The sequence below is a fragment of the Grampus griseus genome (assembly GCF_964374135.1).
Source record: "Grampus griseus genome assembly, chromosome: 1".
Taxonomy (NCBI): domain Eukaryota; kingdom Metazoa; phylum Chordata; class Mammalia; order Artiodactyla; family Delphinidae; genus Grampus; species Grampus griseus.
The window spans coordinates 31,338,715-31,448,175 of record NC_139017.1 but is presented as its reverse complement, the minus strand read 5'-3'; the positions used below and the strand labels follow the sequence as shown (position 1 = coordinate 31,448,175).

Here is a 109,461-nt window from a genome sequence, read left to right as displayed (position 1 = left end):
GGTACAGGAGGTAAAGAATGCTAGGAAGTATATTTAGGGAGATTGAAGCCTTCTCCTAAAATCTTACATTACTTAGCAGAAGCCACTTCTCCCAGGCTAGTATATTGTTTCCAAATGGATCAGGATTGGCTTTCTGCTTGTTGGTGCCTATCTTGTAAACCATAGGCATAGGAGTCTCTTTGGTAATTCTTTTCTCCCCCTTGCTGGGCAGGCTGTCTTCCTTTATTCCTGGCAGCATTCAGGGCATTAACCAACACTGAACATTATTGAAAACAATGGTCATGTACAGGTCTCACAGGGGAATCCTTTTCTGTTACAGTGCCCCTGCATACTGACATACCGGCAAAGGACTTGAGCAGCTATATGTTTCTTTATCAACTAAAATGCCAGGGAAAGGGTGTCTTCTTGAAATCCAGTGGTCAGCCTAGAGGTCTGTGACTGAGTGGAGAAGCTGGCTTGGTCCTAATGGCTGTTTCCCCTCCCTCCCTTATCACCTTAGACCCAATCTAGGTGGAGAATAGGGAGAAGCATTCTCTCACTCTACAGTTTCAAATGAATCACCCTAAATTATTCTCACATGCTTTTCTCCTCTCACATACTCCCCCTGCCAATTGTTGTGCTTGTTTGTAAAGATCATATTGGGAATATTCTTTGATATTTATTTTATCATTTCACCTCTATTTTAAGAATGCATAGTTGAAGGAGCAAGTTATTTTCGGGGGACACCAATTAGATCCCAGAAACCTAATGATTCCTTTTCCTTCCCTATTCAGTTGTTGTTATGGAAGTTAATTAGGATCACTTCTTAATTTAGAACCAAGTCTAATTGGTTAGATATTATTAATACTTTCGACATCAGGTCTAATTCCAGTGACCACTTCATTCTCTTCTTAAAACTTTATGCCCTCTCCATTCCTGCCTCCAAGGAGAACGCAATATAAAAAAAATACATTTTTTCCTCCCAAAGGAATATTAACTTAGGAAGATAGGAATTCAACATGGATGAACAGTGAGTTTTCTTCCTGGCTCTGTCATCGATCCACTGTCAGGCCATAGCCCCATCTCTTAATCTATTAAATGGAGGTAATGATACATGTTATCAAGGGTGTTTTGCAAATAAGTGTATAGTTATCCCTTTGAGAGTCTCTCTGGAAAGCTCTTCAGTGCAGTATTGTTATATATGAATACAAGTTTTTCATTCTCTTCTTTGCTCAGCAACAGATAATGAAATTTAAAACTGCTGAGATTATACTAATTGGGCTAGAATACTAAGGGGGGAAAAGCGTTTTGGATAGAGTTTGGCATCTTTGACCAAGGAGGAAATTTAGTTTTCATTAGAAAGAAAGGAACTGATTCTTACTGTGGGTGTTCCAGAGGAGTCCCAGGCCAAGAGAAGGATAAGAAGGGAGGAGACAATACCGGGCATTCCTTTCAGGGGTTGGGTGATCCCTGTCTGTCTGTTACCTACTGGTGGAGCACAGGCAACTAGTGATCTGGCTAATCTCCTTATAATGGTTGGAAGAGTTCCCTTTAACTTGGATTTAAAAACCAACAGTCCTCCTACCTTCTTCTTCGCCACTCTCCTTCATCATATATTTCCATAAACTTGAAATCGTTTTAGCAATTAGCCTTTTAAGGGTGGGGCAGGGAAAGCTAAAACTTTGGAATATTGTTATGCTGCTTTTTAAGTTTATCCCTGTCATTGTGGATGCAACTTGAGGGATTCTAATTGTTTTTCAGGGGATTTTTTTTTTTTTTTTTTTAAAGCAAGGGATCTTTCCTTGAGTGCTCTGAAAATAAGCCTTGGAGGAACACTACTGAGTGTATTTAAGCTCCCTGGTTTTCTCATCGAATAACAGTCTTTGAGGGTGGGGGCTGGGTCTTTCTCAGGTGCCGCACCTGGCTCTGCCTCGTCCGCAGTAGGTGCTCAGTAAGTTCATGAACAGAATGGATTTTTTTCTCATCACCGTCAAGAGTAGCATTGACTGTTGTAGCACACCCAGCCACGTGATGCTTTAACTGTGTAACTTCAGGAGTTGAGGGCTCAGGGTTCAGGTTAAAGAGGCACTGTCAACTTACTATAAAAGTGTAACTTAGGTTTTTTCCATTATCTACTTGAAAAGGACCAGATTTTTTAAATAACCATAGGTAAATTTAAAAGTTTGAATTCAAAGCAGAGAAAACTGCTTTTAGAAACTGAAAATGTAGTTTAATTCTTATCTAGTTTGAAAACAAAGCAGATAGCAAAAGCCCTTCTACAAGGTGTTGAAAACTTTCTAAAGTGGTTATACGTATTGTATACCTTTGGGGTTACCACACCTTCAGTCTTTTCATGCACAGATAATATGATTTCAGTTTAGATTTACTACCTTAAAATGCAGTGTTTAGAATACATCTTGATTGTGCTTTATGTGAAGTATTTTCTTAAAAGGCTTTGTGTAAAAATGTGTATATTTTCCTACAGATCTCCATCATGATTTTCAGAGATATAGCCTTAAAAAAAAATTGGCCCTGAGAAATTTATTCAGTGTTTCTCCAGATGACATTGAGGTTCTTATAGTGGAGACCCTTTCTCAGCTGAATTATGGGGTTTAAGTTAGAATTTTCTTACAATTCAGTTGCAAGTTAGCTAGTAAAATAGTGCCCAGTTAATAAAATGCTGACTTTCCTAAGGCACCACCCATATTTATTTAACAAAATCATGGAGATTTTGAGCTTCAAGGATACAGTTTAGATAGTGGTTAAGAGTTTAGACTCTAAAGCCAGTCTAGAAGGCAAGTCACTTAACCTTCCTGGGCCTTAGTTTCCTCATTGGAAAACAGGGATAATAATAGTAACTACCTCAGGGTTGTTGTAAGGATTAAATGAGATAATGTGTGTAGAATAGTTAGCTTGAGTGCCTGGCATGTAATGAGTACTCCATAAATGTTAACTACTACTACTATTATTATTAACGCTTATTCCAGTGAGTCTTAGCCAAGGATGTGCAACAAAATTTCCTGGGGTTTAAAAAAAGAAAAACAACAAAAAACCTGATGCGTCGGCCTCACCCCAGATCAAGAATTCCCCGTGGGGTTGGGTCTCAGCCAGTGTGTTTTCCAAGAATCTCTCCAGGTGTTTCAGACACCCAGCACTGTGTGAACACTAGCAATACCCCAACTCTTTTTTTTTTTTTTTTTACAGCTTAAGAAATTGGAAGAGAGGATGGTTAAGTTACTTGCCCATATTCTCAGAGCAGTTAATTAGTGGCAGAGCCAAGGCTAGAGTTGGGTCTTATTCACTTTCTCATTGTGGGGTCTTTCCACCATTCCTGTTGCCTTGTGAGACACTGCAAAAAAAAAAAAAAAAAAAAAAAAAGGCTCAGACAATCAGTCTGCACAGTGCTGCACACTTTCTAAAGCACACCTTCCTGGCATTCCCTGACCTTAAGGGACTTGAATGTTGAGTAATGGCAACACTAGCAAAGCAGGCATTCAGTAGAACTCAGTAATTTAAAAAATTATATGGGGTCATTCTTTTGGACAGACCTCAGCGACACAGCAATCTGCACTTTGTAATAAAGAAATAACAACTTAAGTTTTAAAAAACCTAGTCCTACATTCCTTTTTCTTAAAAAAAAAGCAAACTTTATTGTTCCATATCATTTTGATAGCTATGAGGTAATGTATATGAAAGCACTTTGAGAAAAGTATCAAGTGTAATATAACTATAAAGTTGTATTATTAATGTCTATTGAGAAGTTAAAACAGTTAATTAGATGTTGATTGACTTACAAGCTTTTGCCTGTGGGGGACCTGAAAATGCAGATATATGAACAATCAGCTCTGTAATTTATCACATTTTTAAATATGAAACTGCTAAATGAATATGTGCAGGTATAGTAAGTGTTTTGCTAAAATTGTAGCTCAGTGCTGAATAACTTCAGAAAACTAGGGACCAACTTTCTGGTTTAATCTTTAAAAAATAGTAACATGTACTCACTCCAGAACAAAGAAGCTCTTCTAGGGACCTTGATTCAAGAAGAGTGTGGCCCTCTCATCCTTGAACGTTTGTCCAGCACATGCTCAGCCATTTAGTACCCTAAATGTGGGAGCAGACTCGTTACCTGTTCATGTTGACAGTGTCTTTTTTAACCTATGTCCTGCATAGTTTTGTTGGGTTTTTTGGGGGTGGGGTGGGGTGGGGGCAGAGATGGGATGGCTGTAGAACCAGTGCACTTTGGGAATTACTTTTCTGGGATTTCCTACCAGATGTAGATGAGCTTGATATTCATCATCCCTGTTTAGTTTTTTTTTTTTCCCCCTAAGAGGAGTAGCTGAACATAGCTCACCTATTAAATTATTTAGAAAAAGAGTAAATTGCTTTGGTGGCCACATCTGAGTTTGTAGCTCTACTGCATTCTGACCTCTCCCACTCCCTTCCATTTTTGCTACCGATGTCATCGTTACTATCAGGCTGTGCTCCCACAGGAGTCCATGTTGAGCTGACAGGGTTGTCTACATTTTTATTCTTGATGATTTTGGGGTTTCATCATCTTGCTTACATTAACTTGTTCTACCTGGATTTGGGGGCCATCTCTGTGCTCCAAGCATCTGTTATGACCAGTCATCTTTAGGTAAGTTTCTCTGGATATAAGTTTCTTCGTATGTATTGATGGACTTCAGCTATCTATATCTCTGTCTTAGCTTCTGTCAAGCCAGTAGCTCAGTTCTTTTGTAAATTCCTGCTTCAGTCTGGGATATGTGGGAGCAGGGGAGAAATAGGGAAAGGCAGCCCTAAGGTTGCCTGTACCTTCCACGTGACAACACAGGGAAATTGCTGTAGGCCTCACTGGTCAGAGAGGAGAGGCCTTGGGCTGGTTCTGAAACTTGTCCCACTCTTAACAGTCAGGATAGAGTTCCAGTTTTCCAGCTATCAGACTTTTAAAAATATAATACAAGGCTAGCTTTTTTTGGCAAGCTAACAGTGCCTGGAGTAACAATTACTGTTACCTGCTTTGTTGCAGCTCTGTTACAGCCAGAACTTCACTGCCATTCTCTGCCCTCCTGTATTACTTGGCGGGGGCGGGGGGTAGATTTCAGGGCTGCGGAATGAGCTGCACCCTGCTCCAGAGCATCTACCCAAGTGACTTGTCTTAGCTCCAGCCTGTCTTTTGTGAAGTTTACTGCAATGTCCCAAAAGATGAGTTTCTGCTCTGGGGCTGCTGGTTTTCATGCCACCCACCTGAGGTGTATATGTTCTATTGTATCTTGAGATAACAAGTGTGCAAGATGATATTTCCTTCACTTCTGACTCAATATCCTAGATCCAAAGGACAGGAAATTAGGGAAGATTCCACCCTGTGATAATCAGGGTAAGAAGATCCAATGTTTCTCTCCAGGTGAGAAGGCCTGGGCAGGTCATCTTGATTCTGGGCTGACTTGGAGTGGTAGAGATCATTCCTAGAGGATTGTGCCTTCAAGGATGGGTTTCATGTGTTTTGCAGAAGAAAAGATTGTCAGCTAGGTTGATGTTGCACAAATATCAGACTAAAACTGGTGGAAATGAACTTTTTGGTAGCAGTGGCTCAAAGCCCCCGTCAGTGAGATGTTCTCTCCACATGGGGTGCTGATTTGGTAAATTGCTGCACTTTTCTCCATCCCCTTGGTGAGCTGGGGGGAGGACGCTCTAACTGGACCCTTCCCACCCTCCAAGTGCACTATGTACAATTATGAGTTTGAAATTGTTTACCTCTCCTAGAAAAATTATATCCTTTACCCTCTCCATTGCTCTGTGACCTGAACACAGTAGCAAGGCCCTGTTACCTCAGCCTGAGGTCACAGATGGCGTGTGAGCAGATCTTCAAACCTGCAGACCATCTAAGGGAAGGGACATCTCCTTGTAAGTTGAAAGGCCAGGCCCCACACACGTGCACACCGACTATGTCCGTTCTTTGAGATTCTTTGTTCATCATTGTACTCGAAGCAGCAAGTTTCCGGATCCTGCATGTCATTCCAAGCTGCTGAGCTATGCGCACAGGGCTTGAGGTCTTGGATCATTCTACTTAACTCTAAAACACGGTGGAGGTGGACTGTCAAATGCCAGCAGGCTTTAAGAAAGGAGATACCAAGGGTGTGTATGGTTGGAGCTCGCTTAGATTTGCTTCTGAGCCTCAGGAGCTTTAAATCATGTCATAAACTTTAGTTACAGAATGGGACTTTTGGTTAGTAAAATTTTCACATATAAAGGTAATTAGTCTTCAGCAGTTCTAACAACAATAACACAGATATGCCACATAAATTTATTCTTGATTCGGAAGGTACTGCAGGATCCTGCAGTGCTTTAGGGTCATTGGTGGAGAATCCAAATTCTGTACAATTCTGAAGTACCGTACCGTGTGTTGTAAGTGGCAAGAATGCCAAGAGGCAGATGCTTCCGGTAGATGAGGGCCAGATAACCAGCCTTCCTCCATTTTGACAAACCAGTTTTCACTGTGACCACTCTTCTTGGGACTTCATCATGAGGGAAATTTGCTGAGGTCTTGAGAAATCACCCTGATTAGGCTGATTGTCCTTCAGAGAAATGAGTATTCAGCAGCTAGAAGGAACAATGAGGTACTCATCTTAACAGTTCTCTAGGGCATATGTTTGAAAACCCTCATATCTCAGATCTGTGTAGAGGGTACATGCGATTGAGTCCACATTACGTACATACACTGTTGTTGTGCTAAGAAAGGAGGGGAGTGAGAGAGGAGTTAATCAGATCTTTCCCTGTGGTGAATGGAAGCTGTGCCCTGGTTAGTGTGTTTGCCATGAACAGGCCGACTGAGCTGTTAATGCATGCTCAGAACCCCGTCTCCTGGGTAGACCCCATGCTTTTCCTTCTTTGCAGTCTGATTCTGTCATGACTATCAGTGGAGAAACCCCGGTTTTGTGCTTGCTTGGCAAAAATAAGTTTGAACATTTCAAGGTGGTTGATGGAAGTTTGTCCTTAAAACGTATGATTCAGATTCTTTAAAACTTGTTTAATATTTATACCAAAGGTCACGCTCTGCAGGTGTATGTGTGGTGGGTGCACAGAGGGGGAAGTCTGGAGGGCCTACCCCTGTGTGAATTGCTAAGGGGACACAGTGAGACAATATGGGATTTAATTGAAAACACATCAATCATGGGTCACACTACCAGTGTTGTCAGGTATTTGTTCTTAATTGTTATTGTAATATATTTTCAGGTGTTTTGTTTTTCTAATTTAATACTTTCACCCTGTTGTCTGACTGTGAACTGCTAACAGTGTTAAACTTGATGTAAATAATGAGGCCCTTGAAAGGGGAATGCTGTCTGCCTGTTGTCTCACAAGGCTTGCCAACTTGTGTTTTATTTTAAATAAAGGTTGCAATATTTTATTGGCAATGTGGGCTTGTGATCGGAGTGTTTCTCCTATAATTTTAACTGATGGGTAATCTAAGCATAATTTCTCTCTCTCTCTACATAAAATAGATATCTGTAAGGTAAAGAAGCTGATTTTAGCAAGCATCCCTCTGGCATATTCTTTAGAATGGTCCTCTATGGGGGTGGCTACTCACCCTTTGATGGATTACAGTTTTGGAAATGGCCAAAGGCATCATCTGGACCCCAGCTGATACATAAGGTGGGTGATGTGTGTGTGGGTCTGTCCATCCATCCAACATGAGGTGACTGTAAAATGAGGCTTAATTCTCTCAAAGTTCATTCTGAGGACAGTTTCAAATAAGTTGTAAAAATGTTTTGAGCCAAAGCAGCATTAATGGAGTAAGTGTAGAACCTCACAGGGAACGTTCTAGTCTTGTTTGACTTGGTCTTCAATTTAAAAAAAAATGAATGACTCATTGCTTTTAGAAGTAACATTTTAATTCAGGATGAGTAGGATATACTCAAGCGATGCACACATACAGTCCAATCAGAATGGCTGTTGTAGGGGAGCAGAATTTGCCACCCCAAAATATGCCTCTTTGGCATAAGGGTTATTTTAAGCTGGTTATCTTTAAGAAACTGCAGACACAGGCGAAACCTGAGTAACTAAGTTACCTTTTTGTAAGAGATTTACAGTTGTGAGGGAAATCTCCATTTGTAAGGGTGTCTCCCTTGCTCTACCAAGAAGAGGAGGATGAAACTCTAGAAACTTATCAGTGGAGGAGGTGAGGACGTAAATTTGCATAACAACCTCACAATTGTTTACTGTGCTTTTCCTGGTAACCGTCCATAACTGACCTACCAGCCCCAATATCTGCTTTTGTCTTTAGCTGAAAATAGTAGTTAAGGTGATAGTTTCTGCCATTTTGGAGTTAGTTTTCCTGGGTCTCTCTCATGTGTACATTTTACTAAACTTTTGTTTTTCTCCTGTTAATCTTATGTCAATTTAATTATTAGGCCAGCCAAAGATGCTAGAAGGGGAAAAGGAAAAACTGTTCTCCCTGACCCTGTAAGCATCAGTTTATACACCTCCTTAACATGCCACTTTCGGTCCTTTTCTCCCATGCATTTCTGGTTTAGTTTAGGAAGGCTTGTTTCAGAGTCATTCAAGGAAAACCTCCCATTGTTTCCACCCACTTTCCAACCTCCCATTGTTCCACACACTTTCCACACCCGAGGCTATGGCATTTGCCAAGAAAATCATTTTAGAAACATTGTCATTAATGCATAGGAATTGGAGTTGGACTGCCAGGGTTGAATCCCACTCCTTCATTGACTAGCTCTGTGACTTAACCCAAGTTATTTAACCTCTCAGAGCCCCAATTTTCTCAGTCATTAAATGGTGATTAAATTGGTCCCTAAGTGTTAAGTATTACATGAGGTATCGACTAGGCTATAGAGCGCTTAGCACGTAGTATGACACATGGTATGTTTGCAAATGTTAGTTACCTAAAACAAAACTTGCAGGGTTCCAAGAATTAGAATGGAGGGAAAGGCCCAGCCTGGGCTTTGAGTATGGTGCCAAAACTGACAGCAGTTTTACTAGGTTTTATTATTCTTAAAACACCTAAAGTTCTGTGTGCTGAGTACTTGATAAATATTAATTCATTTAATTCTCACAGCCCTGTGAGGTGGGTACAGTTATGCTCATTTTTACAGAAGTGGAAACCAAAGTTAAACTGAAGCCAGTAGCTTTCCCCGTGGTCTCAACAGCAAGCAGCAAGTGGCGGAGCCGCTGAGCAGAGGAGTCTGGCTCCAGAGGAGTATTCAGAACCACTGCAGCCTGCTGCTTGTTTTGGTTCCCGAGGTATGAGATTCAGACCCAATGTTTATGACATCAAACATGGCTGGCCAGTGCTAAAAGCATGTCAGCTGCTCTGTGGCTCTGAGACCTAAGCTATAGAACATACCTTTTAAAGTGTGTATTTACAGAGTTTAGATCTGAGTATGTTACAGGATTGGGTGGCTGCATGCTGTTCCTGAAATGCTCTGGAGTGAGACAAGGAGCCAGCACCTAAAACCGGCCCCCATTTTATTGTGCAGTTAGGCCAGGTTTACGTCTGTCCCGTGGGTGGTGTAAAACTAAGTTCCTTTAATTCATGTGAGTATTGATTGGGTATCTAATGTTGCTCAGGCTAGGTACTGCCTAACCTAGAGGTAAATGAATTCAAGTAAATGAATGTAATAAAGTGTTAAACAGGAGAGAAGCAGAAGTGTTCCATTTTACCAGGGCTAAAGGTGAGAGGGTTGGGAGGACTGTAAATAAGAGGGCCACGTGAGGTGATGACACATATAAAAGAGCCGTGTGTAATTCCGTAAGTGTGGTAGAAGGGAAGAATCAAGGGAAGGGGAAAAACACATAATGAGCACCTCCTGTGTATAGAGGCACAATGTACACATTTACACATGGCCATTCAATCCTCAACGATGACTGTTTTTCTTTTTAAAGCTGGGAGCACAGGAGTGCTGTTTTCATATATATAAGGGCAGTATGCTGTGGATGCCTCTTCAGTAAGAGGTTGAGATAGCCTGGCTCAGCTGATGTGGTTCCAAAGCAAACTGAAGTAAACTGGCAGACGAGGCAGTCACCCTGTCAGCTCTGTGAGTGCCAGTATATGTCCCCCGTCTCCACCAGTCCCCATCAGTGTTACCTGGCATGTGGAATTTTGCTGAGTGAGCACGATTACTAGGGCTCAGTAAGAAGGTAAGTAAGTAAGCCGAGGGTTTTAGAAAAATACAAAATTTTAATCTTTACATATGATAAAATCATGTCAAGGTCCCTAACTTAAAAAAAAATAATTTTAATTGATTTAACTCTGCAGAGCAGAACAAGGCTTAGCCTACACTGACCTGATTTAAAAAAAAAAAAAATCTTCCTCTGTGCACTTTTTCCTTCAGCCTGAGGCTCTTTCCTGATCTCACAAATAGAAGCTGATCAGCTTCCCTCTGGGAATAACAACTTGAAAGCTAACCCACCCAGTTCCTGCCACTGGTAAGCAGAAGTTAATTTTTCCCTTCTCTGTCACTGAGGATACTGCAGCCTCAGGCCCAACCCCCAAGTCCAGGCATCTGCAGGCAGGAGCTGATATGCTAATAAATCCTTGGGATTTATCTCCTACATGACTTTCTCCAACCAGCTGGCCCACATTTTGGAATGTGGCTCTGTAAGGCACCAAGTGATTTTAAGAATTGGCTCTGTCTCTGATTTAAGGCCTCCCTTTTACATACCACTTGTGCTTGTGGCTGCTGGATGCTAGCCTGCCCCTCCAACCCGTTACGTCCTGGACAGTGTGCTGACAGGCCCCAGGATCCTATTAGTGGAAGGAAGGCAGCTTTGGGAAGTTGTCATCTAGCTCTCAAGGCATGAAATAGTTAATTCTCTGGGAAACAGATTTGCATCCCTGAGAAGAGAAGAGTTGTTCCTCCTTGGGGACGTACACCATCATCTTGGCGATTTCATCTAGTGCCTCTTCCGTGTACAGGAGCTCCTGGCTCAGGAAAGCATCACGTGCACACAGCCTCACGTGACGGTACTCCAGTGGCAGGAAGGGGATGAAGAAGTCAATCAGGTTTTCCTTCACAAGACAGCTGTGTCCAAAGCCACTGTCTAAAATCAAGAGCAAAGTTACATGGAGTCTGACCTGGGGCTGAACCCAACTGGAATTATGAGGTGTCCCCCACCCTTAGGCCTGGGCAAGGTTTGTTCTTATATGCCAACTCCAGGAGGGCTGTCTGAACTTTATGTCAAGAACTATGCAACTGTGTCTTCCTTTAGGGAAACAGGGCCATGATTAACTGGATGTGTGAGAGGGGGAGAGGGGCTATGCCTGCCAGGTTATGGTTTCATTGGATGGCAGAAAGCAGAAGGTGGAGTGACCCTACCTATCCAACTGGAGGCTGAGCCACTGAGGCTCTCACAGTGAGACTTTCTTCCTCAGGGTCTGCATACTCCATAGACCACTGCCTGTATGGCCACGGCCAACTACTCCCTTACAAAGGACTTTCAGAAAAGGACTTCAGCTTTCTTGGCACTTTTCTAGTGCCTATCTGAAGTTGACAACGAGATGATTATATGACGCATCCTCTGTGATCCTGAATGCCCTATCTCATGAGTACACCTTCTAGTACATACGCATCACCCTCCTCCTCCCCTCTCAACAGAGGCTGGGAGTCACTTACCTGTGGCTTCCACAATCCCAGCCTGGAGTTGGGGCTCCAAGTGCTCCATCCCAATTTCTTCCCGGGACCACCCAGCCTTAAGCAGGTTCAGGACTACCTCATTGATGATATTGCCCGCAAGGTTACTGAAAGAGACAAGCCCGGTTAACAGATTCTGTTGTTGATTTTTTTAAATTGAAGTAGAGTTGATTTACAATATTGGGTTAGTTTCAGATGAACAACAAAGTGATTTAGTTTTATATATATTTTTTCAGATTATTTTCCATTATAGGTGATTACAATATTGTTGGGAAAATTTTCCATTATAGGTGATTATAATATTGTTGTTGGGAATATCATTCCCTCTGTTATACAGTAACTCCTTGTTGCTTATCTATTTTATATAGTATCTGTAAATCCCGTACCCCTAATTTATCACCCCCCCATTCCCCTTTGGTAACCAGAACTTTGTTTTCTACGTTTGTGGATCTATTTATGTTTTGTATATAGATTCATTTGTATTATTTTTTAGGTTCCATATATAAGTGATATCACATAATATTTATCTTTTTCTGACTTACTTCACTTAGTATGATATTCTCTAGGTCCATCCAGCAAAGGCAGTATTTCTTTATTATGGCAGGTTAACATTCCATATTGTGTGTGTGTGTGTGTGTGTGTATACCACATCTTCTTAAACAAATCGTCTGTTGATTGATAGGCATTTGGGTTGTTTCCATGTCTTGGCTATTGTAGAGTGCTGCTATGAAAACTGGGATGTTAAAGAACAGCACACTAGTGCTGCTAAAGAACACTGCATGTATCTTTTCAAATTAGAATTTTTATCATTTCTGGATATATGCTTAGGAGTGGGATTGCTGGATCACATGGTAGCTCTATTTTTAGTTTTCTGAGGAACCTCCAGTTTTCCATAGTGGCTGCACCAATTTACATTCCCACCAACAGTGCAGGAAGGTTCCCTTTTCTCTACACCCTCTCCAGCATTTATTATTTGTAGACTTTTAGATGATAGCCATTCTGACCAGTGTGAGGTGATACCTCATTGTGGTTTTTTTTTTTTTTAATTTATTTTTGGCTGCGTTGGGTCTTCGTTGCTGCATGCGGGCTTTCTCTAGTTGCGGCGAGCAGGGGCTACTCTTCATTGTGGTGCACGGGCTTCTCATTGCAGTGGCTTCTCTTGTTGTGGAGCATGGGCTCTAGGCCTGTGGGCTGATCAGTAGTTGTGGCGCACGGGCTTAGTCACTCTGCGGCATGTGGGATCTTCCCGGACCAGGGATCGAACCCGTGTCCCCTGCATTGGCAGGTGGGTTCTTAACCACTGAGCCACCTCATTGCTTGGAATTGTGAGGGGACAAGGGAAGTCCCCTCATTGTGGTTCTGATTTACATTTCTCTAATAATTAGCAGTGTTGAGCATCTTTGGATGTGCCTGTTGGCCATCTGTATGTCTTTGGAGAAATGTCTATTTAGGTCTTCTGACCATTTTTTGATTTTTTTTTTTTGATATTGAGTTGTATGAGCTGTCTGTATCTTCCGGAAATTAAGCCCTTGTTGGTTGCATTACAAATATATTCTCCCATTCCGTAGCAGGTTGTCTTTTCGTTTTGTTGATGGGTTCCTTTGCTGTGCAAAAGCTTTTAAGTTTGATTAGGTCCTATTTGTTTATTTTTGCTTTTATTTCTTTTGCCTTGGGAGACTGATCCAAGAAAATATTGCCACAACTTATGTCAGAAAATGTTTTGCCTATGTTCTCTTCAAGGAGTTTTATGGTGTCATGTCTTAGATTTCATTATTTTTTATTTGGCTTCCAAATGGATAAGCTGACCACTGAGCTAGATTTTACCTGAGGCCATGAGCCCCCAGCTAGAGAGGCTGGGGGGTTCCCTGCTCAAGTTCAGCTGCTCAGCCAGACTTCCCCTGGCATCTATAGCTGGGGAAGCTGCTTATGACGACACTCTTCTACTTCCTGAAGCTGTGGCCCGACTCCTCCTCCTGCAGGAAGGCCTGCCAGGCAGGTCATCTGTGTACACGCAAGACCACAGTTGCATCAGCTGAGGCAAGACCTGCCCACTGCCAAGGGATTGCCCAATCCTGCATTCCTCACAGGAGGCAAAGGTGGGTTTACCTTTCCATGGGCTGCAGGACAGGCATCCAGGGTGAAAGGGAGAGGAAGAGGATTCACTTGCTCAGCCCCAGGGGCACAGACTCCAGTGCCTTCCCCATTTCTGCCCAGAAAGCCACCTGACACTAAGTTTCTTGAGAGCATAAGCTTAGCCTGTTTGTGGTAACCCAGTGCCTAGCACCTATCAGGCGCTCAATAGTTATTAAATGTTTACTGAATAAATGGACATCTCTGCATGTTTATCTACACTATCTCCACCTCCCTTCTGAATTTCTTCCTCCACGTTACAGGCTTTATCTCACCCACCAATACATAACCTGGGCCCCTTTTCTATTCCAACCCCACCCCTAGTCTTCAGCTCCTCAGGCACCAACAATTACACCTTTAAACAGATGTTGCCTTCCCGGAACACTTCAATTCCCTTGCACAGCCTCCCAGGTTGCCTGCTGACTGGGAGGTCTGAAGGGATCAAGGGACAGAAGGCACCTCTAGAAACTAACTCTCTCCCCTGGCTCTGGGACAGGACGACATGAAATCTCACCACAGAGGAAAGAGGCTCAAAGACCTCTCCAGAACTGTGATCACAAAACCCAGCCTTAACTGCTAAGTCTTCCCTGAAGAACAGATACAAACTTGACTCTCTCTGAACCTTAGTTTCCTAATTTGTAAGATGAGAGCCTTGAAGCAGACAATTTAAGAAGCCCTCCTTAGGTCACCTTGGATTCAGTGGTCAGTCAAAAAATAGACACTTCTGTGAGCACCTGCTGTGTGCTGGGGTACAAGGCCTTTGATTCCATGAGTAACTGACATTTGTATAGTTCTCTGCATTTTTCAAAGCCCTTTCTATCCATTCTTTTTCTGACAGCAGCCCAAAGAGAACAGGCATTAATTACCCTCTTCACTTTACAGCTTCAACGGCAGAGGCCAGTAGCTCTGATCCCCAGAGTTCCACTGTGCCTGTCCTGCCCCGTGACTCCATTCCCAGAGCCTTCTGTACTTGGTAGAAATGGGCAAAAGTAGTCAATGTTAGTAGTTAGTCAATGTTACTAACTACTAACCAAGTAGTTAGTTAGTACTTGGCCAGGGGCCCCAAATTCCTCAGGCCCAGATGAAGGACTGGCTGAGTGCTGGGGCAACTCTAGCCATAGCCCCACTACACCCCCTGCTTCAGCTGCCACCTCCTCCTTTCCGCCATCCGACACCACCACTTTGCAGGGGGGCCAGCAGAGCCGCTAGGACTTCACTTCAAATAGCAGGTTTAGGATTTTTTTCAGGATTAAACCACTGGATTTGTTTACACCATCAATTTCAATCAGCTGTGCTTTTCTTTTAAATATAAGAGTCCTCACCACACAGGTAAGGTTATTGTAGAAATCAAGTCCAGAGACACCATCTTCCCCCACCTATCACTAGACTAGCTGAAAACTTTGGGGTTTAGAGGTGCTGCTTTCTGGCTGCCCGAGGCAGGGGTGCAAGGTGCTGCACCGCACTGACAGCCTGGCTGGCCCACGGTCTCCAGACAGTCCACCCAGGCCTGTTGGGGACCACTGGCTCTCACAGGCCGGTCCCACACCGGGGCCACTGGAACTGGAAGCCATGTCCTTGCCTCTCAGTCACCAGTGTGCATCTTCCTCCCTAGGGGCTCAAAGGCTCCTTCAGGGCCAGTGCAGCCTCTGCATCCCCTGCCACAGTAGGCCCAAAGGGTAGCTTGTCCACAGTGGCTCTCTTCTTGGCCCTGCCTCCACTCTGCCAGTGTCTGCTCATCAGGACCCCGTGGCCTCAGACAGACAGACAGTGCACAGACGCCGGGTCACTAGGGGGAAAGGGCAGGTGGTGGGACAGGGGCACTGCCAGCAGGTCAATGACCAAAATACTACAAACGCAAATATTTGCCTAGAGATAGCAGGGTCACCTGGGTCGCATTAGGAAATCCTGGCAACAGCAAGGGTGAGGTTTTCCAAGCTGAGAACTGGTAGGGAAGTCAGTGCCCTGGCACCTCGAGCCAAGCTGGGGAAAGGTCGGCCACAGCCACAAGGCAGAAGCAGGCTTGGCCTGGTAGGAGGAAGGAGGGAGGAAGGAGCCAGGCAGTGGAGGGGGGAAGAAGCCACGCACGAAGTCAAAGGATCCCTGCAATAGAAAGGGCGTCCTGAGGTAGCTGGGCACTAGGCTTCCTTCTGTTCTGAGAAAAGGACTCTGCCTGCAGGAATGGTTCCAGGGGTCCCCTGCCCCCACCCCCTGCCAGGGCTTGGGTGGAGAAGCCTTGGTGAACCAAGGTGATTCCTTATTTTGCCTCCTCTGCATTTTGGAGCCCCTACCTAATTCACTGCAACAGGAAGAGATCTGCACTTCTGGGCTACCTCAGAAGGTGATAAGTAGTATCACAGAATTTACTGTCCTTGCCTCCTAATTCTGATCACTCAAGTCATATCAGAAAGTCCTTCTCTGCTTTTCTCTGAAAATCACCTTTGGGGGCTCCCAAAGGCCCTCCTTTGCAATACATTGTAGCGTCCCGTCAGCCTTATTTACAGACCAGGAAGGACTTGCCACTAACACACCAAAATCCCAACCCAGCAACAGTTTAAACTGGTTCCACCTTGTCTTGTGGGTCCACAGTGAACCAAGATCTGCCCTCCACAGCTCACTCCTTCACACATTCCAAGCCTGATGAAAAACCAGACTCCTTACTTCTCCTCACAGGGTGTACCCTAAAGCTGGGGGAAATCCCCTAGCAAGCATGTACTGGCCTGCGGGAGGCGGGTGACAGTGGGGAGGAGTGGTTTGGCTTCCACTGAGTGCAAGAAGCTGCTTGTGAAGCATTCAGGTTGGGCCAACAGGGACCCAAACTTGACTGCTAACAGACCTTAGGCAGGACTTTCTGTTGGAGCTGCCATAAAAAGATAGGATTGGACAGCTTGATTTCAAAATTAACTTTTTGCAAGCCATTTCTAGAGCCTGTGGCACACAGTAAGAGGGAACTCCTAGTGTGTACATTTCCAACTATATTACAAACTTTAGCAATCAAAGCAGTATGGTACTGGCATACAAACAGACACACAGATAAATGTAACAGAATAGACTCTGGAAATAAATCCATACATATATGGTTAATTAATTTACGACAGAGCTATAAGTATGCAATGGGGAAAGGACAGTCTCTTCAATAAATGGTACCGGGAAGCTACATGCAAAAGAATGAACTTAACCGCAAAAAATGCTGGAACTGACCAAACAAGATATCCTACAACCAAAGACAAAGAAGAAGCCACAATAAGACAGTAGGAGGGGCATAACTGTGATAAAATCAAATCCCATACCTGCTGGGTAGGCAACCCACAAACTAGAAAATAATTATATCACAGAAGTTCTCCCACAGGAGTGAAAGTTCTGAGCCTCACGTCAGGCTCCCCAACCTGGGGGTCTGGCAACAGGAGGAGGAGCCCCAAGAGAATCTGGCTTTGAAGGCCAGTGGGGTGTGAGCACAGGAATTTCACAGGACTAGGGGAAACAGAAACTCCACTCTTGGAGGGTGCACACAACGTCTCATGTGCATCAGGACCCAGGGAAAAAAGCAGTGACCTCCTAAGAGCCTAGACAAGACCTACTTGCTGGTATTGGAGGCTCTCCTGTGGAGGCAGGGGGCAGCTGTGGCTCATTGTGGAGACAAAGACAATGGTGGCAGTAGTTCTGGGGAGTGCTCATTGGCGTGAGCCCTGCTGGAGGCTGCTATTTTCTCACCAAGACCTGGTCCCACAACAGCCTTCAGGCTCCAGTGCTGGGACCTCAGGCCGAACAGGGCAGAAACACAGCCACACCCATCAACAGACAGGGTGCTTAAAGTCTTCCTGAGCATACAGCTACCTGCTAAACATACCCCTTGACATGGCCCTGCCCACCAGAGGGACAAGACCCAGCTCAACTGCAATCACAAAAAGTTAATACAAAATGAAAAGGCAGAGGAATGTGTCCCAGATGAAGAAACAAGATAAAACCCCAGAAGAACAACTGAATGAAGTGGATAGGCAATCTACCTGAAAAAGAATTCAGAGTAATGACAGTAAAGATGATCCAAGATCTCGGAAAAAGAATGGAAGCACAGATCTAGAAGATAACAAGAAATGTTTGTAACAAAGACCTAGAAGAACTAAAGAATAAGCAGACAGGGCTTCCCTGGTGGCGCAGTGGTTGAGAGTCTGCCTGCCAATGCAGGGGACACGGGTTCGAGCCCTGGTCTGGGAAGATCCCACATACCGCGGAGCAACTAGGCCCATGAGCCACAACTACTGAGCCTGCGCGTCTGGAGCCTGTGCTCCACAACGAGAGGCCGTGATAGTGAGAGGCCCACGCACCACAATGAAGAGTGGCCCCGCTTGCCGCAGCTAGAGAAAGCCCTCGCACAGAAACGACCCAACACAGCCAAAAATAAATAAATTAGTAAATTAAATAAAGAAAAAATCTGTTAAAAGGTGAGGAAGGCAATCCTCATAAAAGTAAAAAAAAAAAAAAGACATGAATACATAACAAATAAAAAATACACTACAAGGAATCAATAGCAGAATAACTAAGGCAGAAGAATGGATAAGTGAGCTGGAAGACAGAATGGTGGGAATCACTGCCATGGAACAGAATAAGGAAAAAAGAATGAAAAGAAAAGAGGACAGTCTAGGATACCTCTGGGACAACATTAAATGCAACAACATTCACGTTATAGGAGTCCCAGAAGGAGAGAGAGAGAGGACCTGAGAAAATATCTGAAGAGATAATAGCTGAAAAATTCCCTAACATGGGAAAGAAACAGTCACCCAAGTCCAGGAAGCACAGAGTCCCAGGCAGGATAAATACAAGGAGGAACATGCCAAGACACACAGTAATTAAACTGACAAAAATTAAAGACAAAGAAAAAATACTAAAAGCAACAAGAGAAAAACAACAAATGACACACGAGGGAATTCCCATAAGGTTATCAGCTGATTTCTCAGCAGAAACTCTGCAGGCCAGAAGGGAGTGGCATGATGTATTTAAAGTGAAGAAAGGGAAGAACCTACAACCAAGAATACTCTACCCAGCAAGGCTCTCATTCAGATTCAATAGAGAAATCAAAAGTTTTACAAACGAGCAAAAGCTAAGAGAATTCAGCACCACCAGACCAGCTTTGCAGCTTCTCTAGGCAGAAAAGAAAAGGCCACAACTAGAAACAAGAAAATTATGAATGGAAAAGCTGACTGGAAAAGGTGAACATACAGTAAAGGTAGGAAATCACCCACACACAAATATGGTATCGAAACCAGCAATCATGAGAAAAGGTGAGTACAAATGCAGGATATTGGAAATGCATTTGAAATTAAAAGACCAGCAACTTAAAACAATCTTGTTTATATATAGACTGTTATATCAAAACCTCATGGTAACCGCAAACTGAAAATCTACAATAGATACACAAAAGAAAAAGGAATCCAAAAACAACACTAATGTTAGTCATCAAATCACAAGAGAACAAGAGGAAAGGAAAGAAAAAAGACCTACAAAACGAATCCAGAACAATTAACAAAATGGCAATAAGAACATACATATCAATAATTACCATAGGACTTCCCTGGTGGCGAAGTGGTTAAGAATCCGCCTGCCAATGCAGGGGACACGAGTTCAAACCCTGGTCCAGGAAGATCCCACATGCCATGGAGCAGCTAAGCCTGTGTGCCACAACTACTGAGCCTGTGCTCTAGAGCCTGCGAGCCACAACTACAGAGTCTACGTGCTACAACTACTGAAGCCCGTGCGCCTAGAGCCTGTGCTCCACAAGAGAAGCCACCGCAATGAGAAGCCCGCGTACCGCGATGAAGAGTAGCCCCCACTCGCCACAGCTAGAGAAAGCCTGAGCACAGCAACAAAGACCCAACATAGCCAAAAATAAAAAATAAATAAATTTATTAAAAGGATTACCTTAAATGTAAATGGATTAAATGCTCCAACCGAAGTACACAGACTGGCTGAATGGATACAAAAACAAGACCTGTATATATGCTGTGTGTAAGAGACCCACTTCAGACCTAGAGACACATGCAGACTGAAAGTGAGGGGATGGAATAAGGTATTTCATGTAAATGTAAATCAAAAGAAAGCTGGAGGAGCAATACTCATATCAGACAAAATAGACTTTAAAATAAAGACTGTTATAAGAGACAAAGAAACTACATAATGATCAAGGGATCAATCCAAGAAGATAAAACAATTATAAATATATATGCAACTATATATTTGAGCACCTAGATACACAAAAGGAGCACCTCAATATATAAGGCAAATACTAAGAGCCATGAGAGGAGAAACTGACAGTAACACAGAAGAGTGGGGGACTTTAACACCCCATTTTCATCAATGGACAGATCATCCAGACAAAATCAATAAAGAAACATAGGCCTTAAATGATACATTAGACCAGGTGGACTTACTTGATATTTATAGAGCAATCCATCCAAAAACAGAAGAATACACATTTTTCTCAAGTGCACATGGAACATTCTCCAGGATTGATCACATGCTGGGCCACAAAGCAACCCTCGGTAAATTTAAGAAAACTGAAATAATATCAAGCATCTTTTCCAACCACAACACTGAGGTTAGAACTCTACAGGAAGAAAATGGTAAAAACACAAACACGTGGAGGCTAAACAGTATGCTATTAAACGACCAGTGGATCACTGAAGAAATCAAAGGGGAAATAAAAAAATACCTAGAGAAAAATGAAAATGAAAGCATGATGATCCAAAACCTAGGGGAGGCAGAAAAAGCAGTTCTAAGAGGGAAGTTTATAGCAGTACAATCTTACCTCAGGAAACAAGAAAAATCTCAAACAACCTAACTTTATACCTAAAGCACTAGAGAAAGAAGAACAAAACCCAAAGTTAGTGGAATGAAATAAATCATAAAGATCAGAGCGGAAGTAAATGAAAGACAAAGAAAACAATAGAAAAGATCAATGAAACTAAAAGCTGGTTCTTAGAAAAGATAAACAAAATTGATAAAACTTTAGCTAGACTCATCAAGAAAAAAAGGGAGAGGGCTCAAATCAATGAAATTAGAAATGAAAAAGAGAAGTTGCAACAGACAACAGAGAAATACAAAGGATCATAAGAGACTACTACGAATAACTATATGCCAATAAAATGGAAAACTTAGAAGAAATAGGCAAATTCTTAGAAAGGTACAATCTCCCAAGACTGACCCAGGAAGAAACAGAAAATATGAACACATCAATCACAAGTACTGAAATTGAAACTGTGATTAAAAAACTCCCAACAAGCAAAAGTCCAGAACCAGATGGCTTCACAGACGAATTCTATCAAACATTTAGAGAAGAGTTAACACCTATCTTTCTGAAACTATTCCAAAACAATTGCAGAGGAATGAACACTCCTAAATTCATTGTGAGGCCCCACCACTCTGATAGGAAAACCAGACAAAGATACCACAAAAAAAGAAAGTTACAGGCCAATATCACTGTTAAACATAGACACAAAAATCCTCAACAAAATACTAGCAAACCAAACCCAACAATACATTAAGAGGATCATATACCATGATCAAGTGGGATTTTACCCCAGGGATGCAAGGATTTTTCAACATCTGCAAATCAAAAAATTCTTCAACAAATTGAATTATAAAAACCATATGATCATCTTGAAGATGGCAGAGTAGGACGTGTGCTCACTCCCTCTTGGAAGAACACCAGAATCACAATTAAATGCTGAACAATCACTGACAGGAAGACACTGGAACTCACCAAAAAAGATATCCCATAAGCAAAGACAAAGGAGAAGCCACAATAAGAAGGTAGGAGGGGCGCAATCACGATAAAATCAACTCCCTTAACCGCTGGGTGGGTGACTCACAAATGGGAGATCAATTATACCACAGAAGTCCACCCACTGGAGTGAAGGTTCTGAGCCCCACGTCAACCTGGGGGTCCGGCAACAGGAGGAGGAATTCCCAGAGAATCAGACTTTCAAGACTAGCGAGGTTTGATTGCAGGACTTTGAAAGGACTGGGGGAAACAGAGACTCCATTCTTGGAGGGCACACACAAAGCAGTGTGCACATCAGGACCCAAGGGAAGGAGCAGTGACTCCATAGGAAACTGAACCAGACCTACCTGCATGTTGGAGGGTCTCCTGCAGAGGCAGGGGCCGGCTGTGGCTCACTGCAGGGACAAGGACACTGGCAGCAGAAGTTCTGGGAAGTACTCCTTGGAGTCCACCAAAGAGTCCACCATTAGCCCCACCAAAGAGGCCGTAGGCTCCAGTGCTGGGTTGCCTCGGCCCAAACAACCAACAGGGAGGGAACTCAGCCCCACCCATCAGCACACAAGCGGATTAAAATTTTACTGAGCTCTGCCCACCAGAGTAACATCCAGCTCTACCCATCACCAGTCCCTCCCATTAGGAAGCTTGTACAAGCCTCTTAGATAGCCTCATCTACCAGAGAGCTGACAGCAGAAGCAAGAAGAACTACAATCCTGCAGCCTGTAGAACGAAAACCACATTCACAGAAAGACAGACAAAATGAAAAGGCAGAGGACTATGTACCAGATGAAGGAACAAGATAAAACCCCAGAAAAACAACTAAACCAAGTGGACATAGGCAACCTTCCAGAAAAAGAATTCAGAATAATGATAGTGAAAATGATCCAGGATCTCGGAAAAAGAATGGAGACAAAGATCAAGAAGATGCAAGAAATGTTTAACAAAGACCTAGAAGAATTAAAGAACAAATAAACAGAGAAGAACAATACAATAACTGAAATGAAAAATACACTAGAAGGAATCAATAGCAGAATAGAAGAATGGATAAGGGACCTGGAAGACAGAATAGTGGAATTCACTGCTGTGGAACAGAATAAAGAAAAAGAATGAAAAGAAATGACAACCTAAGAGACCTCTGGGACAACATTAAATGCAACAACGTTCGCATTATAGGGGTCCCAGAGGAGAAAAAAGAAAGGACCGGAAAAAATATTTGAAGAGATTATAGTCGAAAACTTACCTAACATGGGAGAGGAAACAGTAAACCAAGTCCAGGAACACAGAGAGTCCCAGGCAGGATAAACCCAAGGAGAAACATGCTGAGACACATAGTAATCAAATTGACAAAAATTAAAGACAAAGAAAAATTATTAAAAGCAACAAGGGAAAAATGACAAATAATGTACAAAGGAACTCCCATAAGGTTAACAGCTGACTTCTTATCAGAAACTCAACAAGCCAGAAGGGAGTGGCATGATATATTTAAAGTGATGAAAGGGAAGAACCTACAACCAAGATTACTCTACCTGGCAAGGATCTCAATCAGGTTCGATGGAGAAATCAGAAGTTTTACAGACAAGCAAAAGCTAAGAGAATTCAGCACCTCCAAACCAGCTCTACAACAAATGCTAGAGGAACTTCTCAAAGTGGGAAACACAAGAGAAGAAAAAGACCTACAAAAACAAACCAGAGCAATTAAGAAAATGGTAAGAGGAACATACATATCGATAATTACCTTAAATGTGAATGGATTACATACTCCAACCAAAAGACACAGGCTTGCCAAATGGATACAAAAACAAGACCCATATATGCTGTCTACAAGAGACCCACTTCAGACCTCGGGACACATACAGACTGAAAGTGAGGGGATGGAAAAAGATATTCCATGCAAATGGAAATCAAAAGAAAGCTGGAGTAGCTATACTCATATCAGATAAAATGACTTTAAAATAAAGAATGTTACAAGCGACAAGGAAGGACACTACATAATGATCAAGGGATCAATCCAAGAAGATAGAACAATTATAAATATATATGAACCCAACAGAGGAGCACCTCAATAAATAAGGCAATGGCTAAGAACTATAACAGAGGAAATCGAGAGTAACACAATAATAATGGGGGACTTTATTGCCTCACACCAATGGACAGATCATCCAGACAGAAAATTAATAAGGAAACACAAGCTTTAAATGAGACAACAGACCAGATAGATTTAATTGATGTTTATAGGACATTCCATCAGAAAACAGCAGATTACACTTTCTTCTCAAGTGCACATGGAACATTCTCCAGGACAGATCACGTCTTGGGGCACAAATCAAGCCTCAGTAAATTTAAGAAAATTGAAATCATACCAAGTGTCTTTTCTGATCACAACGCTATGAGATTAGAAATAAATTACAGGGAAAAAAATGTAAAAAACAAACACATGGAGGCTAAACAATACATTACTAAATAACCAAGAGATCACTGAACAAATCAAAGAGGAAATCAAAAAATTCCTAGAGACAAATAACAATGAAAACACAATGATCCACAACCTATGGATGCAGCAAAAGCAGTTCTAAGAGGGAAGTTTATAGCAATACAAGCCTACCTCAAGAAACAAGAAAAATCTCAAACAATCTAACCTTACACCTAAAGGAACTAGATAAAGAAGAACAAACAAAACCCAAAGTCAGTAGAAGGAAAGAAATCATAAATATCAGAGCAGAAATAAATGAAATAGAAACAATAAATGAAATAGCAAAGATCAATAAAACTAAAAGCTGGTTCTTTGAGAAGATAAACAAAATTGATAAACCTTTAACCAGACTCCAAGAAAAACAGGGAGAGGACTCAAATCAATAAAATTAGAAATGAAAAAGGAGAAGTTACAACAGACACCGCAGAAATACAAAGCATCCTAAGAGACTACTACAAGCAACTCTATGCCAATAAAATAGATAACCTGGAAGAAATGGACAAATTCCTGAAAGGTATAACCTTCCAAGACTGAACCAGGAAGAAACAAAGTATGAACAGACCAATCACATGTAATGAAATTGAAACTGTGATTAAAAATCTTCCACCAGGGGCTTCCCTGGTGGTGCAGTGGTTGAGTATCTGCCTGCTAATGCAGGGGACACGGGTTCGAGCCCTGGTCTGGGAAGATCCCACATGCCGCGGAGCAACTAGGCCCGTGAGCCACAACTACTGAGCCTGCATGTCTGGAGCCTGTGCTCCGCAATAAGAGAGGCCGCGATAGTGAGAGGCCTGCGCACCGTGATGAAGAATGGCCCCCGCTTGCCACAACTAAAGAAAGCCCTCACACAGAAACGAAGACGCAACACAGCAAAAATAAATAAATTAATTAATAAACTCCTAAAAAAAAAAAATTTTCCAACAAACAAAAGTCCAGGACCAGATGGCTTCACAGGTGAATTCTATCAACCATTTAGAAAAGACCTAACAACCCATCCTTCTCAAACTCCTCCAAAAAATTGCAGAGGAAGGGACACTCCCAAACTCATTCTACGAGGCCACCATCATCCTGATACCAAAACCAGACAAAGATACTACAAAAAAGAAAATTACAGACCAATATCACTGATGAATATAGTTGCAAAAATCCTCAACAAAATACTAGCAAACAGAATCCAACAACACATTAAAAGGATCATACACCATGATAAGTGGGATTTATCCCAGGGATGCAAGGATTCTTCAATATACACAAATCAATCAATGTGATACACCATATTAACCAACTGAAGAATAAAAGCCATATGATCATCTCAATAGAGCAGAAAAAGCTTTTGACAAAATTCAACATCCATTTATGATAAAAACTCTCCAGAAAGGGGGCATAGAGGGAACCTACCTCAACATAATAAAGGCCATTTACAACAAACCCACGGCAAACATCATTCTTAGGTGAAAAACTGAAAGCATTTCCTCTAAGATCAGGAAGAAGACAAGGATGTCAACTCTTGCCACTATTATTCAACATAGTTTTGGAAGTCCTAGCTACAGCAATCAGAGAAGAAAAATAAAAGGAATCCAAATTGAAAAGAAGCAAAACTGTCACTGTTTGCAGATGACATGGTACTATACATAGAGAATCCTAAAGATGCCACCAGAAAACTACTGGAGCTAATCAATGAATTTGGTAAAGTTGCAGGATACAATATTAATGCACAGAAATAGCTTGCACACCTATACACTAACAACGAAAGATCAGAAAGAGAAATTAAGGAAACAATCCCATTCAACACTGCAACAAAAAGAATAAAATACCTAGGAATAAACCAACCTAGGGAGGTAAAAGACCTGTACTCAGAAAACTGTAAGACACTGATGAAAGAAATCAAAGATGACACAGATGGAAAAATATATCATGTTCTTGGATTGGAAGACTCAATATTGTGAAAATGACTATCCTACCCAAAACAATGTACAGATTCAGTGCAATCCCTATCAAATTACCAGTGGCATTTCTTACAGAACTAGAACAAAACGTCTTTAAATTTGCACGGAGACACAAAAGACCCCGAATAGCCAAAGCAATCTTGAGGGGAAAAAATGGAGCTGGAGGAATCAGACTTTGACTTCAGACTATACGACGAAGCTACAGTAATCAAGACAATATGGTATTGGCACAAAGACAGAAATACAGATCAGTGGAACAGGATAGAAAGCCCAGAGATAAACCCACACACTTATGGTCAACTAATCTATGACAAAGGAGGCAAGGATATACAATGGAGAAAACACAGTCTCTTCAACAAATGGTGATGGGAAAACTGGACAGCTATATGTAAAAGAATGAAATTAGAACACTCCCTAACACCATACACAAAAATAAACTCAAAATGGATTAAAGACCTAAATGTAAGATTGGACTCCATAAAACTCTCAGAGGAAAACATAGGAATAACACTCTTTGACGTAACTCACAGCAAGATCTTTTTTGACCCATCTCCTAGAGTAATGGAAATAAGAACAAAAATAAACAAATGGGACCTAATGAAACTTAAAAGCTTTTGCACAGCAAAGGAAACTATAAACAAGACGAAAAGGCAACCCTCAGAATGGGAGAAAATATTGCAAATGAAATCAATGGACAAATGATTCATCTCCAAAATATATGAACAGCTCATGCAGCTCAATATTAAAAAACCAAAAAATCCAAAAATGGGCAGAAGACCTAAACAGACATTTTTTCAAAGAAGACAGACAGATGGCCAAGAGGCACATGAAAAGCTGCTCAACAGCACTAATTATTAGAGAAATGCAAATCAAAACTACAATGAGGTATCACCTCACACCAGTTAGAATGGGCATCATCAGAAATCTACAAACAACAAATGCTGGAGAGGGTGTGGAGAAAAGGGAACCCTCTTGCACTGTTGGTGGGAATGTAAATTGATACAGCCACGGTGGAGAACAGTATGGAGGTTCCTTAAAAAACTAAAAATAGAATTACCATATGACCCAGCAATCCCACTACTGGGCATATACCCAGAGAAAACCATAATTCAAAAAGCCACATGCACCCCGATGTTCACTGCAGCACTATTTACAATAGCCAGGTCATGGAATCAAGCTAAATGCCCATGGGCAGATGAATGGATAAAGAAGATGTGGTACATATATACAATGGAATATTACTCAGCCATAAAAAGGAATGGAACTGGGTCATTTATAGAGATGTGGATGGACCTAGAGACTGTCACACAGAGTGAAGTAAGTCAGAAAGAGAAAAACAAATATTGTATATTAACGCATATATATGGAATCTAGAGAAATGGTACAGATGAACCTGTTTGCAAGGCAGAAACAGAGACATAGAAGTAGAGAACAAACGTACAGACACCAAGGGGGGAAAGCAGTGGCAGGGTGGGGTGGGGTGGTATGAATTGGGAGATTGAGATTGACATATATACACTAATATGTATAAAATAGATAACACGGGGTCTACTCTTCGTTGCAGTGTGCGGTCTTCTCATTGCAGTGGCTTGTCTTGTTGTGGAGCACGGGCTCTAGGTGCTTCAGTAGCTATGGCACATGGGCTCAGTCGTTGTGGCTCGCGGGCTCTAGAGCGCAGCCTCAGTAGTTGTGGCGCACGGGCTTAGTTGCTCCGTGGCATGTGGGATCTTCCCAGACCAGGGCTCGACCCCATGTCCCCTGCATTGTCAGGCGAATTCTTAACCACTGCACCACCAGGGAAGCCCCCTCATTTTTGCCACTTTTATTCAATATAGGTTTTGGAAGTTCTAACCATGGCAATCAGAGAAGAAAAAGATATAAAAAGAAAAGGAATTCAAATTGGAAAAGAAGTAAAACCATCACTGTTTGCAGATTACATGATACGATACACAGAAAATCCTAAAGATGCTACCAGAAAACTACTAGAGCTCATCTGAATTTGGTAAAGTGACAGGATACAAAATTAATACACAGAAGTCTGTTGCATTTCTATACACTAACAACAAAAGATCAGAAAGGGAAATTAAAGAAACAATCCCATTTACCACTGCATCAAAAAGAATAAAATACCTAGGAATAAACCTACTTAAGGAGCCAAAAGACCTGTACTCCAAAAACTGTAAGACACTGATAAAGAAATCAAAGATGACACAAACATATGTAAAGATATACCATGTTCTTATATTAGAAGGATCAATATTGTCAAAATGACTATACTACCCATGGCAATCTACAGATGCAATGCAACCCCTATTGCATTATTGTACCAATGGCATTTTTCCACAGAAATAGAACAAAAAATGTTATAATTTGTATGGAGACACAGAAGACCCCAAACAGCCAAAGCAATCTTAAGAAAGAATAACAGAACTGGAGGAATCAGGCTCCCTGCCTTCAGACTATACTACAAAGCTACAGTCATGAAAACAGTACGGTACTGGCACAAAAACAAATATAGATCAATGTAACAGGATAGAAAGCCCAGAGATAAACCCATGCACCTAAATGTCCATTAACAGAGGAATGGATAAAGAAGATGTGGTACATATATATAAAGAATGAAATATATATAAATAAAATATATATAAAGAATGAAATAATGGATGGACCTGGAGATTATCATACTAAGTGAAGACAGAGAAAGACAAATATCATATGATATCACTTATATGTGGAATCAAAAAAAATGATGCAAATGAACTTATTACAAAACAGAAACAGATTCATAGACTTAGAAAATAAACTTATGGTTACCAAAGGAGAAAGGTGGGGGGGGGAGGATAAACTGGGAGTTTGGGATTGATATATACACACTACTATATTTAAAATAGATAACCAACAAGGACCTATCGTATAGCACAAGGTACTATGCTCAATATTGTGTAATAACCTAAAGGGAAAAGAATTTGAAAAAGAACAGATACATATATATGTATAATGAATCACTTTGCTGTACACCTGAAACTAACACAAAATAATCAACTATACTCCAAGGAGCCTTAAAGCTCCTTCACTCTATCTACACTAAACACTACACAAGAAAAACTATGATTACTCTTCCCTTCATGACCACTAGCCATAATATGATTTATTTCCACCTTAGCAGAAACTAACCGAGCCCCTTTCGACCTTACAGAAGGAGAATCAGAACTCGTATCTGGCTTTAATGTAGAATATGCAGCAGGCCCTTTCGCCCTATTCTTCCTAGCAGAATATGCTAACATTATCATAATAAATATATTCACAACTATCTTATTTCTAGGAGCATTCCACGACCCCTACATACCAGAACTATGCACAACAAACCTAATCATCAAATCGCTACTATTAACAATATCCTTCCTATGAATCCGAGCATCCTACCCCCGATTCCGATATGACCAACTAATACACCTCCTCTGAAAAAATTTCCTCCCACTGACACTAGCTCTCTGCATATGACACATCTCACTGCCCATTATAACAGCAGGCATCCCACCCCAAACATAAAATAAGAAATATGTCTGACAAAAGAATTACTTTGATAGAGTAAATAATAGAGGTTTGAGTCCTCTTATTTCTAGAATAATAGGAATCGAACCTACCCTTAAGAATTCAAAATTCTCCGTGCTACCACACTACACCATAATCTATAGTAAGGTCAGCTAAATAAGCTACCGGGCCCATACCCCGGAAATGTTGGTTCATATCCTTCCCATACTAATTAACCCATTCGTCTCTATCACCCTACTAACAACCATCGTCCTAAGCACAACAATTGTAACCATTAGCTCCCATTGACTGTTCGCCTGAATTGGACTAGAAATAAATATGATAGCCATCATTCCTATCATAATAAAAAAACCTAATCCTCGAGCCACAGAAGCCTCAGCCAAATACTTTCTAACACAAGCCACAGCATCCTCATTACTTATACTAGCAATTATTATTAACCTAATACACTCCAGCCAATGAACCATCATAAAATTATTCGACCCAACAGCATCCATTCTAATAACAATAGCTTTAGCCATTAAACTAGGATTATCCCCTTTTCACTTTTGAGTACCAGAAGTTACACAAGGTGTTCCCCTAAGCACAGGACTAATCCTACTTACGTGACAAAAACTCGCACCCATCTCAATCCTTTATCAAATTTCACCATCAATCAATCTACACCTAATAATTACTATATCCTTCCTATCAATTCTAATCGGAGGCTGAGGTGGACTAAACCAAACACAACTCCGAAAAATCATAGCCTATTCATCAATTGCTCACATAGGATGAATAACCGCTATTTTATTATACAACCCAGCCCTCACCCTAATAAATCTATTAATTTACATTGTAATAACCTTCACCATATTTATGCTACTTATCCAAAACTCCACTACCACCACACTACTACTATCCCAAACATGAAATACAATACCTGTTATAACAACCTTTACTATGCTTACCCTACTCTCCATAGGAGGACTTCCTCCACTCACAGGCTTTATACCCAAATGAATGATTATTCAAGAACTAACAAAAAACGACACCCTCATCCTACCCACCCTCATAGCCATCACAGCTCTACTCAACCTATATTTCTATATACGCCTTACCTACTCCACAGCATTAACCCTGTTCCCCTCTACCAACAACATAAAAATAAAATGACAATTCCACTCCACAAAACAAATAACCCTTTTACCAACAGCAATCGTACTATCCACAATACTCCTACCTCTTACACCAGCACTCTTTATCCTACTATAGGGGTTTAGCTTAAATAAGACCAAGAGCCTTCAAAGCCCTAAGCAAGTATAATTTTACTTAACCCCTGCCCAATAAGGATTGCAAGACCATATCTCACATCAATTGAATGCAAATCAAACACTTTAATTAAGCTAAATCCTCACTAGATTGGGGGCATACATCTCCCACGAACTTTTAGTTAACAGCTAAATACCCTAATAAACTGGCTTCAATCTACTCCCGCCGCGAGAAAAAAAAGGCGGGAGAAGTCCCGGCAGGATTGAAGCTGCTTCTTTGAATTTGCAATTCAAAATGATTATTCACCACAGGACTTGGCAAAAAGAGGACTTTACCCCTGTCTTTAGATTTAGTAGTCTAATGCCTACTCGGCCATTAGATTTAGTAGTCTAATGCCTACTCGGCCATTTTACCTATGTTCATAAACCGATGACTATTCTCTACCAATCACAAAGACATTGGTACTCTGTATTTACTATTTGGCGCCTGGGCAGGAATGTGGGTACTGGTCTAAGCTTGTTGATTTGTGCTGAATTAGGTCAACCTGGCACACTTATCGGAGACGACCAACTTTATAATGTTCTAGTAACAGCTCACGCCTTCGTAATAATTTTCTTTATGGTTATACCTATCATAATTGGGGGATTTGGAAACTGACTAGTTCCCTTGATAATTGGAGCCCCTGACATAGCATTCCCTCGTCTAAACAACATAAGCTTCTGACTACTTCCCCCTTCCTTTCTACTACTGATAGCATCTTCAATAATTGAAGCCGGCGCAGGAACAGGCTGAACTGTATATCCTCCTCTAGCCGGAAATCTAGCACACGCAGGAGCCTCAGTAGACCTTACTATTTTCTCTCTACATTTAGCCGGTGTATCTTCAATCCTTGGGGCTATTAACTTCATTACAACTATTATTAATATAAAACCACCCGCTATAACCCAATACCAAACACCTCTCTTCGTCTGATCAGTCTTGGTCACAGCAGTCTTACTCTTACTATCACTACCCGTCTTAGCAGCCGGAATTACTATACTATTAACCAATCGAAACCTAAACACAACCTTTTTCGACCCAGCAGGAGGAGGGGACCCAATCCTGTATCAACACCTATTCTGATTTTTTGGCCATCCCGAAGTATATATTCTAATTCTGCCCGGCTTCGGAATAATTTCACATATCGTTACCTATTATTCGGGGAAAAAAGAACCTTTCGGGTATATGGGAATAGTATGAGCTATAGTTTCTATTGGTTTCCTGGGTTTTATTGTATGAGCTCATCATATATTTACAGTTGGAACAGACGTAGATACACGAGCATACTTTACATCAGCCACTATAATTATTGCAATTCCTACAGGAGTAAAAGTCTTCAGCTGACTGGCAACACTTCACGGAGGAAGTATTAAATGATCTCCCGCCCTAATATGAGCTTTAGGCTTTATTTTCTTATTCACAGTAGGAGGTTTAACCGGTATTATCCTGGCTAACTCATCCCTAGACATCATTCTCCACGACACCTATTATGTGGTTGCCCATTTTCACTACGTGCTTTCAATAGGAGCTGTCTTTGCCATTATAGGAGGTTTCGTCCACTGATTTCCACTATTTTCAGGCTATACACTTAACCCAACATGAACAAAAATCCAATTCATAATTATATTCGTAGGTGTAAATATGACATTCTTCCCACAACACCTCCTAGGCCTATCTGGAATACCTCGCCGATACTCCGACTATCCAGATGCCTACACAACATGAAATACCATCTCATCAATAGGCTCCTTTATCTCACTGACAGCAGTCATACTGATAATCTTCATTATCTGAGAAGCATTCGCATCTAAACGGGAAGTATTAGCAGTAGACCTCACCTCCACAAACCTTGAATGACTAAACGGATGTCCTCCACCATACCACACATTTGAGGAACCGGTATATGTCAACCTAAAATATTCAAGAAAGGAAGGAATCGAACCCCCTCTAATCGGTTTCAAGCCAACATCATAACCATTATGTCTTTCTTTATGAGTGAGATATTAGTAAAGTCTTACGTAACTTTGTCAAAGTTAAATCACAAGTGAAAATCCTGTATATCTCCATGGCATACCCCTTCCAACTAGGCTTACAAGACGCAGCATCACCTGTTATAGAAGAACTCCTACAGTTTCATGACCACGCATTAATGATTGTTTTCCTAATTAGCTCCCTAGTCCTCTATATTATTACACTGATACTTACAACCAAATTAACACACACTAGTACAATAGACGCTCAAGAAGTAGAAACTATTTGAACTGTCCTCCCAGCCGTTATCTTAATTATAATCGCCCTACCTTCTCTACGAATTCTCTACATAATAGACGAAATTAACAATCCCTCCCTTACCGTAAAAACAACAGGACATCAATGATATTGAAGCTATGAATATACCGACTATGAAGACCTAAATTTTGACTCATACATGATTCCAACCTCGGACCTAAAACCAGGAGAACTATGATTGCTAGAAGTAGATAATCGAATGGTCCTACCCATACAAATAATAATCCGAATACTAGTTTCCTCAGAAGATGTACTACACTCATGAGCTGTTCCTTCCCTAGGTCTAAAAACAGATGCAATTCCTGGACGCCTAAACCAAACAACCCTAATATCAACACGACCTGGCCTGTTCTATGGACAATGTTCAGAAATCTGTGGCTCAAATCACAGCTTTATGCCAATTGTTCTCGAATTAGTACCCTTAGAGAACTTTGAAAAATGATCTGCATCCATATTATAATTTCATTAAGAAGCTAAACTAGCGTTAACCTTTTAAGTTAAAGATTGAGAGTTATAAACTCCCCTTAATGACATGCCACAACTAGATACATCAACATGACTCCTTACCATTCTCTCTATGATCTTTACCCTCTTCACATTACTTCAACGAAAAATCTCAAAGCATTTTTATTCTTTTTCCCCCAAACCAATGTGCACTAAATTACAAAAACAACAAACCCCTTGAAATCACACATGAACGAAAATCTATTTGCCCCTTTCATAATCCCGATTATACTAGGTATTCCTATCACTAATTATTATATTTCCCACCATACTATTTCCAACACCAAATCGATTAATCAATAACCGTATAATCGCTATCCAACAATGACTAACCAAACTCACATCAAAGCAACTGATAGTTACACATAGCCTCAAAGGACAAACCTAATCTCTAATACTTATCTCACTTTTCCTATTCATCGCTTCCACAAACCTCCTTGGAATATTACCCCACTCATTTACACCTACTACTCAACTCTCTATATTAGGCATAGCTATTCCATTATGAGCTGGCACTGTCATTATCAGTTTCCGTAACAAGACAAAAATATCCCTAGCCCACCTTTTACCACTAGGCACACCCACCTTCCTAATCCCTATGTTAGTGATAATCGAAACTATTAGCCTATTTATTCAACCTTTAGCTCTAGCAGTACGGCTAACAGCTAACATTACAGCAGGTCACCTATTACTACACCTAATCGGAAGTGCAACTCTTGCATTAATAAATATTAGTCTATTCACAGCCCTCATCACATTTACCATCCTCACTCTATTAGTCATCCTCGAATTCGCCGTAGCCCTAATCCAAGCCTACGTATTCACCTTACTAGTGAGCCTATACTTGCAGGACAATACACAATGACCCACCAAACCCACTCATATCATATAGTAAACCCCAGTCCTTGACCACTTACAGGAGCTCTCTCAGCATTTCTTACAACATCAGGCCTAATCATATGATTCCACTTCAACTCAATAATCTTACTGACTTTAAGCTTTTTGACAAATACCCTAACAATATACCAATGATGACGAGATATTGTCCGAGAAAGCACCTTCCAAGGCCACCACACACCAACCGTTCAAAAGGAGCTTCGATATGGTATAATCTTATTTATCAGAAGTCCTATTCTTTACAGGCTTCTTCTGAGCCTTTTACCATTCAAGCCTCGCCCCTACTCCTGAATTAGGAGGCTCCTGACCACCAACGGGTATCCACCCTCTAAATCCACTAGAAGTCCCACTCCTCAATACCTCCGTACTATTAGCTTCCGGTGTATCTATCACTTGAGCCCATCATAGTCTCATAGAAGGCGACCGCAAACATATACTCCAAGCTCTTCTCATCACAATCATACTTGGCCTCTATTTCACCCTACTTCAAGCATCAGAATACTATGAAGCCCCATTTACAATCTCAGACGGAGTCTATAGCTCTACCTTCTTTGTAGCCACAGGCTTCCACGGACTACACGTCATCATCGGATCAACTTTCCTTATCGTCTGCTTTATATGCCAAATAATATTCCACTTTACATCAAATCACCACTTTGGCTTCGAAGCCGCTGCTTGATACTGACATTTCGTAGACGTTGTATGATTATTCCTCTATGTATCAATCTATTGATGAGGTTCATAGTCCTTTTAGTATTAACAAGTACAACTGACTTCCAATCAGTTAGTTTCGGTACACTCCGAAAAAGAACAATAAGCCTTTTATTAACGTTACTGACGAATACAACCCTAGCCTTACTACTCATACTTACTGCTTTTTGACTCCCCCAACTAAACGTCTATGCAGAAAAAACCAGCCCTTACGAATGTGGCTTTGACCCAATAGGATCTGCTCGTCTACCCTTTTCCATAAAATTTTTCCTAGTAGCAATTACTTTCCTCCTCTTTGACCTAGAAATTGCTCTCCTACTCCCTTTACCTTGAGCAATCCAAACAAATAACCTAACAACAATACTCCTCATGGCCCTATTCCTAATCTCCCTACTGGCAGCTAGCCTAGCCTATGAATGAACCCAAAAAGGCCTAGAATGAGATAAATATGATACTTAGTTTAAAATAAAACAAGTGGTTTCGACCCACTAGACTGTGATCTAAACTCACAAGTACCAAATGTCTCTAGTCCACATTAACATTTTAATTGCCTTTACAGTATCCCTCACAGGTTTATTAATATACCGATCCCACCTAATATCTGCATTACTATGCTTAGAAGGCATAGTACTATCATTATTCATTCTAGCAGCCCTTACAATCCTAAACACACACTTCACTCTGGCCAACATGATACCAATCATCCTCTTAGTATTTGCAGCCTGCGAAGCAGCTATTGGACTAGCCTTATTAGTCATAGTTTCCAACACGTATGGTACTGACTACGTACAAAACCTTAACCTCCTTCAATGCTAAAATTTATCGTTCCTACTATTATACCTTTAACTTGACTATCAAAAAGTAACTTTATCTGAATTAACACTACAACCCACAGTTTACTAATCAGCTTTACAAGCTTACTTCTACTTAACCAATTTAACGATAACAGCCTCAACTACTCTTTAACATTTTTCTCTGACTCCCTTTCCGCACCACTCTTAATATTAATATGACTTCTCCCCTTGATGTTAATAGCAAGCCAATCTCACCTCCTAAAAGAACCACTTGCCCGAAAAAAACTCTACATTACAATACTAATTATACTACAAATCCTCTTAATTATAACCTTTACTGCTATAGAACTAATTATGTTTTATATTACATTTGAAGCCACATTAATTCCTACTCTCATTATCATTACCCGTTGAGGCAACCAAACAGAACGACTTAACGCAGGGCTCTACTTCTTATTTTATACACTCATGGGATCTCTCCCGTTACTAGTAGCACTAACGTATCTACAAAATACAGTAGGCTCCCTAAATTTCCTATTATTACAATACTGAGCCCAACCATTATCAACTTCCTGATCTAACACTTTCATATGATTAGCTTGCATAATAGCCTTCCTAGTAAAAATACCCCTTTACGGACTACATCTTTGATTACCCAAAGCACATGTAGAAGCCCCCATTGCAGGCTCAATAGTCCTTGCAGCTGTACTACTAAAGCTCGGAGGCTATGGAATACTATGAATCACATCAATTCTTAATCCCCTAACAGAACACACAGCCTGCCCTTTCCTTGTACTATCCCTATGAGGAATAATCATAACCAGTTCTATCTGTTTACGCCAAACAGATCTAAAATCACTAATCGCATACTCCTCAGTCAGCCACATAGCACTCGTCATTGCAGCCATCCTTATCCAAACCCCTTGAAGTTACATAGGAGCTACCGCCTTAATAATTGCCCATGGCCTTACATCCTCCATATTATTCTGTTTAGCAAATTCAAACTACGAACGTATTCATAGCCGAACCATAATCCTAGCACGAGGCCTACAAATTTTTTTCCCCACTAATAGCTACCTGATGACTATTAGCATGCCTAACAAACCTCGCCCTACCCCCTACCATCAACCTGATCGGAGAACTGCTCGTAATTATATCAACTTTCTCGTGATCAAACCTCACTATCATCCTTATAGGAACAAATATTGTAATTACAGCCCTCTACTCCCTATACATACTAATCGTAACACAACGCAGCAAACACACACCATATTAACAACCTTACCCCTACTTCTACACGGGAACATACCTTAATAGCCCTACACATTATCCCCCTCCTACTCCTGTCACTAAACCCTAAAATCATTTTAGGGCCTCTCTATTGTAAGTGTAGTTTTAAAAAACCGTTAGTTTGTGAAACTAAAAACAGAAGACAAAAACTTCTTACTTAACCGAAAAAGTATTGCAAGAACTGCTAATTCATGCCCTCCACACTTAACAATGTGGCTTTTTCAAGCTTTTAAAGGATAGTAGTTATCCATTGGTCTTAGGAACCAAAAAATTGGTGCAACTCCAAATAAAAGTAATAAACTTATTTACTTCTTCCGCCCTACTCACACTACTCATACTGATCGCCCCTGTTATAGCATCTAGTACAAACCTCTACAAAAACAAGTACCAACATTATGTAAAAAATATAACCCTCTTTGCTTTCATCACCAGCCTGATCCCAATAATAATATTTATCCACACAAATCAAGAAATACTCATCTCAAACTGACACTGAATTACTATCCATACCCTTAAACTAACAGCTTTAAAATAGACTACTTTTCACTTATATTTATGCCCGTAGCACTATTCATTACATGGTCTATCATAGAATTTTCAATATGATACATGCACTCCGACCCTCACATCAACCAATTCTTCAAATATCTACTTATCTTCCTCATTACCATACTTATCCTCGTCACAGCTAACAACCTCTTCCAATTATTTATCGGATGAGAGGGAGTAGGAATTATATCTTTCCTATTAATTGGCTGATGATTCGGACGAACAGACGCTAATACAGCCGCTCTTCAAGCAATCCTATATAACCGTATCGGAGACATCGGATTCCTTCTATCCATAGCCTGATTCCTACATAATACAAACGCATGAGACTTACAACAAATCTTCACACTTAACCAAAATCCCCCAATCCTCCCTCTTATAGGACTCACATTAGCCGCAGCTGGAAAATCAGCCCAATTTGGTCTACACCCCTGACTACCCTCAGCAATAGAAGGTCCCACTCCAGTTTCAGCCCTACTCCATTCAAGCACAATAGTCGTAGCGGGAATTTTCCTACTTATCCACTTCTACCCTCTAACAGAAAATAACAAATTTATTCAAACAATAATACTTTCTCTAGGTGCCCTCCCCACCCTATTCACAGCTATCTGTGCCTTAACCCAAAATGATATCAAAAAAATCATTGCTTTTTCCACCTCCAGTCAACTTGGCCTAATAATAGTGACATTAGGCCTCAACCAACCACACCTAGCATTCCTGCACATTTGTACACATGCTTTCTTCAAAGCTATGTTATTCCTATGTTCCGGCTCCATCATTCACAATCTAAACAATGAACAGGACATTCAAAAGATAGGAGGACTATACAAAATCCTTCCCTTCACTACAACTGCCCTAATCATCGGCTGCTTCGCACTAACAGGAATACCATTTCTCACAGGATTCTACTCTAAAGACCTCATCATTGAAGCCGCCACTTCGTCTTATACCAACGCCTGAGCCCTACTACTAACACTAATCGCCACCTCCCTAACAGCTATGTACAGCACTCGCATTATTTTCTTTACTTTACTAGAACAACCTCGCTTCCCTCCTCTCTTAAACATTAATGAAACTAACCCCATACTAATTAACCCTATTAAACGCCTATTAATCGGAAGCATCTTTGCCGGATTTATTCTCTCCAACAGTATACCCCCAATAACTACCCCTCTAATAACTATACCTTTATACCTAAAACTAACAGCCCTTATAGTAACAACCCTAGGCTTTATTCTCGCATTCGAAATTAACACCTACTCAAAAAACCTAAAGTATCCCTATCCATCAGACTCTACTAAATTCTCTACCCTGCTAGGTTATTTCCCTACAATTATACATCGCTTACCCCCTCACCTAGTCCTAACAATAAGCCAGAAATTTGCAACCTCCTTGCTAGACCTAGCCTGAACAGAAACCATTCTACCAAAAACTATAGCTCTCATTCAACTAAAGGCCTCCACACTAACTTCAAACCAAAAAGGCCTTATCAAACTCTACTTCCTATCTTTCCTCATCACTATAACCCTTAGCATGCTACTATTTAATTACCCCGAGTAATCTCCATAATAACCACCACACCAATAAACAAAGACCATCCAGTGACAACAACCAAGTGCCGTAACTATACAATGCAGCAATCCCTATAGCTTCCTCACTAAAAAATCCAGAATCCCCTGTATCATAAATGACTCAATCCCCTAACCCATTAAACTCAAACACAACATTCACTTTTCCACCCTCTAAAACATACAACACCACTAAAAATTCTACCACCAAACCTAAAAGAAATCCCCCTAATACAACTTTATTAGAAACCCAAACCTCAGGATACTGCTCAGTAGCTATAGCCGTTGTATAACCAAACACAACTAACATTCTTCCCAAATAAATCAAAAATACTATTAGACCTAAAAACGAACCCCCAAAACTAAAAACAATTCCACATCCCATAGCACCACCCACAATCAACCCTAAAGCACCATAAACAGGTGAAGGCTTTGAAGAAACCCCCACAAGACTAATTACAAACATAGTGCTCATAATAAAAACAATATATATTGCCATTATTCTCACATGGACTCCAACCACGACCAATGACATGAAAAATCATCGTTGTAATTCAACTACAAGAACCTTAATGACCAACATCCGAAAAACACACCCACTAATAAAAATTCTCAATGACGCATTTATTGATCTTCCCACTCCATCTAACATCTCCTCATGATGAAACTTTGGCTCCCTACTAGGCCTCTGCCTAATCATACAAATCCTAACAGGTTTATTCCTAGCAATACACTACACGCCAGACACCTCAACTGCCTTTTCATCAGTCGCACACATCTGTCAAGATGTTAACTACGGTTGACTCATTCGATATTTACACGCAAATGGAGCCTCTATATTCTTCATCTGCCTTTACGCCCACATCGGACGCGGCCTATACTATGGCTCTCATATATTCCAAGAAACATGAAACATTGGCGTACTCCTACTATTAACAGTTATAGCTACTGCATTCGTAGGCTATGTCCTACCCTGAGGACAAATATCATTCTGAGGCGCAACCGTTATCACTAACCTCCTATCAGCAATCCCTTACATTGGCACTACCTTAGTAGAATGAATCTGAGGTGGATTTTCCGTAGATAAAGCAACACTAACACGTTTCTTCGCTTTCCACTTTATCCTCCCATTCATCATCACAGCCTTAGTAGCTGTTCACCTGCTATTCCTACACGAAACAGGATCCAATAACCCCACAGGAATCCCATCCAACATAGATATAATCCCATTCCACCCCTACTACACAATCAAAGACATCCTAGGCGCTTTACTATTAATCCTAACCCTGCTAGCACTAACTCTATTCACACCTGACCTATTAGGAGACCCCGATAACTATACCCCAGCAAATCCACTAAGCACCCCTGCACACATCAAACCAGAGTGATACTTCCTATTTGCATACGCAATCTTACGATCAATTCCCAATAAACTAGGAGGAGTACTAGCACTACTACTTTCCATCCTCATCCTAATCTTTATTCCAATACTTCAAACATCCAAACAACGAAATATAATATTCCGACCCTTTACCCAACTCTTATTTTGAACTCTAATCGCAGACCTCCTAACCTTAACATGAATCGGAGGCCAACCTGTAGAACACCCATACATCATCGTAGGCCAATTAGCATCTATCCTATACTTTCTCCTAATCTTAGTGCTAATACCAACAATCAGCCTTATTGAAAATAAACTCTTAAAATGAAGAGTCTTTGTAGTATAACAAAATACCCCGGTCTTGTAAACCGGAAAAGGAGAACCCCATTCCTCCCTAAGACTCAAGGAAGAGACATTAAACCTCACCACCAACACCCAAAGCTGGAATTCTACATAAACTATTCCTTGAAAAAGCTTATTGTAGAGTTACCATAACACTACAGTACAATGTCAGTATTAAAAGTAATCTGTTTCAAAAACATTTTATTGTACATATCACATACACATATACACATGCATATTAATATTTTAGTCTCTCCTTGTAAATATTCATATGTACATGCTATGTGTTATTGTGCATTCATTTATTTTCCATACGGTAAGTTAAAGCTCGTATTAAATTTCATTAATTTTACATATTACATAATATGCATACTCGTACATATTATATGTCCCCTAACAATTTTATTTCCATTATATCCTATGGCCGCTCCATTAGATCACGAGCTTAATCACCATGCCACGTGAAACCAGCAACCCGCTCGGCAGGGATCCCTCTTCTCGCACGGGGCCCATACTCCGTGGGGGTAGCTAACGGTGATCTTTATAAGACATCTGGTTCTTACTTCAGGACCATTTTAACTTAAAATCGCCCACTTGTTCCCCTTAAATAAGACATCTCGATGGGTTAATGACTAATCAGCCCATGCTCACACATAACTGAGATTTCATACATTTGGTATTTTTTATTTTTGGGGGGGGCCTTTAAAAACTTAAAAACGTTTTTAAAAATGGATTAAAGACTTGAACTTAAGACCTGAAACTATGAAATTCCTAGAGGAAAACATAGGTGGTAAGTTACTTCACATTGGTCTTAGCAAATATTTTTTGGATTTGACACCAAAAGCTAAGGCAACAAAATCAAAAATAAACAAGTGGGACTACATCAAACCAAAAAGCTCCTGCACAGCAAAGGAAACCATCAACAATACAAAAAGGCAGGGACTTCGCTGAGGTCCAGTGGTTAAGACTCTGCGTTCTCAATGTAGGGGGCCCAGGTTCGATCCCTGGTCAGGGAACTTGATCCCACATGCTGCAACTAATGGCCTGCATGCCACAACTAAAAGGGCCCGCATGCCACACCTAAAGATCCCGCACGCAGCAACAAAGATCCTGTGTGGCACAACTAAGACCCAGTGTGGCCAAATAAATAAATAAATAATAAAACAGCAACCTACTAAATGGGAGAAAATATTTGCAAATCATATATCTGATAACAGGTTAGTATCCAAAACATATAAAGAACTCATACAACTCAATAGCAAAAAAATAGTCCAATTAAAAAATGGGCAGATCTGAATTGACATTTTTCCAAAGAAGACATACAAGTAGCCAACAGGTAGACAAAAGGTGCTCAACATCACTAATCATGGGGGATATTATGGAAATCATAACAGGTATGAGATACCACCTCATACCTTTTAGAATGGCTATCATTAAATAGACAAGAAATAACCAGTGTTGGTAAGGCTGTGGAGAAAAGGGAACCCTTGTGTATTGTTGGTGGGAATATAAATTGGTGCAACCACTATGGAAAACAGTATGGAGGTTCCTCAAAAAATTAAAAATACAACTACCATATGATCCAGCAATCCCACTTCTGGGCATTTATCCAAAGATAATGAAAACACTAACTTGAAAAGATATCTGCACTCCTATGTTCACTGTAACATTATTCACAATAGCCAATATAAGAAATAACCTGTGTCCATCAACAGATGAATGGATATAGAAAAAAATGTGTGTGTGTGTGTATACATACATACATACACACACACACACATATATATAATGGAATATTATTCAGCCATAAAAAAGAAGGAAACCTTGCTATTTGCAACAACATGGATGGACCTTGAAGGCATTATGCTGAGTGAAATAGGTCAGACAGAGAAAGATGAATGAGACAAATACTGTACAAACTTCAAGTAATAAATAAGTCATGGGGATGTAATGTACAGCATGGTGGCTTTAGTAACTAATACTGTAGTGCATATTTGGAAGTTGTTAAGAGAGTACATATTAAAAGTTCTCATCACAAGAACAAAAACGTTTTGTAACTAGTATGGTGACAGGTGTTAACTGGACTTACTGTGATCACCTCACAATATAAACAAATAGCTAATCACGTTGTCCACCTGAAACTAATATGTCAATTATACCTCAATTAAAAAAGAACACTTAATGTCCTTCTAAGAGGGGACTCCCAGTGTCCCTCTCTCAGGAGGCTATGTACTAACTGGGGAGTCTGAGGGGAGCCTCCCCATCCTAAGAGAACCATGGAGGAGGTCAGATGAGGGACAGCTTGTCCTCCCCAGGCTGGTCCTGGGAGCTAGTTAGCTGGCCTGTGCTGGGGGAGGGGATGTCAGAGTCCTTCAGAAGTGCTTGGCAGAATCAAGGCAGGAGCAGGGAGACCTAAGGCTCTCCGCCCCTGCTGCCACCCAGTCAGCTGGGCTTCTGTTTTCTCTCCTGGAGTTTGTGTTGGTCTCCCTTGTGGAAAAGGGTGGGCGGCCTAGAAAAGCGTGGAAGCCCTCCACCGCCGGCTTACAGGCCAAGTAACAGCTCCCAGGCCTGGTACACACAGCGCCTGGACAGGGTTCTTCCTCCCCTCACCCAGTCCTCCTGACTGTCGTTCCCCAGACCTTACCTGAGAAAAAGAAAGATGGTTCTCGGGGACTTGGCCCTCGGGTTCTCGGGGGCCTGGCGTTCCAGGTGTGGCCTGAGGGCCTCTAGCAGTCCTGGGTGCAGCTTCTCAGCCTCATCTAAAATGAACAGGGTCTGGTGGCAGTGCTCCTGCGTCTTCCTGATCTGGCCTGCCAGCTGCTCCTGCACAGAATACAGGGAGCTGCTGAGGTGCAGTGAGAGGCACCTTCTACCCCCGCGGGCCCTGGTGAGGCACTGGTTTCCCCAGGGCGCCTGCAATGGATCACCTGGAGCTGGCTTCCACCGCAGAACCACCAATCCAAACCTCTGGGGGTGGAGCTAGGGCATCTGCCTCTAATGAGCTTCCCAGGTGATTCTCCTGAGCCCTGAGGTTTGAAAGCCAACTAGGTGGAGCCAGCCTGGGGAAAGGGAGAGGGCCTTTGGGAAGTGGCCCCAGCCATGCTCCCTCCCCTTCAGGATGAGGTTCCATCCCAGAACTAACCCTAACTCACCCTCCCCAGGGATAGGATTCAGGCTTTCACAGGGGGGTGACAGGCAGAGATAGGCTTGAATGCCCACAGGTGCCGTCTTGAACTCCCACAAGCAGAGCACCCGCTGGCACCAGGCTGGGCTCTCGGGGAAGAACCCAGGGGAGGACCTGTTTGGGACCCAGCCAACTCAAAACTGGGGTTCCCCACCCCAGGCAGGATTGTAAGCCCTCTAGTGAAAAGATGCTGCTCTACAGGGTTCAGGAGAACAGGGCCAGCTCCTGCCCCAGGGTGGGGTGTTTTAGCAGAGCCCACACTCACCATCCACCTCTAGCCTTCCTGGATTCTGACTTCAGCCCCATCTCCCCATAGTGTGTGTGAGAGGATGGGCAGGGATGAGAGTGATTTTCACAGCGAGGAAGCTGAGATTCACAGCTGTTTTACTGCAAAGCCAGCCAGTTCTTTCTGGGAAGGCCCGGCTGACCAGCTGCCTGCCCTTAGAACACATTAGCCTACCCCTGCCCTCCTGGGCTGCACTGAAAGATTGCCAGGCAATCTGTCCTCAAAGGCTTACATAATCTTCCCAGGTTAACACACTACAAATATTGGAACTAAAAGCCAAACGTAGACACAACCACCTCTGTCATGCTGCAGTGGGGTCTGGTCATCGTCTGGCTAACATGTCTGAATGAAACCCAAAATAGCAGAGCAGCAGAGACACTTTCTGCTCTCCACTTGTTGACATATAATGAGTAGTTTGGGGAAGACATGGAAAAATCACTTTCGATAAGCCTGTTTAAAAAAACAGTGGGATATGCAACTTTCTGTCCAATATAATTACAGTGACATAAAAGAGCACAGGGGAATGGCCTGAAGGAAGTACACCAAAATGCTAACTGTGGCGGTGTCTGTGTGGGGAGATCATGATAAAGTTTTTGCTTTCTCTGTTCCACACTTCCTGAGGCCTTTCCACTACTCCTGTGACAGAAAAATCAACACACGAAGTCTCTGGTTAAGCTCAGTGTCTGGCCTCTCCTGTATGGCTGGGAGGGCGACAGCTCGGGACGAATAGCGTTTGGGACATCACTCTTTCCTCCACATGTTCAGGGCCTCATCTGTGTGGAGTGGATGCCTCTGTGGGTTACAGGTTCCCTTGCAACTGCGCCCCCGTCCTCCAACCGCCACACCCAGGGCTGGCTTCAGCCCCCCTCCCAGCACGGGGGCCTGCGCCTCAGCTGCCGGAGCCTTAGCCGGGCTCGGCCCCACTAGCCCAGCTCCCCGGCACGGCCGGCCTCACCTGGTACAGGTCCACATACTTGTGGTGAGGAAAGTGCAACGTGGCGATGAACACCTTGACACAGTCGCTCCTCAGCCCGTCCCGGTACAGGTTCTCTGCCAGCATCCGTGCCACGAAGTTCTTGCCTGTGCCAGACCAGCCGTGGAATGACAGAGCTAGGGCCTTGTCTGGCTGGGGCAGCTCCAAGTAGCCCCTGGCTGCTGTCAGGACCAGCTCCCGGGCCAGGTGCTGGCCGTGCAGGCGCACGCGCAGATCCGCCTCTAGGCCTAGGGCCAGGAAAGAGCCATGCTGAGAGGTGCCCACAGGTGCATCCCCACCAGGCTCGGCGACAGCTGAGAGACTGAGCGTCTATGAGGTGGGAGCCATCCTGTTTGGTGGCCTCAGGACAAGAAGCCACTGGGCAGACCTTGCAGCGGAAGAGATTCAGGGCTATTTTCTGAAGAGTATGAGAAATCAATGTTGACTTCACCCTTTCTGAAGGTCCTGAAGACACCCCAGAAAGGTTGGCAGAATCCCATCCGGATGAGGAAGTTGCTCCCACCCAGAAGTTTCAGGACCCCCTAAATATTTTATGGAGACACCCTCATTTTATTCATTCTAATTCAATTCAGCAAACACCTAGTGGAGGCAGCTAGTGTGTGCAAAGCCCTCCTCCAAGGCTTTCCTTCCTCTCAGCCATGAGGTTGCAGGGTTTCGATCAGGAGCCGTGGTGGAGACAGGGAGGGTGTGCTGCCAGCTGTGGGCAGGCAGAGGTTGGGTCCCTTCATCCTAGCATTTTCCTGAATTACCTCCCCTCCCCACAGATTCCTGGGCCTGAGGGTCATGTAAGGTCCAACCTGTGAAGTTATTGATGATCCTGCAGTCCCCACTGTCACAACAGTCCCGGAAGCTGCAGTACCAGGTGGTCAGGATATCCAGGTACTGCTGGCCCAACAGGGGAAGGCTCCAGCCTGGAAAAGGAGGAGCTGTGAGACAGGGATGGAGCCCAGGGCCCGAGGAGAGCTGAGCACTGCCTCCCTTCTCCCGTCCTCTCTCCAGAGCCACTTCCTGCTGCTCTGCCCTGGGCCTTCCTTGTGCCGCACTAGGGAATGGGCACAAATGGGCACCTCCGGCTATGAGGAAGTAGATGGCCTTGCTATATATAGATGCAGCTCCGGCTGCAGCAAAAGCTCAGTTTACTCAACAAATAAGCCTTAAGCATTTGTGCCAGACGTGTAAGAAACCCAAGCCCTGCCTGCAAGGAGTTTGGAGCCTAGGAGGGAGACACATAGTAACTGGTGATTATCATTCTTCCTACTTGCTTTGGATTGCAGAATCATCTGATCACGGCCAACCCCAAGTGTCTCGATTCTTTTATCAAATGTCAATTTGAATATGCCCAGCATTAGCAAAAACGAAACAAAAACCATTCACTGGAATTTAGAACTCTCGATTTAAATGGAAGATGTTTCTAGCACCACTGCAGCATTACCGTTACAGTACTATTACAGGACCTAGAAGTAACGACATCGACTGCAAGGAGCTTCAGAGATCACTGGGTCCACGACCGTGACGTGACAACCCTGCCTCACAATTTGTCAGTGACAGAGAATAAATCAGAACTCAGGTCCGGTGGACTCACAGCCCAGCCTCCGCCGCCATAAGCAGCAAAGGGGAAGAAGGTACTTGGGGGTGTATCCAACCGCGGACTTTCCTTAAAGCCATCAAGAAGGTGGGCAAGGGCAGCTCCTTGGAATGATGTCAGGGCAGGTTCGGAGACAGCAAGGAAGTGTGATCCGTCTGGAGGAGTCAAGAACGGGTGACGTGGGGGAGCGCAGCCAAGTCCACTCGTAGGCACTAGGGCGCTGCGCCAGGGCTGGGAAGGAGGGCAGTGACGGGCCTTCCTGGTCCCGCAGAGGCTCCCTGCCCTCAGCCTGGCCCAAAGGCTGGGCGGAATAGCAAAGCCGGCGGCTAAGGCGCCCGCCTCGTGACCCCGGTCACAATGGCCCAGAGCAGGCGCGAGGCTCTGACCTCCGTGCCCAGATTCCATCGTGCCTCGCGCACCCAGTCCGCGCTCTCCCGCCCTCCTGAGCCGGCGGGTCTTACCCAGGGGCCGCGCCGGCTCCTCCTCATCCTGCCTGCATCCCTCGGGCCACACGCGGCAGCTGAAGAGAGACCAGTAGCGTCTGCAGAGGGCGCCGGCCGCCCTCAGCCGCTCCCGCAGGCCCTGGAAGGCCGGGCAGGACCCGGCCTCACCCGCCTCCTCGGCTCCCTCCCTCGGCCTCGCGCGGCCGCCGTCTCCCCACGTGCCCGGGGGCGGCAGCAGCAGCAGCAGGAGCAGGAGCCAGAGCGGACTCCGCGGGCCGCGAAGCATGGCCGGGTCGGCAGCCGGTCCCGCCGCCGCCCGTCCCGCCGCCGCCCGTCCTCCACGGCCCTTTCCAGCCCCGGGTGGGCGGGCGGCGCCGGCACTTCCGAGGCCCGGATTGGCCGGGGATTGGCGTTGCCACGGGAACCGCAGGCGGGCAGAGCTCGCCTCCCATGTGACCCAGGGCGAGCCAGACGCCGGCCGGGAACCGAAACCCGGATGGTGCCCCGGAGGGCATCCCGAGGCCGCTTGCAGGCGCCGCCCACCCACCGGGGACTCGCTGCCAGGCAGCAAGCAGTCTCTTCTGGGTGATTGTGGTTGCAAAGAAGTTGAAGTCAGGCCTTAAGATGGCCACTGTCAGTAATCACCCAGATACTTCCGGGCAGCTCTGGTGGCCCATCTGAGGCCTACTTAACACCGGCACCCACTTGTGCCCTGTCCCGTGTCTGCAGATCAACTTCTTGCCAACCTGTTAGACGAAGTCGGGCAACCATCTCACCCAGGAGTTTGAGTTGGCCAGGGCAGTCAGCCGGGGCCTGGCTCCTCTACAATGGGAAATGAAACAGAGTAGCAAATAATCAGCAGGTTTCCACAGCTGGAGTCCACCAAAAGCAAGAGGAAGCTGGTGGGCTCCAGTCTGGAGATATTGGGGCTTTGGAAGCTCCCAGAGCCATGGGAAAATCACGAGGTCTCATATCAATGTTATCGTAGCCCATTAAAAACAAGTTAGGCCGAGTACTGGGTGCACTTCCTTGGCTTTAAGTTTGCAACTTTCAAACGCTTGTGGCTGTGAGCAGCTTCTCAGACACCACTGGCAAAAGACCTTGGAGCCTCTTTCCTGGGACTCTGTTCTCATAACCTGAGCAGGTAACAAGGTCGCTACATTTTGGAAGAGCTTAATGCATTTTTCAAAATCACCTGAGTTACTGAAGTCACTGGCCTAAGAGCCGTCTTGTCCTAGAAAGAAACTGCTGTCTCGAAATCATGGGACTTGACTAATTTCATAGGCTCAGTGGCTTTGAGGCTGGCCTCTCCATACAATAAGGTGAATCCTAGCACCAGATCTGTCACAGCCAAACTGATTCATATGTTCATCCCAGTCTCTTAGATAACACTCAACGCCAGGTCTGTTCCTTCCTCAAGAGCTCACCAAATGTGCTCCTGCCTTTAATTCAAACAGCAATAGAGAAAGAAAAAGACTTACAAAAACAAATCCAAAACAATGAACAAAATGGCAATAAGAATATACATATTGATAATTTACAAAAAAGAAAAAAAAAGACAAGACAAACAGCTGCATATATCAGATAAGCACCTGTGTGAGGATACCAAGAAAGTGAAATTGAAAAGCTACATTATGTATGCATATTGTATGTTTTAGTCATTCAGAGGGACGTCAGAACTGAACTCAAACCTTCCACAGAGCAGTTGCTAGTACACCAGCGCTGAGTTGTCTGCAGTCAAGCTCGTGAAACCCTTGGAAGGACAGTTAACAAGGAACACACCATTATGCTTATTTGGAAATTGAAAACATTAACTCATTCAATAAATGTTGTTTGAGCATGAATGGCAATCTAGTATAGTGATTAACTGAATGGCCCCTTTTCTGATATGTCACTTTGGGTGTTACGTAACTGTGCTATGCCTCAGTTTCCCCACCTCTAAGAGGGGATAATAAAATGGTCACTTCATAGGCATGCTGTGAGGGCTAATGAGCTTATTCAGTTCTACATTAACCTTTATTATTGTAAATGCCCCCGCCTTGGAGGAGACTGGTCTACACAGGAGGCTTTGGAAGACTTTATTTACACTTGTGAGCTTCACAGGTGAATTTATGGTGATAAAATTACTAGTATTTACCCTGGCTTCTTTTTTAAAAAAACCCATGTTTTAAGACTATGGAAATAATTCTCTACTGGTAACTTTCATGTAGGTCTGATAATTTTTGAGATTGGATTTTTATTTGGATTTCACATTTCATGGTAAATAAAGCAGGTAGCTTGGAAGTTCTTGGACAATTTGATTTCAAGACATCTTTTTCCGGAAAGAGTAAACTTTTTTTTTTTTTACCAGATCAGTCCCACATAGAAACAATGAATCCAAACACCAGTTTTTAGCTAAGCCTCTATTTCAAGTAAATTGCTAATATTTCATTCTCAGTGCTTGGAAGCTACTGGTTGTAACTCTAGGAGCAAGATCTCATAGATGATGGGGACATCTAGAGGCTTTTGTGAAAACTACGGGTAGCTTTGATTCCTTAGTGCTACTCATGAATGGCCCAAGGACCAGTGGCACTGGCATTGCCCTGGAGCTTGTTAGAAATGCAAACTCAGGCCCCAAACCTACTCAATCAAAATATGCATTTTAGCACAGTCTTTCAAAGAGAAAATGGGCACACAGCACCTTTATTGAGGTCATCTGAATGGGACCTAGTTTTGCAATTAGACAACTTCCCTACCCCGCTGAAGGCCGTCAGAACACCATCCGCCTTGAAAACAACCTTTGGGTAAAAATCAAGTCTTGATCGCCAAATAAATTTGGCATGTAATAAGCAAACTCTGAAAAGATAAAATGAATGTTTCACAGCTAATCTATAAGCCAATGGCTCCTTTAACACCTATGAAGAGCAACTGAAGCATCACAGTGGACTGAGACTTCCTTTCAAGAGGCAGGGCACACCTGATGAAAACCAAAGGAAACCCCTGAAGGGTTATTTCTGGTGACCCACGTACTGAAAACAGAGTACAGGCCCAGGAAGCTCTGTGTCTTCCACACACACGGCTTTGCATTTCTGGAGTCGGGTTCTACACACACCACATGTCAAGCCTGGATTGATCTCCCCTTCTTCCCCAAGGTAGGTCTGCCTACCTCTCACTCTTAACCTCCTGTGATTCTTTCCTGCTCCTTATTTCCACTCTAATTCACACGATTCCTGAGGCATTTGGTACTTCACAAGTAGTCTCTTCTGCTAGGACTATGGGCTCCTTGAAGGAAGGGACAGTCATTATCATCTTGATGGCCTCCAGCACAAGGCCCAAGTGTCTACTGAAGACCAGTACTTTACACACTGTGACTTCATTCTCTAATTCCCTCGGATTTATAAAGTGGCTTATCTTACAGAATTCACCCATGCTAAACCAGTGGTTATGACCATTCTTGTCTATTTTACAAAATGAGGGCTGCTAAAAATCAGTTTTTATAGGCAAATACAGTGGGTAAAATGAGCCCATAATAGAACCTCTCCCTCCTTACTCCCAGCTGCCTTTTCAGGCTTTAATACTGGTCTTTCTGGTATGCTTGAGAAGAAAATGAAATCTCACCTGGAAAATGATCGTATGAGGTGAGTCAGCGAGGAACCTGTTAACTAGGCTTTAGCCTCCCTTTGGTATTCAAGTGCAAGTGACAAAAACTGGCACAAACAAAAATGCTACAAATCAAGTAAAAATCTTGAGAACTCTGCTCAGTTGTTTGGTTGAGGTTTATGATGCTGCATTTCCATTTCAAAATTTAAAAGTCTGGGTGTCCTAAGAATTATAATCAGGGCAGCTGGTCTCTTCTTCCAGGCCTCTATGATACTGTGCTGACAAGTTCTTTGGGATTCATAATTCTTTATCTCTAAAGAAGCTGAAAGAAAGAAGTTAACTATTAAATAAACAAAAAGCACCTAAGAATTATCCTACTGAAATTCTCGGTTCAGTCACAACCTGATATGGGCCTTCTGAAGACTAGTGAGAAGTGTAAAGGTCTCATCCGTAGATTCTGTGAAACAATCCCTGTGGAAGTTTATGTGGATGAAGAAGATGTAATCTTCTGTCCCCTAACAAAACAGGAAATCGCAATTGAAAACAATGGAAGTATCCTGAACCGGGGTGGGGAGGTGGGGAAAGAATGAGGAAAAGATGGTACATCAGTACTTATTAAAATCTTTATTCATTTTCTTTCTTTCAGAATTGAAACCCACAGAACACATTAGAAATTTAGGTGCATATCTGTCTTGTCTGGTATCTTACCAAGCACAACCTCTATTTGTGCAACAGCTCTGAGAGGAAATCCTTGGCAGATCAAAACAGAGGGTAGTGGTTCCTACACCTCTCTTTGAAGCAAATAAATTAACTTCCCAGTAAGTTATTCCCAGTTCCCCCACAGACATTTTGTATTTGTGAGTAACACCTTAGTTCCTTAAAACCCTGTGGCAGTAGAGTATCCAGCCCTCACCTTTTCAACCCAGACTTGAGGCGTCGAAGGGGGAAAGCTGGCCTTCCCCTGCACAACAGTCTCATGAGGCTGGTCTATGTGCCTCGGGCGTCGGCCCTGGCTAGCACAGGAGGTGTTTGCTGAACGGATATCTTTATGTCACTTAGATTCACTCTCAGAGACTAAGAGAACCTTTTCCTAGCTTCAGGTTCTTCAGCAACAGTGTTTCCCTGTGTCAAAATAAATACATTTTTTCTTGTTAGAATACATATATGACTATATATATACATATACCTTGACTCATGTTTCCTGAAGCCCAAGCTCACAAGACGACTCACATAAGACAGCTCACTGATAGATGCTGTTTACCATCATTTGAGGTGTGGTCAGGTAATGGTCAAACAAGAATACGGAAGCTGTGGAGAAGGGAGAGTGAAGGAACATGGTGGATGGGAGGGGAAGGCCAAAAGTCTTTTTTTTTTTTTTTTTTAAAGAAAGGAAAAGATGGATTTCTTTGGAAGAACTTGTTGCCTTCAGGTGACATGGAATTTCTGCCATGTATAGGATTCATCTTTCCCAAAATAATAGGATGTACCTGAATTCTCCCATTTCCTTATTAGATTTCATTTGACATATTAATCCTGAGTGCAAATAGGGAGAAATGCCTTATTAATAAATTATTGAGCAATACTGAGTAAATCAGATCCTATTAATGTTTTGCACAGAAAATTATTTACCCCCAAAACCCAAAATATAGCTTCATATTAAATGACAATTCTTGAATGAAACCTCTATACCCATATTCGCCCAAACTATGGAATAAATATATTGGGTTGGCCAAAAAGTTCATTCAGGTTTTTTGTAAGATGGTGTGGAAAACCAGAATGAACTTTTTGGGCAACCCAATATTTAAGAAGTGGAAGAAGGGGGGTAGGAAATGGTACTCAGTTCTGATTTTCTTAGTTTTATAATATTAAAATGTACCCACATCTACCTTTAGATGTTAGCTAGGCACGCCCAGGTTAGGACTGATCAAAAACCCTTCCAATGACCCCTGTTTGATTATAATAGTCCTCGATTCTAAAAGATAAACCATAAAGAGGACAGTGTTACAAAACTTAAAAAAAAAGATATCTACCTCTTTTTTGAAACAGAATTTAGTGTTTATGAATTTTAGGGCTATAAGCTTATGGTTGGTTTTTTCCAAGATTCTAAACGTACTTTTGCAGCTTAATCCGATCCTGACTTAGAAAATAAATTTATATTCTAAGCATCAGTTCACACCACTCTATTAGCATAATTCTAACTTTAACCACTATACATTTGAACACCTTTTAAGATCATGAATTTTAAAATAGGGAAAGAGAATGAGATTATACATTTTCTGCAATGTTTGGGAAAAAGAATGAGGCATTTTTCAAAGTAGCTTTTCCTCCTACTTTTTTCCTTAGCAGAATCTTCTGCCTTCAACATCATGAATAAAGTTCCCAGTTTGGGAACAGCTCTTATTCATTTCACTGGGGCATACTGAAGGTATCACATGTTTGCAAGAAATTTAGTTCAGCTAACATTTACCAAGGAGAGCAGCGTTGACTTCCTTCCCACTGTCCCTCCAGCTGGCTCCCTGATGCTCTGAGGTAAGCACCATCCAAGGTATTCTCAAGCTCAAATGTGAACTCCCCTGGATGCACATAGTAAATGAGTTTAAATTGGGATTAATGCTTCCTTTTGTTAACACTAGCTCAGTGTTTTGTGCTACTACCTGTCTTCTTAAATTCAATAGCTTTTTAAAAATAACTCAGCCCATTCTGTGTACATCGCCAAATGTACATACTAAGTACAAAAGCGTCCTAATTTCAGGTTACTTTAAGTGTTGTCTTTTTTTTTTTTTTTTGCGGTACGCAGGCCTCTCACTGTTGTGGCCTCTCCCGTTGCGGAGCACAGGCTCCGGACGCGCAGGCTCAGTGGCCATGGCTCATGGGCCCAGCCGCTCCACGGCATGTGGGATCTTCCCGGACCGGGGCACGAACCCGTATCCCCTGCATCGGCAGGCGGACTCTCAACCACTGCGCCACCAGGGAAGCCCGGTCATGTTACTTTAAATTAGTTTTGGGGTACTCAGTTATCTTTCAATTTGAGAAAATTGGGGCATAAATTCTAAACTATTTTTGAAAGGGTGGCTACCTAAAACTGGTCTCCAATAGCTGGCAGTAAATTTGTTTAACCACACTGTTTAAATATTAGTGTCTGCTTCACAGAAGTCAAAACTGCAACAGTCCCCAGACAAAATGCAGGAGAGAAGCACCCACCTCTGAGGGCACGTGAGTGGGCACACCAGGCCTAGTTTCCTCTGCCCTGTATTTTAATGCAAGTGCTTATATGTCAAATCGCTTTGGCAGAACACAGAACTAAGCCTGTTTTAGCAACTTGAAATTTGAATGTGCTAATAGGAGACGGAAGGACAATACTACATCGTGGGTTCAGAACTCCAAACAAGATTAAATGATGAAATCAGGGTTTGACATAAATCAAAATCTTAAGGCTCTTCCTGGTAACCACCTTAATTTTAAGGCTCAGAAGGCTTAAAATCTTTGTTTCCAGCCTTCCACATGGCCCAAATCACAAGATAGGTCCAGCCACCAGCAGGATCTAAACTATATTATCCGTAGGAGCGAGCTGGCTTTCCTCACAAGAAAGGCACAAGTAGGATCGCCAATCTCTTGGGAACAGCAGCTTTAATGACCAAATGCCTTGAAGACAGAAGTGGAAATTCATTTTAGAAATCAGGATGGCAGAGAAGACAGGCAACCTAACTCTTATTCAAGCTGTTATTTCAGTTTGCTTTGATAATTTGCAAAGGATTTGCCTGCTCTGGGCAAAAGGAAAAAAAAGTCTCCATAACAGAATTGTGCTTGGGTTGTAATGGTAGGTTCTCCAGGGACACTCTTTTGGATTAATTTGGACACAATTATGAGAATGCAAATCTTACTTAGGTACAAGTCATGCTTGCTTTTATATACGTTAAGAACTTAAATACAGGGGAACCTGTTTTTCACTAATTCAATCACCGCCTTGATTCTGGTTCCACCAAGTAGGTCTCTCTCTCTTCTTCCCTCCTTTAAGAATCATCAAAAGCACCACCTACTCAGTTAAAAGCCCAAACATCTTTCTTGCTTTTGTCTTTCCTCTAATTCTATCTTAAAAACATAGTCCCTCCAACAGAGCATGCTACTTTGGCTCAACAGAATGCTGGGTTACTTGCTGCCACTCCTTAGGAAGCAGTAAAATTTCCAATTTGACTAGTCCTGGTAAGAAAGGACTCAAGAGATTACAAAGTGTTTTCGGAAAATCCACAAGTGTGGAGAAAGGATTATAAGGATGGACTCAAAACACATACTCCAGAACCAACCCCAACATTAATCTATTCAAATATCACACCTCTAATTTGTCCTTTGGCATGAGAATTAATACTGACCAACCGTGACGCCCACTGCTAGAATGGGCATACGCCGAGGAAGTCAGAAGGTGGTTCAGCAGGTACAGCTCCGTGGTCTGAAACTTGTAGTCTTTGCTTCAACTTCTACTACAGCAAACACCAAGGCCACCCTGTCCCCTATCACCAGAATGTGCTGCTGGCCATTTCCAATCCACCTCATACCATTCGGAATTGATTGTGCTGTTTCTCTATCTTTGTAAAAAGAAGTTTCACTTATTTTGTGGACAATTACAAGTGGGAGAGAGGCATCCTGTCTTCCACCAGCACTGCGTCCATCCCAAACTGGTCAGTGCACTGCTTCACGGTGGCCAGGACACTCAGGAGCCGCTGGTCCACAGCGTCTAGGTGAGGATCAGAGAGCACTGGGGAGATGGGGTCATGGGCCATGGCAGATCTTAAGGCAGACTTCAGCACACCATTCTTCAGGGAGTTCAGTCTGTTCCAGGTAGAAACCCGAATGCTGGGAGAAAAAAAGTTTTAGGACAGGTTACATAAAACCTCTCACTATCAAATGGAGATTAAAGCCCGCATAGCAGACGAAAGTAAAGAAATAATTATGTAAAATATCTCAACTAGAAAAATAATTTCTGTTTTAGAAGTAGCTCTACATTATGAGTAAGTAACATTACCACATTTTGATATTTCTTTCTCAGTAATTAATGAGAAATATATACAATATTTACACATGTTCACTGCAGTGCTATTTGTAACAGGAAAAATGTGAAACAATCTGAATGTCCAACAACTGAGAAATAGTTAAATAAATTATGGCTTATCCATTCAAGGGAATACCATGCAGCCATTAAAAGCAGTTATGAAAATTCAGTGGCATGGGGAAATGCCCATGATATAATATTGAGTCAGGGAAAATAGTTGGAGGGAAAACACTCTTTTACTCCAAACCTGTGGGGAAAGAAAATGTGTGTATAAGCATACATACAAACATACACACACGATTACAATGAAATCACTAGAGTGTTAACAGGAGTTATCCTTACCTCTTAATAAGTAATTTAATTTCCTTCTTTTTATGTTTCTTAATTAAAAATTCTAGCAATATTATAAATAGAAAAAGTTTAAGGATACCTATTTTTCTCAATTATTTTACCAACTAAAGAGGATCTCTTGTTATCTTAGAAAAAAAGTATTTACCTCCCTGTGGGTAATGTGGGAATTACTAGGTATGCATTAAAGTCTGACTCTGCATGAGGCAGGCAACTTGTTCTGCAACCATTTAAAAAGTAAGAAAGCAAGGATCTTCAGATAAAGCATGGCAGGGATGGACAAGCACAGAGTCAGCGTGGTTTTACTCTTCTGAAAAATACTACAAGTGCCTAGAGCATTAGAGTTCCCCCTGTGTGACGAAGGTATCACTCGATTGCCTCTCAGCTCCAAGTTCACTCTTCATATATGCCCTGCTATAATGGACAGAGGTCCTTTAAGCATCTCTCCTCTTAGGCTTTCTCGGTAGAGGATACTGGAAGGAGACTGCAGAAGGAAGAGGTTCTCCAGACGCTTCTGGCTGCTGTACAGTGAGTGGGTCAGTAGTGTGCGGGGAAGGTCAGCAAATGAAACTCTGCCTTGGCCACATTTCCAGAACAGGTAGGCCCACCATGATGTTGCGGCCTTGGCCTGGCTTGGTGATAACTTTCCTAAGGCCCTCTCAACATGGAAACCACAGCCCCCAAAGCCACGCACCCATGCTGGTGCCCCAATTCCCTGTGCAGGCCCACAAATAAGCCTTGCCTGTAGCCTGGAGGGTTTCTACTGAGTCGTTGCTCTCTCGGTATGTCATGCTACCACCTGCTGATTGCCTGTACCCTGCCTGCATTCTGGAGGGCTGCTTCCTGCACTCCCAGCACCTGCAAACTAGCACAGTTCTCTGCTATTCAGTGGGCTGAACTATACCTTCTCCACTGAGGTCAAAACCCCAGGCTTGGGGAGGGGGATCCCCTTCCAAGTTTGTTCTTCCTTGGGTACTCTCCCTCAGCTCTAGTTTTCTTTTATAGTCACTCTTGTATGAAAGAGTTTAATAACTCTTATACTAAACTTTCCTGTTTAACCCACCATGTCTTTTCTATATCCTGACTGGACCAGACTGATAGCACTATTAAAACAAAAACATCTTCCTTCACAGATACAGGTTTTGATTGGATGTATCACTGCTTCCCAATATTAATGAAGATAATTAAGGGTTGCCTAGGTAAACACTTTCTGCAGAATATTGCTGTTATGAAAAAAAGAAAGAAAAGAAAAGTAAAACAGACCAGTCGCCAGAAGAGGCAGTCTCACATGATCAGTGTGTCTCTGGGAGCCGAGCAGTAGGAAGCGGCTCTCCTGGACCTGCACTTTTGTGTAGCCAAGCAAGGTGGGTCCCAGCTGATTCTTAGTGTTCATGCTTTTAAATCATACTGGCAACGAAGATCTGAAAAGGAGCTCCCGAGAGCCCAGTCTTTATCTCATTTTCTTGATTTACTTTTTAATTTCTTTGTTATCTAATACAGACTTTTAAAAAATCAATTACTAAATACCTACGGAGAAAGCTACTTTTGGTTTACACAATTTCAAACTGAGATAAGCAAACCACAGGTGGGTTGTGGTGTTGAGTGAGAGGACTTGAAACCACAAGGTAAACATAGTACAGCAACTAGGGGCATGGGTTGCACTAGGTTTTGGGTGGGGGGGAGTGAGGACTATATTCTGATATTAAAACAAACATGGATATACATTATCGGATAAACTGAAAATTTCTACTCATACAAAACTCAAAATGCATTCTGAGCTTTGGGCTACACTGCTGTGGAAACCTTTCCCTGATCCCCTACAGCTCAGGATCTCCAGGAGGTTCGGGGTTAGAAAAGCATGAAAAGTGCTGCTCAGGTATTAGGAAGTTTTAAAGCCAAGCAAACTGATGTACTGTTACCTGAGCCTGGAAAGGAAGGCAATGCAGGCAAATGTACTTGACTGCATAACTTACATGCAACACTGATAGAGAGGGGCAAGAATGCTTCTCTCATCCAGCGAGGGGTTCCCAAAGCTGAAAATTAAATGAAAAGTTAGTGAATTAGGTGGAAGCACCCGTCCCCTTCTTAGCATCAAAGCAAGAACAAATTCCATATGAAACGTGAATGTGATCCTGGATAATTTCATGCTCCCACAGCTCAAATCACTTAAATTAAAAATAAACAGGGCATGACCAATTAGACACAGGATTCCTAACAGCTTGTACTGCAGCATCAAACAACAAATATACTCCTTTACAAGGATCCTTTCTCCTGCCAGGATATTTCAAGGTGTTGAAGCATAACCCTCCTAACACGGTATGGAGTCCACAGACCAAGGGAGAACCTGAAGACCCCCAAACCCGAGAAGGTTTTAAGGGTATGTAGAGCAATAAAGGCTACTGATATTAGGTTCTCGCAAACAAGCAGAAGGTCATTACCTGTAAAAAGAAGTTATACTTGTTCTACTTTAATATTACCAATCAGAAAAAGACTTAGATTACTGTATTCCCTACAAGAAAGTATATGGTCAGATTCAAACTGTAAAAACTGCTCACAGAGGCTGGGAAAACAGTGATTCAAAGCAGATGTAAAAATGCTCTTAGTAATTCCGAGTTAGAAAAGGAGAACTGATTCTGGAAAAACTGTCAACCTTCCACTCTTTTCCTGGAAGCTCACCTTAATAGCTGGAGGGTCTGGTAGCCCTCAGCACAGGGCAGGCCCACAAATAATAAAAGGCAAAGGCAATTATTTCAATGTGTATTTCCACAGCACATGATCAGTTTTACAAGTAAGGATAAAGATATTCAGGAACTGAAAATATAGTATAAATGAAAATGAAATACATAGCACTGGTCACTACCTGCTTTGCTGGGAATGGGAGAGGCAATGTTTGCTGGCCTCTCACTCTCTGTAGCTGTCACCCCCTTTCATGGAGTATGAGGCACCTGGTGCTCAGTATGAGGTGGTGGCCTCCTTAGCAAATGCTGCCTAAGCATTCTTCGCTGAGTGTCCATGTCTCAGCTTATTCTCAGCAATCAACGTTAACAATAGTGACTCATCTTCTTTATCCATTCGAAAGAACATGTGGTACATATATATAATGGAATATTACTCAGCCATAAAAAGTAATGTGGATGGATCTAGAGACTGTCATACAGAGTGAAGTAAATCAGGAAGAAAAAAACAAATATCGTACATTAACGCATATGTGTGGAACCTAGAATAACGGTACAGATGAACAGGTGTGCAGGGCAGAAATAGAGACACAGATGTAGAGAACAAACATATGGACACCAAGTGGGGAAAGCGGTGGGGGGCGGTGGTGGTGGGATAAATTGGGAGATTGGGATTGACATATATACACCGATATGTATAAAATAGATAATTAGTAAGAACCTGCTGTATAAAAAAATAAATAAAATAAAAATCAAAAATACAAAAAAACAACCAAAAAAACCCCCCAAAAAACCCAGTAGTGACTCAGAGCCTGAACAATTCCAGCTCCAAGGAAGTATTCTATTTAGCAAACATTTATTATGTGTAACTAAAAGTGTGGCACTTAACTGGGTACCATGAAGAATGCAGAGTGCAAACTGAAAATACAATGTGCTCTTCAAATAGCTCAGGCCTAAATAAGGACATTCCATTTATTCAAAATTAATAAAATTGTTTTATTCAAGATAAAAGTAACTTGTCTTTATATACAAATACTAAGCAACTAACTGCTCTCCTACTCATAATAGAAAAAATCTGGGCCTAGACTGCCATAAAAATAGCAAAAACATCCTATCAAATAAACTAATTTTTTAAACTGTATGAATCTTTGGATAGAATAATTTAACAACAGCTACATTTCATGTTCCGTTAACGATGTATTTCTCAAGATTCTGAACAAGCTAGTCAAGAAAGAATGATGTAAGTAGCAATAAATAGAAGACCTTGGTTTCCAGTTGTCTGTGAAGAGAATCATACTCTTTGACTCTTTGGAAAAAGTGAGTTTTCCACTTTTTTAAAGTCCTCAGATCCCCGAAGGTGAAAGGAGTACAAACTCTGAACAAGCTGGAAGGATGGGTGCCAATGGCAAAGACTCCGAGTGGAAACAAGAAGGATGCCTTCTGTTGAGCCTGTTGTGGAGGTTTTCCAGGATACCCCAGAAAGCATTCTTCTTGTATACACAGGACCCCTAACTGACAAGGAGAGTCCTGCTGGTCCTACCTTTTGGCATTATCGAGAAGGATGAGCATACTAGCGCCTTCATCGTCTTGAAAACTCTCGTAGTGATGGCGGTCAGCATTGCCAATCAGGTAATCAAAGACAGCTGTATCAATGATGTCCAAGAGGCGAGGGCCAGAGTCATAAGGGGACGTTTTCTTCACAGCGTCACAGTAGCTCTCATCATACTCCCACCTGGAGGGAAGCAGCATCACCAGGGTTGTTCACTGAGTGCCAGCACCACACGTAACATTGTTTAAAACACAGAGAAGAGAGAGTCCCTGACTAGCAGGTTTTCCCCTGAACCCCCCATAGTCCTTTTTAGACTTGGACAGAACCCTGGCTCCTACACAGGGTTGGCACCTGTCCAGGCACAGGAGAGAATGAAGTAGTGGCTCAAAGGAGCATTTACCTGGCTAATTTGCCCTCTCGGTAAGTCCTGCCCCATGGGTGTCGGTGTTTCTGTAGAGGCCACACATCTGGAAGCCAAAGCGTGACAGACCCCTCCATCGTGTCTCCATCAGCACAGGCTGGCTCTGTTTCTCGGCAATAATAACACTTCCCATAGAAACAAGTATTATTTCCTAAAGGAGAGAATGGAACCATATACACTTACAGAAAAAGGATAACTCCAAATTCTCCCCAAACAATGAAGAGAGCAGCTCTATGTGAAAACAAAGATCCTGAGCTTATTTTTAAATCTTTATTTATTTTCTGTATAGGAAATAAAAGCACATGGTGTAAAAAAAATTCAAAAGGTACAAAAGGATATATACGAAAAAGTTAAGTCTCCCTTTCCCTCTCTGTCCCTTCTACCCAATCTCTCCCAGAAGTCAACTACTGTCACAAGTATCTTTCTGAACTCACTTTAAGTAATGTCCTCTTCTCCTTCAGCAGGACTGACATTTTGGCCAGAATGCCCAGGGGAGGGAGAGAGGGCATGTACGAGGCCAAGCCATGGACCAGGACTTTGGTTACATGCGGAGTGGGGAGTAGGGTCTAGAGCAAATGAGTAAACAGACTGAGGATAATGGGAACCAGGTTTCTCACAGATGGAGAAGGGAGTTTAACATATAAAAAGAGAGAAGGCCAGAGTAAATCCTGCAGTGTTGAATTAGAACTGGAGATATTGATTTGAATTGATGGTTTTAAAACACAGAGATATAAAAGAAAGTACAAATGTTTGTGTGTGTATATGTATGCATATATATACATACGCATGTATATATATATACATATTTTGCCCCTTTAGAAAACCTGGAAACAATAACACTCAGGTAGTAATGAACACACTCACATATCAGTTTCTAAATATCATTTTAATACTATATTAAAAGGAACCAGGGCTCCCTGGAGAAACAGATGACCCCTAGGGCAGGGGCAGGGAAAGTACAAGATGAGCCTGGGTCATACTGCTATGCCAGCTGTAAGGAGGCACTCAGAATGACGGGGACATTCCAAATAACACAAGAGACAGTTTGTAGGGGTTCCCACTGGCCAAATCTGGGATAGTTTGAGCATCAAAATAAATAATAATAGTAACAAATTGTAACTGAGTAAATTAAGAGTCTACGTGTTCATAGTGATATAAATAAGTAAACAAAAGTGGGGCAGGGCGACGGGAGCTCTACTCATCAAAAGAATGGCAACCAGTAAGTCTAGAAGAAATGACAGAATTAGCAAATCACCATTTGGCAACTATCACATTAGTAACTGATTCGGGTAAGAATTATCAATGAATTCTAAAACTGGTGGGCAAAAGTTTCATGAGGATAGAATATTTATATAGTTTTGAGTTTCTCCCTACAAAGTACTCAGTAATTATTTATTAGTAAGTATAAAATACTGGAGAAACCTTGCAGACACTCACCATCTTAATCATGCAACTGAATGCAATATCCTAGATTGAATCCTGGATGTACATAGGCCATTACATGGACAAGTGGCAAAATCTGAATAGGATCTATGAATTAGATAGCAATATTGGATCAATGTTCAACTCTTCATTTTGATGGTTGAATGTTGTTGTGTAGGAGAGTGTGCTGGTAGTTGGGATATACTCACTGAAGTCTTAAGGGAGCATATAATGCTGTAATGGATATTCATGTCTGCAACCTGTTCTCAAATGATTCAGAAGTATTAACAATTGAGGAATCTGGGGGAATCTGGATCATTTCTGCAACTTTTATGTAAATCTAAAATTATTTCAAAATAAAAAGTTAAGGAAAGTAATGCTTTCTTTGCTCTCTACCTCTACAAAATAATAGCCATCAAATGAGCTAATTCCCTACACCCAGAAAACCTCACATGCTCCTTTAATGATTGTTTATGTTCTCATGTATATGTGTCCTTGAAGAGACAAACAGCACTCAAACTTTTTAGTATTTCCAACCTCTGGCATAGTACACACTAAATAGAAACTAATCCACTATATACCCACCCACAAAGCTGATTCTGTCACTCTCCATTACTTTACAAACTTTTCTAGGTAAAGAAGATTTGAACACTAATTGAAAGATATACCACATTTATTTTTTAATTATAAAAATATAAACTTGTAAGTTTAACTTGATCCATCAGAAATACCAACGGATCTTTTAGAGGGTAACTAGGTATGACAATTTTAAAGATCATAAGAAAAAATAACTAGGAACTGCTAGAAAATTGTTAAAATAACTGCAAAGAGAAGGGACTAGACCTACCAGATATCAAAACATAGTATAATGCCTCCATAATTAAAACATTATAGGGGACTTCCCTGGTAGTCCAGTAGGTAAGACTCCACACTCCCAATGCAGGGGCCGCGGGTTCAATCCCTGGTCAGGGAAATAGATCCCACATGCATACTGCAGCTAAGAGTCCGCATGCCGCAACTGAGAGTCTGCATGCCGCCAGAAAGATCCCGAGTGCCGCAATGAAGACCCAGAGCAGCCAAAATAAATAAATAAAATAAATATTAAACAACAACAACAACATTATAGACCAGCTCATAAACAGATTTAATGTCCAATGGAGCAGAACAGAAAGTCCAGAAACTAAAGCTAAATAAAGAAACTAAATAAAGAAAATTTACTACAGGGAAAAACAAGAGACTCTTTAACAAATGCTATTGGGACAACTGATAGCCATCTGGGAAAAAAAAACAACAACAGTGGAGCCATACTTCATTACATATACCAGAAGAAATTCCAACAATATCAAAACCTTAAATGCAAAAAATAAAACTATAAAGGTACTAAAAGAAAAAAAAAAGCAGAATTCCTCCATAATGTTGGAGTGAGCAAGGCTAACTATGATTCAAAATCAGAAAATCTATCAGAAAAGATGGACTGATTACATTAAAAACAAAAAGCTTCTGTAAGGCAAACACCCCCCCAAAAAAATAACAAAACAAAAAACTATAAGCAAAGTCAAAAGAAATTAAAGAATTGGGGAAAATATTTATATCTCATATCACAAAGGGCTATTATCCTTCTTATGTATGAGCTCCTGTAAATTGATAGGACCAATGACAAAGCTAAAAATGAGCAAAGGGGACTACCTGGGTGGTGCAGTGGTTAAGAATCCACCTGCCAATGCAGGGGACACAGGTTCGAGCCCTGGTCCGGGAAGATCCCACATCCCGTGCAGCAACTAAGCCCATGCGCCACAACTACTGAGCCAGCGCTCTAGAGCCCATGCTCCATAACAAGAGAAGCCGCCGCAATGAGAAGCCTGCGCACCGCAACAAAGAGTGGTCCCCGCTCGCTGCAGCTAGAGAAAGCCCGCTTGCAGCAACAAAGACCCAACGCAGCCAAAAATAAATAAATAAATACATAAATGTATTTAAAAAAATGAGCAAAGGATATGCAAAGACAAAATACAACAAATAAACAAATAAAAAGATGCTACATGTGAAACAAACAAAACCCAAAGTTTGATAATACGTTGTTGTTGAGGCTAGCGGGGAAGAGGCATTCTCATACATCACTGTGGAGAATGTAAACTGATTAAACACCTATGTAAAAATGTATGTGCCCTTTGACCCAGCACTTGCACTTCTGGATATATTTGATCATGTATGAAATAAAATATGTACAGGGTAATTTTGGGCAACAGTGGTTGTAAAAACAAAATACTGGAACTTTTATGTCCAACAAGGGCCTGGTTAAATGAATTATGGTAGATCCATACAATGGAGCATGATGTCCTTTCGATATTTTTTAAAAATTGTGAGCTGTGGGAATGTATTACTGATTCAAAAAACAGAAAAACAAAACAAAACATTGCTTGGTGTAGGAAACCTGTTGCCTATGTGACAAAATCCAAACTTCTGAGTTTGGTAAATAAGACTCTTTATAACCGAATGGAGTCAGGTGTACTGGCTAAAAGTGCAATCTAAGGTCAGGTTTGTGGGATCAAAATATAAACTCTAAATAGTCATTAGACTGCAAGACATTGGGCATGTAATTTCACCTATCTAAGCTCCCTCTGTAAAACGGAGATAATGTAACAGTTCTTCCCTCCTTGGGTTGTGAAGAGTGAAAGAGACAATCCCCAGTAATGCTCAGCACAGTGCCTGACCCATTGTCAGAGACCAATCAATGCCAGCTATTTATTATGAATAATCTGGTTCCAATCTACCTTTCCAGACCTCAATATTCCGGTTTTATAGCCATGAACCTGAGGCTCCGAATCTTTCACTATTTCCTGAATGCGCCAAACTTTTAAAACTGGTTTTCTGATGACCTCGATCTCCATGCTCTCCTTGGATGAACTACCACCCATGATAATAAAATCTACAGCTCCAGCCCACACTTCTCGCCTAAGCTACAGATTTTAGCTCCTAAATAACTAGTCGACATTTACTCCTGGATGTTCCTGTCAAGGTGAGATTCTGCACCCAATTTCACTGTGTGTGGGTTTTCCCCCACCACCAAGCAATTCTTGGACACCAGCTAGGTGTCCTACAATTTAACTTAATTCTGACACTATCTACCCGGAGATAGCATCAGACTCCACAGGTTAAGGGCTCAGTCCCATAGGACTGCCCTCCACTTCAGATGGCAATTGCAAGTCCAGGTTGTCATCTGTGCTTCTGACCAGCTGGCTATAAATTAGAGGTCCCTATGAGCCCCTGTTTGGGTTCGATTAATTTGCTAGGGTAAAGAATATACAACAGGGAGAGGACAGTCTCTTCAATAAATGGTGTTGGGAAAACTGGGCAGTCACATGCAAAGGAACGAAACTGGACAACTATTTTATAACATATGCAAAAATTAACTCAAAATGGATTAAAGACTTGAACTTAAGACCTGACACCATAAAACTCCTAGAAAAAAACATATGCGGTGAGTTCCTCGACATTGGTCTTGGCAATTATATTTTGGATTTGACACCAAAAGCAAAGGCAACAAAAGCAAAAATAAACAAGTGGGACTATATCAAACCAAAAAGCTTCTGCAAAGCAAAGGAAACCATCAACAAAACAAGAAGACAACCTACTGAATGGGAGAAAATATTTGCAAATCATATATCTGATAAGTGGTTCATATCCAAAATACATAAAGAACTCATACAACTCAATAGCAAAAAAAAAATCCAATTAAAAAATAAGCAGAAGATCTGAATAGACATTTTTCCAAAGAAGACATACAAGTGGCCAACAGATACATGAAAAGGTGCTCAACATCACTAATCACAAGGGAAATGCAAATCAAACCACAATGAGACATCACCTCATACCTGTTAGAATGGCTATCATCAAAGAGACAAGAAATAACCAGTGTTGGTACGGCTGTGGAGAAAAGGGAACCCTTGTGCATCACTGGTGGGAACATAAATTGGTGCAGGCACTGTGGAAAACAGTATGGAGGTTCCTCAAAAAATTAAAAATAGAACTGCCATATGATCCAGCAATTTTACTTCTAGGTATCTAACTGAAGAGAGAACAAAAACACTAATTCAAAAAGATATCTGCACCCCCATATTCACTGCAGTACTATTTACAATATCCAAGGTATGGAAACAACCTAAGTACTCATCAACGTATGAATGAATAAAGAAAAAAAATGTGGTATAGATACAATGGAATATTACTCAGCCATAAAAAAGAATAAAACCTTGTCATTTGCAATAACACTGATGGCCCTTGAGGGCATTACACTAAGTGAAATAAGTCAGAGAAAGATAAATACTGTATGATCTCACTTACAGAATCTAAAACAAAATGAAACAAAACAAACCCAAGCTCACAGATACTGAGAACAGATGGGTGGTTGCCAGAGGCTGGGGGGTTGGGGGGTGGGAGACATGGGTGAAGGGAATCAAAAGGTACAGACATCCAGTTATAAAATAAGTCATCAGGATGGTGACTATGGTAAATAATACTGTACTGCATATTTGAAAGCTGCTAAGTGAACAGATCTCAAAAGTTCTCTTCACAAGAAAAAAAAAATTCTGTACCTGTATATGGTGATGTTTGTTAACTAGACTTATTGTGGTGATCATTTCACAATATGTACAAATACTGAATCATTATGCTGTACATCTGAAACTAACATAATGTTGTACAATTATACCTCAAAAAAAAAAATTTGCTAGGGCGGCTCACAGGTCTTAGGAAACCAGTTTACTCCCTAGATTACTGGTTTATTACAAAGGATATCAATCAAGAGCCAATGAAGAGATACATAGGTCGAGGTCCTGAACAAAGACGCTTCTGTCTTTGTGGAGTTTGGGGCCTGGCATGGTGGCACATGGAAACTTTTGGTTCACCAACCTGTAGAGTTCCCCGAACCCCGTACTGTTGGAATTTTTATAGAGGCTTCCTTACGTAGGCAAGATCAATTAGTAACTCCAGCCATGATCAGTTATTTCCAGCTCCTCTCCACTCTCTGGAGAAAGGGCAAGGGTGCGGTGCTGAAAATTCCAAGCTTCTAATTATGGCTTGGTCTTTCTGGTGAAGAGCCTCCATCCAGGAGGCATCCAGGAACCAACTCAGAATCACCTCAGTAGAATAAGATATGCTCCTAGTGTTCCTACCACTTAGGAATTTACAAGGGTTTTAGGAGCTGTGTGTCAGGAACTGGGGACAGAAACCAATGTATCTATTTCTTATTATTTTACACAAGGAAACAAAATATCCAAAATTAAATTCATTATCTTCCTCTGCTCCATCTCCCTAAGTCTGCTCCTTTCTATATATTCCTAAGATAGCTAACAGCTTCATTATACACTTAGTCATCCAATCCAGAAATTTAGGAGTCATTTTTAACTTCTTCCTCTCTCTCAATTGTCTCACTCAGCCCAAATGTTCACCAAATTCCTTCCATTCCAGTTCTGAGTATCCCCTAGATGTCCAGGTTTTAGTTTGGACTCACTGCAGGTGCATTTACTACAACAGCCCCCAAGGGCTCTCATCTCAGCTTGCCCTTCCCAATTCATCCTCCACAATGCTGCTACAATTAGTTTTCTAAAACTCAAATCTGATCTTTCCACATTCAAAGTCTTTTCCATGGCCTCCCAGTGCCTAAGGAGAAAATCTTTACTTCAGCTCAACTACACAGTCTCCTGAGCTTGCCATGCTCTTCTCTCATTTCTTGTCGCTGTTGTCTCTGCTCTGTCCTCCACCTAGAACAGGGTTAACTCAGGGAGCCTGTGAACTGGATGGAAACAAAATTACATTTTTATTTTCACTAACTTCTACCTGAAACTTAGCATTTCCTTCAGTTACGATGGTAGGCAGCAAACCATAGTATTAGCGCTACCTGTGACTTTCTCAACAGAAGAAATCAATAAATTTTTCATATCATATTAGCATTGCTGCAGATACTTCAAAGTATCATTTATATTTATGGTCCGAAATTAAGGTAGTTACTAGATCACTCTAAATCTTGTTATTTAATGTGTAAATAACGAAGCACATGTTACTCTATCACAAATTAGCTTTTTGTAATTTTAGGTTAAAAAATATATACTTCAATATTATTAGTTTTGTTTATAAGTCTATGTATTTTAATTTATGTATTTAAAAACATTATTTTGAGAAAGGATCCAGAAACTTCTCTAGACTGCCAAAGGAGTCACTTGCACAAAAAAAGGTTAAGAGTCCTTTTCCAAACCTAGGGTGTTCTTTCCCACTGTATCTTCCTGCAGGATTGCTATTCTCCCTTTAAGACTTGGTTGAAACTATCACCCCAGCCCTAACTTCTAGACCCTCTCCTCTTCCCCTCCACATTCCCACAGGCCCTCTGTATATGTGTGGCTCCCCCATTAGATAAAGCTCCTTGAAGGCAGGAAGGTGTCATTCATTTTTGTATATTCAACACCTAGTTCAGAGCCTGCCACACAGAGTGAAACAAAATTTTGTTCAATAAATAAATGAATGGATATAGAAGAATATACGCAGATCAAATATTTTAGTCTCAAAATCTGGGTTTGAATCCTGGCTAACAATTAGTAGCTTTGTGAATTTGGGAACATCATTTAACTCTTTTAAACCTCTTTCTCAGGTCTGAAATGTGGATAAATCTTCCCTACTTATTGCACTCTTGTCAAGAGGATTAAATAAGGTAACTGTGTGAAAGTGCTTTGTCAAGTTGCAAGGGCTATACAAAATTTAGCTATCATTATACCAAGTTATCTAGTAATACATTTTAAAAATTGTGCTAAGGTCAGTCCATCATTTAAAACCCATCTCCAGCCAATCCCTCTACCTGCCTGCTATGGACTGAATGTTCATGACCCCCCTAGAATTCACATGGTGAAGCCCCAATATGGTGGTATTTGGAGGTGGGATTTTAGGGAGGAGTCCTCATGATGGGATTAGTGCCTTTATAAAAGACATGATAGAGATGATTCCTCTTTCATTCTTTCTCTGCAGTGTGAGGATGGATACAGGAAGAAGACTGCTGCCTGTGAATCACAAAGAGGGCTTTCACCAGAACCCAACCATGGTGGCACCCTGATCTTGGATTTCTAGTAACCAGAACGGTGAAAAATAAATCCCTATTGTTTAAGCCACACAGTCCATGATATCTTGTTATAGCAGCCAAACTAAGACACTGCCCTATGCTGTACAGTGTATCTAGAAGCTTTTCTCTAAATGTACCAGTGCTTTGTACTTTCAGGTCTTTGTGCCCTCATTTCCATTATACTTCCTGTTATTGTGCCCAATGCCCTTCCCTCTTTGCAGCCTGGGTAGCGTCTATGGATTCTTCAATACTCAGCCCAAGTGTTAATAACCTCCTTATAAACCTTTTTCTGGCCTCTCCCTTCCCCTGCACCTTGCACAATATAGGAGAGTTAACCTTCTCTGAGTCTCTAGACAGCAGGCCTATTCTTCCCATCCATCAGGAATGCATGTTTGCCTAAGCATAAAATTGGACAAGCAGAAGTGATTAGAAAATATATGAAACAAATCAGTGACAGTGTATGCTTTTGGTTATTTGCAAGAACAGCAGAGCCCTAGCCTGATAAGTTTAAATTCTGAATGATGAATCTGTCAAAAGTGCTTTAAATATTCAGTTTCACCTCATTATAAATGTAAATCCATTCACTCTAGCAAAGCAAGTTGAAGTTCATCTTGCAATGTCTATTTCAACAGTCATATCAACGCAGAGTACTGTGTCATTGAAAATGGCACCCTGAGGAGGCTCAGACAAGAGACCACAGCACCTCTGAATTCCTCCCATTCTCATTATGTCTGCAAGGAGAACAGGAGTGAGAATTCCAGCCCAGACCCCCTACCTCAGAGTGTGACAACGGAGAACAGAGGCCAGAGGGATGGCAGTCAATTCCACACACAAAGAGTTACATAGACTAACCTTTGCAGAGTGGGAGGAGGCAGTGGTGATCTTCCAGGCCCAAGGGCAACCCTACAAGGGAATTTCTGACCCTCTTATAGAGTTGCCTTAAGGTTTGCTCAATTCTCAGGAGATAGGAAACAGTTCCCAAGAAAGTACAGGAGTATGAAAAAAACCACCAAGGCAATGATACACAGACAGTAACTGATTCAGACCAAATTTTGAGTTTGAGATTTAGTTTAAGATCAAGCAGAAGGAAATAAAGTTATCCCCTAATTACACTGTCGTAAATGATCTCACTTCCTACTTCAGAGACACACAAAGCGTGCATTAGGGAAAACTTTCAATTTCCTGCCATCCACCTTTAGATCTATTTCCCCCAGTACTGTGAGAACAAGTTGCCTGATTTGCTTTTGTAGTCCCTTGAGTTCTTCAGTTCCTAAAAGTCATGAGCCAGCTTGCTCAATGATGCCCCATTTAATTTATTAACTATTCCCTTACCTAAACGTCCTCTATAACCTCCTTACCTACAGTTAGGAAGGTGCTCAAGAGCTGCTCCGTGGCAACAGGCTTGATCTCTGTCCGCAGATTAACAAATCTGCCAACCACCAAGGGGGCTCGGCGGAAACCCAGAATCCTGGTTTGGAAGGTTGAACAGAAGAGAAAAATCTTTGGGGATATATTTTAAACAGTAGTCTTTTTTTTTTTTTTTTTTTTTTGCCTGCATTGTGCAGCTTGCGGGATATTAGTTCCCCAACCAGGGATCGAACCGGGCCCCTGGCAGTGACAGCGCAGAGTCCTAACCACTAACCACAGGACTGCCGGGGAATTCCCTAAACAGTAGTCTTAAAAATCATGGTTAATCGTGTTAGGTGTGTAAAGGTATTGCTGATTGCTGGTAAGTATTTTTTAGAGGTACATATATTTGTGAATTTAATATCAAGATGTAAATAATTTATATAAGACAAATCTAGCAAAATGTGAGCAATTGTTAAACCTAGGGAGTGGGTATATGGGTTCACTATACTATTCTTTCTACGTCTGTTAGAAATTTTTCATAATAAAATTTTAAAATTTAACAAAGCATTAAAAAAAATTGGGCCTAAACCCATACAGGGCTTCAAACCTTTACATAAAACATTGACAGAAAACTACACAGATTAATCTAAAAGGATAAACTCACAGGACAACTTAAATATAGATACATTTGAAGATGCTTCTAACGGTCTAAAAGTGCAACCTTATCGTTGAGCACCATCATTTTTTTTTAAAAAGAAATTTTCTGGCTAAAAAATACACACTCGCTGAAGAAAAGTTGGAGGGGCAGGATTTGGAACACACAGAAAATTTATGGGAGAAAATTAAAATCATCCATAATTCCACAACTGAGAAGTAACTACTACCATTTCGGCATAAGACCAGTTTTTCCTTCACACATATATATAAACACATACTCACTCTTGTGTGTATATACACAATTGAGATTATGCTATATGCACTTCTGTCTCCTGCTTTTCACTCATCATTGTATCATGAGCCTTTTCTCATGTTATTAGAAAAGCCTTTAAAAATGTCTGTGCACATGGGGCATATGTATATGTATAACTGATTCACTTTGTTATAAAGCAGAAACTAACACACCATTGTAAAGCAATTATACTCCAATAAGGATGTTAAAAAAAAATTGGCTGTGCAATAAATAATCCGTTGTTCAGGGCTGCTGACTGACTCTGTCCTAAACTCATTTTTAGAAAAGCCACAAAAGCAAGGAGATCAATAGATGTCAAAATATCATAAAAAATGAGAGAACTTCCTGAGGCCAGAGGAGGTGGTTAAATCCTAATGTAATGGAGAAATAGCAACCCAGAGCAGAAAAGTATAAGGTGGGAAAGAAAGTGGGGAAGTATTTTTTCTCCCCATTGACTGTTGTCAGACCTTCAAAGAACAGCAGCCACTTAGTGCTGGGAAGCTGTGTCCAGTGGCACCTGAGCTTGGATGGGGCAGTTAACAAAAGGGGTAGGGGGACTGGCCACAGAATATCTTTCAGACTTTGAGGGAGGGAAGGGCTTTAAAATACAAGACCCCCAAAGCGCAGGTGATAAATTGAAACGTTATAGGGACTTCCCTGGCAGTCCAGTGGTTAATACTCGGTGCTTCCACTGCAAGGGGCACAGGTCAGATCCCTGGTCAGGGAACTAGGATCCCGCATGCTGTGTGGCGAGGCCACAAAAATAAATAAATAAATAGAAACATGATTATATTTAATTAACATCAAAAGTAATTTCCATACAAAGACCACTTCACTCTAAGCTAACAAACAGGTGTTGTGCTGTGAAAAGGAGGTACTAATCTCTACCCATAATTGGGGGAATATAAAATAACAATGAGATACCACTTTACATATATTAGATTAACTAAAATTAGTATGTTGGATAATATAAAATATTGGTATGGATATGGGAAAAAGATCTTCATGAACTGCTGGTGTCCATCAACAGAGAAACAGGAAGGGGTTTAGGGATGAAGAAAATAAGGAAACAAACGAGGTCTTGGAAAGACTGATTCTAATGTGCAATTAAGTGATGAGTAGGATTTATCCAACTCTTTCCCACTAGGCCTTAGAAGAGGCAGTGAAAATTCATGGTTGTGAACAAACATTTATTTAATTCTTCCCTTTCATTAGATATTTAGATTGCTTCCATATTTTCACTACTGAAAATGCTACTAGCTAAGATCTTGGTGTACGTATCTTTGAATTTCTGATTCTCTAGGGTACTTCCTAGAAATATCTGGGATGCTTGCATAAAAAGGTAGTTACTCATTCAAAGGGTATGAACATTAAGGTTTTTGATACATAATACAGGAGTTCTTAAAAGAATGACTGAACCAATTAACAATGACACAAGCAGTATACGAATGTCAATGTATTCCTGCCAATAAAGTATTATCTTTTTTCTAATCTTTGCCATTTTCAGTAGGAGAAAATAGTATCCCATTGTTTCAACTGGATTTTTTTTTTTTTTTTTTGGCCTCGCTGCACGGCTTGTGGGATCTTAGTTCCCTGACCAGGGATTGAACCCTGGCCCACAGCAGTGAAAGTGCAGAGTCCTAACCACTGGACCACAAGGGAATTCCCTGGATTTTATTTTATTACTGGTGAAGATGAACTCCCTCTGTCATATTTATTAGCAATCAATAATTTCTATTCAACCGTGTTCTTAGACCATTTTCTACTAGCATTTTAGAGAATGTGTAAGATTTTCTAAACATTTATATATTAAGGCTATTAATGCTTAGATTATATTAGATTCAAGTATTTTCCTCCTAAGTTTGTTTGCTTTTAAATTTTGTTTGATGTTCCTTGACATATGAGTTAATTTTTTTTAATTTAGTTGAATCTATTGAGTTTTTCTTTGTGATTTTTAAATTATTGCTTTTATGCTTAGAAAATCCTTCCTAATCCAGAAAAAAGACAAAAATTCACCTTTATTTTCTTCTGGTTTCCTTATAGATTCATTTAAAAAATATTGTCAATAATTTCTTTTAAAGTCTACCAATATGCCCTGATTAAAGAGCTGATCAGAGGAGCAACTGGGATACTAGACAATTCAGTTACAAGGATCCTGACTAGTAACTTGCTAAAAAAGTATTAATTTTCCTAGTTAACTTATACATTTAGAATTCACATCTATTTTCCTCTTAGAATTATCCTGGTTATTGAAGCTGTGCATATTTTGTATGAAGGACAATAAAATTCACATATATGTCATGCTATATGTTTCTAGCATATGAGGATAAGTGAGTATTATTTAAAACAAAACAAAAATCAGGACTGCCAGGCCCAATTAATGACCAGTTCAATTTAGGGACTTGAATTCAAACTCTGGTTTTCTTCCTGCCATTTTATTTACCAAGAACATCTTCACTCATGCTAATGAGAGAGGGCATAACAGAATGAAATGACCTAAAAAAGCCTGGAGTTAAGACATTTACTTTGGTATTCCTAGTACCACCCAAATAATGAGGAACTCATACAAATTTAATGGAATTAATCAGTTATCTAAAGTAGGTAACAAGTTAAAGTTATTAGATTTCGTTTTTTTATTACATTCCTTTGAAAGGCGTCCACAAGTCCTCTCCAAGATATTTCTAAAAGGAAACAAAACGAATGTAACCCACTGTGATTACACATACCTGTCCAAATGAAAGGCTGCTACCTCTGCATTGTGTCTATCATAACCAGCATAAGGTTCCCCTTCTACCACATAGTCTCGGTTATACCTGCAGAGTGAACGGGAAGCACAGATGCAGACATGAATTACATCAGTACCAGAGGCGACAGCACAAGAGGCAGAATAGAAATCTGCAAGCCTGATTTTGCTCTAGAAAACTTCTCTGTCAATCCTGAGAACAGTCATGGATCAGCATAGATCACTGGTTGATGTGGTGAAGATGAAGTGGAGAAGAAAACTAGAATTATACATCTACCTCTGCTATCATTCTATGAATAAAACACAGATGTTATTTTTACCCCTCTAAAAGACTTTCAATGTAGCTTAAGTAAAACTATAAGGTACTTTTCTGGAAGGTGAGGACCATCTTTGTATCTTCAGCACAGTGTTAAGCCTATAGTTCATGCTTAATAAATGTCTACTGAAATGTTTATTAGACTAAGCTGAAGTAAAAGGAAAATATGGCAAGGCTTACCAGAATGGCTATGGCAAGGCTTATTAGAGAAGTTTAAATTTCATGGGGGAAAAAATGGTCCGGATATGCCTCTGTTTTTGTTAACAAGGAGGCAAAGGTACATTTGCCTTCCCTGTTAATGGGAAGAACTAGATGCAATTCACCTATGACCTCTACTGTTCACTTGCATTTCCTCAATCAAAAGGAGACCTATCAGGCTTTACAAGACAGAAATAAGTTGAGAATGACGTGAAGAGGAGGCACTCCACTAAGGACACTTGGATCTCCAATGCTGAAAAGGCCATGGGGAATTTGGAAGCAGTACTGTACAAGGCAGTGACCTTCAACATAAATGACCACAGAGTACAAAGTAAAACCATGTCCACCAAACACATTTTCAAATCAAAGTGATGAAACATTTATGTTAGAAGACAGACACGCAAAAACACCTGGTTGGACACCAGTTTCTTCCTAGCATGGTCAATATACTCAAACGTATTTTTTTGTTTCTAGTGTCAAAGCATCATTTAGGCTGCCAAGGATTACACCTGTTACCTCCAAATTAAAAGTCTCAGTTTTTAAACAGGACTGCAGCAAAAGCTGACACTATTCAAGCACTTCTCTCTCCACTACAGCTGCAGGCTGTCCATAAAGCTGGGCGACAGTCCTTGAATACCTTATTTCTCAGGACTCCAGAGGAGCCACAGGAAGATTTGTGGTGCTGTGCTGTCCACTCCTTTCAGTGAAACATTAGAGAACTTTCCAGTATATAGAAAGGCTGCTTGGAGTGAAATGTAAAACCCTAGAAAAATCCGGGAACTTTGGGAGTAGGCTGGAGAAACAGGGAGGGAAGGAAAAGGGAAAGGAAGAAAAATCAAAATGAAAGAACTGCATTGGAGTCCGAAGGTCTGAATCCTTAGTTCATGCTTTGGTTATGAGAAAGAAGGAAAGTCAGAACCCTGGATTTCATTTTCCCCAGCTGTAAAATGAGTAGTTGGACTAGTTGCTCTCCAAGGTCCCTTTCAGCACTTCCTAAGATCAGTCATTGACTTCTACCCACCCCCAGGCCCTTGCCGTCTTGTTCCTTTCCCACCATAACTGCAGTTTTTCCCTGTGAAAATCAATTTAGTTCCAGAAAGGATACAGCTATTGGGTTGGCCAAAAGGTTCATTCAGTTAGTGAACACGTTGTTCAATAAAGATCTTCGTGAAAGTGAAAAATGTCTTTTTTTACTTAAAGCCCCATTAACGTTTTGGCCAACCAAATATACTGAAAAAAATCACTTTTATAATAATGTAGTAAGGAAAAATGTGCAAATAAAGGCATCACTGTATTCCTATATATTTCATGTACTATACAAATCTTCCATCTCTGGCAGGAGGACATGGACAACCAGGCTCCAGAAATGCTGAACCACAAGTGGCTGTTAAAGAAAGGTGCACGTCTCGACTTAGCAGAAAGGTCTTAGATCCTCCTCTCAACAAAGCAATCCATCTTAAGTCACTGACAGAGCAGCAAAATTCATACAGTAACTGCCAATAAATCACTCCTATCCTTCTGGTGAAGGACATCAGAATGTGACCAAGAACATTAATTTGCACTTACACTAGGACTAAATAGCCTCAGAGGCCCGCAGGGTCAGAATAGCAATTTGCTGGGTGTTTGGGGGCTGGAGTCAATTTCTACAAGCACTTAAATGTGCACCCACTTTCCCCACCCCGGGAGAGTGCCAGGTGTAATCAGCCCAGGTCAGTGTGTGCAGTGACTAGAGTGCTATCACCTACTGCAGGTGCCCGACAGCTTGCGGGAGGTGGGGCAGGAGCATCTCTGGAGCTGGGCATAGACAAGGGCTCTTCAGAAGGTGATGGGGGAGGAAGGGGCCGCACTGACAAGAATAAAGAGCTGGGTGTAGAGAGGAGGACCAGGCTGTGAGGGGCTGGCCACTAGGCTGTGCAGGCTGGGTTTTGTCTGGTGAGCAATGGGAATCCCTAGACGTTTTAAAGTTGGGGAGCACAGTGATTATATGGGTATTTGGGAGAAGAATGAAAGTGGATTTCAGGATGGTCTGGAAGAGGAAAGTAATGGGAAGGCTTCAGTGGTAGTAAGAGATATGAGATAAAGCAACAGTGACTAAGGTTAGCTTATGCATTTATCTGCTGCCACGTCCACTAGTCACCAGTCTGGCCTCTTCCTCCCTCCAGTTATGCTTTGTCTGAATACCCCAGTCCTATCTGCAAAGCACCTGGACTAATACTAATGTTGCACACCATCAGTAATATCTGCCTTCTAACACTTCCTGCTGTCCCATCTCACCTTCAATTCTTAGTGTACAAATAGTGGGTGTGGAGAGGGTATCCTTTTATTTAAACACAAAATGCCTGCAACTCATCTCTTTTTACATGAATTTAATTTCTGTTTTTAGTCTGTCTTCTTTCCATCACTCTGCTTATGCTGCGATCTCTCAGGCTACAAATCAAGAGGTCAAAGATCATATTTCAAAAGGAAAGTAGCAAATTTTTGATGATGGGTGATCCATGTCATCTCTCTTACAGGAAGGCAAACAAATTTAAGAGAATCACACGTGTGTGGCAGAACACAAGCTGCTCACACTCTGACATCTCCATTAGTTACTGCAGGGTGATCTTGTCAAGTTATTCTTTCTCAAGTTATTCTTTCTAAGTCTCAGTTTCTTACTCTGGAAATAAGAACTGTAACTGCCCACAGTTGTGACAAAGGTTAAAAGCATTAACAGATACAAAAGTACTTAGTGTAATGCCTGGCAAATGGTGTGCATGCAACAGAAATTAGATCCAAGTCCCACATAACTATGCTTTTTCCTCATTACCTGCCAATCAGACTTTCTATTCTCCAAAAGTCTACTGCATTTTAAAACTTTCCTAATTTCCACATCTTCCACACACCATACTGCCCAGTTCCAGGCAAATGCAGATCCCTTCCATTTCTGGAATTCCAATAATATTAGCTCTCTGCTTGCCTATTATCTACTGATATTTGAGCCATGAAGGGAGCTAAGCCAACTACTCTGGTCACAGTTGGTTTTTGCACCCCTTCACCCCATATTTCTTCTCCCACTCCAGCAAGAGACCCAAAGTTATGTGTTACAATTTTCTCAAAAGCTCTACTGAGGAATGAAAAAAATGTTTAGTACACAGAAAATTTTCGACATTACAAATTTTGAGAAAATCCACTAGTAACTAATACCTGTCAAAAGAATATAAATCACCATCATGTTAACCTATTTCAAATTCATATACAAACAGAAAACTTTAAAAAAACTAATTATACTATAGAATGGCCACACGAATTATCTCTGTAGATCCTTAAAAAAATCCAAAGGGATCACTGTCTAACAACATATGATCTAGCCCTCTCTAGTTCAAATTTGGACTGAGGCAACTAAAATGGCCCAGTTCTCTGCTTAAAACAGGTAAAAGAAACAACAATGAGATATCACTACACACATATTAGAATGACCAAAATCCAAAACACTGACAACACCAAATGCTGTTGAGGATGTGGAATAACAAGAACTCTCATTCGCTGATGGGAATGTAAAACGGTACAGCTGCTTTGGAAGACAGACTGGCAGTTTCCTACAAAATGAAACATACTCTTACCATATGATCCAGCAATTGTGCTCCTTGGTATTTACCCAAATGAACTATGAACTTACATCTACACAAATCCTGCACATGAATGTTTATAGCAGCTTTATTCATAACTGCCAAAACTTGAGTAGGTGAATGGATAAACAAACTGTGGTACAGCTATACAATGGAATATTATTTAGAAAAAAAGAAAAAGAAAAAAAAAAGCTATCAAGCCACAAAAAGACATGGAGGAACCTTAAGACACAGAGAGAAGCCAACCTGAAAAGCTTACAAAAGGTATGATTCCAACTATATGGCATTCTGGAAAAGGCAAAACCATGGAGACAGTAAAAAGATTAGGGGTTGCCAGGGGTTCAGGGGGAGGAAGGGAAGGATGAATAGATAGAACACAGGGGACGCTGAGGACAGGGAAGCTATTCTGTATGATACTGTAATGGTGAATACTTATTATAAGTTTATTGAAACTATCACAGAATGTACAGCACAAAGAGTGAACTTAATGTAAATTATGGACTTCAGTTAATAAATTAATATTGGCTCATCAACTGTAACAAATGTACTAATTTGATGGAAGATGTTAATAATTGGAGAGACTGGGGAAGAGAGGGGAGGGGATATATAGGAACTTTCTGTACTCTCCCCTTGATTTTTCTGTAAACCTAAAATTGCTTAAAAAATAAAATAAAGCCTATTAATTAAAACAAAACCAAAGCTCAAGTGAAAGAATCACAGCTTTAGTGCTAAAAAGGACTTAAGTCACCCATCCAAAACCTACTCCAACTCTGGGGAACTCCTACTCCACAGCATCCCTGACATGTGGTTGCCCAGTCTTTAATTGTACACTTATGGTGACAAGTTGCTTATTTCCTAACCAATTCATTTTGTATCTCTAACATCTGGCACATAGTAGATACTTGACAAATTTCAGAATCAAGGATAGCTCTAACTGTAAAATGTGCAGTCTAATATTGAACCAAAACATATTCCTATAAATTTCCCTTACTCAAAGAATCATGGAACATTAAGAGCTAGAAGAGACTTCAGAGATCTTCTAGTCTCTCCTTCCCATTTTACTGAAGAGAATACCAAGAGAGGGAGATGAGCACTCATATAAATCCCAAGTTACAACTAAACAGCACAGATAACTTCAAGATGAAGACTTACCGCTTAGGTTTGAAGACAACTTTCTGTCCTCCTTCAAGTATCAGTAAGGCTTTCAGTTGTGTCCCTTTATAACCTACATCAGCTTTAATGATTTTCTTGGTGGCCATGGCATGCATGATTGCCCCCAGCTCTGGTGTCTCTTCAGGGTACACTTCCCGGGGAACCACCCACTGGGCTGCAATCTCCCAGGGAGACTGCAAGGTGTGGTCCAGCTTGGACACCAGCTCTACCCGCAAGCCAGCCATCATTCGGTGAAAGGCCCTCTGGTCCTCCCGGTTGGCAGCTGATGTATCTAAGTTGTCAATCAGGAAAACTTTGGTGAAGATAAAGATGACAAGGAGAATTGCTAACAGCACGACTCGCTGCTTTAGCTTCATGGTGACCTCTTTTCCTTCTCCCCTGACTACTCTCTCTGACTTATCAAGGAGAGCAGGTGGTGATTGTCAGCAAGGAGATTCCATGATTATACACACTGGTCCATTTCTTCACTGAGGTGCCTCCCACAATTCCTGCAAGCCCAAGTATAAAGCACAATTCAATCAGAATTCTGTCCTTCCATCCCTGAATCTTTTGCAAGCCTCAAATATATTACTCACCATTTTAGCCTTGCTAATCCTATGCCCGAGAAGACCCAATAATTTAAAATGAACTGGTCCAAGGAAGGACCTAATAGTTAAGAACCGGGTACATTGAAAATTTAAAAGCAAATACTACCGTTTTAATAGGGTGCAGAGCCATCTAGGAGCCATTTGGATGGCTACCAATTCCTAGAAACCAAAACAATAGGAAAAAGCACAAAAAAGTAAAACATTGAGATATGCATAACTCCTTAACTTTCATTTTTACCTTTCAAAATCCATAAAGGACTTTTGAATATCCAAAACCACCAGTATTTGGTAACTTTGCAGTTATCTCCTCCAAATATAAGTTTTATGACACGTTATAACACAGGAACTCCTAAAAATGCCAAAGAGGGTACAGAGGAGAGTAATAACTCCCTCTCCAAATTCAAATACCTAGCAATCCTGGACATGTCATATCTGCTATTCATGTATTTAAATACAACAAACACCCAGATATATATCTCTACTTAATCAGTCTTCTACTAATTATTTTTCAAAATTAAAAACCCTGTAAAATATGGATAATCAAATCTGGATAAATTAAGTAAAGGAAAAACATATCGCTATACCATCTGGCTATTAGTAGAACATGACCAGAAAACTAATGAAACCTGGTACTAGAGCAACACCATGAAATCTGGACTGGTCAGGCACATAACAAAGATACTGATGCCACAGACATAAAGAAGTGCTGCTTCCAGTGTGGGGCACAACACCCTCTGGTCAATTCTGAAGCTAAAAGATTCCAAATACAAGATTTTTGCAAGGGTGTCAAGAACATACAATTCAGCCTCATTTGCATGCTGACAGGTTGCTTTCCACTCCACAGGGCCATTTAAAAACATGCACAAGCTCACTTTGCTACATGCCTACAGGCAGCACGCACTGGGCTAAGACAAAGATGACAAGAAGATAACAGGGTGTTGCTTCACTCTCCAATTCATTTAACAACTCAAACCATTAATTGAAGAAATAAAACCAATACAAAAGATAGGACAAACGATTCAGGCTGAGACACTCCCACCCAAACTGGAGACTGCTCCCCTAATATCAGCTGGAAACACATCCAAAAACAGTCTACTAGAGCAACAGTGTGCTCTAAGGGCAGCACCTTGCTCAGAGCTTGCTGACATGCAGTTTATTCGTGGTGATTAACCTCTCTTCCCATTCATTTTCATAAAGATGGGAAAGCCAGAGTCACATTCAAATTCTAATTATCTCCAGCCACCTGATTTGTTGCATCATCATCTCCCAGGGAGTACATAACGCTATTAGCTGAAACACAGACAACTCAAGTACATCCAAAATGTAATTGTGATGGTATCAAGTTTGGTGTGAAACTCAGTAAAACAATTCCCTGTGATTACTGATAACAGCAATGCTAGTGGAGCAGATTTCAGAGATTTTTGCTAGTTCCAACATGACCTAAACCACACAACTTCTTCAATTATTTGTTCAGCAGTACACATCTCTGGCTGCAGTGGTAAAAGGTAGCATGGAAATCTCCCTGGGTCAGCAATCATTTCCTCAGCACCTCCAGCTGCAACTACCTCCTGCTGAGGTACAATTCTGGCACAAAGGGGTCTGATGAACAGCCTTTCACTTCCTATAAAACCCTCCTCGGGACTAAAGTCTGGTTAACTCGGGAACTTCTAATGATGCTGCTCATTTCATTTAGAATGAAGAAATTCCTCCCTTATGCTATAAAAACAAATTATATCTAAACATTTAGCACAAAGGTTAGGGAGAGTGAGGGCTTTTTGTTTTTTCTTTAAATCACCAATGCAATAGGAAGTTCTAGTAGCTCCAAAATTCAAACAAAACAAAGTGAGTCTGTATGCTTTTCAATTTTGAAACCTCATTACCTTCTGATGGGTCTCAGAAGAGCACATTCATCAGTTCAGGGCTGCAGATAATTCATCCACTCAACTAGGACAGAAATTTCTATTAAGTGAACTGAAGAGTTCAACTGTTACCTCACTTCACTATTTACTTCTGCAGATTAGTAGTGAGGGCAGGTTTAACGAAGGGGCTGAACAAGTTTTCTTGTTTGTGATTAGTCACCACAACCTGGTAGAACAAGAAAGACTGCAATTTGACACTGTTCTCTACAACTGCCCGTCATGCCCACAGCCATCAACTTCATTTAGTGCTCAGCACCTTCTACTGGATCCCTGAAAGAACTGCCTCTGGGCCTCCAGGTTCTCCAATCCAGACTAGATAATGCAGCAAAATCATATTTCTAATCACACCCCATTTTCGAGTTCTATAAATCCCTTAGCAAGGCATTAAAGCCCTACCCTAAATGACTTCAGCCAATCTACATTGCTAGGCATCACTCTCATTCTCTTCACTCATCACTTGTCAGCTTCCACCACAAACATGGTCCCCTAAGTCACTCCTCACTGGAACTCTCTCAAAATTCCTCTAGCTCTTATCTTTTCTTCCCATCTTCTGCTTAAAGCCTAATTAAGCTTTCAAAGGCCATCTCCAAAGCCATTTCTGGTCTCTCCTCACACTATAGTAACTAACCTCTCTCACCTTTAGACCAGTACTTAACTACATTCTGCCTTATCCAGTGTCTTCTTGTATGTCGTTCTCAATCCCCCTCTCAGAATCCTGGCTCCTTAGTGGTCTTAACTACCTTTGCACTCCCTGCAGTACGTAGCATAGTAAGGGTACCTGCATTATTCATCTAAACTGAACAAACTACTGCAAATGAGGCTATGCAAGTATCTTAGGACTCTGCTGTTATTTTCCTCGGTATTCGGTATCAAATGAGTGTGTATTAACTGGCACCTTAATGTTGGCTGTCCTTAATTAGCTCTCCTGTTTTTGAGAATCTACTTCTCTACCAACACTCTACTCAATTTAGTTGGTGGTTTCAGAGTACAGTCTCTTTTTCTAAGTACTGACAGTTCAGAAAGAGGTTTTCCTTTAGCTGGAAAGCTGCTACTCCTTCAGCCTACAGGGCAAGCACAATGATCTTCAAGAAATCGACAATGTAGAGGTTTTAGCGGAATTTTTACAAAAAGTCTATGAGTTTGCAAGACTCCTATTCCAGAAAAATGTATTAGATGCACGATACAGAATAATTCCATCCTCTAATAATGGCAGACTCTTTTACTCTTTACAATTGATCCCCTTCTCTCCTGTATGCTTGAGAGGGGAGGGTACCCAAGACAGTTTCCATGCTGTATTATCTTCTTTTCTTATTTGAGATAACAGCATACTATGCACGCTCTGCAAACTGGGTTTCTAAGAGGATCCCCCCTTTCAGATACTAAGAAAATGAAAGCAAGATCACTGGGTATATCCCAAGTTATTCATGAAAACTTCTCTTGCATTCCCAGGAGCCTGCCTGCTATATTTCATGCCCTCACCTCCTGTATAAATGCCTCCAACAGTGTAACATTGTCCAGTTATATTATGGTCATTTATTTTAATGTTTCGGTTATGTGAAACAGAGCCTACCTCAAAGAACAGTCTCAAGGTAACAATATAACTCAAAAAATGTTAAATATAAAAAGGCAAGTGTGTAAGTCTTCACACTAAAAGCTGGTATAAATTCCAAGACTGGAGTTCTGGAAGGTAGAAGCTTATTAAGGAATTTTCGTACTGAACCCTGGTTCCACTCTCAGCTCCATCAGTGAAATGAGGCTTGATATGGAAGCTAACATTTCATTCCTGTCTCTCTCTCTCTCTTTCTCTCTCTCTCACACACACACACACTATCCTACACATTTGATAAGCGTTTCATAAGGATAAACGTATGACTAAAAATTGTTTTGGGAGAAATAGGTTCACATAGAAAAAGGAGAAGTCTTAGATAAAGACTAGAATCCTCTGTTCAAGAATCTGGCTGATGTCTGGAGGAACACATACAGAAATACACATCAGTGCAGAGATCTGTTAGTCATCAGCTGATAAAATTCAATATATGTGGCTGCTGAGGAACATGCAAAGACCGCACCCCAACACTTACTATAATACCAAGGGCTCCCACAAGCCACCAGTGAGGTTCCAAGCCTTATCAGTAGCAGTGCCACGTTGAATCGCCCTCTGATCAAGTGACAACTTCACGCTACTTCTCCGAAGGTCACGGAGAAGAAATCCCAACTTCTGCTCATAGCAACTAAAGTGAAGCCTTCAGTAATACTCTTTTTTTGTGCTTCCAATTCAGCGGTCAAATCAAGTTCTTACCACATGAAGGGAATGTAACGTGCTTTGTGAGTGTCAAATACCGGAAGAAAACATTCTGTATGAACATTTCATGCAGAGGGCTATTAACAAAGGAGATAGTGAAGGGGGTAGGATTTATTATATAACTAGTAAAATATCTTATCATGTTTACTCACACAATCTCCTCACCCTTGATCCTGAGTAGAATTACAAGGACACTTTTACAAACTTCTTCTTTGGTCACTGTTGGTCTCAGCAAACCTCTGAAGGTTTGGTTAGTATAAAAAGTAAGACCTGAATTTAATTAAGAGTTTTTGGTTGACTGTCTACAAAGACAGACACCAACAATTCCTCCCATCAGGAGGTGGAATCTATTTTTCCTTCCCCTGAATCTGGGCTAGCTTTGTAACTTGCTTTGATCAACAGAATGCTGTGGAAGTGGCTGTGTGCTAGGTGTCTTAAAAGACCTAGCAGCTTCCATTTGGGGCCAAGCTACTATGTAAAGCAGCTCAGGCTAGACTACTGAATGATGGGAGACCTGGCCAGCCCCTAGTTATTCTGGCCACTCCAGCTAAGTGCCAGACACAGAAGTGAAGCCATTAAGGGCATTCCAGTTCCAACTGAGGCCCCAGCTAAATACAGCCACCCATCTGACTCCAGCCTATATCATTTGGGCAGAAGAACCAGTCAGCTGGGCACAGGTGATCTATACAGTCATGAGAAACAACAAATCATTTACTCTTAAGCCACTACATTTGGGGGTAATTTGTAAAAACCCAGCATTCTCACATCTATTCTGTCCATATCAACTATTTGGGAGACATTAAATTAACCATTAATACAAATAAAGATTAGATTAATAAATAATTAAGGTCTCTTAAAGGTAACACAAGAAAAAAACAGAATCTCAAATGGATCATTTACTAAAGTCCCTTTACATACTTTAGAGCAATCAAGGCTAACCTTACACACTCACAAACTCACACAACTATACACACCCAGTTTATAAAGCCTAACTTTAAACTTCAGCCAAAATTACAACCCTTTAGTACAACAACAAAAATTAAAAACACACATACTTTCACCTTGGGGTAAGTCTGATATACTGCCCTTTTGTTAATTGGTGGTGACATTAGAGCACTGTGCTACATTCTTACTAGCTGCCCCCTAGAAATAAATGCAGTCTCTCCTGATGGTTAGTGACAATTATTGTAAGTAAAATAAAGAGCATTCAGAAATCTCTCCACTTATCATTGTGTGTTTCTAGCTAGGAAGTCAAAACCTCTAATACCAAATGGCATCCAGTTTTTATTACATGAATAAATCCCTATTATCCTCAGAAAACCAGCCTACTCCTGCACTGCCACCACAACAGCGTAATACTGTTCTTTTTCACGTTCAATTGGGAGTCTTCAACTAAGACAAAATCTAACAACAAGTAATATCATTAATCAGTATCTACATAGTTTTCCTTTCCCTGCTAATTCTCCACTTAAGAAACAGCTTAATTCACCTTCTTTCTAAATATAAACTCTTCTGTAGCAGAGGGGTTAAGAATATGTGCTCTGGATTCAGAATGCCTGGGTCTGAATGCCTGCTAACCTCTCTGGGCCTCAGTTTCCTCATATGGAAAATGAAATAAGAACACTATTACCTGACTCACAGAATTGTTAAAAATGAATGTCATTACCATGCGTACTGTGCTAAAATTAGTGCTTGGACAACATATAGTAATTTTTGTTGGTCATTATTACCGTATCAAAAACCCAAAGATGACTTCCTGAGGAGAAAGAATGACAAAGAAAATAACCCTCATTGGTTATGTTGTCTTCTGGGTTACACAGTTGGGGGTTGGATACCTATGTTGCATTACCAAGAGTTCTAGTAATCTTATATTCCTGAACTAAATCCTTTCCTAAATTTGAGGAGTAGATAAGGCTGGAAGCAAGTAGGTTTCTTCAGAGTGGGTACCAAGTGAAAAAGAAGACTGGGAGGTTATGTCACTAATTTGACCAACCTGTTTCTCTTCTCTACAAAGTTCAATTCTACCACATTCAATGTAAGTGAAACAGATGGGGAGCATGAACTTTTTCTATTTCACAAAAACAGCTGAATAGAATGCCCTTCACAATATTCTTCAGTTTGGAAAATTAAATCTGTGTTTTAAAGATGACAGCTTTGCAGGTCCTAAAGCTTTTAAGATAAGCTCTGAAGTAACCTAAGTTACAGGTACAGAAAATCAAATCTCCATATAGTCTGAATTGGTTCAAGTGTTATATATTTCTCACAGTTTTCACTTCCACTTAAATATTTATTCACATATGTAAACTTTTTTTTTCGGTAAATCCTCTAACAGTTCCCTGTGAAGGAAGGAACGAAAATGATCACCAGGCATTAATGAAGCATAAAGTAGCCTTTCTTCCTGGTGTGAGAGTAAAACTGAAACAGGCTATGGAGTATTTGTTCCCTCTTTGAAAAAAATTCAATTCCTGCAACCTGTCCCATTTAAACCTTGATTTAGGGCAACCCTCTAATGCTCTTCCTTGAAAAATGAAAAGAAAAAACCTTCAGCTCATACTGCTAGTGAGATTTGTTCTAAAAAACCAACACATGCAGTGTTCACTGATCTAGAAACTCTAAGGAAATGCCTAAGAATTTGCAGTCTGTTTCAAATGGGCCAGGTATAATGAACTTTCCTAAGTTACAGGTATTTCACTGCTCAATTATCGGTATCTAACAATCATTTAAGGCTATATAGAATATAATTACTATATAGCATAGAAATATGGAATTTCAAATCATATAACATTTACTTCAGATTTTCATGTTTTCCATCTTTATTGTTCAGTTCACTACAGTTCTTGAAAAGGTATGTAAGCTTTATTCAACAGTGACACCTCACACTTTTAACTTTATGTTCTAGGGTCTGTCAAGCTGACAGGCCACAGATCACTTTAGAAATAGGAACCCCAAGCAGGTCTGTGCTGAGTTATGGCTGAGTGGCTCCAGGCACGATCCCTTGTTATATATGAATATAAATGCACACACACACATACATACACACATATATTTTTTGGCATGCCTGTCTCCTCTACCCTATTGTAAGTTCCTCAAGGACAGGGGATATGTTTTACTCTCTTTGTAGTTCCAAGTAACCTAGCACAGTGCAGGGCACATGAGAGGTACTGGATAAAATGCTTATTGAATAAAAGGAGTGAAGAGCACGGGAGAGGGACCTTTACGGTTATAAGAATTTCTTCAACTCTTTGGTTTAAAGATGGCCTCTTTTTTTTTTTAACAGACATAAGGAAACTAAGTCACATAATGAATTCAGATATACAGTACAGTAAGAATGTTGAAATGTCAAATATGTATACCAACTTTATATACTCAATTTTAAATTGCTGCCTTCTGTATACCCTGCTTCCATCTTTCAAGGCAACTGCTATTGCCAAGCTGGTGTCTGGTGTTGGTTGGGACTGGGAGTAAAGATGATCTGGAAATGCTAAGAGGAAGATTGGAGATGGTCCAACATTGCCCAAGAATGATACAAGACAGGGCTGGAACCAAATTTTCAAGTGTTATTGGCAATGCTTTCTGAAACGAGAACCAAACACTGGTATTTCCATATCATTTTCTTTTTTCTACAGAAGGAACTACAGGGACATAAATGCACCTATACAGAGGGCAAATTCACTATCTAAACCAAGGATAAGAAACAGGAAATGAACAAAAGGTCTTTGGGCAGCCAAAATAACGGTCACAAAGTTCATCCACTAATACAGAAGAGGCAGGCAGACCCTCACTAAGCCTATTTAGCTGTTTTGCATTCAGTTTCAGGAAGCAGTGTTATCTGGGTTGCTACTCCACAGAAGATCAGAAGCTGCAAAAATTTTAAAAAGGGCAGCAGGGATGCTAACAACAGCAAAAGTACAGCTTCTTCACCTCTGAAAGAGACAGATTGCCTACTGAAAGCAAATTCAAGAATTCAAAAAGCAGAGGGGACTAACAACTTACATATTTCAATCACCTCAAAGCCCTACAGGATTACTGTCTGTAACCATAACCTCAAGTCTATAAAGGTTTCACTATATTACTTAAAAAGACAACAAAACATATAATACATTGTAAAAAATTCTTCACAAAAATATAGCTAAAATAAGAATTTTTGCACCCAATATCTTATTCCCACACTGCTATATAAAGCAGAAAGTTAGCATTTAAGAGCATGGAATGATCAACTTCACTGTCTCATCCTGTACTTGGTTGTGTTTCACATTCATAATTTCATATTCCTTGACCTCCTTTTAAAATGTACCCAAATTAACACCTTCCCCTCCATTGGGTAGTTACCTTGCCAGAAAGTAGTCTGCTAAACACACACCAAAGCTCAATACCTTTCTGCATCAGCCTTCATTTCTTATCTCATACTGGGATAATAGATGCAACCCCCCAAACTCACCAGGTCCAGAGCTAGGCCTTCCCTCTTCTGATTTTGGATATGAATGACTAAAGTCACAAGTGAGAGCTTTGCATTACATTCTCTCCTAAATGGCTCTAGCAGTCATGTTGACATTATAAGTTGGTCAAAAGCTAGTTTCAGTTCCAAAGTAAGGTCTTCTGTTCTGTACCCCAGGTCTGTGCCAATGAATTCATTACTCCCTGAGTGTTACAGAGGCAGCTCAAGGAAGGAAAAGAGGGAGAGATTTACAGGTGTGGGAGAGATTTACAGGTGTGGAATGAGGAGCATTTCGGGGAGGGATAACTCCCCTCTCCCACCCCCAATATGAAGGACCAGAAGACGGACACAGTCGGGTCAATGATACTGGCATGGCCAATACCAAGAGCTCTAGTTCTTCTATTAGTGCAAAAATATTGTCTACCAATCCAACTGCTCGGTGAGCCTAGCCAGAGAAAGGTGCAGGAGCAGGTCTGTGAAGCTGCACCCAGGCTGCAGGTGGCTAGAACACCACCCAATCACAAAATTAGATCTCAAGGCAGCTCCAGCAAGTAACATCCTTTACAGATACCCATCTCAACAGAACTATTTTCAACAGGAATCAGAAACACAATTTCTTGGCTTTTTTTTTCTTGTAAAGAGGAACTAAACAATTTATCATCTGCCTAGAATATTTCCTCCTCCCGCATACTGTTTTCCATTTATTCATTCAACCACCAAACATTTACTGCACACCTACTATGCACTATGCACTGTTAGGTGCAAAAAGAAAAGTACATCAATCATCATCACTACTACACCAAACTGTAGTGCCTCATTGTAACTGTGCTTCTCACCCCACCACTACCTGGCCCTTAGTCCCAGAGTGGCCTGACATCACCTTCAGAAGACAGTCTCCTTTTTACTGTTTCCAACTATGGCCACAGAATACAAAGAACAGCCTCCTGTTTCTATTATGAGATTGTAGCAGTCACTGAGAGACAACCACTGTGGTTGCTATTTTAAAAAGTTGTCAATTCAAGAGCTGAAGTATCTGGCTTCACGGTTTATACCATTAAAATGATGGTCATACAAAGTGTAGGAAGCTGAAGTCTGCCCTGCAAATAGAAGAAACAGAAAATTTCATTTAGAAATTCAAAATTCAGAAAAGACAAAAAGCAGAGGCTTTACACCAGTCAGAATGGCCATCATCAAAAAATCTAGAAACAATAAATGCTGGAGAGGGTGTGGAGAAAAGGGAACACTCTTGCACTGCTGGTGGGAATGTGAATTGGTTCAGCCACTATGGAGAACAGTATGGAGGTTCCTTAAAAACCTAAAAATAGAATTACCATATGACCCAGCAATCCCACTACTGGGCATATACCCTGAGAAAATCATAATTCAAAAAGAGTCATGCCAAAATGTTCATTGCAGCTCTATTTACAATAGCCCGGAGATGGAAACAACCTAAGTGTTCATCATCGGATGAATGGATAAAGAAGATGTGGCACATATATACAATGGAATATTACTCAGCCATAAAAAGAAACGAAATTGAGCTATTTGTAATGAGGTGGATGGACCTAGAGTCTGTCATACAGAGTGAAGTAAGTCAGAAAGAAAAAGACAAATACCATGTGCTAACACATATATATGGAAATTAAGAAATAAAATGTCATGAAGAACCTAGGGGTAAAACAGGAATAAAGACACAGACCAACTAGAGAATGGACTTGAGGATATGGGAAGGGAGAAGGGTAAGCTGTGACAAAGCAAGAGAGTGGCATGGACATATATACACTACCAAACGTAAAATAGATAGCTAGTGGGAAGCAGCCACATAGCACAGGGAGACCAGCTCGGTGCTTTGTGACCACCTAGAGGGGTGGGATAGGAGGGAGGGAGACGCAAGAGGGAAGAGATATGGGAACATATGTATAACTGATTCACTTTGTTATAAAGCAGAAACTAACACACCATTGTAAAGCAATTATACTCCAATAAAGATGCAAAAAAATAAAAATACATCTTAAATATTTAAAAAAAAAGCAGAGGCTTTAACGCTGTGTGAAAGAACTGGAGTCTACAAATGGAAGTCAACAGAATGGACTAAAAGTCAAGGAATTATCAACTCAACATAAAGAAATTCTATGACATAAAGGATTAGATGATAGAAACAGGGATCTGTTTGTTCCCTATTCAAAGAACCCAGGGTGTGTGCTTTCCAATTTTCATTCTTTAACTAAATCATGGCTATTTTCCTACTAGCTCCAGAGAAACAAAGAGAACAAATCAATCTCACATTTTTACCAGTCACACTGAAGAAAAGCTATGAGCTCCAAGATTTCCTGATCATCTTTTACCACCATTCATTTCTATCACTGCACTTTAATGTAAGTGAGGCTGACTCTGAATTGCTTGCTTATGCCTCTTAATTCTCTTTTGACAAGCACTTTCAAAGGTGCAAGGCCCTCCTGTTGATTGATTCCACTGAACAGTTCTAGGGGCCAAAGTCCAACATCTCCACAAACTTCAAGTTATTAATTTAACGCAAAACAATTTTAAATCTACCTTAGACTGGCTCTAAGTCTAGGCAAATAACTTAGCATCTTTAACACCTGTATCTCAGTTTCTCAAGGACATGTCTTGATGATAAATAACAATGTATGTGGAAGAGCTCTAAGGCTTAGCTCAAAGGTCCTGCATAAATTTCAGGACTGCAATACATAGAGCACACTGAGGTCTCTAACCCAATTTAAAATAATCAACCCCATGGGACTTCCCTGGTGGTCTAGTGGTTAAGACTGCGCTCCCAACGCAGGGGACCTGGGTTCGACCCCCGGTCAGAGAACTAGATCAAGTAAAAAGATCTCGCATGCCGCAACTAAGACCCGGCACAGCCAGATAAATAAATAATAAAAAATAATCAACCGCAATGAAATTTATGCATTAATTTACAACACAAGGAGGATAGGAATAGTTAGTAAACAGTAATCATAGTTATCGTTTTACATAAAGTCTTGCAATTTAAAAGCTAAAAGACCCACATTCCTGTTCCTTCTTTTCAAGGTGAGAAATCAAACCTCTGAAGGGAAACTAGCTGGGTGGGGATGATACTGATACTTGGTCCTAAACTCAAGTCACTGTACCCAGCATCCCTCGTTTTCCCAAATTATAAACTCCTCACCCTTCCAACTGACGATATGGCCATTTAAAGGACTAATAATTCCCTAACAACCAATCACGTCCTGTCCCCTCCACTTTCACTCCAACATCCTTCTACCCCTTCTCTTCCTACCAAGAGGCTTGCAGGTAACAGAAGCTTGATTAGAATGAAACTCTTATCAGATCCCACAATCAAGGACGCAACTTGACAACTGCTCACGCTCATCATTAATGGCAACGTTTCGGTTCGCTTTTAATTGCGGGACCACAGCACCCGGAAATGAAATCTCAAGCGCAACCCACTTGGGACAACCGTATCATTTCCTTAAGTTCTGCCCGACTGCGAGCGCGGGGTGCACGACCCCGAGGAGACCGCGGACCCCTAGGCACGGTTACCCTGCCTCCTGCCTCGGGCCTGGAAGTCACTCGCACTTCTCGGCCACGAAGTGGGCCCGCGGGCGCGCGATACAGCTGCCCCCCCGGGCCGCCGCAACGGGCACTCGGCGGGACACGAGGGCGGCACCAGGGCCAGTCGCCTCTGGGGACCGCGTCCGGGCGCGAGGGTGGGTCACTGGACTGATCCCGGGCGGCTCAAGGCGCCCCCAGGTAAGGCCCGCGCCTCAGGCGGGCAGAGGAGGCGACGGGCTCGGCCGCGTCCCTCCAGCCACGACGGCCGGTAGGAGCCCTCTCGGGGTCAGCGAGGCGGGGCGTGCGGCCCGGGCCGGTCTCTGAGGCAGCCACCGTTCGTTGACCGCTCTGGGCACTGGTGCCCGGCCCCTCAGGGAGGCGCCCCGCCCCCAGACGGCCCCAGCCCGGCGCGCGCCACGCACCGCGCCCCGCCCGCGGGTGGGCCTGCACTTTCCCGCCCGCCCTCCCGCCACCAAGCCGCTCACCTGCGGCGCCCTAGACTCGCTCCATGGCCGCCCGCGCGGTGCGGTGCGGCGCGGCGCGGCCCCGGCCGCCCCCGCCACCTCCGGGAAGGGGCAGCCCCACGCGGCGCTCACCGCCCCCAGCCGCCGCTACTGCGGCTCCCGCCCACACCCGGCCCGGCCATTCCCTGGCCACCTCACCCCGCGGTCCCACACCCACCCCCCCGCCTCCGCGGCTCGCGACTGTTGGTACCTTCCTAGCGTAACGCCTTCCCCGCGGCCAATCCAAGAGCTTCTTCCGCGAGGCCCCACCCCCGCCCTCCGGTGGGCGGGCCTACCGGACCTGATCCGGACCGCCCGCCTTAACCTTTTGCGTCCCGGGCTGGTCCGCTTAACTCTCTTGACGCAGGCTCACGCCTCTTCTGCTTCTCCCTGCCGCCCCGCCCCGCTTACGTAAATGGACCTCTAACTTCTCTCTAGCCTTAGCTTTTTCTTTCCTGGTTTTCGTGAGCAGCTAGACAGCCAGTCAGCGGGACTGGAAGTAGGGGTCCCTTAGGTCAAGTTCTGTTTGTGAGAAGCAATTTCCGTCCTCCTTTTGCCCTTTTCATTTGCCTCGGCTTCTGCTTCTGCCTATATAAGTGTAACCCCTTGCCCAAAAGAGGCCAGCCTTACCATAGTGAGCGCTCTTACTTCGGACCAGACCAAAGCTCCCTGCTACATTTTGTAGCATTTAATAAAAGTGTGACTAATTTATTGTAATAGTTTCTTAACGTCTGTCTTTTGCAATGGACTGTAAGGCGCATGAGGACAGGGCAGTCGTGTCTGGGTCTCCAATGCCTGACACTCAGTAGACTCCCTATAAATTGTTTTGTTTTGTTTTGGCCTTGCCGCGGGGCTTGTGCAATCTTAGTTCCCTGAGGAGGAATCCAACCGTGCCCACGACAGTGAAAGCACCAAGTCTTAACCACTGGACCCCCAGGGAGTTCCCTCCTTATAAATAGTTTGAGTTAAAGATTCTTCCTTCTCTTAAACTGTCTCCTTTCCACTGACTCCCTACGGTGCATCCGCTGTATAACGCATCCATTCACTTATTCATCATATACTAAACTTGGACTTCGTGTGCCTGTCCCTGAAATATTATAATGCACACTGATCCATGCGATGTGTGACGGGAGAGCCCTGGCTGACACTTTTTTCAGGCTCCATAGTTCATTTAAGCAAAGGAAAGAACTCCTTAACTGGCTGTATGATATCAGGTGTGCCACTTAATCTTTCAGAGTATGTTTCCTTACCTGGCAAATGGGAGTTTATCATAGTACATACCTCACAGGGTTGTTGTGAGGACTAAATTAGGAAATGTGTGGGGAGAGTACTTGCAGATTATTGTATAATGTTAGTTATTATTCATTTGTGTATTTGTTGAGCACTTAGTATCAGATGATCCTAGAGAAATAATTGGTCTTGATATCTGCTCCAGACAATCTAGTTAGGGAGGCAGCCCCTTTGCAGAAAACATTACGTCATTGCAAGAAGGAGTACACAGTCAAGTGCAGGAGTTGTATCAGCCTTTCACTGGATGTATTTGAAAATGCTTGGCGGTCGTTTTCTGACCATGGAACACATAATTCTTGGGGCAATGAGCTGGATAGTAATGAGAGTCCACTTTATTTCTCTACACAGTAACATTGGTCTGCCTGCAGTCAGCGAATCCTCCTAAACCTTGTTCATTACATCCGGAGATCATAAAGCAAAAGGGCAAATCAAGATTTCCTCTAAGATGCTTTACCCCCAAAGGACTCTTTCTTACCTGTAACTCTGATAAAGACAGCAAGGATGGACTGCCCAACTGGTGCTCCTCAGGAGGCCAGTCAGTGCAGCCTCAGTTTCCTGGTGATCCCTTTGTCTTTAGGGACATTCAGAGAGAGGGGTTCATGACCTCTCTAGGCAACCCACTTCAGTGCTTAATTTCACATCCATCAAATCCTTCCATCCACCCCACATGCTGCAGGACAGACACACCTTCTCTTCTTCTGTCCTCAGAGAAGGAGAATCATGGATTTGGGGCCTCTGTGTCAGAGGCTTTCAGAGAGCAAAACTGTTTGGTCCCCCAGTTTTCTCTCCACTAGGTCCCATTATCCAGGCTCTTTGTGCATGCCACCCCAGGATGTGTTTCTGCCCCTCCCTCCTGTAATGGGCCTTATTTCCCAACCAATCAACAGTCAATATATTCTAGGTATTATGGGGGATGCAGTCATTTAAGAAAGGGACTCTGCCTTCAAAGAGTTTACATGACTAGCACACAGGAAGCAGCTGCAAGGAATACGGAGTACTTAAAATTATGCAGCACAGACTCTGTGATCACGGAAGGAATTGAGGTCCAGGAAGATAGTGTGGGCTGGTATTGTCAGCCCACACTAACAATAAGGGAGGGAGGATTGAGGTGAGCAAAATATGGGTGGGAGCAGAGAGGGACAGTAAGAACCAAAGTTAGGCAGTGCTATGTGAATTTAAAGCCAGACTTCCTCAGCAAATGATGGGAGAATTGTTCCTTCCTTCCCTCCTTCCTCCCATCCTCCCTCCCTCCCTCCCTTTCTCCCTTCCACCTTCCTTCCTTCAATGAATGTCTATCAAGGGCCGGACACTGAGCTATATCCAGGGCATGCAAAGACAAAGAAGGCCTGGTCCTCCCCCTTGAGAATTTTACAGTCTAATATTGAGAAACAGAATGGAAGGTCAGGCAGAGCCTCCGTTATTTAGGTCGGAGCACTTTGCCAAGGCTTCTGTGATGCTTCTTTTCACAACGCATGTGATATCTTGTGGTACTAGGTATCTTTGTCTAATCTCCCCCTTTGCCTTTCTCTTCCCTGTCCTTGAATTGCAAGGCTTTTGAAGACACAGACTGACTTTACTTCACCTTTATTTCCACCTGTGAACTGCCTCACGCAGGGTAGTGTCTCTGCACTGATGTGTTGAAGTGCATTGAGTTGAAATCAGAGCAGGGATCTGGCTGTCCCCCTCCAGCCAAGGGCAGCTCACTTCCTGCGGGACTCCCACCTCACCCCACCCCGACCTTCATCTGTGAAAATGTTACATATCTCTCTAAAGTCATTTGCTCAGGAAGGCTCTCCTGACTTTTCTAATTGTACGTGTTTTCCTGGGCTTCTGAGACTCAGTACTTTGTACCTCTCTCGCAGTATGGTTTGTATTGATGTCTTTGGGGATATGTCTGACCTCTTCCCCTGAACAGTAAACCCTTTGAAGCTGAGGACAGTGTTTTATTCACATCTATATCTCCCATAGCACTAACCCTGTACATGGCGCTTGGTAGATCCTCAACAGTTGAAAGAGCTTTAGGAGAGCAGGTCCTGCAGACCTGGGGAATCGGGATCACTGGAGGTTTCTTTCCTGGCCCCTTCATCACTGTAAGCATTTTCCTTCAACTCTTGCAGAATTTCTAAGTCTCTGACAATCTGTCAAGCCCTAGGTATAAGGGGAACATAAGAGTCCAGCAATCTCAAGGTATGAGGGGAGTACTGTCTCAAGGTGCCTGCATACACGAACACAGCACACACACTCCTTCTTTTCAGAGAATACACCCACAATGATGGATCCTAATGAAACGAATTAAGTCAATTCTGCATCAAGAAAATGGAAGGGAGCTGTAGGAGAGCTCACACTGGTCCAAGGTGCTCCAGCCTGGGTGGAGGTGGCGGGAGGATTAGTAAGTGAAGGAGCACACGTGTCCTTCTGTTCCTTGCTAGGAGGTGTGCTGTGTCTCGTTGCCTCCGGGGCAGGTTTGTTCCCTGCATGGGGCTCTCTATGGATGCTGCTTCTGCATTTCCTGGGCAACTCCTTTCTCTCATTTTGCCACCGGCTCTGCAGAGCTACTCCTAGCCCACCCCTTGCTTACAGCATCGGGACTGCCCACTTAACCCTTCCTGTGGCACCTCTGTCAGTGCCTTCTGAGGGAACCTCTCAAGTCCCAGGGACAGCATCTCTCATACACACACACACACACACACACACACACACACACACACACACACACACACAGCTTCTTTGCCAGGAAATTCAGAATTTATATTAACTGTTTTCAGTTCTTTTTTTCAACCCTAGTATTATGGTTGTTTTTTTTTTTAAAGAGCAGCTTTATTGAGCTATAGCTTACATACCATAAAATTCACCTGTTCAAAGTGTACAATTGAATGGTTTTTATTATATTTAGAGTTGAGCAACCATCACGTAATCTGATTTTAGAACATTGTCATCACCCCAAAAGTAATATATGCTGTTTTCTCTTTTATTCTAAATATATATTTATTTAGTTTAGGTTTTTTTTCATCTGCTCATTAAAAGAAAAAAAAGACATTAAGGGGAAAGTGAAACTCCTAGAATTACTAAGAATGCAAAGGAGTTATAACTCACAAAGAGTGTTTCACTAAACTGCCATGTATGGCTGAAATGATTTAATTAGCCCGGCCAAGATGCACACTTTGTTGTGGTGTATGCTCTTGAGTGCATGTCCAGGGCCACATCTTTGAACGTTTTCCAGTTTGTTGTGTCTTTCTCTAATGCCACTGGGCTCTTCTGTGGGTTTGGCAGAGGCAATATTGCAAAATCCAGATTGCTAATTCTCACAAGGCAGTCATTTCGTAATGTGCTTAGGATGGTACCACATGCACATGTGTATTTAATACACTTTTTTCTTTTGCTGTGATGGAAATTCTTTAATTTTTATTAACTCAATTTAATGCATGAAGTAATTGCATTAGTCGCTGCATGAGGTAATTGCAGCCACATGGAAGCTCTGGGCTCCTAAAACTCAGCTCCCATCGCCCACAGGTAATATGCTAAGGAGTTGAGCTGAAGACTCTTTTTGAGCCTCTCTCATGACTGACCCAGTGATGTGCTAAAGCTGCAGTCCTTAATCTGGCTGCACAGGAACTTTAAAAATATCCCTGTGCCTGCCCCCATCCTCAAACAGTTGAATTTAATTGTCTTAGGGGGAGGTCCTAGCAAGGGTGGTTTTAAAAAGCTCCCAGCTTATTCTAATTTGCAACCCAGGCTGAGAACCACTGTTCTACTAGTGACTAAGTCAGGATCATGTTAATCAGTTGAACCATGTGAAATTACCATCTTCGGGGGGCAAAACCAGTTCAATATAGGCAATTTCATACAATTCAGTCTAATACATGGGCAATTGGTTTTTATTTTTGAGGGGGAGGTAAGATTGTCCTCCCAAAGGCATTCTACAGGAAACCCCTGTCCGGTGACAGGGAAGCCAATGACCTATTCTGTCAAGATGCTGCCCCTTGACGGACAAGACCCCCTGCATCTCCCCTTCCAGTGGAGCTTAGTTCAGAAGACTGAAGCCGCCAGGCATGAAGGGAAATGAGCTAAGCAGGCCAAGGGTGAGACAACCAGAGGTTTCCAGGGAACATGACAGAGAACCTTGGTCCCTCCTTCAAAGGCATTTACATCTAAGAATATAAATATTTTAAATACAGGGCAGGCCAAATAAAACACATGGTTGAGGGAAATCTGGTGCTCAGGCCTGTAGTTTGTGACCTTGTCCTGAAAGGTAGATGTTCATAGAAGAGGGAGGTGGCCCAGAACAGGAGAGGACAGGATACTCAACACAGCAGGCCTAGGAGCCCAGGGAGAAAGCAGCCAACAGCTCACTGCCATGCCTGGTGTGCTCCGGGGGACCCTGTGCGAGAAACAGGGAGGCAAGACACGTTGGCACGGGGCCCTTTGGGGAAGGGAGTGCAGGGGATCCATGAGGGGAGTGTGTAAGCGTTTCGAGAGAGGTTAGCACATCCCTGGCAGAAATGGTACTACCAGGATAGCATTTCCTCCAAGACAGTGCACAAGAAAAGGGGGAAGAGAAAAACAGTTTAAGACAATGCCCAGACACCCTCTGACCTGTTTCTCCTCTGACATTCTGGTTTTCATTCACTGTGGCGAGCACTCACCCAAATCCAAAACACTGGGTGTCCTAGACGCATCGTCCTCACCCACCTCCAATCAGTACCAACTTCCACCAACCCTGGCTCCTAAAGACTCCTTGAATCCAGTTCCTTCCCTCCAGCCTTACCACTACTGCTCCTGTTCAGGTTCAGGCTCCGTTTTCTCCCCCTGGATTGTGGCAGTGATTCTTTTTCCAGCCTCTCCGTCTCCAATCTTTCCACCTTGACTCCTTGCAATCTGTTCCAGAATATCCACATAGACAATTCCATCTGGAAAGATCTTTCCAAAAGGAAATCTGAACCACATTATACGCCTGCTTATAACCTTTCAGTGACCCAAAGAATAAAGCCGAAGGTTCTCAGCAGAGCATATAAAACCCCCAGGGTTGGGACCCACTTGCCCCTATGGCCTTCTCAGCCTTCTTTGCCACGTACTTTACATTCTGGAAATACTGAACTGTGTAAAGCTCTCCTGCATACCCCATGCTAGTTCATGCCTGTGTGCTTTTGCTCAAGTTGTTCTCTGTTTGTAATTCCCTTCCCACGTTCCTCCAGCCTTACTCATCCTTTAAAATGTCATCTTTATGGAAAAGCTAAGTACCCCATCTCTCAGCTCCCCTAAGCCTCTGCACATCCCTCTATCTTACAGTGATTTAAGATCTTTCTTCTGTTTAAAATATAGGCATTTACTATATGTTTCCCTCTAAACTTCAGATACGTCCTATAAATTTTGGTATCTTGCATTTTGTTTTCATTTTCTAATTTCCCTTGTGATTACTTCTTTGATCCATTGGTTTTTTTAGGAGTATGTTGTTTAATTTCCACATGTTTGTGAATTTCCCAAATTTCCTTCTGTTATTGATTTCTAATTTCATTCCATCATGGTTATAAAACATACTTTGTATGACTTTAGTCTTTTTAAATCTGTTGAGGCCTGTATTATAGCCTAACACATGAACTATCCTGGAATGTTTCTACTACACTCAAGAAGAATGCACATCCTGTTTTTGTTGGGTGGCGTGTTCTGTAGATCTCTAGGTGTAGTTGGTTTATAGTGTTGTTCAAGTCTCCTATTTTCTTGTTGATTGATATTCTGTATAGTTGTTCTTTCCATTACTGAGAGTGGGTATGTATTAAAGTCACCAACTATTACTGTTGAATTGTCTATTTTCCCTTCAATTCTGTCAGTTTTTGCTTCATGTATCTTGCGGCACCATTATTAGGTGTGTATGTGTTTATAACAGTTATGTCTTCTGGACGGATTCTGACCCTTTATCGTTATAAAATGTCCTTCTTTGGGACTTCCCTGGCCGTCCGGTGGTTAAGACTCCGCATTTCCATTGCAGGGAGCATGGGTTCGTTCCCTGGTCGGGAAACTAAGATTCCACATGCTGCACGGTGCAGCCAAATTTTTTTTTTAAAAATAAAATGTCCTTCTTTGTCTTTAGCAACATTTTTTTAAAAGCCTACTTTGTCTGATATTAGTATAACCACCCAAACTCTTTTTGGTTACTCTTTGCATGGAATATCATTCTCCACTCTTTTTCTTTCAATCTAAAGTATATCTCTTGTACATATCATACAGTTGGATTGTGTTTTTTAATCCATTCTGGCAGTATCTGCCTTTTTTTTGGCGGTGGGGGGGGCGGTACGCGGGCCTCTCACTGTTGTTCCCTCTCCCGTTGCGGAGCACAGGCTCCGGACGCGCAGGCTCAGCGGCCATGGCTCACGGGCCCAGCCGCTCCGCGGCATGTGGGATCCTCCCGGACCGGGGCACGAACCCGCGTCCCCTGCGTCGGCAGGCGGACTCCCAACGACTGCGCCACCAGGGAAGCCCATTTTTCTCCTATTTTAAAACTTCTGAAGTATAACATATATGTAGAAGATTATAAGCATACAGCTCCATGAAATTTCACACATTGAGCACACCTGTGTAACCAGCATCTTCTAATCACTACCTTCCCCCACGGGTAGACACTATCCTGGCATCTAACATCATAGACAAGTTTGTCTGCTTTTGTACCTCATACAGATGGAAACTGATTGGATCCTGACAAGTCCTTTTCTGAATGCACAGTATTCTTCTGCATCTGGTGTCTTTCACTTAACATTACATCTGTGAGATTCATCCACGTTGTATGTAGTTACAGATCATTCATTCTCATTGCTGAATAGAATTCCACTGGGAGAATATGTAACAATTTATTTATCCAGTTTTATTCTTGATGGACATGGGGATAGTTTCCAGATTTTGGCTGTTAAAAATATTGCTGCTATGAGCATTCTTCTGCCATGAAGAGTGTTTTGGTCACCTATGAGTGGAGCTGCTCGGTAATCGGGTATGTTTATATTCAGACTTAGTAGATAGTGCCAGTTTTCCAAAGGGATGGTACCAATTTACACTCACAGCAGCAGCGCATGAATGGCAGTAGCTGCACATTCATGCCACCTGGATCCTTTCTGAGCCACTGAATTGACCTGACCTGGAATGGTCTACTTCCAACTGTGTGAGTGTTCAAGCAATGGCTAGCCAGACTCTCTGTTACCTGCAGCCCAGAGCTTTCCAACTAAGGCACACTACTAGGGTAGATCCTGTGCTTTGCTCTGAAGACATCTTTCCTTAAAGACAAACCACTTTCTGACCTGGTGGGTCACCCACTGCCATGGCTGAGGCCTTAGTGTTTCTTTAGGGAGTGGCACCACCCACCGAGACCCTCCTCATTTCTTTCCTAGGCTATTGCAATTCTCTGCTAATGGATTTTCTCATCAATCTCCTCACTCCAGTATATCCTCATATATTGTCACATATACCTCACAGTTGAACTCCTGAGATCTCGTGGATAATCTAAAAAGAACTGAGGGCTTCCCTGGTGGCGCAGTGGTTAAGAATCCACCTGCCAATGCAGGGGACACAGGTTTGAGCCCTGGTCCGGAAAGATCCCACATGCCACGAAGCAACTAAGCCTGTGTGCCACAACTACTGAGCCTGCGCTCTAGAGCCCGAGAGCCACAACTACTGAAGCCTGTGCACCTAGAGCCCGTGCTCCGCAACAAGAGAAGCCACCGCAATGAGAAGGCTGCACACCGCAGTGAAGAGTAGCTCCTGTTCGCCGCAACTAGAGAAAGCCCGTGCACAGCAACAAAGACCCAACACAGCCAAAAATAAATAAATTTTTTAAAAAAGCTTTAAAAAGAACTGAAATTGTTTTCTTTGATAATCCATTTAGCTACCCAAGAATACACTGAAAGTGTTCTTTGCTAACAGCCGACTAATCGCCCAGCAGAGTAACTACCATTAACTGAGAACTCATTTTATTTGCCAAGCCCTGTGCTAAGAGCATCACATATTTTATCTTATTTTATTCTCACAATAAACTTAAAAAAGGTCTTTGTGCCAGTTATCAATTTATGGCCTCTCAGCTCCAATCTACCCTTCATTGCCTGCTCTGTGAAAATCACATTGGACCTTTTAAATACTTTTCCTTTGCTGGGTGGCACCATGTTAAGCCCTGTCAGTAGCAGGTGCCGGAGAGACGCTGCAAGAAGGAAGGGGCTTTCCATCTCCATGCTATTGTGCCCATCTCGGATGGCCAGGCTCCTGTAGTGCACAACGGCCAGGGGCTTCCCTAATTCCCCTTCTGGTGTCTCTAGTGAGACACCTCTCCATAAATGGCTTTTTCCAGAACCCTAGAGGGTGGGTTTTAAGCAAGTTTAGAGATTTCCAGCAAGTCCCTCTGTTGCAGCTCCACGGAGACTTCTCTGCTACTCAGTGAGCTGGATCTTCGTCCTAGGAAGGGAGGGGCTTCCTTGGTGCTTTATCTCAGCTGGAGGGGCTGGTGGCTGCCCCTTGTGTCTGCTTTTTTTGAACGCTATAGTTTTCTTCACTTTTTAGCAGCCAATCCCTCCTTACTCCGATCCACTATTATAGTAGTTAATAACTCTTTCAAATTACTGTATAATTTCTATTTCCTGCTTGGATCCTGATGGATTAGTCCTTGTCTGATTACCTTTTTTTTTTCCTGAGTTAATGATTGTTTTTCCTTTTTATTTGTTTAGTTGTCCTTGTTATTATTATTATTTCAATCCCCAAATCTCTGCCAGTTGCCTATATCTCCTCTCTGTAAAGTCAAACATATTAGTTATTCCAACAATTTCACCTTCCTTAAGAAATCTTTCCTTGGAGGCTTCTGATTCACTCCTACACAGACTTTTTGCCCTTTTTACTTGGTCTCCCTTCAACGTCAGGTTGGGAATCTCCTTGGACTCTCTTGTGTGGATCACTCATCCATGTGCTTCCAAATTTTGTCACTTTCTTTTTTCCTCCCTATGTTTGCAAGTGTATGCCTTTAAAAATACCCTTTGAGGCCATAGTTACAGGCCCAGGTTTATGTTCCTTTAGTCTGGCTTTACGCAAATTTTCACTGTTTGCTATCCGTTTTAGAGAATCTGTGTTTATTAATATCACTGCTAAGTTTCTAACAAAGAGCTCATTTCATTTAGGAAAAAAAATCATTTTATTGTTGTTTTAGCAGGGTTTGGGGAGGAGCCAAAAAAATACACGTGTGTTTATTCTGTTATCTTTACCCAGAATTCCCTGTAGATATTCCTTTGAAATCTACTTTTTATTTTTAACTTACCGGTATATCATTAACAACTTCCCACACTATTACATATTCTTTTATTACATTTTCTTAGATTACTAAAACATTTAAAAATATCTTTGGTAACCTCTGCTGAAGACATGCTATAGTTTATTTAGCAGTTTTTCCTTTGTTGGACATTTAGGTTGATTGCATTTGTTTGCCCCTGAGAAATTTTTATAAGGGTTGTGGGGTAGACCAGCACAACAGAGACGGGGGTGCTCACCCAGGACCCTGGCAGACATGACACAGGGACCGCTTGTCATGTTCACAGCCCAGTTATACTCCCAGGGGCTCTGGAGAATCCATAAAAGACTAGAATTATCTTCTTTGATGACCCATCCAGCTGCCAAGGGCAGAACATGCTGACCTCCCTCTTAGCTAGCTGCCTGCTAATCAACAGCTCATCCAAGAAAAGGCAAAGTTCATTATTTCCAACTTGTCTTCAGTTTTTCCTTCTCCCTTTTCTCCTCTATTTTGCATTTAACTCTTAATTTTGCCTTCAATGTATGAAATAGATCTGCTATTGGCTTCCCTTGAACACAAGTACGTAGTGTGCTCTTAATTAATTTTCTGTCTTTGAGTTAATATTTGACACTATAACCTACCATGTTTCTGTGCTCATTCTCCTGGATAAATCAGTGTGTTCATCCAGGACCATCTTCCATGGATAAATGAGGCCCCGTCTAACTTCTGGGTGGGTCTAGATTCTGTGGCACCATCTTGGCTCATCTGACTTCAGCACATAAGTGGGAGAGAACAATTTTAGCATCTCTGGTTATAAAATGCATCAAATAATGGCATAATTACACAGAAATAAATATAGGATGCTCGATGAAAAGCTAAGTTGTGGAGAAATTTACGGGGAAACTGAAAATAATTTTGACCCTTCAAGTCTTTACCCTCCTCTATACATAAACACAGACTGGCAATTCACAGGTAAATGCAAGGATTTCAACATCCAGCAGTTTGGAGTAATGAAAAAAAAAAGGTCAGAAGTAAAACACTTTACACAGTGCCTTTCCTTGTGCTTTTTAAAACGCGAAAGAGGCTCAAGCAACAACATTCTCCTTCTGAGTTGAAACCCACAGGGGCTGAGGCAGCCCTGGGACAGTGCTCCTTTCATGAACTATGAGTGAAGACTGGGCTTATTCATAGAACTCGTTGGGCAGTTAGACCACACCCTTCCTGGGCTGCCGCTTTTGACCCAGTCTGTGGTGTAGGCTGGGCCTTGATGGCATCACTGACCTCCAGAAGGCAAAGCGGGACCCTTCTGAAGTGGCCTTTTTGGGGAAGCATGCTGAAGGGGGAGCTTTAAGGTCAGGTAGGATCTGTTGCTCTTGGTAGTCAGGCTTTCAACTCGCATTTCCTGAGCTGCTGCCACGTGCAAGGCCCAGGAACAATACAGAGCGCCAGTCTGGTGGGGAGACAGACACGTCCAGCTAGAATCACAAGACGGTCTTTTCACACTCCTTGCTCAAATAACAAACCCCTAACCACCAGCTGTGTGTGCCAGTTCCACAATTTCAATAGAGAAGAAGTTTAGGGGAGCCTGTCTGGTTGGAAGGGCATAGCCAGGGAACTGGACGGAACAGTTTCTTCTTAAATTGTATACTGCACACCAATACATATGGCAAAGTTTTCCAAAGATGCTTTTATTTGTGTATATAAGATTGAGAAAATGTCAGTTTTCCATATTTCACCACATTTTAAAATGTTTTTCTTACTTTGTTATTATGCAAGGAGGTAGGGGAGCCATGGGTGGAGAGGGTAGGAGGGCAGCTAAAGCCCCCAAGCCTGCCTTGTGCTGCCTGTAGCCAGGCCCTGCATTAGGCACAAAGGACGTTATCCAGCACTGTCCCCACTGCAGAGGTTACTGTGTCCAGGAGACTCTATGCAAATAAAAAATGCCATAGAGGGTAATAAATGCTGCAGATCATTCTTCCACTGTTTATTGAGTACCTACTACAAGCCGGCCACAGGATTGGGCCCTGAGGATACGAAAGTCCTTGTTCCCTGATCTCACGGGGCAGGGAGACCCTAGGAGTGGGGTTGTCTGATTTAATACAGGACAGCCAGTTAAATTGGAATTTCAGAGAAACAAAGCACAATTTTTTTTTTTTTTTTTTTTTTGTGGTACGCGGGCCTCTCACTGCTGTGGCCTCTCCCATTGCGGAGCACAGGCTCCGGACACACAGCCCCAGTGGCCATGGCTCATGGGCCCAGCCTCTCCGCGGCATGTGGGATCTTCCCGGACCGGGGCACGAACCCGTGTCTCCTGCAGCGGCAGGTGGACTCTCAACCACTGCACCACCAGGGAAGCCCCAAAGCACAATTTTTTAGTACAAGTTATGTTCCATGCAATGTTCTGATTTGCTAAGTCAGACAGCGAATAGGAGAGCCCATAAAGAACACAAAGTGCTCAGGAACACAAAGGGAGAAGAACCTCCTTCAAGTCCCTGCCTATGTGGCATCTCCTCAGGGAGGCCACCGCAACCTGCCCTGCACCTTCATGGCTCTAAAATTACAGTACGTGTGGGTGTGTTTATCATCAGTCTCACCCGGGAGAATGGGAGCTCCCCCAGGGCAGCGTCCTTATCCATCCTACTCACCGTTCTGATTTCCAGCAAGCAGGTGTTCAGGAAATACTTGTTGAATCGATGAATGTCCCTGGGGAGATGGAAGGAGGGCATGGTGCTCAGGGGAGGTGGGATTGGAGTAGGGTCTTCGCTAAATAGAGGGGTAGGAAGGACCTTCCAGGTAGGGGGACCAGTGTGAGCAGGAATGTGCAAGGGCCAAAGAGTGGGTGGCTGTGTTTTACGGGTGTGTAGGGGATGCGTCTGGGAAGGAGGTGGGAATGAGAAAAGTAGCAGGGGTCTGGCCGGGGCAGGATCTCGTGTGCCTACCCCACTGAGGGGGAACCATGGGAGGTTTTAAGGTTTAAGGGAGAATCGGAGAAGTGTGCGGTCAGAGCAGAGAAGGTGGCCTGGAGGCTATCTCAGCCTCACGAAGGTCTGAGTGAGAGGGTCTGAACTGAGGCCAGGATAGTGCTGGTGGAGAAGAGGGGACCATTGGTGGGTATTTAGGGGAAGAATCAGCAGGACTTGAGTATGCAAAGTGCTAGAAGACAAGGTAACGGATTCTGCCTTGGTTGGGGGGAGAGAGGGTGACGTTTCATCAGATTCCTGAACACTCCGGGGGGGCAGGGGCAAGGTCTTGGGTTGGGAGGAAGGAATTCTAAGCAGAGCCAATCATCACAAGTACATGTGCCAAGGAGCGATGGGACCCGACCTTGTGGGGAACGGTGGGCACTCTATAAATAACCAAGAACAACTGACCTGCAATTCTCTCCACGTGGATAAATAACAGCTCACACCCTGGCCCCACCAGCTGGGAGGAGCCCTGGGTTATGGCAACGACGAGTCTAGTACGTGATAAGTTTTCCCCCAAAGGGCCATGACCTCAGAGAACAAATTCTCCCTTAGAGAGTCATGTGGGTAGCTCAGCTGTTTCTGAGTGGTGAGGTCTAAGGATTAAAAAGCAAACACGTGGAGATGGACGGTGAGCTAATGGCGTTTCACAGGACAGCGATGATTCTAAAGCCATGTGAGCGGTTGGATAGGAAATTAAGATCATGAATATCTGCTCTGAGCCAGGCCCAGTCCTAGTCCTGAGGTCTCTGCCATCTGCCCTTCCTGCTTGGGCTTAGAGTGAAGGTCAGGGTCGGTGAAGAGAGGATAGGGTTTTATTGTGGATCTTTGTTTTTATGTATAATTTTATCTTATTATTTTATTATTTATTTATTATTTATTTATATTTTGGCCATGCCTCGTGGCTTGTGGCATCTCAGTTCCCCGACCAGGGATTGAACCCAGGCCATGGCAGTGAAAGCCCGGAATTCTAACTACTAGGCCACCAGGAAACTCCCTTGTTGTTTTTTGCTTTTACTAAATTGTTTTTTATTTGCATACAGTGACAGTCACTTTTTTTTGGTGTATAATGTATGCATTTTTACACGCCTATAGATTCTTGTGACCTCAGGATATAGAACAATTCCAACACCCCAAAGGTTTCTCTAGTGATGCCCCTTTTGTATTCAGACATTTTCTCCCATCTCTAGACTCTGGCAACTACTACTCTGTTCTCTGTTCCTATATTTTTGTCTTGTCCAGAATGTCATAGAAATGGAATCATGTAGCAGGTACCTTCTGGAGATTGGGTTTTTACTCAGCACAATGCCTCTGAGATCCAACCACGCTGATGCAAATGTCATAGTCTATTCCTTTTCACTGCCCAGTAGTTTTCCGTGTATATATGTAACAGTTTATCCACTCGCTGTTGAAAGACATCAGGTTATTTCCAGTTTGGGGCCATCATCAATGATGCTGGTATAAACATTCATATACAGGTTTTTGTGTGAAATACATTTTCATTTCTTTAGGATAAATGCCGAAAAGTGGATTGTTGGCTCCCATGGAGATGAAGGTTTAACTTTTTTTTTTTTTTGCGGTACGCGGGCCTCTCACTGCTGTGGCCTCTCCCGTTGCGGAGCACAGGCTCCGGACGCACAGGCTCAGCGGCCATGGCTCATGGGCCCAGCCGCTCCGTGGCATGTGGGATCTTCCCAGACCGGGGCACAAACCCACGTCCCCTGCATCGGCAGGCGGACTCTCAACCGCTGCGCCACCAGGGCAGCCCGAAGGTTTAACTTTTTAAGAAATTGCCTGTTTTCCAGAATGACTGTACCATTTTGCCTACGAGAGGGCCAAGTTTTGTTGTTGATTTTTCTTTTCATTTGTCTCTTCCTTTTTTTTGTTTCTTCTTTCTTTCTTTTAAATTTTTATCGAAGTAGAGCTTACATGCCATCTTTTTTTTTTTTGGCCACGCCATGGAGCTTGCGGGATCTTAGTTCCCTGACCAGGGATCAAACCCCGGCCCCCTGCAATGGAAGCATGGATTCCTAACCATTGGACCCCCAGGGAATTCCCCTACGTGCCATCTTAAGTGCAACATGTGTAAAAGTAGATGAACTTTTATCTATATACACACCCATTAACTACCACCCAGATCAAGATATAGAACCTTCCCAGCACCTCCTCCCATTAAATACCCCACAATCCAGCAGGGGAATTGCTATCCTGACTTCTACCACCGTAGATTAGTGTTGCCTGTTTCAGAGCTGCATTTATATGGAGTCATACTGTATGGAATCTTGTGTCTGCCTTCTCTTCGCTCAACATCACGTGAAGTCCATCCAGGTTGATGTGTGCGGCAGAGTGTCTGTCTTTTTTTGTATTGCTGAGTAGTGTTGCAGTGTATGACAATGCCTCAATATTCACTCTCCTCTGATGAACACTGGGGTTGGATCCAGTTTTGTGGCTGTTAGGAATAAAGCTGCTCTGAATATTGTTGGGTGTTTCTGTATGTTTTGGGTAGCCACAAGCACTCATTTCTGTTGGGTGCACACCCAGGAATAGAATTACTGGGTATGTTTAGCACTAGTAGAAACTGCCCAAGAGTTTTCC

At 42.1% G+C, this 109,461-nt stretch overlaps 2 protein-coding genes across 6 annotated transcripts; both read right to left on the bottom strand.

Moving 5' to 3' along the window:
- Nucleotides 1–7,865: 7,865 nt before the first annotated feature.
- Nucleotides 7,866–47,883, bottom strand: TOR3A (torsin family 3 member A; the record flags this gene model as incomplete). 2 transcript variants are annotated; one of them, XM_082653888.1, is made up of 6 exons in its annotated part: nt 7,866–11,034; nt 11,607–11,731; nt 43,750–43,928; nt 45,531–45,796; nt 46,367–46,480; nt 47,616–47,883. In XM_082653888.1, 6 exons carry the CDS (start codon nt 47,881–47,883, stop codon nt 10,784–10,786), a joined length of 1,203 nt encoding a protein of 400 aa, XP_082510014.1. In that variant the 3' UTR covers nt 7,866–10,783. The 2 variants fall into 2 exon arrangements, with proteins under 2 accessions (XP_082510014.1, XP_082510015.1); XM_082653889.1 differs by having other exon boundaries at nt 10,858–11,030.
- Nucleotides 47,884–51,804: 3,921 nt separating this feature from the next.
- Nucleotides 51,805–93,417, bottom strand: FAM20B (FAM20B glycosaminoglycan xylosylkinase). 4 transcript variants are annotated; one of them, XR_014297720.1, is made up of 9 exons: nt 93,352–93,417; nt 80,048–80,556; nt 74,760–74,846; nt 71,093–71,202; nt 61,193–61,364; nt 60,784–60,975; nt 58,542–58,601; nt 55,544–56,024; nt 51,805–52,298 (listed from the first exon to the last, which is right to left on the bottom strand). XR_014297720.1 is itself a non-coding variant. In XM_082670936.1 (8 exons), the coding sequence occupies exons 2-8, from the start codon at nt 80,422–80,424 to the stop codon at nt 55,793–55,795; spliced, it is 1,230 nt and encodes a 409-aa protein (XP_082527062.1). In that variant the 5' UTR covers nt 80,425–80,556; nt 93,352–93,417; the 3' UTR covers nt 51,805–55,792. The 4 variants fall into 4 exon arrangements, 3 of the variants coding, with proteins under 3 accessions (XP_082527062.1, XP_082527063.1, XP_082527064.1); XM_082670936.1 differs by having other exon boundaries at nt 51,805–56,024; XM_082670937.1 differs by lacking the exon at nt 93,352–93,417 and adding an exon at nt 82,536–82,656 and having other exon boundaries at nt 51,805–56,024.
- Between the last annotated feature and the right edge of the window lie 16,044 nt (nt 93,418–109,461).

What these genes read in the sequence shown, in the direction of transcription:
- FAM20B (XM_082670936.1), bottom strand. Translation starts at nt 80,424, where the DNA reads ATGAAGCTAAAGCAGCGAGTCGTGCTGTTAGCAATTCTCCTTGTCATC. An exon ending in CGAGAGGGCAAATTAGCCAG is followed by an intron (nt 60,976 to 61,192) that starts GTAAATGCTCCT and finishes GCTTCCCTCCAG; the next exon opens with GTGGGAGTATGATGAGAGCT. An exon ending in CTTCTCGATAATGCCAAAAG is followed by an intron (nt 58,602 to 60,783) that starts GTAGGACCAGCA and finishes TTTAATTTTCAG; the next exon opens with CTTTGGGAACCCCTCGCTGG.